This window comes from Artemia sp. Qi Xiang Cuo, chromosome 11 (assembly GCF_049724085.1).
Source record: "Artemia sp. Qi Xiang Cuo chromosome 11, ASM4972408v1, whole genome shotgun sequence".
In the NCBI taxonomy this organism is placed as follows: domain Eukaryota; kingdom Metazoa; phylum Arthropoda; class Branchiopoda; order Anostraca; family Artemiidae; genus Artemia; species Artemia sp. Qi Xiang Cuo.
In genome coordinates this window covers 48,199,788-48,322,014 of record NC_142804.1, presented here as the reverse complement: position 1 = coordinate 48,322,014, position 122,227 = coordinate 48,199,788, and the positions used below count along the sequence as shown (strand labels likewise).

General features: G+C 35.7%; 2 protein-coding genes across 3 annotated transcripts; one reads left to right on the top strand and one right to left on the bottom strand.

Moving 5' to 3' along the window:
- Window positions 1-1,856: 1,856 nt before the first annotated feature.
- Window positions 1,857-51,682, bottom strand: rau (RA domain-containing protein rau). 2 transcript variants are annotated; one of them, XM_089097248.1, is made up of 8 exons: window positions 51,608-51,682; window positions 48,187-48,398; window positions 26,701-26,893; window positions 19,850-19,934; window positions 16,911-16,974; window positions 10,055-10,168; window positions 5,310-5,456; window positions 1,857-2,064 (listed from the first exon to the last, which is right to left on the bottom strand). In XM_089097248.1, the coding sequence occupies exons 2-8, from the start codon at window positions 48,394-48,396 to the stop codon at window positions 1,894-1,896; spliced, it is 984 nt and encodes a 327-aa protein (XP_088953374.1). In that variant the 5' UTR covers window positions 48,397-48,398; window positions 51,608-51,682; the 3' UTR covers window positions 1,857-1,893. The 2 variants fall into 2 exon arrangements, with proteins under 2 accessions (XP_088953374.1, XP_088953373.1); XM_089097247.1 differs by having other exon boundaries at window positions 1,857-2,071; window positions 5,311-5,456.
- A 14,789-nt stretch (window positions 51,683-66,471) lies between these two features.
- On the top strand, window positions 66,472-68,127 carry LOC148947072 (uncharacterized). The gene has a single exon (XM_089096504.1). The coding sequence runs from the start codon at window positions 66,472-66,474 to the stop codon at window positions 68,125-68,127; it is 1,656 nt and encodes a 551-aa protein (XP_088952630.1).
- The last annotated feature ends 54,100 nt before the right edge of the window (window positions 68,128-122,227 follow it).

Below are 122,227 nucleotides of genomic sequence, written 5' to 3'. Positions count from 1 at the left end.
AAAAGGTGTAGAGCTTCTATAGAAGTATTACCTAGATGCGAGGGGCTACTCACACTCTTTGAAAAGGTGTAGAGCTTCTATAGAAATGTTTTCCTATAGCTTCAAGCAAACTGCATAGATCTATTCTACTATTCGGTGCAATTTTTAATTGTTTCTCTGTTATAAAAGTTACGGTAATAAACACATAAATAAAACTGATTCAAATAACGTAAATACACATTAACTTTTAAAATTACAAATCGCAATCCAATTTTTGGCCACAATTTAGCCATCCGGCGGAAATGGAACAGCAGATATAAAGCCAAACTGGAACATATCTCTTGTTTTTCTACTAATTTTAACAACCTTTTCTATTTCAAGATACTCGAAGAACATAGCTATTAAAGTTAATCAGCTTTTATGTTTATTTTTCAAACATAGACTATTAATATTCTAATCATGAAATTAGAAGATCTCTAAGGTGATTTTCTAGCAAATTAGGGGCTGCCTAAAACAATGCTTGTCAAAGTTGTATACATTTTTTCTACTCTGACAGTGCCTCCAGGGCTGCATTAGGCTCTAAAACCGTCCCTACTCTTTTGCATCTGTGACCCCAGTGTATGCCCTATGGTGGCGCATTGGATTGGATCCCGGCTGGGCAATACGGGGCACGGTGTTTGATCCCAGCTGCCGCAAGGTTTGGCGACAGGTGAGCCACCTGCCATGTAAAAGAAGATGTTTTGAAATAGATTTAAGGGGCTTGAGCACAGGCGCAAAGCCACCTCCTCCTCCTCCTTCGTATGTACCTACCTCGGGACATAAACATGTACAGAGCTCTATTTCCCCAAAATCCCATACATTTTGATTATTCCCGACCACAACCTTCCCCAGTCTTCATACAATTAACCGTCCATTGCAGTTTTGATAATTCAATACAGCCTTTCACCCCCCTCCACAAAAAGAATCTTGCGTGAGTACTTACAAGGGTTACAAAAAGCAGCCAATAGAAACGCGGGTAGGCATTTGGTTCTCATTTTAAGTCATTTTCGAATCAGTAATTAAGAGTCGATGAAAGGTAATCACGAATAAAATTCTGATTAGAAATCCAATTAAGGCATCTATCATAATTAAGAGAAATTTTTTTGGATACTCTCCTAACCTATCAATCCATATTGTCAAAAATCACTTGATTTGGTATTCAAATTATCTTTTTCTCTCAATAGGCTTAATATAATAGCATTTAATAAAACTTGTATATTTGCCAAGGTATTGATTTAAATGTTTTTGTTTCTTTAAAAGTTTCACCGCAAAAGCAGCAATAAATTAAACAATGCCATAATTTGAATCGAAAATACAATTATATTAATCAGACTGAAAAATAGCAACGATTCATAGATTTGGTGATTCTAAAAAACAAAATTATGTCAGCTGCAAAATGGAAATTTTGCAAACAAATTTTCCTCTCAATTTACGCTGAAATGAAAAATGACAACATTTTTTCCTATTTGAATAAATGAAACTTTGTCTTTATCTTCCCTCTTACGAAGTTTTTCCATTTTGACACATGTTCTGCAATTTTTTTTTATTACAAACATCTTACAACCTTGGTTTAGACTATATGTAATATGCTTCATTTTCTTGGGTGTTCCTACACTTTGTCCCCATTTATATACTATATTATAATGTATATATATATATATACATATATATATATATATATATATATATATATATATATATATATATATATATATATATATATATATATATATATATATATATATATATATATATATATATATATATATATATATATATATATATATATATATATATATATATATATATATATATATATACAATAATAATTACCTGAGTCTTCGTCGGAAGTGCTTCACTGCCTTCTTCCTCTAGTCAAATATAGAAATAATTTTCATAATTGTGATATGGAGATTTTGGGTAGGTACGTGGAAGAGGTATTGGAGTCCCAGATGGGGTTGGAATCGGGCTTTCTGCACTGTAATCACTTCCTGCAGAATCATCACATATGGAAGAACTATGCCTGGAGGAAGGCTCCCAAGGTACCTGTAATTTAAGAGGTTTGTGTATTATTCACTGCATTTTTTTTCGTCAAAGGTGACCAGTGAATGCTCATCAATACCATGGACTGCTCGTCAAACCTTTGAGTTCTTTCTGACGGCACAATTTTTACCGTAAATGAAAATTTAATCAATAGGCAACATGTTTGAATAAAAAAGAGAAAATAAGAATGGAAACTGGGAAACAATTTTAGTACATTAATTCAACTTTTAAACAGACAGAACCGTCAAAGAGTTGGTTATCAGCACTGTCGACCAATAACAAGTTCTCCACAAAGATAGAGGAGATAGAATTAGAGAGAGAGAGAGAAAGAGAGAGAGAGTTTACTAACTTAACTTTCCCAAAGGCAAGTACAAATCTTTCTAAATTTAAAATTTCCCCTCTTTTTGTGTTTAATCTTGGGTCTCCTATCCAAGAGTCCCATGAACTTGCTTTTATACCCAGCTGACTACCGGGCTGAACAGGCTCGTCAACAGCTGAACTGTTCTTTTAGAACAGTAGCCCGCCTGGCTACTGTTCTGAAAAAAAAAAAAAAAAAAAAAAAAAAAGAGACAAGCAAAAACTACAAGCTTCTGGGACAAATAGAGAAAAAGACAGTTAGGAAACAACCATGCTTGAAATTAAACAACCTTGAAACAAGGCTCAAGGAAACAATCCTGACTCGTGCTTGGGTCTATCAGTGAAACATGATAACGCTGTCTTTAATGTTATGCAATACAATTGACAAACTTAAAAAAAAAAAAAAAATTTCATGGCAACAGGAAGGTATAAAAAAGGTTCTTAAAGAAAAAAGTAAACTAATTAAGACACAAAGTGAAATCCCTGATGTTTGGGTAGGTCTGGGTCCAAACTGCTTTCTTTCATGACATCCATGTCCCCTCCCCATTTCCAGTATGTGGTATTTAATATCGGCTACTTTGCCATTAATTTTGGCTAAATTACGGCGTAGGTCAAATTCACTATATGAACGAAAGATAAAAGTCCTGTTTCAAAGGAATTTAGAGGACATCTTCGATTTAGTTAGATATCCAAAATTACCATGAAAAAAGTGACTAAGCCACTATTAAATACGCATCTTCTCACACGGAAGCTAGCAGACTGGAACCAAAATATCACGGAACTACCAGATTTTGGGTATTTTAATACCCATTTAATTACGAAGAATAATTACGTCATGACAAACGTCATGTACCACAAGTTTGTAAATTCCACCTACATCTAATCTATCAGCTTTACAGATACTAGTAACGTGAGTAATGTCCATAGTGACCTCTGGAAGGTTGTTCAAAAATGCTGTCTGGCAGTTTAACAACTTTGTGAACAGATTAATTTCGTTGTTTATACCTTTTAATTGCAAGAGTGATTGCAGTTCTATTACAAGTACAAGGATATAAAAAGGACACTGTGCTCATTACGTGTTTCAGAAAGAATCACTGCGAGGCCATTGGCATCAATTGAGGGAACTGTTGGGGAGCATTTTGTTTTCTCGATTTTTCAAATGAAAATAACCAAACGGGTATTTTTCATTAGAAATGTCAGAAAATGTAGGGATCGAAATCTAGAGAGGGGGGAGGGGGCACAGAGATGAAACTGAGAACTGGATCAGAAACGAAGATGTCTAAAGCTGGGGGGAGTTAACCTGATCTACAGAAGGTTGATTACATCCTACAAAATATGATCAGGATAAAAAAATATGAATATAATTTCCTCCGCAAAAACGAAAAGTCGACAGTCATGGTAATATTTTTTTTTGCAGTATAAAGATCTTTGAAAACAGAAAGGAGCAGAACTTTGCTCCTGAACAGACAATTAAAAATTGTGATGGACTTTTGGATCATACTAGCTTAATAAATATTATAGAAAAAAAAGATTCAGACCCGTACGCAAGGTGAATTTATGGGCCCAGCGCTCATACCCAAAAATGTTACGATTTTCTATTTTATTCTCTAAATTTTCTATAAATCGTATATAGTTTACCAGTTTTTAACGTTTTGAAAAATTACTCCTCCCCCCCCCCCAAATTAAACTGTGCATTTCCGTATGTGCATTCACGACCTTTTTGTTCTCGAAGAATTTCAAACATGAAGGTATGAGAGAAACAGATCCTAGATCTCTCCCTTGACTCAGTATTTCTGAAATTTGGCCCATCCTAGGACTACATCTGGGTCAAACACTTCTTAATTAAGGGTTTAGGCAGAATCTGTAATTAATAGAAGGGTCTCAACAATGCCAAAACAGTGGATTAGGAAATTTGAAAGATAAGATCCAGGCACGTTCTGGTAGCATCTCTCCCCAAAAAGGTAATTATACCTTTTACTATAAATTACTATATACGATAAAGATTAAAGTGTATTTAAAGCAACAAAATCAGCCATGTACACAAAAACACAAACACAGTAATATGTAAGTACACAAATAATATATTTTCTGGTATAATCTTTCTTTTTGTGGCTTTTACTTCATCTTCCCCCATCTTTGAAATCAGTGTACTCACCTGGTAGGGAATTTTCCCCTCCCTCCACAGGGACCCTTACTTCTTATAATAATAAAGAGTTAAAATCTATTTTAAATAATAAAATACAACAGGATTTAGAGCCATGTTCTCTAAATGAGCAATCAAATATACATCAAAGCCAGGGCCGTATCCAGGATTTTTGTCCAGGGGGGGGGGGGTTTACTAATTTTTGACTTTTTTTTCGATAAGTAAATTCGATCGTGTAGGCTACCCTCTTCTGGACCAGGCATTAAACCTTCAAGGGGGACATCGGATTTTGTTTTTGTTTTACATTATTTTTAATTAAATCCAATAAATTTGAGTTCGATAAATACCTCTGTTCCCCTAATAATCAGTGAAAAATTTAGAGGGAGAAGAAAGTACAATTTCTGGAGAGATAAATAGCTACTTTTTTTTCAAACCTGATTGGTTCTTTCGTGAGAAATTTTAAGCCAGTAAAAGGGACAAACTTTTTCTTTTGTCAAAATATTTTTTTCAGGAAACTGTTTCTCTGTGATTTAATTATTTACTCTGGCTTCAATTTTTTCATTAGACAGGTTTTAAGCCCTTTGTTTTGTCACAGATCTATGCGGTCAGTCTAGCCTGAAACCCTTTCTCTGAGATTTTGTGTCTAAGAAAGTTTGAGACAGGCGTCTTTCTAAAAGTTTCGAAGCAACAAAACTCCAACAGACTGTAAATAAAAGGTGTCACATCTGAGAGACAACGAGGAACTTACTGTGACACGAAGTCGGGCAGATGATGGAATGTCATCAATCCGTCGCAAGACGAAAGAGTAAACAGACGACTCTGGCCAGGTCGCCTGGACAGCTAGAACACAGTCGTCCAGATGCAGAGGTCGTTCAAATGAGGTCAAATTACACGCCTGGAAGGTGAAATCAATCAGTATGGGAATGGGAACTGACATAAATAGCCCTAACCCTATTCTAGAATAGGCGCAGTCAGCAACAAATTACGGAGTGGGAATCAGAAAATTATCCCGGTGTAAGATTTTAGCGCGTTTTTCTCGAAAGTTATTTCTAGCGGCTAAGTCAGATACAACGAGGAACACTTTTTTATCCTTTTTTTGCAAGCAGTTGTTTATTTTAGAGCTAGGCACGAAATTTCCATCCCAAAAACGAAAAGATCCCCCCCCCCTCAATTCATTTTTTCCATAAAATGCGATTACATATTTGCTTATATCATAAAGGTGAAAAATACAAAACCTAAAAATTATAAACAAAGTCATTATATCACTAACGAACAATATTGTTATAGGCCAATTTTTCATAAGGGAACCTAAGGCTCATAATGCTCATAATGAGCCTTATTTTCATAAGGCTCACCGACATGAAGGGAAGAGGAGGATCAAAATGATTTTTTTAGAGGGTGGGAGGCCTTCAGATAAATGAATAGTTTGCTCCTATGCCTCTTGCGACTGCAATATTTTCGCTGACACGCTTAATGGTCATGTCTAAAATTTTTACACTTCTGACATAGGTGTCTCATACTCTTTGTTAAGCTGTTCTCAAAGGGAGGGTAAACAGGTCAATGTATATTGCCGCTTTCATTATCTTGATCTACCTTGCCCTTCTGAGTAGCATCAATTAGGGAAGGCATGGTAGAGCATGTGCCCCCTAGTTTCCCCCCACCCTATGTTTAAAAAATACACTTTTTAGTTGTTTTCATTGAAAAAGCCTTTTAGAGGTAGCTTCATTGACATATTGACCAAACCGTTCTCCCCCCCCCCCTCTCTCCCCTAGATTATGAAATGCTCCCTCTATATTTTCATGAATTGACGCCACTGGCCCTGATGATCCTGGCTTGCTGATGCTTGGCTTCTTTTCAACGTTAAGGTCTGCAGGGCAAGGCGGAACTGGAGAGTCAAAGTGGGATTAAGTGTACAGTGCCCAAGTAGTATCTGGCATTTGTCTCGAAAAAGTGAGAACTTCGTATACGACTTTTAGGCATACCAATTATGATATATACCGACTTTTGTTAAATAAATATCTGTTAAGCAAAAAAAAAAAGATTCTTCAGTAAATTTTTCCTTTCGTTAGCTGAAAGGTAACTATTGCCGATGTTGAGAAATGGCGAAATTGAAAAATTAGATCATGAATTTTATTGTAGTTTGTCACAATAAATCCATGCACTTAGAATAGATGGCTGAAGTATCAACTTAGCATGAGTTTTGAATGGAATGGTGCGTTTTTTTCTTAGTTCTACTAAAAATAGTAAAAATAATCATGTAACACTTTAAGGGCCCTATTAAATACTTAAAGTGGAATTTGCGACGGTAGGAGTCATTATATTTGAAAAGAACATTGAACGGTATATCGAGTGGTATATTTATATTTGAGCTAGCGAATTAATTGAACATTCGACAAATTTAGCGATTTTTTATTGGATCAGGGAAACACCTTATTTTCGTTTAGAACTTTCAAAACTGCTAGAAGGGATGTTACCGCACCAGTTCATGACAGCCAGGGAAGGAGACAAGTAATATGGTATTAGTTGAAATTGTCACACTTTTAGCTAAGGTAACGCTTTTAAACTGCTTTCTTGAATTAAAATTAAAAAAAGAAGCAAAAATATACAGATAGCAATACAAAACGAAAAACGTTGAACAAGTCAGCTAGATCTTTTTAGCTACTGAAACTATCTCACCCCCTCCCCTTGGGAAGAAAAAACTCAGCATTAAGCACAAATCTGCATAAAGGTAAAACTTTTCTGAAACCAAAGGTCTTATTCGCCAGACACTAAAGACATTTATTAGACTCCAAAATGGATGAGCTGAAAAAGTCCATTTCAATAAAATTCATAAATAAATTTGTAATAAATCTCATAAAATACAATAAATCTTTTTGATAAAATTGAACAAAAACAACATTTTTACAATAATATAAATTTCCTATTAATTTTCAATAAAAATAAATTTTTACATTAAACTCTGAACCACTTTCAGTCACCTGCCAACAGTGGCATAACTTGACCTGGCTGCAAGCACCCCATGCACACGCAAAAAACTGGCACCTTTATAATAAATACGAGCAATTATTAATATCGTTAGAAATTCAATCAACCCAGTGGCCTAGTTTTCAAGTTTCCCTAATATAGAGCCCATCAGTCAGCAAGGGAGGAGGGAGATTTTCAGTCAGAAACTAGAATACACTCATTTGAGGATTTTTCAAGGGAACAACCCCCCCCCCCCCCCGAGCCTAGCAACAACCCTAGCTGAGTCAACACATTTCATGGGCCTCCAGTAACTGAGAGTACTGCAATCCTCACTTCCCCGTCTATCATTTATTTCTATCCAAGAAATTTCGAAAAAATAAGAGAGAACGCAGTTCCCAAACTGTCGCCCTTGGATTATCTATTCTCTTGAATACTACTATACAACAACGGAAGGCAAGATTACGGAGTAGCAACACCTGGCGGAAATACGGAGGCTGAATTGCTCTGCAAAAACAACCTTTTCTGCTCTGATGAGCAGATTTATAAAGACAAAGTGACAACCAATTTAAACAATAAAGTGAGCGATAAAAAGAAAGGGAGGGGCAATAGAGAGAATACAGACATAAAACAAGAGAGTAATTGTGAAAAATAATTAATTTGATTTACTACCTTGTAAAATTAATCCTGTTAATCGCCATTATAAAGCTATTAGTTTGAGATATAGTTTTGAGATACAAGAGCATTCTATATCATAATAAGAGACAGTGGTGTAGCTAAGGTACACTCGTCCCCAGGCACAATTTCTGTAGGGGCTCCATTTAGGTGATACCATAGATTCCATGAAAGATAGGCAGACTTATATCATTAAGGGAGGAGGGGAAAACTGACATTGACCTCGACCACTGAAAAATTTACCAACGCCTCTGATAACAAGCATGCCTGTAAGTAAGGGCGTTAGGCTATCCAGGATTTTTTTCGGGAGGGTTACTTTTTTCGAGAGGGGGAGGAGTGTTAATTTTTTTTTACAAAACGCATCAAAAATTTGTTTATATGAATTTTTATTAATTTTTACAGGTCGGCCAAAATTTCGGGGGGAGGGGGGGTCAAACCCGTAACCCCCTCCCCTCACACGAGCTTGCCTATATGAAGTCTCCATGTACCTGTCAATCAATTTCTTTTCAACATCAGACACTCGTCTAGTTTTCATTCTAGCTAAGAGTTTTGGTACGTGTGCATTAAATATGGGCCTTTCTAAAAAGTTAAGCTTGGTTAATGCTAATGAAATAAAATAGGATGAATATATACAATAGTTTAGAAACAAATTTGGGCTATATATTTGCACATTAGGGGTGGGGGGGGAGGGGGTAAAGGATTGCATATAATAAATACGTAGCCTAACCTAATCTAGGTACCTTTCGCCCCCCCCCTAAACCCCCAAAAACAACAGTTTAAATATCGTAACGCAATGAAAACCACGCTATGCATTGCATTACTCTATAGCGGTCTCTTGAATTCACCCATCAAAAACGGGTTTTTCGTGACTGGTTTCCTTGTAAAGGCCCATTGCCCAAGTACCAGAGTTTTTCTGCCATGATGAACGTGTGTTTTGCAGCAGCACACGCGTTAAACATCCATTTAGTAAATGAAAATGGGATTTATTATCTACCTTGTTACATTCGGAATTTGCCTATGGTTGGCTATCCTTACAGGGGGAATTCTTGCCTTTGATGGTGTTTAGGTTAGACCCGTCAAAAAAAAGAAGAAAAAAGAGTCGACTTTCCCGTGTTTTAAGTAGAGAGAGTTAAGACATGAAATATAAGATTAGCTAAGACTACTCTCTTGCAAAATTATTTATGTCATTCTGTTAGTTGTAATTAAATTGTGAATCTAGAAAGTTACAAGTTACGATTTCAATAAGTTTTTGAAGGGCGAAGTAGTTTATGCTTGTATAATCTCTCACAAAGGCTGGGATTCGGTTCCTTGCGGTATCATCCAAATTCCAGCCCTCCAGACACGGTCACCTTCTGCAAGCACAGGATGGGAGGGGGGCCTGTTCGGGTCCTAGCTCCCTTTCAAAATCACGACACTTTTATGGATTTTTGTGTAATTTCCTAATATTTTTCGTAAAATTTATTTTTTTGTATTAATCTGCACCAATATTTTTGTGAAAAATGATGTTTTCTCGAAAGGTCTCAATTTCCGAAAACGACTATGTTCTAAAAATACCCAGCAGGCTACAGTGTCGCTTTTAAGTTAAAAAAACATGCTATTTCAGTAGAGCATTGAGTGGCACAATAAACAAGGTCAGCCTCCAAGGTTATTAGCCTTTGCAGAGGCCTGTACGTGATTTTACTTTTTGGGTGTGGGGGGGGGGATAAAAAAAACTAGGCAAGTTAATGACAATAAAGGAAAATTTGTTAAAGGTCCCAAAGTCCTAATATTTTGGACTAGCTAGGCCAAGGGCCATTCCCCAGCATACCTAACCGTCGTAACAAAACGCGGACCTAACAAACGCAAAACAGTGCTTACCTCGTTCAGAACAAAGTTGTCTGCATTTTGTTTTGAATTGTTAATGTTCAGTAGGAGTTGTATAACATCTTCCACGGTTGTCCTCTCAGATACAAGTAGACTTTTGTACTTTGACTGAAAAAAAAATTGGGGACTTGCAACAAAATAGTTAAATTCAAAAAAAAAATCAAAAGGTCTATTATAGGTTACTCCCCTATAAGCATGATCACATAACATTTCTAAAAAAAACATGCGAGGGGTAAGGTAAAATAATTTCTTATTGATAACGCCACTAAGACAGTGTCGGTGAAATGCTAGTCCACATGTAAATTGCCTAATTTGATTTCAACTTGTAGATGAGCCTCCTCCCTTTCTCCCAGACTTCTCTAAGGGATCCCCCTCCCATTTGAGAAAAAATATTGGCCGAAGAGTGGATTTTTCCAATTTACCCCCCCCCCCCTGTCTCCTTACGAAAAGAATCAGTCTCCCTCACCTTTCCAAGCGTAGGACATGAGTACATCTATGGCGATACACTATTTTTTCTTAAACGTCACCATTTTAATAGTATTCATCAGAAACGTTGACTACATTATGAAAAAAAGAGTCTATAGCACTTGTGCATTATTTCCTACACAGCGCTATAGACTGTACAAGGAAATACTACAAGAAACCAGTCAAGCGGGTATTTGAAATGGATAAATCGATCGCAAAGCGTGATTTCTTATTGCGTTTACAATATTTGGACTGTTGTTTTTTGGGGTTTAAGGAGGGAAGGTACCTAGGTTAGGTTGGGTTACGTATTTAATATATGCTATACTTTACCCCCCCCCCCCAACCCCCACCCTTAATGTGCAAATATATAGCCCATTTTTGTTTCAAACTATTATATTTTCATCCTATTTTATTTTATTTCATTAGCACCAAACTTGACTTCTTTCGTGTGTAGGATATAATGCACAAGTACCGAGTCTATTTTAAGTAGATGCAAAAAACGTCACTCAGTTGGAAGAATTTCAAAAAAAGAAGAAGAAGAATCCTAATGGTCTTCTTAATTTTAATAATTAATTTTAATTTTAATTTCTTAATCTTAATTTTTATATGCCGAAACTTCCAGGTAGTCATTTATTGGGTAGCTCTGTCGAGGATTAAGAACATAATAGAATCGGTTTTATTACTCAAACGAGTGACACTGCATTCATTACAATATTAATTGCGTTACACTTAAATAGCCATTGTTACCACAAAAGAAGGATGCTACCAAAATGGCCCACAGATTTCAAGACAACAATGTAGCATCATCAATCTTAGGCAAAACCAATGAAATTCAATAAAAATCAGGGCGAAGTTATTAATTCATAAACGACCTTAGAAATTAATTACTTGGGCTTATAAAATAATCACAATAGGCCTATTTAAAACGGGATTAATTGAACGTTAAGAGCAGGGATTTGGATTCGGAGCTGTGACGCTATCTAGCTTTCACTGCCAGAGTTGTAACTCAATTGAGAGGGGGTTTGTTTTCAAAATAGCTATTGTACGATCAAAATTCCATTTTTTTTGTTTCACGGAGGTCTGAAAACTCCAAAACTCTCTCCTTGCTACGCCACCAAGAAATCATTAGGTTACCGTAGTATTTTAAATCAAAACTCAGAACCTAATAACGTTAAACTCTATTTCAAATTATCTTTTGTACAAAGTTTCAGTGACGTAAAGATTGTTTGCACAAAAGCGTCTTCATATTCGTTATATAGCTCGGCACAATCACTTCCGACTAGGTGTCAATCATACGCTCGCATTGGCTTATCAAGCCTTCTATTTTATCAAAGAAGTATTTCTTGATGATTACATAAGAAAGTAGGCAATGGCTGATAAAGGTGTCTATTCACGTCCAGTCAAGGAGAAAGGGGGATAGTGAACCGGAAATGGAGGGCTCTCTTTCGGTCTGATATAACGAAAAAGTAAAACATTTATGAACGAGTAAGATTGGGTACTACCCCATTCTTCATCCTACTCCCACCTGAAAATAAGACTAAACACCTGTGGCGTCGTTTGGGGGTGGCACGGGGGGCGGGTAGTTCCCCCCCCCGAATTAGTCAGAAAAAACTATTATATAACCCACGCCCCTTGAATCTCTGGATGTGGACCTTTCTTGCCCCCTCAATAAAAATGCTGGACCTTAGCCCCTGCTAAACACTCATTATTGTTAAATGAGAAATACTTAAAGAATCTTCCATCGTCCTCTTTTTTCCAGTTTCATTTTCAGGAAGGTCTTTTGAGTTTATCGTCCCTGTTGCAGGATGCTAGAAATTCAAGAAAATAATATTTTGGATGTTTTTTTTTAATAATAATAAAAAAAAACAGATACAAAAAGGGGACGAGGTTGTCAAAATAAAGGGGGTCACCGTAAAGTCCCTGAGGGAGCCCCGCGACCCCTGTCCTGCAAGGAGGTCTCATGAGTATGCTTATAATAAATATCCAGACGCAAATATCTACACTTTTTTTCATTCTAGCAAATATTCATGGATTGTTCTAGTACTAGAATTCTTGAACTTCTTTGAAGATATTCTGGTATATCAAGACACATTGAGTGAGTGACAATAGAAATAATATGAAGCTTTTAGGCATTTGTACAGGGAAAAGGTCGTTTAGACTATCGTTTTTCAACTTAAATGCCAAAACCCCCCAAAATAAGTACGGAACAGAGTCAGTTTTTTCACAGCCACCTTACAGTAAACAATTGAATCTAGCTATATACTTAATCAGAAGATCCTACCAGTCCCCATAGCGACTTTTGATATAGATGCTTGTTTGTTTTCTAACTTTTATTTTGCATCTAAATATTCTTTGTATTACTGTTACGTGTTATTGCAACCACACTGTTGTCCATGATGTGACTAAAACCGGCTTCTCTGTCTGCATTAGGAGATAATTAGCTTAGTCTCAGTGAGATAAACTACTATGCATGTATATTTTAATTAAACATTTAATATATAGAGTCGGCAAGGTTAGGTATTTAATATAAAAGTTCTGGGCGGCCTGTTTTTTATAATTCTCTGTTGTAGCCTAGTTTCCATAATTGTGTTACTAAAGTATTATATTTTCATTATATTTTGGTATATTTCGTTAGGATTAATCTAACTTCGCTGCTTGGGTGTGATCACAATAACACCATTTTTAACATACCTGCCACGAAAACGCTAAAAACCAGCTCAAAGGTTTTCATTTGAGCAATTCGGCCGCTTTGGCGTTCTCTGGGGTGTCAACCGCTTTGATTGACAAGCTCACCAACAATAGGGACGTAACATTTCACAGTATTTTCAGGCAAAAGACGTATTCTCTATAGCTCTTTATGATGGCTAGTCCCCTGGGAGAATTCATTAATTGACGTTTTGTCTTTGCGAAGTCGGGTGACGTTCACAAAATGCTTTTTAAGGTACCAATTCACCTTAATCATGTAGAATGTTCTTTTGTCATAAGCTTTAAATTTTGTTGACTGCTAAGACACCTTACATTTGGGTTTACGACATACCTGAGGGCAGGGACTCCCGTGCTTCACCCGAAACGATGCTTCAGACCAATCTGGAGGGTGGAAATCCCTGTGTTTCTGCACTTATGATAGAGGCGTTAATCAGCTTTCAAAATGATGACAGTAATAATAAAAACAAAATACAATGCGTAGGTTTATAAATCTAGGATTGTCCTTGCCGAAAAATTACATTGACGTTTAATTGACGATTGCTCTGTGGTTAAGAGAAAAAAATAATAACAAAGAATAGAATTGTTACCAACTATGACAAACAAATCACACAAGTTCAATTTGTATTCATTTATTATTTGAAAATGCAAAACAAGTTCTCAAGGATTCCTTTATCTTATTATCACGTCTGTATTGAACAGATAGAGAACTCTCGAGTTATTAAAGCACTTGTTTGAATGACAGGTTAATTTTTATAGACTTATTTCCTTATGGACTTCAACCATTCTTAATGACACATTTGAGTTCTAATATTCACATGTTCTGTTTGTTACTTTAGTTTGGTTCTCATCATTGTGTTGTACCATTTCCGCGTGTTATTAAACAACCTGTCAGTAGCCTATAATGTCATTACCCGCTTGACCTAAAAAAAATATCCCTCAAGTGTCTTCCTTCCTCATTCCTTTATTTTAAATTAAAACAATCATGCAAAAGTTACTCAAACGTCATTCATGCATTTTTACTTACTCCAGAAACTGGCGCGAATCTTAGGTGCATATACGGAAACTTTCTACCAGGGGCAGCACACGTACCCGTGAGGGAGGGGGTCTGCCTTGATGGACAGGGGGTCAATTTGTGAAAATTTAGAGGGGATTTTTTTTCGGTTTTTCAATGAAAATACCAAAAAAAGATTTTTTACGAAAGGTAAAATCCAAGGGGGATTCACCCCACCCCCTTTTGACGCAGCTGTAGACGGACACCCAATGGTGGACTTGATTTGTAGATAGGTTCGTATGTGGAATATGTTGGGGAAATTGATTTCAACTGTTCACTTTGGTAATTGTTGGCCAATTAATTTTACATATTGTCTGGAAAGAAAAATAAACCAAATATTTATATTTATGTATACAACATTTATCTTTTTCGTTTATCAGAGGTGTTTTGCTCTGTTTTTTTTTCACGATTAATCTATTGTTCTATTTATGATATCAATTATGATTAATATTGTTTCTTTCATGAGCTATAGTTGCATTTAAGGGAAAGATATAGCAATAAATTTTTATTATTATTTTTGTTTTCCGTGGAGAAAGATATGAACTACGAAGCGTCAAATCAGCAAGTGTTGCCATTCTCACGTCTTCCTAATTCCTGCAAATATTATTCAAGAGTCTTTATACATTTTTAGTGATTTTAGTTACTCCAGAAACTCTCCTGAATATGCATATTATATGCAGAACCCGGGATAGGAAGTTTTCTTCCCACCCTTGATAATACAATACAAGTGCTACCAGGGAGGGGGGATTTACCAATATAGATATCCAATTGTGGATTGTATTTGTAAATAGCTAAATGGATGGAATCTTTTTGGAAAATTGATCTCAGTTGGGTTTAATGTTTTCTGATTGTTTGTAAATTAATGATTTTTTTAAATATATATACATATATACATATATATATATATAAATATATTAAATATATTTTTTTAAATATATTAAATATATATATATATATATATATATATATATATATATATATAAATATATATATATATATATATTTACTAATATAACATAGATGATATCAATATAATCTAATATAATTTGCTATATTATTATAATTAAAAAATACTTATCGTTTTTAGCTTGTAACAGCTGCGCTACTCTGTTCTTTTCTTTCTTCTCAATTAAGAGATTAATAATCAGTATTCCAAGACAAGTAATCAGTTAGATAATTAAATATAAATTAAACAAAGTTGATTAGTATATAACGAAATAAACTTTGAATTACATAAATAAATGTACTAATCAGGTCGTTTAATAATCAATCAGCAACTGTAGGACTAGTAATTTATTTGTCTCATTTACAATATTAATTACAATTAATGTTCTTTCTTTCGTGAACTATAGCTGCATCAGGGGGGGGGGGTGTTTAACACATTTTTTAAATTTGGTTTTTAATGGAAAATGATTTCTGAAGTGCTCCGCTCAGTACGCATCTCCTTCCTCATTGTTGTTTTTTTTTTTTTTAATTTAAAATATCACACAAAAGTCATTCAATTATCGTCAAGTATCTTTAGTTATTCTGTTGTAAGTTATTCCATAGACTAGCGTGAACTTTAGCTACAAAAGCAAGAAGTTCGTACCAGGGGGAGGGGGGGGTGTTAGTGAGATCTAAGCGAGGAAACTCAATGAAGACACAGTCAGTTCAAGAGATACTTTACAACTGATCGAAGTTTCTTTTTAAAGGGAAGTATCTTACCCTTCAGTGCACGTGGCTAGTGGAATCGACAACGATGTTTCTTCTATTTAAGCCGAAAATGGGATCAAGGAGTTCAGGAAGTTTAAAGTTTCGATCTTAGGAATATTTTGCTAATAATTTAGACTTTCCAATATTTTCGAAAAACATTTCACAGTTATCTTCTATTTTTTAACTTTGCCAGATTAATATTCATAAAAGAAACTTCACTCAAAAACTAATAACGGTACTCCTGTATTAAACGCACTCTTTTATATACTGCTAGTTTGGTTAATACTAATGAAATAAAATAGGATGAATATATAATAGTTTAGAAACAAATTTGGGCTATATATTTGCACATTAGGGGGGATGGAGGGTAAAGCATAGTATATATTTTTACGTAACCTAACCTAGGTACCCCCCTAACCCCAAAAAACAACAGTTTAAATATAGTATACGCAATGAAAACCACGCTATACATTGTATTACCCTATATCGGTGTCTTAAATTAACCCGTCAAAACCAGTTTTTTCCTGACTGGTTTCCATTGCAGTACGTAAAAGAGTGCGTTTAATACAGGAGTACCCTAATAAATTTGCAGGGCTCACTTCCTAAAAGTACACTAATTTTTAAAGAACAAAAAAGCAACTACAATATTTTTTTTTTTTTGAACTTGAAAAACATATTTTAATTCCAAACATGCTAAAAAGTAAAAAAAATTACACTACGTGAAAGAACTGAAATTTTATAACACTAAAAATTAAATCATGCGGCTGTCATGACCTATCATATGATCCTTCAAGGACGATTTCCTACGGCCTGCCCGCCCCACTCTTTCATTTTTAATCTTAAAAAAAATTAAAAGTCCTAATTTTTTAGTGAAAAATTTTAGCCCTGTATAGCCAACAAATTATGCACAACTGTCAAAAAGAATTTGAAACTTACCCCTTCACTCAACGCGCCGTCATGCACTCTGACCAAACCTCCACGCCTCATTTGCAAGGCAAATCTAAAAAGAGTTAAGTTAACAGAGGTTCTTGGTATAAGCAATATTTATTCATAGATGTACATAGTGCAGCTTTTAATTCGGAGGTAGAAGGGTCATAAAAGTTTCCCTAGAGGTTTTACATATAACTGTGTTTTCATATGCCAAATATTCGGATATTCGCATTTTTAAACTTGTTTATAAGTGTAAAAAATATTTGGGTGTAAGGGGTGGGTGGGATCTTCATTTAAAAGCTAAATCTGTGAAGAGGGTAGATTAACAGATGTTTAGACATAAAAATATATTCATTCGTAGTTGCATATCACGCAACCTTTAGTAAGAACAGAAGGTATTCGAGGGGGGCCTAGAATATAAAACATGGCTGGCCACAACCTATAGCCACTGACCTGACAAGGCCACTGACCTATATTCTTAGTGACTTACTCATACATGCTTGTTAAGAAAGCAAACTTTTGTCGTTTCTCTATCAGCGTTTGTAAAGAAGCCATGTACCCTATTTAAGAATCGTGGATATATAAAAGGATATTCTAAAAAAGAGTAGAAATATTAAAGCGTATTTTTAAGAGAGAAGGCTGCTTTGGAGTCCGGTAAAGCGCGTGTTGCACAGAGTGTAAGACAGTAAAATTTTTTCGACGAAAGTAATTCTTTTTTCTCTTTGATGGCACTTTTTGTTGATGATTTTAACTGAGCTCTAATAGCGCGACAACATTACTAGTGATTTCAGAAAGGGGACAATATTTGCCAAGAAGTCGTTTTGTATCTTTAAGCTAACAAAATAGTTTTGCGTGGATTGGCAATGGAACAACTCATTTAGTAGACAAACGATCACGCTCTCTAGGGATAAAAAAAACGTACCCTTTAAAAATGTTTATGTCTTTAAAGTCACCAGAATTTTCAATTGCAGCCTCGCCCTACAGAAGTCTTCAGCAGCATATATCGTTCGGGCTCTTGAAAGGGCCCCAAATTCTTTCTTGAATGAATTTTACCGAAGTTGTTTTTGCTCTGTATGATACAGTTTTCTATTATTTTACTTTGCACCACGTAGGCAATCATAACACACTACATAGACGTGAACACATGGAATAGAAAATGTGCTTTGATGCTGGGCACTTGATTTAAATCCATATTAACAAAAAAAACAAGTTTTTTTTGTTAATGTTAAAACTTAAAACGAACAGAAATTATTCCGTATATGATAGGGGCTGTCCCCTCCTCAACGCCTCGCTCTTTACGCTAAATTTTTTCATTGTTTAAAAAAATAAAGTTGTGAGACAGAGTCAAACTTTAGCGTAAAGAGCGAGGCGTTGAGGAGGGGACAGCCCCTTTCTTATAACGAATAATTTCTGTTAGTTTTAAGTTTTAATGTCGCTCTTTATTTACAGTTAAAAAAACTTGTTTTTTATTCAGTTTCTGAACGTTTTTGAATTAATGCAGCATTGATTTTGGCTCACCGTACATGAATAATTAAAACGAAATTCGTATATTAATTTTCATTTTTTGACTAATTTGCTTTCGCGAAATTTTGTTCTGACGTAACTTACGAATTATCTTACGTAACGAATTTCTATATTCATATGTTTTTATTACGTATATTAGGGAGTTCGCTCCCTAGTCAATACCTCGCTCTTTACGCTAAAGTTCGAATTTTGTTCGAATCACAAACCCCTGAATCACAAAGGCCGGTTAATTAGACTAGATAGATCTTTTGAAAGTAGCCTAACTAAAAAACTTTAGCGTAAATAGCGAGGTATTGACTAGGGGGCGAACCCTCTCATATACGTAATAATTTCTGTTCGTTTTAAGATTTAATGTTGCTCCTTGCTTTCAGTTGAAAAAAACTTGTTTTTTTATTTAATTTCTGATCGTTTGTTAAAAAATGCTGGGAAATATGTGTTCCTTCCCCCAAGGAAATATCCTCCATGGAAAGATCCTCCCCCGTAGCCCCTATTCCGACCCCAACCCCCCACTAGAAAAAAATTCCTCCTGAAAACACCTGTATACTTCCCAATATCCAATACTAGGCTATATGTAAACAATGGGCAAAGTTTATAACTTGCAGCCCTTCCCCCCCGGAACTGTGGGGGATTAAGTCATCCTCAAAGACATATTAATTCGATTTTTGACTACGCCGAACAAAATGGCTATCTCAAAATTTTGATTGGGTGACTTCGAGAAAAAAATGGGCGTGGGAGGGGGTCAAGTTGCCCTCCAGTTTTTTTTTGTCACTTAAAAAGGGCACTAGAACTTTTAATTTTCGCTCGAATGATCCCTCTCACGATATTATAGGACTACTGGATCGAAACGATCACCCCTAAAAAAAAAAAAAAAAAAAAAAAAAAAAAAAAAACCCGCATCTGTGATCTTTCTTATGGCAAAAAATACGAAGTATCCCATGTCTACAGATAGGAGTTTGAAACCCCTTCAGTGGGGTTCTCTGATGCGCTTCATCTGATGATATAGTTTTAATAAAAGTTCTATGACTTTTAGGGGGTTGTTTCCCCCTTTTTTCGAAAATAAGGCAAAATTTCTCATGTGTGTAACTTTTGATGGGCAAGACGAAATTTGATGAAACTTATATATTTGAAATCAACATAAAAATCTGATTTTTCTGATGTATATATTGATATCAAAATTGCGGTTACTATTAAGCCGGGTCGCTCCTTACTTACAGTTCGTTACCACGAACTGTTTGATATGTCTTTCATACTAGGAAGGGAAAATTAATGAAACAAAGACAGGACACTGAATCAGCTAATCGGAAAAAAAGCTGCGCCTCAAGTAACCAACCACAAAATGGCTTTGCGTATAAACCGCAACAACTTGGTCTGCCAGTAATTATACAGTAAAAATCTTATAAAGAATTATAAAAAACCACTACCTCGAGTTTCCTCTAGGATGACAGGATTGCAAAACAGCTGGCCTAGACTCGTCATCTAACACCAACAATGTTCTTACGGGTACCCCTGGAATAAAATAAGAAAATTTAAGCTTTATCACTCATATGCACCTTTTCCCTATTATAATAGCCTATTATAACCGCTCATAATAGCCCAAAATTTAAAAACACGTTTTGCAAAAATCTGAACATACTGAAACTCTCATTTGCTTAAGGGCAAATACAGCGGCCAATGGTTCCTCAGGAGTGTTTTTGTTTTCAAATTATCCTATATTTTTAATACAGCCTCTTTTCTGTTGTAATGAGTTTGCCATTTTCACTTCTAGATTTCACCGTACGCAAGCCTGTTTAGCAGCACCGTAACCAGAATATTCACCATCGACAAAACACATCTGGTATTGTCAAGCTTTTTTTTTCAGAATATTGCTTACAGACAGAAAACACTATTAATGCATTATTTTAACTCTCAAAATCGGATTACATGAGCTGTTTTGTCTACAAAAACCAATATAATTTAAACTGGGACACTGCCATTAAAAGACAGGGTCCAATTATTTTCCATGTAAATAGAAAAGAATTTTGAATGCTTTAAAACATCAAGCCATTCACGTTTCTATAGATGTTTCTAATATAATTCCACTTCTAAACGGTATACATAAAGAAAGCACTTCAGCTCTTAAAAACCGAGTTCCTGAGAGCTTTTTAGGAAAGAAGCCTTTCAATATTTCAATGCAAAATAAAATTTAGGATTTGTTATCTATTCCTTAAGAGACCATGACATCAGCAACTTCAAAAGAAAATGACAAATAATAGCTTGTCTAAATGGAGCTGCATAATTTTACTATTTGAAAAATAATACCGTCATACTAATACAAATAATGGTAAATTCACATAACGAGAAATGACAAGGTTCAATCGAATTTTAGTTTTGGTGCCAGAGCTATCTAAGAACTAGAAGTAATGGTGTCAGAAGTCACTATCGGTTCCCCAAAACCCACTTAGCACTTTTTAAATGGCCAAAAAAAAAACAACAGCATTCCAGGAATGTAAGCATGATCTTGTGAAGTTGCGGTGTGGGGAGGATGACAAAACATAAAAAATAACTGAACTACAAGCCAACAATGAGAAATGGTGGATCCAACGGTGAAAATGACGGGGGTAATTATTTTTGGGAAGGAAGAGGGGTGGCGGTCCTCTAAATTCAGTGTAAAATTTGACCTTTGTTCTTTCGTTGTTGCAAGTATTCCCTTCAAGAGCAGTGGACTCTTGTATTGACTCGTAACCAAGGCCGTAGCCAGTGTTTTTTCTCGAGGGATTTTTGTCGAAGAAGGGGGGGGGGTTACAAAAAAAATTTAAACATATATCAAAAATGTGCTTATATACATTTTGTTACCTTTTTACGAGGTGGACAAAAGTATCGGGAGGGGGTGGGGTTCATTCCCCCTCCTAGATAGAGCCTTGTTGGTAACCGACATATTTTGAGTGGGTTTGGATAGTTTTGGTATCTTTTAGAGAATGAGCCAGTTGGTAGAAAGGGGGTTTATTTATAGTTTTTACAGGCAGGTTATCCCAAAGAATTGCCCGATTTCCACCACCTGATGTACATTTTGAAGTTCCACCCGTCTCGTCAGGCATGTCACACCTTCACCACGCCACACCTCTTTGCAACATGCACGCCACACTTCTGACAAGCGTGGTACTCACCTCCAGGTGTTCTCAAGTTTTGAAGTGAGGTACTCCTTCGGTTATTCAACTGGTAGCTGCTTCTTTTAGGGCAACATAACCAATCAGCAACTTTGCTTAAAGCGTCAAAATTTTGAAGTGCCCGCGAAACAAATTATCTGGACAAGGCACGCGTTCCCTTTTCCTTAGGAATCTCACAATAAAGGACAAAGAAAGGGTTCTATGCCTATTTCGAGGTACTTGAGTATCAAAAGGAGACCGACAAAAATATTTATGATCAATCAAATCCTCTGGCAGGATACAAATTAGGGACCCTTCAAAAAGGCCATTCAGGTATGTTGACTTTAATTCTGCCAAGTATTTCGACAGGTTTCCGCCACAAAACAAAACAAAAACTTAAAAACGAAAACAAATAAAATAAAGGTACAATAGAAACAAAAACATTCGGAGTGCGAATCTAAGCTATTAAAACCATTTGTAATACTTATTGAGGTCGTGCATGTTTTTGAATGATTTTGTATAATAGTTACTTTGACACGATTCAAAGTTAATTATCTACTTCAACAAGGCAAGCAAAATTTTGAAAGAATATAAAATAGAAAAACATTCTATGTCAAATGTCTATTAAATTTACATAATTCAGTTATGTGACTCTTATTAAAACGTTCAGCCAAATTCCGCTTTGAAATTGTGTTAGTTGGGGTTTCCTCTGCCAAACTTAATGCTTATTCAAAGTGAGATCTTACAGGTTTAGCTAATGCCGAGATTTACCTGACATAAAAATTCTAGTTTAGAAAACACTGCTAGAAGTAACCTAGGCCTTGAATGAATCAGCGAAATTCTTCATCTGTTTATTATACAGACGGCTATATACAAGGGGGGAGGAGTGTTTCAGGGTTTGGACGCCCCCCCCCCCTAAATTTTCGCCTGACTCATAAAAACGAAAAAAAATACATATAAACAAATTTGTTGTGTTTTTATTATATTCCCCCCTCCCGAACGAAATTACTGGATATGCATATGGGCATACTTTCGGTACATTTGCGTCTAATGGTACACAGGGCTATATATTGTCGAAGAAATGCAGTGATGGAGACCCGTAAAACGGGTAATTGCTATCTAAATATATCGAAAAGCGTGGTTTCTCATTGAATTTCCAATATTTAAACAGTTGTTTTTTGGGTTTAGGGGGGAGGTACCTAGGTTACTTACTTGTACTTGTAGCAGGACTCAAGCATCTCCGCTCTCCTTGGCGTCCAGTAGCTTCGTCATTGTAGGAAGCCAATAGTCTCGGTCGTTTACGAGTGGCTCAATCAAATCGAGCCAGGACTTTTCCCATCTTCGTCTATAGGCCTACTTCTTGAAGCCACCCATTGGGTCTAGGTCAGCCTTGATACAGGCGAGCCACGTTTTCTTTTGTCCTCCATGTCGCTTTTTCCATCCCAAAAGATGTGTACATGTGAGGGCTTTGTTTAAGGTGTGGTGTAGGTGCCGAAGTTTACAGCTGAGCCGTCAGCATCTTTTTGGTTTAATCACACTGATCAAGTCATAACGCTGATAGCATATTTTGTAGAGTTTGATATTACAGACACGATTATAGGGTTAGATAGCAATGGTTTTCCCTAAACATGAATGGTCAAATACGTCGAGGGCTTGAATGTCGGATGCTTTTATAGTCCATGTCTCACATCCGTATAGTAAAACAGACCGAACAAGGGCCTGGTAAATTCTTATTCTTGTCTTCAGACGAACATTTTTCTGGTTCCATAGAGTGATTTAGGTGGGTGAAGACTCCAGTTGCTGAATCAATTCTTGACTGTATTTCTGATGTGCATCCTCCTATTTGGTCTACCAGAGGGCCTAGGTACTTAAATTCATGTATGTCGTCTATGGGTGACTGTTCTAGAAACATTGGGGGGTCTTGAGATGATATACCGGACGCCATGACTTTTGTCTTCAGGGGGCTTATTTTCAGGCCGACCAGAGAGGATTCTTCAGCCACCTTCGATAGCATAGATTGGGCTTCTGGAAGAGATTCAGCTAACAAGCAATGTTACCTAGGTTAGGGTACGTGTTTAATATATGGTCTGCTTAACCCCCCCCCCCCCTAATGGGCAAATATATAGCCTAAATTTGTTTCTAAACTATTATATATTCATCCTATTTTTATTTATCTGCATTAACCAAACTTGACTTCTTTTGTGTGTACCATTAGGCGCATTGTCATATGGCTTCATTGTCATTATGTGCAATGTGATCCTCTTGTCCACTTATTCTGTGTGAGCAGGTGATTCTTCAACTAAGTTGCCATTTCTGATATCAGGTTTCGTTTCTTATTATTGTGGGTTGTTAACTGTCAAGTTTCGTACAAATTTGCAATTAATACTCATGTAATTACTATTTCATTCATTTTGTCCATATCTTCGTTATTTATTAGCGTCGTATTAATTTTTCTTTTTTTATATGAACTAGATTTCTATTTGTTTGTAGAATTTCTATTTGTTTACTCTCTCATTACGGACCCTTGACTCTTTGTTGTCCCCTCCCCCTTCAACCAAAATATTGCCCCTGTATGCCGACCCAGCCTATAGAATTTTCTAGCCTTCTAGGGTGTCTATAGACAACAAACATGCTCATTGACTTTATAATAAGCCGATAATTTCCTACACATTTTCTTAATTAGAAACACAATTGCAGAAGGTACTTCATAAACAAGGGGGGAAGCATGTTAAAGAACTCCTTAATAGACAATAAATGGAACCCAATTAACACTTAATTGCTTATATTCTCACTGCTACCGTATATTCACAATCACAGCTTTTACAAGCCTATTTTGCCGTTGGAGACTTGTTCAATCGCTCTTGCAATCTGTTGTTCAAGTGAAGGAGAACCGAAGGGGTGCTTTAAAATCCAGCCAGATCAGGCCTTCATAGGTCTGATTTCTGGGGTGTGGGAATCATAAACATTTTCATGGGGGAGGGTCTAATACTTCGTGCGTGGGTTATTAAGCCCAAATCGTTTTTGGTGTGACCTTCATAGCAACTGTTATGGAGAGAGAGGGGGGCGGTCTTATACTAATCTGCCATAGGCCTATAACTAAAAAAAGGTACTTGTGCATAATACGGGCCCACCGCTATACTGTATACTGTATCAAGGAAACGAGAGACGAAACCCGCCAAACGGGTATTTCAATAGAGGAATGGAATGCAAAGCGTGGTTTTCATTGCGTTTACGATATTTAAACTGTTGTTTTTTGGGGTTTAGGGGGGGGGGTTTGTTAACCAGGGGGTGTTAACAAAAAAACTTCAAAAAACATCAAAATATGTTAATATACATTTTTTTTATGTTCTTACGAGTCGAACAAAATTTCGGGGGGATTTCAAATTCGGTAGCCCCCCCTGGATATGGCCTTGGTCGTCATTAATCTCATTTAGGGAAGATTTTTAAGCCCCAGGAGAATAGGAGAAATCGGTAAGCTTAAAAACGACATGATTTATTGCTTAAAAAATAATAAAATTAACTTATGACATACTTAGGCTAAAAGATTTGGTTCTAATTTACACATATTTCCTAGGTTAGGTTACGTATTTAATATATGCTATGCTTTACCCCACCCCCTTAATGTGCAAATATATAGCCCAAATTTGTTTCTAAACTATTATATTATTCATCCTATTTTATTATATTTCATTAGCATTAACCAAACTTGACTTCTTTTGTGGGCCCGTATAATGCACAGGTACCAAAAAAAATGTTAAAAATAAAGGTTAGATCGCAGGTGGTCGAGGGTGAGAGGAATTAGAAGGTTATTTCACAGGGAGTTCTGAATTGTTCCACAGAGGTAGTTTATAGAACACTGCCTCCAAACAAGTATTTTTGTTTTTAATACTGCCATTTTGACAATTACTACTGTCTTTAATCCGTTTTTTTCAAAGTTATTTACTTCATAAATTTAATACACATGACAACTAATTGCTCAAAATTTGGAGGCCCGACAATTTCATGCAAATACACCAGCAAACACATATCTTAAAACAGCTCTGACGTCAAATATACAGGTCGTCATTAAGGGCGTAGCCAAGATTTTTTCGGGAGGGGGTGTTAACAAAAAAACTTCAAAAAACATCAAAATATGTTAATATACATTTTTGTTATGTTCTTACGAGTCGAACAAAATTTCGGGGGGATTTCAAATTCGGTAGCCCCCCCCCCTGGATATGGCCTTGGTCGTCATTAATCTCATTTAGGGAAGATTTTTAAGCCCCAGGAGAATAGGAGAAATCGGTAAGCTTAAAAACGACATGATTTATTGCTTAAAAAATAATAAAATTAACTTATGACATACTTAGGCTAAAAGATTTGGTTCTAATTTACACATATTTTCTTTTTTAGTATGGGAAAAAATTCCAAGATTACAGAAGCATCAAACAATTTGTGTCATATTTGGTTGAACTTCCTCAACAACGATTAGCTTCCTGAGCACCTGATTAACACAGGAATTAACGATCCATGACATTTTCACTTTCCATCAGCCAATTAAGTACAGATTCCCACGACAAAAAGGGCATTAAAATCCATCTTAGTCGCAAAAATAAAACAAAGGCATACATCCCTATACAACACGGGTTACACAGAGGAACAGTCCCCAGTTCCAGTTTCTTCGTAGCATCACCAGCATCAATTTAATGTAACTTGGGACCCTTTAAATTAAGGGAACTAAATGGGAGCTCTTCTCCCGATCCTGTGGATCTTCTGAAGTATAGTCGATAGTCGATATGGACGAGGGGGTTGTCAAAATTATTTTTTTTTAAACTAGGAGGTGGGAGGAAGTTTTTTCTTCAATAAAACAAACAAAAAGGTATTTTTCAATGAAAATAATAAAAAGGCAGCTTTCAAAAAATTCTGCTTAGCAGAATTTTTGTCACCTCTCTCCAATCACTTCGATAGATAGAAAGCTTGGGTTTTCGGGCAATGCACATTGCTATCATGATCTTTTCAAGATTCTTGGTTTAATTTTTCATTTCGTTTATATTTTTTGGATTTCTATAGATTTTTCCCCCCCAATTATAAAACTGTTTCGCGAAAAATTCCACGTTTCTCACTTTAAATAGTTCCACAGTTCACTCATATAAAGACAGATAATCTCTTACCTGTTTTCTTAACTCCAACCTCCATTGTGAGGTAGAAAAGTTTTGGATCCCTATGCCTCATTCTAACTTTGTTCAAGAGAAGTTGTACAACCTCACGACAGGTGGTTTGCTGAGTGATGGACACTGTTTTGTATTCAATGTCTGGTCGTAGACATCTTGCGTGAACTCTTACAATCGTTGTCTGGAGTCCAGGCTACAGAGATAAATAAATTTAACGAAACATAACTCATGTTATCTAGAAAACGCACATCTTCTTGAGACAAACCAATGGATTTACGATATGTTTTCATAGAGTTTGACTGAATTCAGCAATACATTCACAGCAATTTGACACATAGTTATTTGTGTTGTAAATATTTCATTTAGCCTAATATAAAAATATGCTTGTTCAATTCTGCCATCCTTTCATCAATTTCTCACTTTTAATATACATAACAATATAATACTCATCTGGGCTACCCAAAGTTTATTTCAATACTAATTTCACTTATCAACCTATCAACTAACAAATTAGTCATCCAATTCATCATAATCCAGTCATCATAAGCCACCAAATGCAAATCCCTCATCCTCGTCCAATTCTCCCCCCCCCCTCCCAAAAAAACTATGTTCACAGTTGTCTATATATTTCTATTTTTGTATAAATTAAATACTCAAATTTATCATAAACTATGTATATTGACCTCTGGGATAATATTTGCTCTATTTCAGTATTTAGTTATGCTTTTCCTACGGGTGCGTACAAAAGGGGAAGAGGGGCATCAGACTTAGACCCCATCACAATTTAGGAGTGTTCTATATGCATTATTTTCTAGTTTCATCTTCTTGCCCCAACCCCCTTACCCCGCATTACGGGCCTGCTCTCCTCCCACTCGCCTTTTCCTTTGTTTTGCTATCTTGAAACTTGTCCTGTTGAATAATTTTCTTATTGTAGAAATCAGGCGTTAAAATTCAGGAATAGCGTAGTCCCGCTTTAAACTAAGAATCGACCTGGCAACTTCTTTTCGTCTGAAAGTCAACTGATATCTTCTTAGTTTCACCACATTATCTAACCACAACAATTTGATCTAAATCTCAAGGTTTATGAGAAGCGGTTTTCTTTGGCTCATATTAATTCTTTGTTGAAGCCCCTATTGTGCACCTTTTGAACCTCTTGGGCTCAATATGAACCGATTGGTATCAAGAAAATATGTCAATGCGAAGGTGAGATGAAAACAGGGAAAGTGTCAGTAAAAAACAAAACGTTAACAGGTAATGCCCAAGCTGGGGCATAGTCAGAATTCCATTAAATAAATGATTCCATCCAGAAAATGCTCTTTTCAAAAAGGATATAGTCACCAAGAACACATTTTTATTTCTGGATCCCCCCCTCTTTCCCAAACAATCCCTTTGGCTAGGCTGCTAGATCCAAAAGATTTCATCCAGGCGTGGTTAAGAAGATAGTTGTGATGAGATTATGCGAAAGCGCTTCCATAACAATCAAAATAAGAAGATGAAGAAGTCAAATGCAACTGATTGGTCAAGCTGGTCAACAGATCATGCGTATTTTCGTGATCGGCTAACTATCATGACTGCACGAACTCAATTTCAATTTACTTCATTTAAAGTGCTCAGATCTCGTAGCTTGTATGTACAATATCGATTCCACACTACGGAATCTACACTCCAGGTTCTGGAATAAACATAAATATTCCACACTCTACGAGTAAACCCAATTTCGTACATTTCACAGGTATATTTTCTTTTCCCCATCCTGTTGCTTTGTTAATTATTGATACATGGAATGAACATCTAATGTCCAATATATACAATTTTTGAAGCCTTCTTTTTTACCCTCAAACCTTTGTCGTCGTCTTCAAGGAGTTGCCCACATCGTGTAAACCAGGTGGCACACACGGCACGTGACCAAAAACATCTCAGATGCAGTATCAGGTGCGCCATATGTAGCGCAAAGAGGCGCTCAAATATGTATGCTAGGTGATGAGGGGGGGGGGGCAACCCCTCAATCGCCATCATACATGGGACAAAAGGAAAGTAACTCTTCAATTAAACCTCAAACTGTGTCACAAAGAACAAGGCTTGGTAGGTAGGATATTTAGGCAGCTAAAGCATAAAAAAAAAGAAAAAAAAAATCAAGCAAAGTAATTTAGCGATCTATAGTGTCAAAACCTTAAGTTAATATGGCAGGTCTCCAGGGACGTGCGCAGGGGTGCCTCCAGGCCCCCCCCCCAGAAATCTCACGATTTTTTCATTTTTCCATAATTTTCTGTTTTTTCTCACAGAATAATAGGTTTGAAGGATTTGGCCCCCCCCCCCGAAACAAATTCCTGCGTACGTGCCTGCAGGTCTCATCCTTAAAGTAAAAAAAAAAACTAACTTAGAGACACTTTAAAATCTCAGGTAAGTGCTGGCATAAGCAATTACAACCCCATAATCTAAAGCAATTTTGAGTCAAATGTTGCCAAGTGTAAACCAACCTTTAGGGCTAACCGCTACTAGCTAATTATCCCTGGTTGAATTTAAGTCATTTAGTCGGTAGTAAGTTCCAAAAATTAGTTGAAATTTACAGGAGTTAATACTCTACGATTCGAAGTGGGCTTAATTATTTCCTTTTTAAACAAAACAAATTTAGTAATAAGAATGAAATAGGAGTAAATACCCGGGATAAAATACAATTTAGATTTGTTCTTTTTCAACAGGTTCCATAAATTCAATATGAAACATTACAAATCGTAATATTGTGACTATAGGGCTGTACTACACTCCTCCCCCCACGATCTCGGGATCCTACGATTTCTCATGTATTTTTTTTATCTAAAGTTGGACTTAGCTCAACCTTCCTCCGTATTGACCATTTTCATGGTCGAACAAATAATCCCATTCCCCCTATCTCTCCGATAAAAGCCTCAAAAGCGAGTGTTAAGCTAAATTCAGACAGACGATTCTGAATTTGCCCCCCCCCCCATCGACCAATTAAAAATCCTTAGTTACAATCAATGAATGCAGATCTACTTGTGTAACTAGTTCGGGCCATACTTTAAATATCCATTTCGTTAAGAAAATTTACCAAGCTATTTCGAATTACAAAATACTGTAGGTCAGAAAAACAACAGTTATTTTAGTTCACAGCATTTTCTGTTGTTATATTAATGTAAACCATCTAAAACTCAAAACAAGGGTAGAACGGTATTGCTTTGACTACTTAAAATGTGTCAAATTTGATGAATCGTCTGCAACTATACAGATTATGCATTCTGCCAATTTTCAACTTTCGAAAAACCGCAACAGCAATGATTTTAGTTACACACGGACGCATGTGAACTGAAACGGGAGACAGTAAACCCTTTCTTCCGATTCCTTTTCCGGAAAAATATTTCCCCTTGTTAATGGGAAAATTACTGTTTGTAATTAATACTCATGTGAATGTTCTTCTAATGTGGTATTTTTATGTTCCACTACGAATTAATACTTGTAATAGCTTTTGTAGCGATAACCAATTGCAGCTTTTTACGATCAGGAAGTGGACATCCACGCAGCCAGGAATTTACCTAGCAGAGGGCCAGGAAAATACATATACTTTTTTATGGGAAACAACGATAAGAGTGAGAAAAGAAAAAAATATTTATTGAGTTGTTTGTTTCATTATTAATTTGTTTCTATTATTTTTAAAGTTATTTTTGCTTAGGGTAGGGGACAAGGACGCAGCCAGGAATTTACCTAGCAGAGGACCAGGAAAATATATATATATTTTTATGGGAAACAACGATAAGAGTGAGAAAAAAAAATTATTGAGTTGCTTGTTTTATTATTAATTTGTTTCTATTATTTTTAGGTTATTTTTGCTTAGGGTAGGGGACATTAACGCAGCCAGGAATTTACCTAGTAGATGACCAGGAAAAGATAATTTTTTAGGGGAAATAAGGATAAGAGAGGGAAAAAAATTTACTGATTTGTTTGTTTTTGCTATTAATTTGTTTTTTAATTTTTGTAGGGTTATTTTTGATTCGGGGTCATGATATTACGTAGCTTTATTGGGTGTGTTTTATTTATCGGTACCTGGTTTCATCTACCAACTGCTTCTACCATATGTTAGTTGCTGTTATTATTTTCTTATTAGTAGCACACACTCGTAAGCAACGCTCTTGATGCGCTACCGATTGATATTGTTTGTCTTCTGTTCAATAAATTATTACTGCTAAAGAGTTAATGAGTAGAGGGCTGCGCAGAACCTCTTTAATATCATATTTTGAAGAAATTATTTGGTTCTTATCATATCTAAAAAAGCGGCTAAGAACGAGAAAAAAATCTGCTCATGGGAATGTGTGTCTATAATGAATCTCTCGATGATGTGGTACATTTGTGTGCTTCATAAAGTAGCCAATTATTTACGCTAGTTGAATCCGCAAGGATCTAAACCCAATTTCATTTTCAAAAACTCACATTATAAATCTAAACTGAACCTTGAATAAACATGTCCACTCTCCAAAATTTTGATTTTTTTTTTTCAAATAAAAAAGAAAGAATAAAACACCACTGATGAGGTTCTGCCAAAAAAGGTGGTGGGCCTCAAGAAACAACTGCTTGCCTTTACGTATTGTTCATTATGAGATGAGCTGACTCAACGCGAGATAAGCCGATTTTGGGATATGATGTAACAGGGCTGTATCCGGGATTTTGGTTCGGAGGGGGAGGTAAAAAAAAAACTCTAAAAACATATCAATAAGGTGTTTTTTGCATTTTTGTTACGTTTCTACGAGTCGAATACAAATTTCTGGGGGTGGGGGGTACAACCCCATAGCCTCCCCCATAATATGGCCCTACGAAGTAAACTATCTCTTTGAATTCGTTTTTCTTATTTATGGAAGTCCAGCTTTACAAACACATCCAACATCTGAGATTGATACCTTATCAGGCGAATTTTCCTAGAACGAGGAGTTACAAAATCCAAAAAAGTCATTCAAAATGAGGTCGGGTTTTAATCTATAAAAATTCCAAATAGCAGGCGTGCCCATAAAAATTGCCGGTGGACATTGACTTTTATCTTTGCTGGCCAAAATTTGCTACAAAATCATAGTTTATATTTTAGATCACTAGTTATACTAAACTAAATCTGAGTTACCAGTAGCTTATTTCACGACCGAAGCAAAACAAATTGCAATTATTTGGTTAGTTAATGATAGTAATGTATTTTCGTTCAGGAAATCCAAATGGGTCATTTGGAATACGATACAAACTTTAAACAAAATAGGCTACACGTTTTGCGGTAAAATTGTGCTTAAATTACATTCCTAGAATCCAAAATTACTCTAAAATCCATCATAATAAATTGATGGGATAATTTTGTACTTTATAAGTATATTTTTGTCCAAACTTGGGAAAAATAGCCTATCTAACAAGGTTATACAGGAGTTTAGTACCTTCTGTCCCAAAGGACTCAACTCGAGATCCTCAGTAGGTCACTGTCAATGTAACAGATTTTGAAGTTTTACACTAGATCTGCGAAATTTACTGCTAAAGAAACTAGTCAAACAGGTTTTTTCAACGGAGATTTACTATGCTGAGGATTGCAAACAGGTATTTATTACTACGTTTACAATATTTAAACTTTTGTTTTTGGGGTTTAGGGGGGGAAGGTACCTAAGTTAGGTTACGTAGTCCATATGCAATATAAATAAACCAGCGCTATACACGAAAGAAGTCAAGTTTGGTTAATGCTAATGAAATAAAATAAAATATGATAAATATATAATAGTTTACCAACAAATGTGGGCTATATATGTGCAAATTAGGGGGGGGGGAGGGGTAAGTACCTTTACGTATTTAATATATGATATGCTTTAACCCCAACCCCCTAATTTGCAAATATATAGCCCAATTGGTAGTGGTGCATTAGATGGTCACTTCTAAAAAGTCAAGTTTGGTTAATGCTAATGAAATAAAATAGGATGAATATATAATAGTGTAAAGTATTTAACATCAATTCGAGAAGCATTTCCGGGTATCTCCTTTCTTAGTTAGTTGGGCATTTATGCGTCAACGATAGCGGTCCAGGGGGGAGCTCTTGGGACTAAAAGCTAGTCGTGGGAAAGGGGTCGTTCCCAGGGCTGGAACTTCCGTTCCAGGAAAGTTACATTCTTCGCTCAGTTCTAAAGGCAGTCCATCTCTCGCCTTCGTCTTAGCTAGTTGATCTTGTGCTACCTTATTTTCTCTGTGTGTATTCTCACGTTATTCAATAAAGACCTTATACCAACGTTTATCGTCTATCTTTGGAATTTACGTAAACCATTACATCTGCCAACATAGAAGGGCATAAACAAAGAACTAAAGAGAGGTTTAGAGAGTGGTGGCAAGCGGTTAAAATTAGTGGAGCATATATCACTAGGGGAAAACCTCCAAGTGACATTTGAGTGACCGTTATAAGTACTTACGACATCTTATGCTAAATACTGGCAACATATTGAAGAGTATTTTTCCCGCTACCAGACTGTGATATTGAGCTGCAAATACTACAAAAGACTGATTAATAAGACATCGAAACGTTACGAGCTATTGAACTTTCTTCTTTTCAAAGCGCCTTCTTGAGAAACACTTTCTTTTAAATGAACATTTTGAAATAGGCTGTTACAGAATGCCTAATATGGATTCCCTCGCGATAGCTTCTACCTACTAATTAAAATTTCTACAACTGAGAGTCTCCGGTTGATTTCTACCTTCACTTAGCGATTCTACGGTTGGTGGTTTATTTTACCTGATTTTATACAGTCGACGTGTGATCTACATTTGACAGTTTCCAACCAAAATTTAACATTTTGAATTCGATAATCGAAAATTAATTCTCAATTGTGACTACATTTGACGCTAGTGATTTAATTGAAACCAACTACAATTGGATCTGGAAAGGAATATCTTTCGTAAGTGATTTACCACGATTAAACAACCCAGTAAATTTTATTATACCCTTGCTGTTAGAAGTGAAGTTATTGCCCAAAATTTAGCGTCCGTAATTAAAGAACGGTGTTTAAAACAAATATTTAAATTTTTAGAATAACTGCTTTTCAAATTTTAATCTCAATATGTCAGTTTTTATTCCTATTCTCGATCCGGCGGAAACTGGATATAACAAAAAGGTTGCTTTTGATTTTGTAAAACAGTGGAGGGGAAATGGCATATTTCCACCTCTTTTATTTGACCCAAATGATCCTGATTTCGATCAAGATGAACTTTATGATTACCTTCAAAAGATCAAGACATGGGTCCCAACAAACCCTCCAACTCCCCTGAGCACCACCCCAATTAATCCTCCAATAGAACAGCCTCAACAGTCCCAAGTAATAGGATCGCTAATTGACCCTTTTTTTTTTTTTAGTAATAACGCCATTCACAAAGTCAGAAAAGGGGAAAAATAATTAAGTTTTTTACAAAATTTGTTACAAAGTTACAAAAATTGAGTTTGTTGCAAAGTTAAAAAAAATTTCAGTTGTTGTTAAATTGGTCCGATTCAAAAGCTGTGCGTCATTTTTGGCCCATGGTTTGTTTCGCTCCTTTTTTGGGAATCTGGATCCCACGATTATAAATTTGTCAAGTTTAAAAGGTGGATTACTTGTAGTATATACCCCAGGCAAAATAGTAGGCAAAATGGTTGCAGAGTTTGTAGGAGTGGCTCAATTTAAGATTCTATAGAAGGATGCAAAGATTAGGAAGGTCATTTAGGGTGTCCTTAGAAGCCAGGGATGATGGTGTAGTTCTTGGAAGATTTGCTCTAAATTTATTCAAGGAGTGGATCAGACCGTCCTACAAACGGTATTTGTTAGAGAATAGTGCAGAATTTTTTTTTGTTTAGGTGATGCGTATAAGGTTGCAATACAATATGAACAGATAGAACAGATAGTGGGGAAAGGAGACACGTCTTCGTTTTCCGATGAATTTCTTTCTGCGCTGACGAGGGTGAAATTTGGACTCAATGATAATGAGAAGGCACTGCGAGATGGTACTGATTCCTTGCAGGGTGGTTTGGCTACCCAGCAAAAGGGAGCTGGTTTTGAAGTCCCGTGGGATGGTACTGATGCCTCAAGGGATGGTTTTTTTGTTGCACTGCGAGATGGTACTGATTCCTCGCAGGGCGGTTTGGCTACCCAGGAAAAGGGAGCTGGTTTTGAGGTCCCGTGGGATGGTACTGATGCCTCACGGGATGGGTTTTTTGTTGCACTGCGAGATGGTACTGATTCCTCGCAGGGCGGTTTGGCTACCCAGGAAGAGGGAGCTGGTTTTTAGGTCCCGGGGGATGGTACTGAGGCCTCACGGGATGGGTTTGGTGTTGGACTGCGAGATGGTAATGATTCCTCGCAGGGCGGTTTGGCGACCCAGGAAAAGGGAGCTCGTTTTGAGGTCCCGTGGGATGGTACTGTTGCATCCTGGGATGTTTTTTTTTTTGGTGCACTGCAAGATGTTACTGATGCCTCGCAGGAAGGTTTGGATACCCAGGTAAAGGGAGCTGGTTGTAATATCATGCAATATGAGGTTGATGCCACACAGAAGGTTTTTAATGCGTAGCGCTAATAGTTATGTAGAGATATCAACAGTAGTACTGCCATTTGTCGAACCACAAGTTAGTAGAGAAAAACCAAATAGGTCTAAACCGAGGCGTTCCGCAGCAATAAAACCCCGAGGATTTTATTGGGAATAATATCTTAACGTCATTGCAGCATGGTATGATTTTTAAAGTTTCTGCAACTTCATTTATTTGTCGCTGGTATTTTCAGGATTAATTAGCCTTTCCCGGTCATTCCTTTTGCCCTAATTCAAAGTTTATACATAATCCCAACTTTCCTTGTCCTCATCAAATTCAGGGGTATGGGGAGCAAGTCTATTTTAAAGTATACAAAGAAAAATGAAGTGTTAAAATATCCAGTTTCCGACTACTGTTGTTAGTGTGGTTCGTTTATACTATGTAAGGTTTTACTTATGCAAGTATTGTGTAGTGTTTGTATTATGTAATTGTTTACTAGTTCATGCTGTAGAATGTTAGTAGGTGAGAAGTGAATAATTTGGGAAGGCAATGTTTTGAGTTCAATTAAAGTTTGAGGGTTTAATGAGAAGGGGATAAGCCAAATTTGGGAAATTTAACTTAAAACAGGGGGGAGAATCTGTAAAGTATTTAACATCAATTCGAGAAGCATTTCCGGGTATCTCCTTTCTTAGTTAGTTGGGCATTTATGCGTCAATGATAGCGGTCCAGGGGGGGAGCTCTTGGGACTAAAAGCTAGTCGTGGGACAGGGGTCGTTCCCAGGGCTGGAACTTCCGTTCAAGGAAAGTTACATTCTTCGCTCATTTCTAAAGGCAGTCCATCGTTCGCCTTCGTCGTAGCTAGTTGATCTTGTGCTACCTTATTTTCTCTGTGTGTATTCTCACGTTATTCAATAAAGACCTTATACCAACGTTTATCGTCTATCTTTGGAATTTACGTAAACCATCACATCTGCCAATACAATAAGGGTATATGGAAAGGACCTAAATAGAGGTTTACAATAGTTTAGAAACAAATTTGGGCTATATATTTGCACATTAGGGGGATTGGGGGGCAAAGCATAGAATATATTAAACACTTAACCTAACCTAGGTACGTACCCCCCCCCCTATACCCCAAAATACAACAGTTTAGATATCGTAAACGCAATGAAAACTACTCTGCATTCCATTCTTAATAACGGCCTCTTTGAAAATAACCGGTCTCTGGCGGGTTTCGTCTGTCATTGCATGACTGGTTTCCTTGCATAGTATATAAAAGTGACTATCTAATGCACTAGTACCGCCCAATTTTGTTTCTAAACTATTATATTTTTATCCCATTTTGTTTTATTTCATTAGCATTAACCAAACTTCACTTCGCGCGTGTTATACAGATAATAGAACAGTACCAAAATGAATCTTGATCCGTGCCCCTCTCAGTTATTTACCAGATATTTTCCAATAAACCTAGGAACTTCTAACTACATTTGCTCAAGACTTGCTCCTATGCACAATGTTTGTTTTTATTTTGGACGGGCGAATAATTTAAACAGAAATGTGTAACTTCAGCTATGTGACTAAGAAAAAACCCACCCTATTTTCAACTGTGAGCAGGTGGGAAATAAAAAGAAATTTACATATAAAACAAGAAACTCAGGAAGTCCAAAGTCATTAGAGATAAGTTCTGCTTTGCTATTCTCAATCGCAAAGCAATCAAAAGAAGGAAATCAAAGTGAATTGTAGAAACCATCTTTTTTGGAGAGGCGCCATAACAATGAAATAAGATTCAAAATTGAAATACCGGGGCTTTTTCGTGCTATTCGATTATGTCGTACTGCTTTCGTTCCACATTTTTCAAGCTTGTTAAAAAGATATTACATTTCAACTTCACATGCCCAAAGTGACAGACAGGTTTGAAATAGTAGATTTATAGTTGAAGCAGCTTTTGAATATACTTGTACGGCACAAATATTGCGGATTTTTTTAAATCAAAAATGTGAAGCAGTAAAACTGAGCATATATTCCAAGAAGTCAGAATAAGATGTTAGCAGCTTTTGTATTTGTCAGCTTTATAGTTGGTAAGCGTCCGTGACACATAGCCAATCACATGAGATTATAGTCAAATATTTTTTTTACAAGTAAGCAATCTGTTTCTCTGTGCTTGCACATTAGGATTACAAAGATAGATCTACGATCTACGATCTAGACCCTACGATCGATCTGAAAGATGTGTTCTCCAGAAGACCAATAAGAGAAGTAGGTGTAACAACAGAGTTATTAGCAATTTTCCCCTCTAAAAAATACTGCAGTACCCTTTCTAAAACTTTGGGTGTGTTCAGCCATGACAAAGATAGATCTACGATCTAGACCCTACGATCGATCTGAAAGATGTGTTCTCCAGAAGACCAATAAGAGAAGTAGGTGTAACAACAGAGTTATTAGCAATTTTCCCCTCTAAAAAATACTGCAGTACCCTTTCTAAAACTTTGGGTGTGTTCAGCCATGACTTCAACCACGGGTCTACCAGATTTTTTCTGAGATTTAAAGTTACTGCTTGTCAGTTTTAGCGAGTTAAAACTAAAAATAAGAATAACAATTGTATGCATAGGCTTGCGTAACTTGTTAAGCATTGCTTAAATAGCTAAAATTAGACTGTTTTTATCTTACAAATCCCAGATCTCTTCAAAAACTTTAAGAAAGGCTTTCCCAACCGTACATAGTTTGGTCGCACCTATTTGAACCTGAAAATACACTATTTTATTTAGGTACAGGACTATCCAGATGAAAAAAATGTTATCATAGCCGCAGGATAATACAGCAGAATTCGGGGGGTTTTTTACACACAAAAAAAAAGCGCAAAAATTTGTTTTACGTAATGAAAAAAGATTCCAGGGGTTCAAAACTGGTAACCCATCACCCCCTGGATACGACATTCACCACGGTTGTTGAACACAAGGTTACTGGGTGTACGATAGATGGAAAAAAGAGAAACAGAATGTAGGGTTGGAGGCGTTGAGGGGACAAGCGATGCAAGGCGCAAGACATCTCACTTCTATTTGAATGGGCTTTACTAATGCCTACTATAACCATTTTTCTTCGAACGACAAACCTTGGATACAATTTGATACAATTTTTGTTTCTCGTGTAATAGCAATTTTGAATTTGTATTCGAAAGCACGCGGTTGTGTATAACCTACCCTTTGGCAAATATAAAGATTAAAATTTTTATAGACAAAGCTAGGATCAAAGTTCAGTAAATCATGCCTTAAAGACATGCGAACGCTTAAAATTGATTCTGTAATTGTCGCCTTCGTCTGAGCTAACTGTCTCATTCCTTATTTCTTCTACAGGATGCTGATTGTTAAACCAAAATTAAGAAACTTGACGGACTAAAATTGCATTTTCCTGTCCAATGCTCTCTTCTAGTCTGTCTATTTGAACATTATGGAATAAACTACAACTTTCTCGTTATTTGAAATTTCGCGCTCTTGCCTTCTTTTTTAACCTTTTTGTTAACAATTGTTATTATTCAGGAGACACGATGAATTAAACGTCTCTAATTTGGGTGGCACCATGCCTAGATGTCATGAGCTGTAAAATCAGGATTTCACGGTTTACTTTTATACTTCCAACCACAAATTAGACCTTTTTGTAAGCCAGGGAGGGGGATAAAAAATCAAATGGATAAAAAAATCAGGTGAACTATTTAAAATACGGAATTATTGGAAAAATCTCAAAAGAAGGTGTGATTCCAGGAGAGGAAGTCCGACCCAAACGCTCCGTCTACGTAATGGATCGTTCCAACGTCAATCCCCGGATCGTTCTCCTATCTACACCTATAGCTAATAATAAACATTTCTTACCATACCAAAAAACAATGGAGGACAGGAATGTCCCCCTAATACTTGTTCCAAAAAATAGGGGTGTAAAGTATTTGGAACATAAATTCGAGAAGGCTTTTTCTGGTGTCTCGTTTCTTAGAGATTTGGCCATATATATGTCAACGAGAACAGTCCAGGGGGGCTTTTGGGACTAAGGCTAGTCGTGGGAAAGAGTCCGGTCCCAGGCATGGTTGAACAACCAATAGCTGGAACTTCCGTTCCAGGAAAGTTATATTCTTGGCTCATTCCTAAAGGCAGTCCATCGTTCGCCTTCGTCGTAGCTAGTTGTTCTTGTGCTACCTTATTTTCTCTATGTATTCTCACGTTATTTAATAAAGACCATGTACCAACGTTTATCGTCTATCTTTGGAATTTACGTAAACCATTACATCTGCCAATATAAAAGGCATACAAAGAAAGAACTAGATAGAGGTTTACAGAGTGGTGGCAAGCGGTTAAAACTAGTGGAGCATATATCACTAGGGGAAAACCTCCAAGTGACATTTGAGTGACCGTTATAAGTACTTACGACATCTTACGCTACATACTGGCAACATATTGAAGAGCTATTTCGCCCGCTACCAAAATTGCTTGTGATATTGAACGGCAAATACTACAAAAGACTGATAAAAAGGCATCGAAATGTTACGAGGTATTGAACTTTTTTCTATTCAAAGCGCCTTCTTGAGAAACATTTTCTTTTAAATGAACATTTTGAAATAGGCTGTTACACAATGCCCAATATGGATTTCCTCGCGATAGCTTCTACATACTAATTCAAATTTCTACAACTGAAAGTCTCCGGTTGATTTCTACTTTCACTTAGCCATTTTACGTTTGGTGTTTTTTTTTACCTGATTTTATACAGTCGACGTGTGATCTACATTTGACAGTTTCCAAACAAAATTTAACATTGTGAATTCGATAATCGAAAATTAATTCTCAATTGTGACTCCATTTGACGCTAGTGATTTAATTGAGACCAACTGAAATTGGATGTAAGACAGACGACCTTTCGTAAGTGATTTAACGCGGTTAGCCAACCCAGTAAAATTTATTAGACCCTTGTTGTTAGAAGTGAAGTTAATTGCCCAAAATCTAGCGTCCGTAATTAAAGAATTGTGTTTAAAACCAACATTTAAATTTTTTAGAGTAATTGCTTTTTCAAATTTTGATCTCAAAATGTCAGTTTTTATTCCTATACTTGATACTGTGGAAATTGGATATAGGAAAAAGGTTGCTTTTGATTTTGTAAGACAGTGAAGGATAAATGGCATAGTTCCACCTCTTTTATTTGACTCAAATGATCCTGATTTCGATTAAGATGAACTTTATGATTACCTTCAAAAGATCAAGACATGGGTCCCAACAAACCCTCCAACTCCCCTGAGCACCACCCCAATTAATCCTTCAATAGAACAGCCTCAACAGTTCCAAGTAATAGGATCGCTAATTGACCTTTTTTTTAGTAATAACGCCACTCACAAAGTCAGAAAGTGGAAAAATAATTAAGTTTGTTACAAAATTTGTTACAAAGTTACAAAAATTGAGTTTGTTGCAAAGTTAAAAAAATTTCAGTTGTTGTTAAATTGGTCTGATTCAAAAGCTTTGCGTCATTTTTGGCCCATGGTTTGTTTCGTTCCTTTTTTGGGAATCTGGATCCCACGATTATAAATTTGTCAAGTTTAAAAGGTGGATTACTTGTAGTATATACCCCAGGCAAAATAGTAGGCAAAATGGTTGCAGAGTTTGTAGGCGTGGCTCAATTTAAGGATGGAAGGGTATATCTCTTCTATAGAAGGATGCAAAAATTAGGAAGGTCATTTAGGGTGTCTTTAGAAGCCAGGGATGATGGTGTAGTTCTTGGAAGATTTGCTCTAAATTTATTCAAGGAGTGGATCAGACCGTCCTACAAACGGTATTTGTTAGAGAATAGAGCAGAATTTCTTTTTTTGTTTAGGTGATGCGTATAAGGTTGCAATACAATATGAACAGATAGAACAGATAGTGGGGAAAGAAGACACGTCTTCTTTTTCCGATGGATTTCTTTCTGCGCTGACGAGGGTGAAATTTGGACTCAATGATAATGAGAAGGCACTGCGAGATGGTACTGATTCCTCGCAGGGCGGTTTGGCTTCCCATGGAAAGGGAGCTGGTTTTGAGGTCCCGCGAGATGGTACTGATGCCTCACGGGATGGGTTTTTTTTTGTTGCACTGCGAGATGGTACTGATTCCTCGCCGGGTGGTTTGGCTACCCAAGAAAAGAGAGCTGGTTTTGACGTCCCGTGGGATGGTACTGATGCCTCACGGGATGGTTTTTTTTTGTTGCACTGTGAGATGGTACTGATTCCTCGCTGGGCGGGTTGGCTACCCAGGGAAAGGGAGCGGGGTTTGAGGTCCCGTGGGATGGTACTGATGCCTCACGGGATGATTTTTGTTGTTGCACTGCGAGATGGTACTGATGCCTCGCAGGGCGGCTTGGATACCCAGGAAAAGGGGGCTGGTTTTGAGGTCCAGTGGGATGAGGTTGATGCCTCACGGAATGGTTTTAATGCGTAGCGCTAATAGTTATGTAGAGATATCAACAGTAGTACTGCCATTTGTCGAACCACAAGTCAGTAGAGAAAAACCAAATAGGTCTAAACCAAGGCTTTCCGCAGCAATAAAACCCCGAGGATTTTATTGGGAATAATATCTTAACGTCATTGCTGCATGGTATGATTTTTAGAGTTTCTGCAATTTCATTTATCTGTCGCTGGTATTTTCAGGATTAATTAGCCTTTCCCGGTCATTCCTTTTGCCCTAATTCAAAGTTTATACATAATCCCAACTTTCCTTGTCCTCATCAAATTCAGGGGTATGGGGAACAAGTCTATTTTAAAGCATACAAAGAAAAATGAAGTGTTAAAATATCCAGTTTCCGACTACTGTTATTGGTGTGGTTCGTTTATACTATATAAATTTTTACTTATGCAAGTATTGTGTAGTGTTTATATTATGTAATTCTTTACTAGTTTATGCTGAAGAATGTTAGTAGGTGAGAAGTGAATAATTTGGGAAGGGTATTGAATGTTTTGAATTCAATTAAAGTTTGAGGGTTTAATGAGAAGGGGATAAGCCAAATTTGGGAAATTTAACTTAAAACAGGGGGGAGAATCTGTAAAGTATTTGGAACATAAATTCGAGAAGGCTTTTTCTGGTGTCTCGTTTCTTAGAGATTTGGCCATATATATGTCAACGAGAACAGTCCAGGGGGGGCTCTTGGGACTAAAGCTAGTCGTGGGAAAGGGTCCGTTCCCAGGCATGGTTGAACAACCAATAGCTGGAACTTCCGTTCCAGGAAAGTTATATTCTTGGCTCATTTCTAAAGGCAGTCCATCTTTCGCCTTCGTCGTAGCTAGTTGTTCTTGTGCTACCTTATTTTCTCTGTGTATTCTCACGTTATTTAATAAAGACCATGTACCAACGTTTATCGTCTATCTTTGGAATTTACGTAAACCGTTACATCTGCCAATATAAAAGGCATACAAATAAAGAACTAAATAGAGGTTTACAGGGGCATGGGAAGCTGCCCGAAAAAAAATGGTAAAAACGACATGAATTTGGCTAGCTGGACCTAAAAATGCAATTCGTTAAACACCAAACAGCCTTTTCAAAAACAGGGCTATTATCAAGCCCTCTCTGAATTCGCACGCGATCAAAGCCGAATTTCACTTTCATCACAGTTTGTCTGCAGAATACAGAATAATTTGTTCTTTGAAAAGCATCTCACACTGAAACCAAAAGCTGAAAGCAGAGATATTGCTTTATTCGCATGAAAATTTACATTGGATTGTGCCAAACATAAATAACTTACATTTTCTACTTCCAAACAGTTTTTCTGAGAGTCAGCCATGATCACACTAATTGCTATGAAATACGACGATACGAACTGAGGATGTTTTATAGAAAAAATTTCATTTTCATCATCATTTCCTTTAGAGGGTGGAATCAGGATTTCTGCTCCATCTACTCTATCATGATGGCCTTGTCATAAGCATTTCTCTGTTCTATCGTCAACTTAATTTCAACATCCTGCATTTTGTTACAAATCGGTGAACTCAGTGCAAAACCAATCAACCTTACCTTCATATTTTTTCGTTCCCCAGAACACTAAAAAAAGTTTATCAAATTACAAGGTCCTAATTGCACACATTGCAAACCCACGGGGAACGGGTAAATTTCCCGGGATAGTATGGTACCAAAATATATTTGTTACCAAACAGCCTAATTGATATACTTTGACATATTACTAAAAATATTCGTTATGTGGTTCTCAGACATTTCAGTATACTTCTCAAATTTATAAGAAAGACACAACAGATTTCTGCTTTTAAAATACTCGCTTATTTGAATTTGTAATCGTGAATGTGAAAAAAAAACTTTTTTGCTAAGTAAATATTTGCATAAGAATAAATAAAACGCAGAAGATTCTGTACTTGCATCAACGACTAGGCTCTTTGCGCTATTTCAGGATATGGGAGGGGGCTTCAACTTTGTTAAAAGTCCCAAAAAAGGTAAATTATTCTGTTCATATATTATATTCTGTCTACTGTGATTTGAAAGGAGGGAAAATCAAAATAAAACACAACAAACATGAAAATTGAAAAAAATATTGAGTTTCAAATAGATGCTTTTTTCTACTAGTCCTTTAATGGCAAGGAAGCACGCTATCTCGTTCTAGTTAACTATGCTATATATTTTTTTACTTTGCTTTTAAAAAAACCAGTGTAGGTCGAATACATATAGAAAGACATAAAATTGTTTGGCTTTTTCATTGAAACTGCTAACAGTTTAAAATACTATTTTTGCTGTTTCGAAGTTAACATGCTATAATGATGAATATGGTTTTCAATTTGGCACTACCGAATGAGAAAATATGTCTGTCCAAAAGCTTAAAGAATCCGATATTTTGAAAATCATCTTGCGGGTCTCACCGTCAGCTGACTGTTTCAAAGACAAAGGCCCATTAGAAAATATTTCCAGCACCACAGGAAACTCTTAAAGCAATTTTGGTAAAAGTTTATAGGAGATTTTAAATTTGTAAACAGTTCAAAAATTAAACGAAAGGCTAGTTTAAAATATATAAAACGAATAATCTCTTAGTAATTTTTGAGCAAAGCGCTGTCTACTTAATGTACATACAGCACAAATAATATACATTCTGTGACGGCAAGGTTTTCAATCAAGGCGGGTAGCACAACAGGGAACTCTCAAAAGTGTAAGATTACTCAATTTATACTTTATTTGATCGAATTTTTAATATTTTCCAGGCATGTATGCTAGAATATGTTTAGAGACTGCCCCTTCCTGAACCTTAAAAAGAAAATTCTGCTCTGTTCAATCGAAAAATAAATTAATAATTTCTGATGATGTAAGTTTCATTAAAACTGGGTACTTCTATCTCCGGCACAAAACGGTGGAAGCTAAATGGTTTTCTAAGATTTCTAGGAAAGTGGGTGTAAGCTTTTAATTTTCCAAGGCCGTATCCAGGGAGGGTTACCCGGTTTGACCCCCCCCCCCCCGAAATCTTTGACCGAGTCGAAAATAAGTCGAAAATTAGTAAAACCTAGGTAAAAATCAGTAAAATTAGTCGAAAACTGAGTCAAAAATTAGTACCCCCCCGGAAAAATTCCTGGATCCGCCTTTGTAATTTTCTGTCGTTTTTTCGCACGTCTCATCCAAAGTCTACAAGTTATGGCAAGGCCGCCCAATCAATCCTAGATAGTTTACCACACAAACAAAAAAAGCTTATAATGGACGAGATAGGGTTATCCTTTAATGTATCAAATCCCCTTAACAACTGAATTATCTTGATCTGCCAAAAGTATAGATGATGTGACAGTGAACAGCATCTTACTGTGATAAGACCTAAAACACTTTCTGTGAGTCTTTAAGATACAATTTTAATGTCGCGTTATATTGTAACTCCTAAATCATAAAATAAAACCCTAGGTTAACCGAAATATTATTTGAACCCTAGAAATGCTCATTGCTATTCCTACACAAATTGAAAAAAAAATCGGCTCGGATTCAAACATTTCAAAGATTGATGGTACTCCTTTCCGGGCGTAGGGGGTCTTGAATAATTTTAAATATGCAAATACATACTACAAAGACCTATCAAAAGATGTAAAAGTCATAGCCTAGAAGTTTAAATCTTCGAAGCAACATTTACGATTTATTACATCGATTATCAAACAAATAGCTGGAATTAGTTGCAACATTTATATTCAAATCGATTGTCCATTGTCACGCAGAGAATCGTGATGTAAGTTATTTTGCAATTTTATAAAAACAGCAACCGATATTGCACACACAAAGACATGCTTTTCCTCCCCTACACCACGAACAAATACACGCGAAGCCCCCCCCCTTCCAAAAATATAAACAAACACAAACATTTTTACTATTTTTGAAATAGGTCAAATATACGACAGTTTTCTTAAATCACTCACCCCCCCACCAACAAAAAACTAACGTCAATGTATTCGAATCTTTTTGGGCAAGGAGGGCATACATTTTTTGGTACTTAGGCACTATATGGACCTTTACAAGGAAACCAGTCACGAAAAACCCGTTTTTGACGGGTTGACCGCTATAGAGTAATAAATGATAGCGTGGTTTTCATTGCATATACGATATATAAACTGTTGTTTTTGGGGTTAGGGGGGGGGGGAGGGGAAGGTACCTAGGTTAGGTTACGCATTTAATATATGCTATGCCTTACCCCCCCCCCCCTAATGTGCAAATATATAGCCCAAATTTGTTTATAAACTATTATATATTCATCCTATTTTATTTCATTAGCATTAGCCAAACTTGACTTTTTAGAAAGGCCCATATAATGCCCAAGTACCCATTTTTTAATGGAACTGTAAATAAGAAAAATAAGCTTGTAGGGCCAGTTACACAGACAAATATGTATTAACGAGGTACCCAAATTGTTGTACATTTTAATGTAATCTTCTATAAAAAAAATTTTAAAAGCCTCCCGCGCCGTCGAACATAGCCGGAATTTTACGAAAGTCAAAGAAAAGAGTTAATATGTCACAATACTTTTTATACAATGCGAAATTCTATGGGCCTATAGGAGAAACGTTATAACGTTTCTCGTGTCTCCTTCATAACTTCCACGTCTCGGAAACTCTTTTTAGCCCTTGTGCGCAGATATGAAGTTGTCATGCTATTAATATTTGTTTGCTCTATTTAAAAGCATGCCTATACACATAGGCGATAGGGGGAGGGAGGGAGTTCCATCCCTAATAAAGATGGATGTACGATAGATCGAACCTAAAGCTGTACTTTATTCGTGTTTCCCAACACTACACACTAGGAAGGCATACGAGTACGTCTTATATTTCACGACGATTTATATGATTTTTTTTCACACAATTGATGAAAGATTCCTGGGTTTTCGCCTGTCCGATAGCCCCCCTCCTCGAAACATGGGTTCAAATACACCTATCTGCTTAAAGGATCTTCACTATATTAAGAGAGAATAGTTAAAAATCCGATACATTTCATCAATCAATGCAAGGACCACCATATGATATTAATTCTAAAACATGCAATACTTATTATAGCAAAATAACAAATTCTCATACTCAAATTATACCAGCTGTTTTAAATGAAACCACAAGAGATCATCGTCCTTCCAAGAAAAACTCGAATACCACCAACTTCGTGATGCTTACATTAACGTTTTTAAGATGATACATCTGATTAATTACCCTCCGTACGTGAATAACGGTTAACGTTTGTCAGCAGAACGCGTAACATATTACCGTGTCTTTATCTTCTTGTCAAAAAAGATGGAACAACACTTTTTTTTATTTTAAAAGCAGCTTCGATGAGTAAAATTCTGGTTCAGAACAATCCCACAATAGAAACTACAAACAACATTTATGACTTTTGCTTGTTAGAGTAAAAGTAAATCAAGGTTCTTACTAAGACGAAAGTCCGTATTTTTGAGTGAAAATGCGTGCCCCCCCCCAAAAAAAAAAAACAGGCAAACTAGCCTATTATGGAGAAGCTTAGTTCTTGATGATTTATAAGATTTTAATATATTTTTTCTTAACCTCTATAATAAAATCATACGGACGGAAGTAATACGAGTGGTGGTCTCTCAACCTTTTTAAACAACTGAGTAATAAGGAAAAAACTAAATCAGTCTTTCCAGACAGAAGATTTCATCAAGATTCTATTTAAGGGGATTCGATACCTTAAACATCATTTTCAGAGTCTCAGCGTCGGATGACCTTCTCAAAGGTAAAGGGCTCATTGGCCAATTTTCCAAGCACCATAGGGAGCACCCAAAGCAATTTCGATGAAAGTTAACAGGAGATCTTAAATGTGTACAGTTCGAAAACTTAACGAGACACTAGTTTGAAATAAAGAAAACGTATAATATCTTACCAAATGTTAGGCAAGGTGCTGTCTCTTCAATCTACATACAGCATGAATAATATACATACTGGTCTCGACAAGGCTTTCAGTCAAGGCGGTTGGCTGAACAGGGGAGTCCCCAAGCTGTCAAATTATTCGAATGATACTTCTTTTGAGCTGATTTGTAATGATTTCCAAGCAGGTATGCTAGAATATTTTTAGGGACTGTTCTTTCCTGAGCTTTAAAATGAAAATTCTGCTCCGTTGAATCGAAAAAACGAAATTCACACATTCTAATGATACAAGTTTTATAAAGACTAAGCATCTTTATTTCCTGCACAATAAGAGATGAGCTAAATGGATTTTCTAAGATTTTTGAGGGAAGTGGGTGCTTGGGAAAAAAACCTGTTTTTTGTTTAATTCTAGGTTCATTTTCTTGGCGATAAATGAGCAAACTAATTTCCAATTAATGCTGAAACGCATGTATTATACCCATTTATTGACTATATGCTCGTTTTATTCGCCCTTTCTCTTTTTAAGGTTAAGACAAAAGATCTACAATTTCTGTTTATAATCGACAATAGCTAGCACATCAATATCCTACCTCTTATCCTTCCTACCAATCAATATATGCGAAACAGGCCTCTTTGTCTTTCAAAAAGGAAAACTTACCTGAGGTGAAGAGGTTTGGAGAGGTTGGTCAAGACTGACAAAGCTCGATGCTCTTGAAGAAATTCTATCTTGTGTCAAGATGGAACTAAAAGATGTGATACTTAGGGTGTCTGACCCCGCTCCGGACTTGCTTCGTAGACTCCCTGCGACAGAACTTCCGCTGCTTAATGAGTTCCGCTGAGAGGGGCTTAGATGAGCGTGTTTTAACATCCCTATTCGAAAAAAGTGGTTATAGAAAGAAAAGAAAAGAAACTAGCAGAACTTGTATCTTACTTCATATCTGAGCATAGGGAGAACCCCCTATAACATGGGTGCCCATAAGGGGGGGGCGCCCCCTTGGCTGACTGATGCTGCCTTATTTTTATATTTTTGTTCTGAGATTTCTATTATATAGGATTAAAAGTTCCAATTAGACGAGGTTTGCCACCCCCCTAGAATTCAGCTTATGGGTGCCCATGCCCTCTAAGACTGGTAGAAACAGCATGAATATCCTAAGACACACTCAAAATACATCTAGAAGCTTTTCCATGGAGGACAATTTCCCTCACCACTACCACCCCCCCCCCCGAAAGTTTAGAAAATGTTTGAGCACAAGTCTTAGTTGATTCTTCGGAAGGTGCCCACATTAACTGAGGAACTTCCATCAGGGCCACTTCCCAGGTAAACAAAAAATGTAAATAACAATGAAAATTATAAAGAGCTTCGTAAATTGCGAGAAAAGGTCAAATAAAGACGTAAAGAAACTAAAGAGATCTGCGGTCTTTTTTTAAGTTTCAATCATCATGAGAAACTAGAAAATAATTATTTTATGAGAAAATTCACAAGACAAATTGCGACTATTGACAAAAAATCCCCGAGTTAATGTCTATTGTGATAAATATGTGTAACTATTCAGGCAGGGAGCAAAACTTCAAAAAATGTCAAAAAAGCAAGATATAAGAAATTATAAACATCGTAACAACATGCACGATTTGTGAACTCCAGGGAGAAGGCCCAAGCCAACAGTCTACCTCCCCATGTTTACGTGCCAGTCATGAGTAAGATGCGATTTCAGGATGTATATGGGTATGGCCCCTTCCCTGTGAGGCACGAGACTTGAACTAAACGTGCATTTTTTTTCATCTCTTCCTTGACGAACTGAATTCTCAAACATTTTTTTTTTTGGGGGGGGGGAACTATCGAAGCTCTTCAAAATAACAGAGAGCCTAGACGGTCCCATAGGAGATGATCAGGGGAAACACCGCCTCCACCTTCCTCAGGAGGACCAAAATATACAAAAACAACGGATATTCTAATAAAGACACCGAAAGATATCTTTTTCTTTCGTTCCAAGCAATTGGATCGGAACTTTTCCTCCTTAGTTCACCTCAATGCAGAGAGAATATCACTGTACAGTGTATCATTACAGAGAGAAAACTTCTGTACAGTTTATTAGACTATCAGAGTTGCTTCCAATTTAACTGGGTCCCAGCCCCACACCCACTAATCCCTGGATATGACTCTAAGGCTATATACAGAAGTTTGCTGGTTTTCTTTTGGTACTTTGGTTCTTTTGGTGCTTCAGTATTCTATGGAACACAACACACCATGGGCGCCCATAAGGGGGGGGCAACCGCCCCCTGGCTGAATGATGGTGCCTTATTTTATATTTTTGTTCTGAGATTTCCATTATATAGCATTGAAAGTGCCAATTAGACGAGGTTTGCCCCCCCCCCTGGAATTCAGCTTATGGGCGCCCATGCAACACACTCAAGTTTGGTGAATGCTAATGAAATGAAACCAAACATGATGAAAATACAATACTTTAGTAATAAATTATGAAAACTACAACAAAGAATTATGGTAGGGAAGCCGCACAGAACGCATTATATTAAATACCTAACCTAACCAAAATACCCAGTAAATATCTAATTAAAATATTAGCTACAATGTAGTTTTCTACCGATCTGAAGATAATTGTCTGGTATAAAGACCGTGAAAACCGGTTATTGTCTCATCTTCGCGATCCAAATTCTGGAGTGTGCACCATATAATACGGAAGTACCGTTCTTTTTCTTCTTTTTTTTTTATAAAATAGCATTATGAAGAAAAAACAGTGATGAGAAATAAGTAAACAAAATAATGTAAATCAACAAAACAAAGAAACTGGAGTAGTCTACATATCCTATGGCTATATTTGATATTATAGGGGGACTGGGATGAAGCAGTTAAACTGGAAACAACTCTGACAATCGAATTAATGGCAATTTTCTCCCGCATTGTAGTAGGCCTAAGAATAGTGTTACTCGAGTGTTTCGTTCTAGGAATGAGGGGAAAGGCAAGATAGCGAAGAATGTTAGGCTACTAAAATTTCGTAATTAGCAAGTTTTGTTTTCTCATGCAAGGCCTGGGCATTAATTAGCCTAAGTCAGCAACAGCGAAGCTTTAAATGCTTCCACTTTTGAAATGAATTCAGAAACTGTCGAGGTAAATTTTTCGTTGTTCATATTATATCCTTATGAATAAAGTAAACATAGCCTACTACTCGATGCTTTTTTTATGCTCTTTCCGAATATAATAATCATTTTTGTCGGAAATTAATTCGGTCAATATCTACCAAATCATATTATTGAGTTAGGACTAAAGTGAATACACCATTCGATGCCTTTTTTATGCTGATTACGAATATAATAAGCATTTCTATCGGAAATGAATTTCAGCCCCCCCCTATATAGGCCAATTCAGGGTTAGGGTAGTTATAGCCAATATCGGGGGGGGGGGGCTTAAACTCATTTCCGAAATAAATGCTTATTATATTTATAATCAGAATAAGAAAAGGTATCAAATATTGTATTCAAATAAGTCATAAATCAATGACATTATTTGGTATATATTGACCATGAATTTTAGCCCCCATCCCTATAGGCCTATATACCAATTCAGGGCATGGGCGCCCATAAGCTGAATTCCAGGGGGGGGGGGGCAAACTTCGTCTAATTGCTACTTTTAATGGTATATAAAATAAATCTCAGAACAAAAATATAAAAATAAGGCAGCATCAATCAGCCAGGGGGGGGGGGGCAAGAGCCCCCCCATATGGGCGCCCATGATTCTGGGTATATATTTGCACATTAGGGGGATGGGGGAAAGTTTAAACTTACCTCTCATTTACATCAGAAATAAAATTTACCCCCATCCCCCTAATGTGCAAATATATACCCTGAATTGGTATATCTAGGGTAGGGGGGTAAAATTCATTTCCGACAAAAACGATTATTATATTTGGAAAGAGGATAAAAAAAAGGCATCGAGTGTTATGTTTACTTTATTCGTAAGTCAATAATATGAATAACGAAAAATTTACCCAACAAATTTGCCCCCCCCCCGTTCTTAAATTTTCATGAATCGACGTCACTGTTTACTTTCTAAATGTCATAATCACCTTTTGTTTAAATATTTCAGTAAATATCTACAATATCCAAAGATATTCAAAATCCAAATTTAACAGACATCCTTACTCAACCATGTCTTAAAATAAACTAAACAAATTTTACCGACAAATGAAACGAAACGTAAAGAGTTCGCTAATCACTACTCTGGGTGCGTAAGGAGTTCCTCGCTCTCCTTAATTGCTGTAATGTTGTTTAAAGGGATACCAATATCTCATTAACAAAAGAAAGGATTCTTAGATACAAAATTTGGAGGGAACAAGGCGACTAATATTTTCTAAAGGGGGCAGAGTTCTGTAAAGAGATTTTCCTAAAAAATAGTCATATCTTTTGTCCGAATTTTACACAGGGGCGAAATTCACTATGGGAGCAGGGGGACAACTCCCAGAACTCGGTTTGCCCCCCCCTCCGACCTCAGTTTGCCCCCTCCCCCTTCCTGGCTGAAATTTAGTTTCTTCCAAAATCTTGTCAAAATTAAGATAAGCCTGCATAATTCAAGCACCAACAGAAACAAGTCAGTTTTTTAGTACTTATTTACCTATATTTTATTGAAATGTACCTTTATAGTACTTTTAATGTACTAAATAGTACCTTTAATGTACCAAAATTGCTTATTTTTTAGTTTTTACTGTCATTTTCACTTGATTTCGGAAAGTTGGCTCCAACTTTGCCCCCCCCCCCCTCCAGGAATTTGACAAAGTTACGGCACTGAATTTACAGCATATCATTCTATTTCGATTCTAGCCACGGAAGACTGTACTCAGTAAGATGAATATTTTTTGATTTGAAAAAAGAAACAGAAATTTACTTAGTTCAGACACGGACTTCTACACTTAATAATAGATTAATGGATTAAATTCTTGGGGAAAGTGCAATTTAAAGGGGTCAAAATTGAAAACGAAAGGCTTGGAAATTGTGTGAAAATACATCAAAATACATAGAGAATCATTGAAAGCATCGAGATTTAACAGGAATAGGCATACTTAGGACATGGCAATGGTTTACGTAGAGGAAACTCCGGTTCCAGTCTCTGCACCAAAAAAAATTCTTTTGCGTGCTTGAGGCCCGCGTAGATAGAGTCTAGTGCACTCCTGAATTGGTTTCGAATTAGGTGAGGCAATAAATAGATACTTGGTGCTCAACTTTTCCGGATGCAATTCCTCTACCAGTGCAATCCTAAAATGTTCTTAGAAATTTATTCTGAAGATCCATGGGTTTCATTTGGAGGGACGGGAGGGGTTTCAAATTTTCAAAACTACAAAGAATGGTCCTAAATCATATGACTTATTCATCTTTTTTGGCTGAATTCAATCCAGCAAAGAGCTAATTTTAAGGGGTTCGGGGATGGACGGTTGCAAATGCTCATGCCGTTATTATTACAGAAGGCGTCTTTTAGAAATCAAATGCTAAAGTGAAAGGCACTTTGAAATCTAAATGGTCACCACTGGCGGATCCAGGGTGGGTCTGGGGCCCCACCAAGATTTTTTCTGGCGTCCTCATTACCTGTTTTTCTTCTGATTTTCCCTCTTGATTTAAAAAAAATTCGTCAATTTGATCAATTATTCGCACCCTTGTCAAATTCAACCCCCCCCCCCCCCAAGATGTTGCCTATTGGTACTCTTTTCACATTTTACCCCCGAGATTTGATTTAGATCCGCCCCTGATTGTCACACCTTCAACCAGCAAAGAAAATGTAAATAATAATTAGAACTGTCATTTGTAGTGTCTTTTCCTCCAAACACTGTTTTCTTTTAAAATAAGCCTATGGTCGTTACAATTAACCCACGGGGATGGAATTCTGTGCACCAGAAAGCAGAGTTCTTCAGCTGGATCAAAATTATCTCCGATGGGGCTCAGCTACGATAACAATAGCCAATAACTCTTAGAAACATAGTTCAAAGAAGGAGCTAGCCTCGGAATTACTTTCTAGCTCTATCTCAGCTTCAGAGGATAAAAATACCAGTAAAAGGCAATATATATGCATAGATCCTTCTTTTCCCTTGATATCAATTTAATATAAAAGAAACAACTTTGCTAAAACGCTATTATACCTTTTACCTTTTTAAAATCAAGGAACACAGTGCGCTTGCAAGTGGCCTTGAATCCCCCAACCATCTGATTTGATTGGATTCGAGGGAAATAATTAAATTTTTGTTAAATTGAGTCTGGTGTAGAGTCACTAATAACCAAGGGAGAATTCAGAGTAAAATTTCTTCAAAGGGGGACAGTCATTTATAGATTTAAATGCTACCTATGTACGCGCCGTACATGAATTGACTCAAACATTGAAGTGAATTGGATGGAGTTTCCAGTCATATACTTTTTGGCAGCATGGATTTCCTGGCAGTTGTTCTTATAAACTGAGAGGTTTTATGCAAGGGTTTTTGATGCTTTTTAAATAATTTTCTAACTCAGAATATGGGTATTATGGTGTTTTTGCCATATATGTACCAAATTTGGGTATTGCATGACAAAATGGTTGAGGACGGCCCTTTATTGTGGCTCGGTCCATTTTGTTAATTGAAAATGACACTAAAGCTCATACTTGTGTTTAAGTGATTCTATATCCAATAGTTTGGTATGATCAGCTTTGGAAAAGAAAACAAACACACAAATAAACAGATATCCGTAACCTCCCTCCCAAATGAAAAGTTCAATTTTTGTATCGTTTTAGAAAGATGATTAGAAAGACGTTTTAGAAAGAAGAGAGATGGCATTCACTTTTGGTATATTAGACAGTTTTATCTAATCGCAAGATAATGTCTGTCCGTTTCCAAAAATTTCACAGATCTTTTCTTTATGATGGAAGCTTTCAGTAGGGAGAGGGTCACTACTCTGAATCTTACATAATTTATTCAAGGATTATTGATCCGCGAATGGGGACATATTTCTGAGAAATTGATTGCATAATCGACTAGGACAAGAGGGGAAGTAGATTTCTGGGAAATTGATTACATAATCTGACGGTGAATTATTCATTCACGAAAAGGGGAATTAAGAAACATTATGGCTTCTTTGATCTTTAGGTCTGAGAGATATCACGTCTTTAGTGACAGAGATAAATTGATATTCTATTTATTTGGTTTAGGGGATTATTTCGGCGAAACCGTTTGAGACATTTTAGGGGATTAATTGGGCGAAACCGTTTGAGAAATTTCCGAAGATGATTTAGGCGAAACAGTTTGGGAAATTTTAGAAAATGATTTTAGAAGATGATATAGTAGATGAGTTGGGATGAAACTCTGTTGTCGTTATAATACACTAGTTCCATTTGAACTGTGTTGTAAGGTCCCCTAGCCCAAACCCAAAGGGTCCCCGGGCCCCTAAGGCCCCCGGGCCCCCAAAGGCTCCCCGGGCCCCCTGACCCCCAAATGCCCCCCAGGTTTCCAAAGGATCCCCCGGGCCCCCAAAGCCCCCCATGGGCCCCCAAAGGGCCCCCGGGCCTCCAAAAGGCTCCCAGACCCCCGAAGGACCTCCGAGCCCCAAAAAGCCCCTAAAGGGCCCCGGGCCCCAAAGAGCCCCACTACACTCCCCCTGTCTCCTTTGTTGTGGTTTACCTTGTTACTAGTTCATTCTCTTGATGTTTCAAATTTCATTTTAGATCTTTTTCGTTCAAATGCAAGAGTTGGATTATTTCAGTAGTGTTTTCACGTGGCTTACCATGTCACTGTTACATTCTCTTGATGTTTCAAAGTTCATTTCGGATTTTTTCGTTGAAATGTAAAAGTTGGAATATTTCAGTAGTGTTTTCTCATGGTTTACCTTGTCACAGTTATATTATCTTGATGTTTCAAAGTTCATTTTGGATTTATTTCGTTGAAATGTAACAGTTGGAATATTTCAGTAGTGTTTTGTCGTGGTTTACCATGCCACTGTTACATTCTCTTGATGTTTCAAAGTTCATTTTGGATTTATTTCGTTGAAATGTAGAAGTTGGAAAATTTCAGTAGTGTTTCTTGTGGTTTACCTTGTCACTGCTACATTTTCTTGATGTCTGAAAGTTCATTTTGGATTTCTTTCGTCGAAATGTATGAGTTAGAACATTTCAGTAGTGTTTTGTCGCGGTTAACCTTGTCACTCTTAAATTCTCTTGATGTTTCAAAGTTCATTTTGGATTATTTTCGTCGACATGTAAGAGTTGGATTATTTCAGTTGTGTTTTGTCGTGGTTTACCATGTCACTGTTGCATTTTCTTGATTTTTCAGAGTTCATTTTAGATTTCTTTCGTTGAAATATAAGAGTTGGAATATTTCAGTAGTGTTTTGTCGTGATTTACCATGTCACTGTTACATTTTCTTGATGTCTGAAAGTTCATTTTGGATCTTTTTTGTTGAAATGCAAGAGTTGGAATATTTCAGTAGTGTTTTGTCGTGGTTTACCTTGTCACTGTTACATTCTCTTGATGTTTCAAAGTTCATTTTTGATTTGTTTTTGTTTCATTGAAATGAAAGAGTTAGATTATTTCAGTAGTGTTTTGTCGTGGTTTACCTTGTCACTGTTACATTCTCTTGATGTTTCAAAGTTCATTTAAGATTTTTTTCGTTGAAATGTAAGAGTTGGAATATTTCAATAGTTTTTTGTCGTGGTTTACCTTGTCACTATTACATTCTCCTGATTTTTCAAAGTTCATTTTGGATTTCTTTCATTGAAATGTAAGAGTTGGAACATTTCAGTAGTATTTGTTGTGGTTTACCTAGTCACTGTTACATTTTCTTGCTGTTTCGGAGTTCATTTTAGATTTTTTTGTTGAAATGTAAGAGTTGGAATATTTCAGAAGTGTTTTGTACTGGTTTACTTTGTCACTATTACATTCTCTTGATGTTTCAAAGTTCATTTGTGATTTTTTTTTTGTTGAAATGAAAGAGTTGGAATATTTCAGTAGTGTTTATTGTGGTTTACCTTGTAACTGTTACATTCTCTTGATGCTTCAAAGTTCATTTTTGATATTTTTCGTTGAAATGTATGAGTTAGATGATTTCAGTAGTGTTTTGTCGTGGCTTACTTCGTCACTTTTACATTCTCTTGATGTTTCAAAAATTAATTTTAGATTTTTTTTTTGTTGAAATGTAAGAGTTAGATTATTTCAGTAGTGTTTTTCGTGGTTTAACTTGTCACTGTTACATTCTCTTGATGTTTCAAAGTTCATTTTTGATTTCTTTCGTTGAAATGTAAGAGTTGGAATATTTCAGTAGTGTTTATTGTGGCTTACCTAGTCACTGTTACATTCTCATGATGTTTCAAAGTTCACTTTAGATTTTTCATTCCTTGAAATGTAAGAGTTGGAATATTTCAGTAGTGTTTTTTGTGGTTTACTTTGTCACTCTTACATTCTCTTGATTTTTCGAAGTTCATTTTGGATCCTATTCGTTGAAATGCAAGAGTTGGAATATTTCAGTAGTGTTTTGTTGTGGTTTACATTGTCACTGTTACATTCTGAAGATGTTTCAAAGTTCATTTTGGATTTTTTTTTTCATTTAAGTGTAAGAGTTGGAATATTTCAATAGTGTTTTGTTGTGATTTACCTTGTTAGTGTTGCATTCTGAAGATATTTCAAAGTTCATTTTGGATTTTTTTTTCATTGAAATGTAGGAGTTAGAATATTTCAGTAGTGTTTTGTTGGGGTTTACCTTGTCAATGTTACATTCTCTTGATGTTTCAAAGTTCATTTTGAATTTTTTTTTCGTTTAAATGCAAGAGTTGGATTATTTCAGTAGTGTTTTCTCATGGTTTACCTTGTCACTGCTACATTCTCTTGATGTTTCAAAGTTCATTTTGGATCGTATTCGTTGAAATGAAAGAGTTGGAATATTTCAGTAGTGTTTTGTTGTGGTTTACATTGTCACTGTTACATTCTGAAGATGTTTCAAAGTTCATTTTGGATTTTTTTTTCATTTAAGTGTAAGAGTTGGAATATTTCAATAGTGTTTTGTTGTGATTTACCTTGTCAGTGTTGCATTCTGAAGATATTTCAAAGTTCATTTTGGATTTTTTTTTTCATTGAAATGTAGGAGTTGGAATATTTCAGTAGTGTTTTGTTGGGGTTTACCATATCAATGTTACATTCTCTTGATGTTTCAAATTTCATTTTGAATATTTTTTTTTCGTTGAAATGAAAGAGTTGGATTATTTCAGTAGTTTTTTCTCATGGTTTACCTTGTCACTGCTACATTCTTTTGATGTTTCAAAGTTCATTTTGGAATTCTTTCGTTGAAATGTACGAGTTGAAATATTTAAGTAGTGTTTATTGTGGTTTACCTAGTCACTGTTACATTATCATGATGTTTCAAAGTTCATTTTAGATTTTTCATTCCTTGAAATGTAAGTGTTGGAATATTTCAGTAGCGTTTTTTGTGGTTTACCTAGTTACTCTTAAATTCTCTTGATTTTTCAAAGTTCATTTTGGATCCTATTCGTTGAAATGTAAGAGTTGGAATATTTCAGTAGTTTTTTGTTGTGGTTTACATTATCACTGTTACATTCTGAAGATGTTTCAAAGTTCATTTTGGATTTTTTTTTTCATTGAAGTGTAAGACTTGGAATATTTCAGTAGTGATTTGTTGTGGTTTACCTTGTCACTGTTACATTCTGAAGATGTCTCAAAGTTCATTTTGTATTTTTAGATTCACTTAGCGTGGCGCCACGCTAAGTTAACCTAAATGAGCCTAACGTGAATGCAGTTACTTGAAAAAAAAGGGTGGTATTGTAGGTTGCCTGCAGGTGCCCGGGTGACGGAAAAATCAGTTGTGCTGCCATCTATACCATAATTGAATCAAGAGAATGTAACAGTGACAAGGTAAACCATGACAAATCACTACTGAAATTTTCCAACTCTTGCATTTCAACGTAATAAATCCAAAATTAACTTTGAAAAATCAAGAGAATGTAAAATTGACAAGGTAAACCACGACATCCACTGCTGAAATATTCCAACTCTTACCTTTCAATAAAAAAATCCGAAATAAACTTTGAAACATCAAGAGAATTTAACAGAGACAAGGTAAACCACGACAAAACACTATTGAAATATTCCAACTCCTACATTTCAACAAAAAAAATTCGAAATGAACTTTGAAACATCAAGAGAATGTAACAGTGACAAGGTAAACGGTGACAAAACACTACTGAAATATTCCAACTCTTACATTTCAACGAAAAAAATCCAAAATGAAATTTGAAACATCAAGAGAACGTAACAGTGACAAGGTAAATCATGACAAAACACTACTGAAATATTCCAACTCTTACATTTCAAGAAAAAATGTAAAATGAACTTTGAAACATCAAGAGAATGTAACAGTCACTAAGTAAACCACAACCAAACACTACTGAAATATTCCAACTCTTACATTTCAACGAAAGAAATCCAAAATGAACTTTGAAAAATCATGAGAATGTGATAGTGACAAGGTATACCACTACAAATCACTATTGAAATATTCCAATTCTTACATTTCAATAAAAATCTAAAATGAACTTTGAAACATCAAAATAGTGTAACAGTGACAAAGTAAACCACGACAAAACACTACTGAAATATTCCAACTCTTGCATTTCAACAAAAAAATCCAAAATGAACTTTGAAACATCAAGAGAATGTAACAGTAACAAGGTAAACCACGACAAAATACTACTGAAATAATCTAACTCTTGCATTTCAAAAAAAAAATTTAGAAATGAACTTTGAAACATCAATAGAATTTAACAGTAACAAGGTAAACCAGTGAAAAAAACTACTGAAATAATCCTGCTCTTACATTTCAACGAAAAAAAAAATCAAAAATGAACTTTGAAACATCAAGAGAATGTAACAGTGAAATGGTAAACCATGACAAAACAATACTGAAATATTCCAACTCTTACATTTCAACGAAAAAGTTCAAAATGAACTTTGAAACATCAAGAAAATGTAACAGTGACATGGTAAACCATGACAAAACACTATTGAAATAATCCAACTCTTGCATTTCAACGAAGAAAAATCCAAAATGAACTTTGAAATGTCAAGAGAATGTAACAGTGTCAAGGTAAACCACGACGAAACACTATTGAAATATTCCAAATCTTGCATTTCAAGGAAAAAATCTAAAATGAACTTTGAAACATCAAGAGAATGTAACAGTGACATGGTAAACCACGACGAAACACTACTGAAATAATCCAACTCATGCATTTAAATGAAAAAAGATCCAAAATGAACTTTACAACATTAGGAGAATGTTACAGTGACAAGGTAACTCACGACAAAACACTACTGAAATATTCCAACTCTTACATTTCAACGAAAAAAAAATCAAAATGAACTTTGAAACATCAAGAGAATGTAACATTGACAAGATAAACCACAACAAAACACTACTGAAATAGTCCAACTCTTACATTTCAACGAAAAAAAAATCAAAATGAACTTTGAAACATCAAGAGAATGTAAGAGTGACAAGATAAACCACTACAAATCACTACTGAAATATTCCAACTCTTACATTTCAATGAAAAAAAAAATCCAAAATGAACTTTGAAACATCTTCAGAATGTAGCAGTGACAAGGTAATCCACAACAAAACACCAATAAAATATTCCAACTCTTACACTTCAATGAAAAAAAAACCAAAATGAACTTTGAAACATCTTCAGAATGTAACAGTGACAATGTAAACCACAACAAAACACTACTGAAATATTCAAACTCATACATTTCAACGAATAGGATCCAAAATGAACTTTGAAAAATCAAGAGAATGTAACAGTGACAAAGTAAACCACAACAAACACTACTGAAATATTCCAATTCTTACATTTCAAGGAATGAAAAATCTAAAATGAGCTTTGAAACATCAAGAGAATGTAACAGTAACATGGTAAAACATGAAAAAACACTGCTGAAATATTCCAACTCTTGCATTTCAATGAAGAAAATTCAAAATGAACTTTGAAACATCATGAGAATTTACAGTGATGGTAAACCACGAAAAAACACTACTAAAATAATCCAACTCTTACATTTCAACGAAAAAGATCCAAAATGAGCTTTGAAACATCAAAAGAATGTAACAGTAACATGGTAAATCATGAAAAAACACTGCTGAAATATTCCAACTCTTGCATTTAAATGATGAAAATTCAAAATGAACTTTGAAACATCATGAGAATTTAACAGTGATGGTAAACCACGAAAAAACACTACTAAAATAATCCAACTCTTGCATTTCAACAAAACAAAAATTCAAAAATGAACTTTGAAAACATCATGAGAATGTAACAGTGACTAGGTAAACCACAATAAACACTACTGAAATATTCCAACTCTTACATTTCAACAAAAGAAATCCAAAATGAACTTTGAAACATCAAAAAAATGTAGCAGTGACAAGGTAAACCATGACAAAGCACTACTGAAATAATCCAACTCTTGTATTTCAACGAAAAAGATCCAAAATGAACTTTTAAACATCAATAGAATGTAAAAGTGATATGGTAAACCATGACAAAACACTACTGAAATATTCCAACTCTTGTATTTAAAGGAAAAAGATTCAAAATGAACTTTGAAATATCATGAGAATGTAACAGTGACAATGTAAACCACGAGAAAACACTACTGAAATCATCCAACTCTTGCATTTCAACGAAAAATATCTAAAATGAACTTTGAAACGTCAAGAGAATGTACCAGTGACAAGGTAAACCACAACAAAACACTACTGAAATATTCCAATTCCTATATTTCAACAAAAAAATCCAAACTGAACTATGAAAGATCAATCGAATTTAACAGTGACATGGTAAACCACGACGAAACACTACTGAAATAATCCAACTCATGCATTTAAATGAAAAAAGATCCAAAATGAACTTTGCAACATTAAGAGAATGTTACAGTGACAAGGTAACTCACGGCAAAACACTACTGAAATATTCCAACTCTTACATTTCAACGAAAAAAATAAAAATCAAAATGAACTTTGAAACATCAAGAAAATGTAACATTGACAAGATAAACCACAACAAATCACTGCTGAAATATTCCAACTCTTACATTTCAATGAAAAAAAAAATCCAAAATGAACTTTGAAACATCTTCAGAATGTAGCAGTGACAAGGTAATCCACAACAAAACACCAATAAAATATTCCAACTCTTACACTTCAATGAAAAAAAAATCCAAAATGAACTTTGAAACATCTTCAGAATGTAACAGTGACAATGTAAACCACAACGAAACACTACTAAAATATTCCAACTCTTACATTTCAACGAATAGGATCCAAAATGAACTTTGAAAAATCAAGAGAATGTAACAGTGACAAAGTAAACCACAACAAACACTACTGAAATATTCCAATTCTTACATTTCAAGGAATGAAAAATCTAAAATGAACTTTGAAACATCATGAGAATGTAACAGTGACTAGGTAAACCACAATAAACACTACTGAAATAATCCAACTCTTACATTTCAACGAAAAAGATCCAAAATGAGCTTTGAAACATCAAGAGAATGTAACAGTGACATGGTAAACCATGACAAAACACTGCTGAAATATTCCAACTCTTGCATTTCAATGATAAAGATTCAAAATGAACTTTGAAACACCATGAGAATTTAACAGTGACTTGGTAAACCACGAAAAAACACTACGAAATAATCCAACTCTTGCATTCCAACGAAACAAAAAATCAAAAATGAAATTTGAAACATCATGAGAATGTAACAGTGACTAGGTAAACCACAGTAAACACTACTGAATTATTCCAACTCTTACATTTCAACGAAAGAAATTCAAAATCAACTTTGAAACATCAAAAGAATGTAGCAGTGACAAGGTAAACCATGAGAAAACACTACTGAAATAATCCAACTCTTGCATTTCAACGAAAAAGATCCAAAATGAACTTTTAAACATCAAGAGAATGTAAAAGTGATACGGTAAATCATGACAGAACACTACTGAAATATTCAAACTCTTGTATTTCAATGGAAAGGATTCACAATGAACTTTGAAATATCAGGAGAATGTAACAGTGACATTGGTAAACCACGTGAAAACACAACTGAAATCATCCAACTCTTGCATTTCAACGAAAAATATCTAAAATGAACTTTGAAACATCAAGAGAATGTCAACATCAAGAGCCTGATGCAAGGAAGAAAAAATTAACTGTTGTATATAAAATCATTTGCTTCAAGTTTTCAATGTTTCTGTGAGGCAGGTGACTAGAATGAAATTTCATAAGTTTTGAAGGATAAATTTTGAAAATCGATTTTGTGCTCTAGAAGAAATGAACATTCAACCTGGGCCCCAAGGGGGTCATGGTGCAGGTGGAAGTGGTACAGGTCAAGGACAATCATTTTTGCAAATGACCCCACAGTTTTATGGAGCTAATAATAATGCAAGTCAGAACCAAATGATAGTTCCATGGTCCCATGACGGCCAGTAAGCTGGCAACCAGGTTCATATAACCCAAATGCATTTTATGGTCAACAACAAATTGTCCAGCAGGTGCAAAGAGCACCAGTTCAGTTAGTGGGAAGTGGTTTTTATCCACCAAATTATAATGTGCCAGGGACACAGACCATTCCTTTAGCTAATAGGTACTCTGTCTTAAGTGAGGAAGGAAGTTACCCACCATTACCATCTGAGAGTGATGAAGATATGAGACCTGTCAAACCTTGTGTATTATAAAGGTTGATTCAAGAAGACTTGCAAATGCCAAAACTGGGACTGAACCCCAGCCTAGGACGTACAAGGAGAGACATTTCTCCAAATAGTGAAATTGCCCCACAACTAGCTAAGAGGCAAAATGCACACCAAAACCAATCAATACCATCTCAGAAAGTGTCCATTAAAAATCAATCCATTGATATACCACAGACCGAATTATTATCTTCAATGATTGGTGTTACAGTAAGTGATGAATATAAACAACTGCCTGATGACTACAAAATAGTGAAATCTCTGAAAGAAGTACTGAAATCTAGAAAATTTGAATTTGAAGTAAACAGAGTAAGAGACAAAATGACAGTATACCTCATGGATGAAGAATCATCAAAAATTGTCCAACAAATGAACATTGTTGCTGGAGTGAATGTTACTGGAAGTGTTAAGCAGAGATTAAGCCGAGGGATCATAAAAGGAGTCCAACTAAGCATGACAGATGAAGAGATTTTAGAGTGTATGGAGTCACCAATTAAAGTAAAAGAAGTTCACCGGCAAAAATGGTGCAACAAAGAAACAAAAAAGCTAGCTGACAGTTAGGCAATAATTGTGGTATTTGAAGGTAATTGTCCTCCCCCAAGTGTGTGGTTTTGTGGAAGAAAAAGAGAAGTCCAGGTGTAAAACAGGAGATTATTACAGTGTCATAAGTGTCAAAAATATGGCCATAAACAGGATGTTTGTAGAGCTCAAGCTCATACATGCCTAAGATGCTCAGGAAATCATTCATCTGATATGTGCCATCTCAAAAACACTGATAGAACCTCAAGGCCCAAATCATGTGTATGTGCCAATTGCAAAGGCAATCATTCTTCTACATCATTTGCTTGCCCTGTTAGAATCCAGAATAGAGAAATCCTACAAGCGGCAGAGAAATATCACATGGGTTTTAAGAGAGCCCAAGTAAACTATAGCAGCTATGCAGATGTGGCAAACAAAAAACTTACTGTGAGTACCTCTTATTTCAATCAACTTCATAATGAAATTACAATAAATATGAAGCAAGAAATTGAACAGAAGGCAGCAAAATCCCTAATAATTGGATTACTTCTAAGACCAGAAATGCTTAAATTGAGTGAACTATCATTAATAGAACGTATAAGCAAATTATGTACCCTTGTGCATGAATTGCAGCTTGGGCAGCTAAACAAAGATGAAATTAGAAGTGTTTGTTTAATTAATGAGACAGCAGCACAACAATATAGACCTTAAAATATTATCATGGAACTCACAATCAGTGAGGAATGAGAAGAAAGATCTTGTTGATGAATTTTACCATAAAAATTGTATTGATGTCATACGTCTCCAAGAAACCTGGCCAAAACCCTATATAAATATGAGTTTCCAGGGATACAATATTTTGAGGAAAGGCAGAATTGAAACAGGAAGAGGCGGGTTGTTGATAGGTATTAGAAAAAAATACCACTACACCGAAGTGCATATTGAATTAGGTGACAATTATGAAGAGTATGTTGAAATAGTTGGATTCAAGCTCCATTTGGGAAATGGTAAAATCCTCAATGTTATAAATGTTTACAACTCGAATGGGAAAACTAAAGACATTGGTGGTATTATAAATGAACTACTTGATAAAATACCAAATGCAGAACAGGTGGTTTTAATAGGGGTTTTTTAATGCCCATAATAAAGTCTGGTGTAATTGTGATTTTATTAATGCTTCAGGTTAGAGCCTTGAAGATATGTTACTGGAAAATAATATATGCTCAATTACACCAAAAGAGCTTCCAACCCAAAAAAATCCTATCAAAGTAATTTCCGCCACTACAGACTTGACTTTCACTAGCCCAGATCTAGTGGCATCAGCAACTGTGTCAACCTTAGTAAATACATCTTTATTTAGTGACCATGCCCCAATTTTATTAAATGTTTGTGATGGTTGGTTTGAGATTTCTGATAAATTTGAGACAAACAAGATTTCTAAGTTTCAAATCAAGAAGGCAGATTGGCGAAAGTTTAAAGAACTTCTTGAACAAAAAAACGTTTTGACTGAAACAGAAAGGGAGCAAAATGTTAATGGCAAAGTGAAGGTTTTCCAGGACAGCATAATTGAAGCAGCAACAAAAGCTGTTCCACTGAAGGCTAAATATAAGGGACAAAGGAATTCATGTTTATGGTGGAACAAAGATTGGGATGCAGCTAAAAAGAAATATATAAGAAGAAAAAATGAGTATGAACAAGCAACAACAATATAAAACCATATTGAGGTGAAAAGAGCTTATGCAGTATTTAAGAGAACGATTTCACAAGCCAAGAAAAAGAGCTGGGAAGAATTTATTAATAATTTGGATTTCCAGAAACCAGTTAGTAAGGTCTATGCTTTCATCAAACAAATGCAAAGCAATCGCCCACCCGGAAACTCCAACCCCCCTGGAATGTCCAAGAATCAGTTACTAGTGACAGAACAAGAGAAGGAAAATGCAAGTGATAATTATCTAAAAAATACCATAGGAAATACTGATAAAAATGCTACAGAAGTGGCCAGAATGACAGCTAAAGTTAAAAGAATGGCAAATCAGGATTTGCAGAGCCCTTATAATCAGCCATTTACTAATGTTGAAATTGACAGTGTAATATGAAATCTCCCTATTAACTCACCAGGGGAAGATATGATTTATTTACAGTTTGTTCAAGCTTTGCCAAAGCAGTTGATTATGGTGTTGTTTGCCATCATCAATTTGGCTTGGACTGATGGATATTTGCTAATTGCATGGAAAAGGGGCCAAGCAATTATGATACCAAAACCAGGAAAGGACAATTCAAAACAGGAAGACCAGCAGTTCATAACTTTGCTCCCAGTTTTAGGGAAAGTATATGAACGACTTGTTAAGAAAAGACTTAACTATGAAGTAGAAAAAAGGGGCAGTCTTAAAGATATACAATATGGTTTCAGGAAAAACAAAAGTACCATAGAAAATTTGCTTTGCTTTAAACAGGATGCTTTATATGCTCTCCAGAATGGACTTGTAATGATTGCAGTTTTCCTTGATGTCAAGGACGCATTTGATAACAGTGTACACAAACATATATTGTCAGGAATAATTAAGGCTGGAATTAGAGGTTGAATGTTGCTGCTAAGTAAAAATTATCTTGAAGACTGATTAGTGACAGTGAGAGTAGGAAATACAATGTCAACAGCCCTAGTAAGAGGAAGACGTGGAGTTCCTCAAGGGTCAGCCTTAGGACCTGATTTTTACAATATGGGAGAGTATAATATCCCTATTGGAGAAGGGGATTCAAACGCGGGAATTTTTGCTGATGATAACACTTTGTGGGTTATGGCAAGGACATTGGAAGAGGGAATCAAAGCTATTTCAGAAGTATTAGTGCAAGTTGAAAACTGGGCGACTGATATTGATCTCAAATTTTCAACACATAAAACAAAAGCCATGTTAATAACTCGGAAGAAAATGAAAGTTACCCCAATAATTAGATTTTATGGCCAGCAGATTGAGTTTGTGAGTGAAGCAAAGTTCTTGGGTGTGAATATAGAGCCAAATTTGAATTGGAAACCATATATTGAAATGACCAAGGCTGCTTGCATTAAAAGGCTGAATCTTATGAAGATGCTTACAACTGTTACATGGGGGCAAAAACCAAGTTTTATGATGGAGTTTTATATAAAATATATTAGGTCTAAAATAGAACATGCTTCCGTGATTTATTCCTCAGGCAGTGACACAACCCTAGCAAAGTTTAATTCTGTACAGAATGCAGCTATACGCATTGCCTTTGCAGCTAGAAAGACTACCCCTATTGTGTTTTTAATGTCAGATTCAGGACTTGAAAGCCTGGAAATCAGGAGAAAGGTAAATGTCCTGAAATATATAAAAAAATTGTGGACAACAGATAATACAAACCCAGTTAGATCAAGAATAGTTAAACCAGGAAAAATTGTTACATCAAATAAGTTTAAAAAGAGAAACCAGGAAAATATCTTTGAAATGTCTTGTCATATCAGTGAACAGTTTGGAGTGACACTAAAAATGACAGATATGTTAAAAGTTCCAGAAATTGCTTTACCTGCTCCTTGGGAGACAATTAAGCTACATTGCAATCTTGAGTTTGAAACGAATGGATACCATGATTCCAGGATAAACTTTAAATTAATGATGGCAGAGAAATACAGGGGATTCCTTGATATTTATACAGACGGATCTAAGAAAAGTAAACCAATTTCTGCAGTAGGGGCTGCCTTCGTCATTCCATTGATACAAGTATCAAAGTCATTTAAACTGCATTCAGAGGCAACAATCTTCCAGGCTGAAGTAATAGCCATAAAGGAAGCATTTGTATTTGCTAAAGAAAACGTTAGCAACCAAAGAAACATTGTATTATTGTCAGATTCAAAAAATGTAATGGAGGCACTCGTGAATTTTGATCATGATGGGGAATATTCAAAAGTAGTCGTATTGTGCTACACGGAAATAGTATCAGATATGTCAACAGCAAACATATATCTTCAGTGGATCCCAGCCCATGTTCAGATTTTGGGGAATGAGAGTGCCGACACAGCTGCTAAAATGGCATGCAAAACAATAAATGTATTTACTAGTGGTTCAACTCCTAGATCTGCAATACAATTAGATCAATTGATACAATCAGTAAGAACAGATGATTTTGAGGATAGCAGAAATCAATCCGGAAATTGGGTTGTTACCCGAAAAGTAGCAAGAAATTTTGAGAGACATGTGTACCAAGGATTAAGTAGGAAAGAGGGAAGATTAGCATTTCGTCTTAGATCAGGCCATGCAGATACAAAATTATACAGGGCGAAGTTTTAAGGAGAGTCAAGTAACTGTGAGTTTTGTGACAAAGAAGAAAGTATGGTACATCTTCTTATAGATTGTGATAAGTACACTCTCCAAAGACAGCATATCAAGGCGTTTTTTCATGAAAGAAGAAAACAGTTGAGTGTAAATTTGATTTTGGGGGGATTAGCAAATGATAGTGACAATATACAGATTCTAAAGCTGGTTGTACAGTTTATAACTGCCATTGGGAGAGATAGGACAATGTGATGGGAAGAATAATTATGATTAATTAATGTGACAGAGCAGATTATTGATGATTGACTAACTAAAGTGGGATCCAGATTTATTGAAAGAAGACCCAAGTGACCGAGCAGTCAAGAGGGGTCTTTAATTCGTTCATCATCATCATCATCGACAAGAGAATGTACCAGTGACAAGGTAAACTAAGACAAAATATTACTGAAATATCCCAATTCCTATATTTCAACAAAAAAAAATCCAAAATGAGCTTTGAGACATCAAGCGAATGTAGAAGTGACATGGTAAACCACATTGAAAAATTACTGAAACAATTCAACACTTGCATTTCAAGGAAAAAATCTAAAATGAACTTTGAAAAATCAAGAGAATGTAACAGTGACATGGTAAACCACGACAAAACACTACTAAAATATTCCAACTCTTGCATTTCAATGAAAGAAATCCAAAATGAACTTTGAAAAATCAAGTGAATGTAACTGTGACATAATAAACCACGACAAAACACTACTGAAATATTCCACCTCTTACATTTCAACGAAAAAATCCAAAATGAACTTTGAAACATTAAGAGAATGTAAGAGTGACAAGGTAAACCACTATAAAAGACTACTGTAATAATCTAACTCTTACATTTCAACAAAATAAAAAATCTAAAATTAACTTTTGAAACATCAAGAGAATGTAACAGTGACAAGGTAAACCACGACAAAACACTACTGAAATAATCTAACTCTTGCATTTCAACGAAAGAAATCCAAAATGAACTTTGAAAAATCAAGAGAATGTAACTGTGACATGATAAACCACGACAAAACATAACTGAAATAATACAACTCTTGCATTTCAACGAAAAAAATATAAAATAAACCTTTAGACATCAAGAGAATGTAAGAGTGAAAAGCTAAGCCACTATCAAACACTACTGAAATAATTTAAATCATACATTTCAACCAACAAATCTAAAATGAACTTTGAAACATCAAGAGAATGTAACAGTAACAAGGTAAACCACAATAAACACTACTGAAATATTCCAAATCTTGCATTTCAACGAAAAAAAAATCCAAAATGAACTTTGAAACATCAAGAGAATGTAACAGTGACAAGGTAAACCACTACAAAACACTACTGAAATATTCCGACTCTTACATTTCAACAAAAACATCTAAAATGAACTTTGAAACAGCAAGAGAATGTAACAGTGACTAGGTAAACCACCACAAACACTACTGAAATATTCCAACTCTTACATTTCAATGAAAGAAATCCAAAATGAACTTTGAAAAATCAAGAGAATGTAATATTGACAAGGTAAACCACGACAAAACACTATTGAAATATTACAACTCTTACATTTCAACGAAAAAAAAAAATCTAAAATGGACTTTGAAACATCAAGAGAATGCAACATTGAAAAGGTAAACCGCGACAAAACACTACTTAAATAATCTAACTCTTGCATTTCAACGAAAAAAAATAATCAAAAATGAACTTTGAAACATCAAGAGAATGTAACAGTGACAAGGTAAACCACGACAAAACACTGCTGAAACAATCTAACTCTTGCACTTCAACGAAAGAAATCCAAAATGAACTATGAAAAATCAAGAGAATGTAACTGTGACATGATAAACCATGACAAAACACTACTGAAATAATCCACCTCTTACATTTCAAGGAAAAAAATCCAAAATGAACTTTGAAACATTAAGTGAATGTAAGAGTGACAAGGTAAACCACTGTAAAACACTACTGAAATAATTTAACTCTTACATTTCAACAAAAAAATCTAAAAAGAACTTTTCAAACATCAAGAGAATGTAACTGTGATAAGGTAAACCACAATAAACACTACTCAAACATTCCGAATATTGCATTTCAACAAAAAAAAACAAAATGGACTTCGAAACAGGAAGAGAATATAACAGTGACTAGATAAACCACTACAAAACACTACTGAAACATTCCAACTCTTGCATTTAAACAAAAAAATCTAAAATGAACTTTGAAACAGCAAGAGAATGTAACAGTGACAAGGTAAACCACAACAAACACTACTGAAATATTCCAACTCTTACATTTCAATGAAAGAAATCCAAAATGAACTTTGAAAAATCAAGAGAATGTAATATTGACAAGGTAAACCACGACAAAACACTATTGAAATATTACAACTCTTACATTTCAACGAAAAAAAAATCATAAATGAACTTTTAGACATTAAGAGAATGTAACAGTGACATGGTAAACAACTACGAAACACTACTGAAATAATCTAACTCATGGATTTCAAGAAAAAAAAAATCAAAATTAACTATCAGTAATCATGAGAATGTAATAGTGACAAGGTAAACCACTACAAAACACCACTACAAAACCACTACAAGACAAAATACTACTGAAATATTCCAACTCTTGCATTTCAACAAAAAAGATCCAAAATGAACTTTGAGACATCAAAAGAATGTAACAGTGAGATGGTAAATCACGACAAAACACTACTGAAATATTCCAAATCTTGCATTTCAACGAAAGAAATCTAAAATGAACTCTGAAAAATCAAAAAAATATAACAGTGACATGGTAAACCAGGACAAAACACTACTGAAATAATCCAACTCTTACATTTCAATGAAAAAATCCAAAATGAAACCTTGAAACATCAAGAGAATGTAAGAGTGACAAGGTAAACCACAACAAAACACTACTGAAATATTCTAAATCTTACATTTCAAAAAAAAAATCTAAAATGAACTTCGAAACATAAAGGGAATGTAACAGTAGCAATGTAAACCACAATAAACACTAATTAAATATTCCAACTCTTGCATTTCAACGAAAAAAAAATCCAAAATGAATTCGGAAAAATAAAGAAAATGTTACAGCGATATGGTAAACCATGACAAACACTGCTGAAATATTCCAACTTTTATATTTCAACGAAAGAAATCCAAAATGAACTTTGAAACATAAAGAGAATGTAACAGTGACATGGTAAACCACGACAAAACACTACTGAAATAATCCAACTCTTGTATTTCAACGAAGAAATTCAAAATGAACTTTGAAACATCAAGAGAATGTAACAGTGACAAGGTAAACCATGAGAAGACACTACTGAAATAATTCAACTCTTGCATTTCAACGTAAAAAACCAAAAATGAACTTTGAAAAATCAAGAGAATGTAACAGTGACTAGATAAACCATAACAAACACTACTGAAATAATCTAACTCTTACATTTCAAGGAAAAAAAAATCTAAAATAAACTTTGAAACATCAAGAGAATGTAACAGTCACTAAATAAACCACAACAAACACTACTGAAATATTCTAACTCTTACATTTAAACGAATGAAAAATCTAAAATGAACTTTGAAACATCTGGAGAATGTATCAGTGACAAGGTAAACCATGAACAAACACTACTGAAATAATCCAACTCTTGCATTTCAACGAAAAGGATCCAAATTAACTTTGAAACATCAAGAGAATGTAACAGTGACAAGGTAAACCACAACAAAACGCTACTGAAATATTCCAACTCTTGCATTTTAACGGAAAAAATCTAAAAGGAACTGTGAAACATCAAGAGAATGTAGCAATGACATGGTAAACCACGACGAAACACTAGTGAAATAATCTAACTCTTGCATTTCAGCGAAAAAAAATCAAAAATGAACTTTGAAAAATCAAGAGAATGTAACACTGAATAGGTAAGCCACAACAAACACTACTGAAATATTCCAACTCTTACATTTCAACGAAAGAAATCCAAAATGAACTTTGAAACATGAAGAGAATGTATCAGTGACAAGGTAAACCATGAGAAAACACTACTGAAATATTCCAACTCTTTCATTTCAACGAAAAGGATCCAAAATGAACATTGAAACATCAAGAAAATATAATAGTGACAAGGTAAACCACGAGAAAACGCTACTGAAATATTCCAACTCTTGCATTTCAACGAAAAAGAATCTAAAATGAACTTTGAAACATCAAGAGAATGTACTAGTGACAAGGTAAACCACACCAAAGGAGACAGGGAGGAGGGTAGTGGGGCTCTTTGGGCCGCGGGGCCCTTTGGAGGCTCTTTGGGGGCTCGGGGGGCCTTTCGGGGTCCGAGGGGCTTTTGGGGGTAGGGGGCCCTTTGGAGGCCCGGGGACCTTTGGGGCCCGGGGGCTTTGGGGGTCTGGGGGAGGCTCTTTTGGGGTTGGGGTAGGGGACCTCACAACACTGTTCAAATGGAACTTGTGTATTATAAGGACCACAGAGTTTCACCCCAAATCATCTTCTAAATCATCTTCTAAAATCTTCTACTAAAATGTCTCAAACTGTTTCGCCTAAATCGTCTTCTAAAATGTCTCAAACGGTTTCGCCCAAATAATCCCCTAAAATTTCTCAAACGGTTTCGCCCAAATAATCCCCTAAACGTAATTTCTGCGTGTTCCTTTGTTTTGGCATCCCTGTGCTTTCACATTTGAAAATTCCCATGAAACCATTTCCCGCGTTAATCTCTTCATCTCATAGGTGTTCCTAGCTACACTATTAAGGTTTCGATAGAATATTAATTTATCTCCCAGACCTAAAGATCAGAGAAGCTAAATTTAAAAATAGAATATATATTTATCTCTGTCACTAAAGACCTGATATCTCTCAGACCTAAAGATCAAAGAAGCCATAATGTTTCTTAATTCCCCTTTTCGTGAATCAATAATTCACCGTCAGATTATGTAATCAATTTGCCAGAAATCTACTTCCCCTCTTGTCCTAGTCGATTATGCAATCAATTTCTGTGAAATCTGTCCCCTTTCGCCGATCAATAATCCTTGAATAAATTATGTAAGCGTTGGAGTAGTGACCCTCTCCCTACTGCTTTTGATATGTAACTTTAAAATTTGTAGATTGTGCGTATGAATATGTGAGTTAATTAAATATTCTACTACAGCTTATCTATTACAATAAATTGGACCCCACTAATGGCTCAGGCCAGCAAGAAGCTGAAGTCTCACTAGATGGTCTTACTGCACCTTGTGCATCCCAGATTCGAACGATCTGACTCAGAGGTGGTGCTCTGATAAGTCCAATACTATAAATGCCGTGAACCCACCAATAAGGATAAGGAACAGCAGTGCACTGCTGTTGTGCACTGTTAGACACACCAAACAACGAGAACACACCAAAACACGGCACACTCTTTGTTGCTGGAGACAGGAACAACTGATCTGGAAGAGCAGACCTTGACACAACAACGGCTAGTGATTGCCGCACTATTGGCAACAATGATACATCAATGCGAAAAGAATATTGCTATTAGCCAATATAACAACCTATGCCCTACTAACTCTTGTTCTCAATACAACAGACTTTATATTGTTGCGTAGCGTTCTAATGACGGCATGACAATTTCACACATCAATCTTATCATAAGGACTAGACGTTTGAGGGGTTGCTTCACGGATGCCGTTATGTCGCAGAAAAGTCAACACAGGGTTCTTTAAATGGATCTGATCACTATATTTGGTTAGAAGCAATAGAAGACAGGAAAGTGCTTCAATGTGTTCAGAATCAACTACCCAGGATTACGGACCAGAGCTCTGAAGCCCCGAATCAACTGAGTGATGTTCAAGAAGATTGGACAACGATAATATTGTGACCCTGGACCTATCTGAGGAAGTGCTTGGTCCCGCAAAGCGGAAGTAACAAGTCTAGATTCATGACTGTGCAACAGAAAAAGAACAAATGAAGCAGCGCCTCATTGAAAGTTTAAAACAACCCTTAAGAGTAGCCTGGAAAGCAGTTTATTTGTTTCTCAAACATGAAAAATATGGTGTACACCAAAAAAAATTGGAGATGTACTTGGAGATACAGAAGAAGAACGTATGAAACGCAAGAGAGAGCACCTCGGCTGCAATAATTCAAAAATATCACTATTATATTTTTGTCATATGGTGAAATTAATAGTCGTTTCCTTGTATCTTTTTTTATCTTTTAAGATACTAAAGAGTTTCTGTTTTTCCCAAGATGCGTCATATACTCTTTTTCTATCTTACAGAAATAATTATAAAATGCAGCTTTTAATACAGAAACTATTTTGTAGCATCTTGGATACCTAAGACAAATATTGTTTGACATATACCTGCGTGCAAATAACTTTCAAAATATCCAAAAATCGTATTTTTTGTTTTTATGCTTGCCCGTCAAATGTATGTCCTGCAACATTAATCCTTTTGAATTACAACACCTGACTTTCCTGAATCACTAAACACAAAAAAACGGCTGTGATGTGTACATCGTCTCAGTCACTGCTAGAGAGCCTCATGATTTGTAATACGGATATCGATTCGCTAGGTATTGCAAATGTACTGAAATCACTTAATTGCATGAATTTTTATACAGATTCTGGAAGAGACTGGTGTCCCTGCTGGAATTTACAATACCGAAATTCATCGCGGCGAATCAGAAAAAAAACTATTCGTCGTCCTCAAAAGACAACACACTATACTCTTGACCACACCTTGCGTCGTCCTAGAGATACAAATCATAGACACGTTTTTGCTTGTGACTCGCCATTCTCCTTGAGTGAAAATTCACGAGCAAGGTTGAAGACTGTTGGGAAATCTTTCCTCCTCCACTAAAGGAACTACTTTGGAGATATGATCAGAGATGTGACAAAGAATGGGTGAATACCTCTAAAGAAGCTGCAGCAAAAGATCAAATTGATCATTGAAAGAGGCTAAAAGGTGTTTGATACTGGGAAGGACAGTTCTTCCTCTGGTCCACGTTAAAAGTAAGAGATTAAGGATCTGGCATAAACAAAAGGATTATACTTGAGTAGGGAGCCCTTATTGAATACAGGACGAAATTTAATGTCCTTGGTAAAAGTCTTATTTCTAAGCCAATCACAGAGCTAGAAATACTGGACGAAATGACATCACAGCCACACACTCATTGAATACTGCCGGGTGTTACATCAGAACAGATTTCTGGGAATTGATTAGCTTGAATTTGCGCAACTTGAATACTACCGGGACGAAGTGACATCACTTGACCTCCAATGAATTTATCTGGGGCAATAGGATGTTATATAAATCAAGCTATGTAATATCTGTTTTTGTTATTATTTCACACATTATAACTTTGGTGTTTGATGCTTTTGTATCTCAGTGAATATATTGAATTTGATAATCAGTTGAATCAATGTAATACAGAAACTTCAAAGTTGTATGGTGTTCTCGATTGTGAATTTATTGGTTTAAAGAAGTCACCTTGCGGTGTAATTTTTGAACATGCATTTTTATTGTCGACTACAGATCATAGTGAAGTCTCTTGCTATCACTGGCACATCAGCTATAATATGCATGCTTACAATAGAGACAATTGGAATATGACCTTACGAATTATAAACAAACTAGGCTTATATGATAGAGTGATCTCCCATTCTATGAAGGAGGGAAGGATCTATCCACACACAGGTACAGAAGGAAGTCGGAGAAATATGTAGTATTTTTGGTGTGACAGCATTATAAGTGAAAGGAAATGCAACAACAGATATATTTTTATTTGTGAAATGCAAATTGAATATTCAATTATTAAATATGGAATATTTTAATTGTGAGATAATTCCGTATAAAATACACAATCCTGAGGACGAAGTTTGATTTTTTAGCAGATGGGTCCGATAGATATTCCTACTCGGAATACATGTATAAGATATCCCAGGAAGAAGAAGAACAGCAAAACCCGTGATATAGATTGAGATCACACCAAGTGGGTGACAAATGATGAATTATTATAATGCATGATGAGGTTGTTAAAAGTTGTGTACACCCCTTAAATTGAAATATATGACATCTGGAGAAAAAACATGAAGTATTTTATGAGTAGATTTAAGGTGTTCATTTTTATGATGATATTCATCATATAATTAGCTCAATAAATTTTTTTTTTGTATTACTTACTATCTAAATTTGACAACTTATCACCCTTAATTCCAGATTTTATGGGTTTTTACTTATGTACAATCAGTTTGACGGGATAAAATGTTAGTAAAGAGCAATCTATGTCCTTCAAATCGACTATAACACACGAGACCACTGTTCAAAATCATTTTTAATAATAGACGAACTTTAGACACATAAATTATGAAGATAAGGTGTATTTCACTGAAAAATAGCCTTCTTAATAGTTTAACGTCGATAAACATTGGGTTTTCTTCTTCAGTATTGTTTAAGAATGATTAAAGATGGAGACTGAGAAATTGATTGATACAGAAATAGAAATCAGTTTTCTATATTTTTCTTATGTTCGAACAGTTCAGTGGAATAAAATGTTTTACCTTTTTTTCATATTTTTTTATTATTTTTGCGAATCGAGTTCAGAAGGACATTTGAGATGAAGTTTTATTTCTAAGGCGGATTTGAAAAAATTAAATATAGTTATTAATTGAAATGAGAGCCAATAATGTAAATTTGGGGTAATGAGAGATTACGCTCTTTTTTAGGGGGTGTGAACGACATCAAAATGTCGGACAAATTTTGTAACTGAATTTAGCGCTTCGTCGATGATTTTATTTGTACTATACCTTAAACATTTTCAAATATTTTCTTGATAAAACGTAGCTGTATTGGCCTCAGGTGTTCTTATGCTGCAACGAGTTGCTAGTAGTAGTAGTAGTAGTATTTTCATTTTTCTGCATGCCCTTTATAGTATAATCTATAGTTTTCTAATATTTTCTCGATAAAACGCACTTTTGTTAACTTCAGATGGCTTAATAGTGTAGTAAGTTGTTAGTACTTGTAGTATTATCTTGTTTTTGCAAGCCTTTCTTACTGTAGCTTAAAAATTTTCACATATTTTCATGATAAAGCATATCTGTATTGACCTCAGGTGGCCTTATGTTACAGTGAGCTGTTAGTAGTAGTTCTATTTTAATTTTTTTGCATGCCATTTGTACTATACCTTAAAAATATTTCAGATGTTTTCCTGATAAAACGATTGCGATGTTAGTAGTAGTTCTATTTTCATGTTTATTGCAAGCTATTTGTATTATAGCTTAAGCATTTTTAGATATTTTCATGATAAAACGTATATGTATTGACCTCAGGTGGCTTAGTAGTGCAGTAAGTTGTTAGTGCTACTAGTATTATCGTGTTTTTGCAAGCCTTTCATTCTATAACTTAAATATTTTCAGATATTTTGTTGATAAGACGTATATGTATCGACCTCAGGTGGCTTTATGTTATAGGGAATTGTTAGTGTAGTTCTATTTTCATGTTTTTTTTGCAAGCCATTTGTACTATACCTTAAACATTTTCAGTTATTTTCTTGATAAAACGAGTGAGTTGCTAGCAGCAGTTCTATTTTCTTGTTTATTGCAATCCCTGTGTATTGTACCTTAAACATTTTCAGATATTTTCCTGATAAAATGTATTTGTAGTGATCTCAGGTGGTTTTACGTTATAGTGAGTTGTTATTAGTAGTTCAATTTTCATGGTTTTTGCAAGCCATTTGTACTGTACCTTAAACATTTTCAGATATTTTCTTAGATAAAACGTAGCTGTATTGGCCTCAGGTGTCCTTATGTTAAACCGAGTTGCTAGTATTAATAGTAGTATTTTCATGTTTTTGCATGCCATTCATACTATAGTCTATAAATTTTCTAATATTTTCTTCATATAACGTACTTATGTTGACCTCAGGTGGCTTAGTAGTGCAGTAAGTTGTTAGTACTAGTAGTATTATCTATAATCTATAAATTTTCCAATAATTTCTTGATAAACCGTAATTGTGCTGACTACAGATAACGTGCCAGTGCAGTAAACTGTTTGTACTAGTAGCATTTTCATGTTTTGTACTCCATTCATACAATAGTGTAAGCATTTTGAAATATTTTCTTGATAAAATGTATCTGTATCGACCTCAGGTGGCTTTATGTTACAGTGAATTGTTATTAGTAGTTCTATTTTCATGTTTTTTGCATGCTATTTGAACTAAACCTTAAACATTTTCAGATGTTGTCTTGATAAAACGTATCTGTATTGACCTCAGGTGGATTTATGTTACAGTGAGTTGTTAGTAGTAGTTCTATTTTCATGTTTTTTCTTCAAGCCATTTGTACTATACCTTAAACATTTTCAGATATTTTCTTGATAGAACGAGTGAGTTGTTAGTAGTAGTTCTATTTTCATGTTTATTGCAAGCCATTTGTATTATAGCTTAAACATTTTCAGATATTTTCATGATAAAACGTATCTGTATTGACCTCAGGTGGTTTTATGTTACAGTGAGTTGTTAGTAGTAGTTCAATTTTCATGAATTTTGCAAGCCGTTTGCACCATACCTTAAACATTTTCAGATATTTTCTTGATAAAAAGCCGCTTTATGGGTCACAGTTTCCCCTATGATACAGCGAGTTGTTCGCAGTAGTACTGGTATTTTCATGTTTATGCAGGCCATTCATAATTAAATCTAAAAATGTTCTAAAATTTTCTGAATAAAACGCACTTTTGTTGACCTCAGATGGCTTAGTAGCGCAGTAAGTTGTTACTGCTAGAAATATTATCAGGTTTTTGCATTGTTCTCTTATTATACCTTCAACATTTTCAGATATTTTCTTAATAAAACATATCTGTAATGACCTCAGGTAGTTTTATGTTACAACGAGTTGTTATTAGAAGTTCTATTTTCATGTTTTTTGCAAGCCATTCTTACTATAGCTTCAACATTTTCAGATATTTTCTTGATAATACTACTTTTCCATGGATACCTAAAAGCCAATTCAACAACCCATTAGTATACTCAATTCAAACATCACATTAACCCATTCAAACAACAGATTTTATTTTCACTGTCCTCGATGTTTTAACAGTAAACAATAAGTCGGTGTGGGAAGATCTTACTTCAACTCAACCCAAGAATCTTACTATGAAGTGGTACTTGAAAGTTTATATTTAACTAAAATAATTAACATAGCGAAAAAAAAGAGACAAAAATCAAAGTGTTGTCCCCGCAACTAAGTTATCCCATTTGTCTGGGAGGATCCCAGCCAAACTAAACCACTAAATCTTACTATGAAGTAATACTTGAAAGTTTATATTAAACTAAAATCATCGACGAAGCACTAAATTCAGTTACTAAATTTGTCCGACATTTTGTTGTCCTCCACACCCCCAAAAAAAGAGCGTAATCTCTCATTACCCAAAATTTACAGGAGGGGAAAAATAATCTCTAAGACCAAACTCATCAAATCACTAAATACAGTTACTAAATTTGTCCAACATTTGGTTGTCCCCCCCCCCTCCAAAAAAAAAGAGTGTTATCTCTCATAACCCCAAATTTACATAATTGGCTGTCGTTTCATATAATAGCTTTATTTAATTTTTTCAAATCCGACTTAGAAATAAAACTTCATCTTAAATGCCCTTCTGAACTCAATCCGCAAAAATAATAAAAAATATGAAAAAAAAGGTACTAACATTTTATTCCACTGAACTGTTCGAACATAAGAGAAATATAGAAAACCCATATCTCTTTCTGTATCGATCAGTTTCTCAGTCTCCATCTTTAATCATTCTTAAACAATACTGAAGAAAAAAAACGCTGTTTATCGACGTTAAATTATTAAGAAGGCTATTTTTCAAGGAAATACACCTTATCTTCATAATTTATGTGTCTAAAGTTCGTCTATTATTAAAAATGATTTTGAAAAGTGGTCTCGTGTGTAATAGTCGATTTGAAGGACATAGATTGCTGTTTACTAACATTTTATCCCGTCAAACTGATTGTACGTAAGTAAAAACCCATAAAATCAGGAAATAAGGGTGATAAGTTGTCAAATTTAGGTAGTAAGTAATGCAAAAAAACATTTTCATTGAGATAATTACATGATGAATATCATCATAAAAATGTAAACTTTAAATTTACTCATAAAATACTTCATGTTTTTTTCTCCAGATGTCATATATTTCCATTTAAGGGGTATTCACAACTTTTAACAACCTCGTCATACATTATAATAATTCATCATCCGTCACCCACTTTTTGTGATCCCAATCTATATCACGAGTTTTGTTTGTTCTTCTTTTTCCTGGGATATGTTATACATGTATTCCGAGTAGGAATATCTAACGGAACCCATCTGCTAAGAAATCGAACTTCGTCCTCAGGATTGTGTATTTTATTCAGAAATATCTCACAATTAAGATCTTCCAAATTGAATAATAGAATATCCGATTTGTATTTGACAATTAAAAGTTTATCAGTGGGTACATTGCCATTCACGTATAGTGCTGTCACACCAAAAAAACTACATATTTCTTCAACTTGCTTTTATACTGTGGATAGATCCTTCCCTCCTTCATAGGATGGGGGATTCATCTATCATATTAGACAAGTTCGTTTATGATTCGTAATGTAATATTCCAATTGTCTCTATTGTAAGCATGCATATTATAGTTGATGTACCAGTGATAGTAAGAGACTTCACTATGATCCGTAGCCAACAATAAAAATGCACATTCAAAAATTACACCGCAAGCTGACTTCTTTAAACCAATGAATTCACAATCTTGAACACCAGACATCTTTGAAGTTTCTGTATTATATTGATTCAACTGATAATCAAATTCAATTTATTGACTGAGATACAAAAGCATCAAACACCAAAGTTATAATGTGGGAAATAATAACAAAAACAGATATTACATAGCTTGATTTCAATAACATCCTATTGCCCCAGATAAATTCATTGGAGGTCAAGTGATGTCACTTCGTCCCGGTAGTATTCAAGTTGCGTAAATTCAAGCTAATCAATTCCCAGAAATCTGCTCTGATGTAACACACGGCAGTACTCAATGAGCGTGTGGCTGTGAAGTCATCTCGTCCAGTATTTCTAGCTCTGTGATTGGCTTAGAAATAAGACTTTTACCAAGGACATTAAATCTCATCCTGTAATCAGTAAGGGCTCCCTACTTACTTGTTTGACACATATAGTTTTCAAGCTTCCATTTTCAATAACTATGAACGAGGGTTTTTCTTTACTTATCGTCCATTAACTGCTTGACTTGTGAGATACAAATATTTTCTTTTCAAAAAAACGATGGTGTATTCAAAAACACGATGGCGCATAAGATGTCCAATCGAGGTTTAAGTTGCTGGGTCTTTTTACTGGGACAAGTAGCAAGCTTGTCGCTCAGTCTTGTCGCAGTGGGAACCGAATTTTGGGTCTCACACTGCCAAGCAGAGGATCAATCAATTGCGTTACCACACGGATAGTTATAGCAAGAGCTGTCCTCTTGGGCGCTCATAAGCTGAATTTCAGGGGGGAGGCTTACCTGGTCTAATCGGAACTTCCAAAGACGTATAATAGAAATCTCAAAACAAAAATATAAAATATAAGGCATCATCATTCAGCCAGGGGGGCTGGAGCCCCCTCTCCACCCCCCCATATGGGCACCCATGGCTGTCCTATATGGTAAGAGCAGTCATATACTATAGTAGTGATAATCAAAGCAGAAGTAAACTTAATAGCTGTAATCATGTTGAAGGATTAGAAATAGTAATTTCAGCAGCAGAAGCAGTCGTGGTAGTAGCACTAGTGACTGGGACAGCCGTAGTAGAAGGACCTCTGGTAAGAATAATCATAGAAGAAATAGTAGTAGCTGCCAGTAGTAGATGCTGCCATCTGGCAGCATCTTCCAGATTTTCAGCTATTTTATTCATGTACTCCCCGTCAAACCTTCCTAATTCACATTTTAATACTATCCCTATTTTTGCCGACATGGGTGTTAAAATCTCCAAATAAAAACGCTTTAATTCTACCTGGGACGCTGTCTATTTGTCCCTATAGCTGTAAGTAAAACTCCTTTTAGTCACTGCTATCTCTATCTGTCGGTTCAACAGGGGTATATAATAATGTGACTGATACCCTGCACTTTTTAGTCATAAAACGAGCCAGTAGCATCTTATTATTAATACCTTCCCAACTTAAACAAATCTTAGTAGTTTTCTGATTAATCAAGAGCTCTACTCTCTACCTATGTACCACATCCATCCAGCCAGAGTAAATTCAATAAAAAAAACAAGTCTTTTCAAGCGGAAGTAAGGAGCAGCGCCAAAACTCAAAACGAACAGAAATTATTCTGTATATGAAGGGGTAGTCCCCTCCTCAATACCTTGCTGATCACGCTAAAGTTTTTAGCACTTTTAAAAAAACTTTCTTATTCTAGTTAAACGGCCCTTGTGTTTCATGAGTCGTTATTAAGAAATTGTGACAAACAGTCAAACTGTAGCGTAAAGAGCAAGATACTGAGGAGGGAAGGAAACCCGTTCATATACGGAATAATTTCTATCATTTTGAGTGTTAATGCTGCTCCTTACTTTCAGTTGAAAAAACTTTTTTTTGTTTAATTTCTGACCGGTTTTCAAATAGCACCTGTAAATTAGCTTCCCCCTTTATGAAAGATTCTCTCCCCTCACGGGAAACTCCTTTGTGAAAAGTTCCTCCCACGTGAAATGCATCTCACCCCCTGAATTTCCCTCTTGACAATGCCATCTTCGCTGAAAAATATTAAACGTATAAACAATGGGTACATTTTGTAACTTGCAGCCTTTTCCCCAGGGACTTTAGGGCCATATTACCCCCAAAGGAAAATTTATTGAATCTTTCAACTATACTGAACAAAATGACTGTCTCAAAATTTTGATCGGACGACTTTGGAGGAAAGGCGTGGGAGGAGGGCTAGATTCCTCCAGTTTTTTTATCACTTAAAAAGGGCAGTAGAACTTTTGATTTCTCATCAAATGAGCCCTCTCCCGATATTCTAGTATCATTTGTTCGGTACGATCATCCATGGAAAAAACATAAAAAATAAAATAAAAGATAAACACGGATCCGTGATCTTTCTTCTGGCAAAAAAAAAAAAATACAAAATTCCTCATTTTTGTTTATAGGAGCTTGAAACCTCTTCAGTAGGGGGTCTCTAGTATGCTGAATCTGGTGGTATGATTTCCATTAAGATGATTTGATGTTTTGGGGGCCTTTCTCCTCTTTTTCAAAATTGAACAAATTTTCTCAGGCTCGTAACTTTTGATGAATAACATTAAAACCTAATGAATTTTATATATTCTGAATCAGCGTCAAAATTCGACTCTTTTGATGTATCTAATGTTATCAAGACTCTGGTTCTTAGAGTTTTGGTTACTATTGAGTCGCATCGCTCCTTACTTACAGTTCGTTACTAGGAATTGTTTTATAGATTCTATATCACCTAGTTTCGTGATTCCTGCCAATGGGATATGTGTTTCTAAAACTCCCAAAAAGTCCAATACGAAGCATCTAAATTCGTCAGTCAAGATGTCGATATGATAGTTGTATTTTAACATAGAAACATTCCAAGTTGCCATTTCCATAATCTTTAAATCACTGAAATTATTATTGTCTCAGGAAAATGGCCTTAGAACCAGTGCATGATGGGGACTAACATATCTTCTCAAGTCTACATGAAGCACTTAAGCTGGCTTAGAGCCAGATAGCAAGAAGTCACTGGGAACTCCAGTAGAATTGAGGCTTTGTGCAATCCTGGGTCCATCTTGGTCACAAGATGGTTTTTCAGACTTGGTGATGTTCTTTTATCAACAAGAGTCGAAATCCTGCACAGACAGTCTCCAGCCTATTACCTCCAACTCATTATATATATTTTTATTTTATTTATTATGTTTTTTATACTCTGCCGCCTATTGTATTTTTTTACATTTTTGGCGTGTAATAAATGCATATCATATCATATTCATGCCTACAAATATTATCCTAATACGAGAGGCAATCCATAATAGATAACTTAGCTAGGAACTGTTCTTATACGTTTTAGCGAGTCAGACAATATTTCGGGGTGGGGGGGAGGAGAGTTCAAATTCCTCCCCCCACTGGATACGGCCGTGACTATCACTAAATTTCTAGTTCTGGATATAGTTTATTTGGTTAACAAAACAGAACATAAGAAATACGTAAAAAACCTAAAAAATAAAATTTGGAGGATTAAAACAACTCAATGCAGAATTAACATAATATAAAGACTTGAACACAAAAATTCACGCAGTTTAAAGAAAGATTTGAACTAGGGTCAAACTACGCAAGGTTCCTGATTTACCCTGGTATAAATCCATAAATATGCTAAAACATATTTTCTTATAAGAAATATATTGAAGTTTACACTTTCAGAATTCATGGTGGACGACAGAGCCATTTATATATTTTTGATAGTATGTGCAAACAAGCAAGTTATATTTAATAGGTGGGGTTTACCAACTGAAGGTATACGGGATCTACGAAGACCAAATCCTTGTATAAACGAAGATCTTGGCAGCATATCTATCACATAGTGAATTTCCACGTGCCAAAAATAAAAGTTGTATCTGTTTATTTTTCCATGTCTGTAAAGCGCTATTACAACAACAAAAGCTTTTAGCATCCCAACAGTCCTCAATGCCAGAGACCTAAAAATCAAAACATTTAATAGATCATAAATACACATAGGAGACTTCTGCTAAAAGGAAGTAAACATCAGCTTTCGAAGACATGGGCCATCTGGCACACGACTCTGATAATAAAAAGGGGGAGCCTGATCACTTGGAAAATACAAGTGATAATTGACAGGTAGGGTGCTTAGCTATAGGCATCTTTGACTGTATTAATCTGATATCCGGTAATCTTCTAGTCAGTACAAGTACAAGAACATGTTTACACTTGCCAAGTGTTTAGTTTTTCGCATGTATGTCATTGAAGAAGAAGAAGAAAAAAATATGAGGTTGAAATGATGGTTGGATTTCAGTACGTCAAGTAGTACTTATCTTGTCACATCTTAACGTCCCCGAATGTAAACTGGAATACATTACAACAAATACTTATCCAGGTAGCCTACGTTCTAATTGGAGCCAGCCATAGGGCGCGCACACATTATTTCTTATTATTTTTTTGGAGGGAGCTGAGGGGGGCACTAATATTTTTTTAAACAGTTTGAATACGAAGAGCCATGAAATATGACGAAATTTGGCATTTGGAAGGGGCCAGGGCCCCATGTGCGTGCTTGCACGGTATAGTCACGCCTATGAAAATTTATGAATGGAACTGTTCCTTAATCTGAAAAGCGAACTTGTACTACTGAAGTGAAAAAAATCAAATGAGAAAACAATTGATTTATAATCGTTTCACCAACACTAGGCTAATTTGTCCCCAGCTATGACCTCCTAATGTTAGGCATTTGCATTTCTTGCTAAATTTATCTTACAGATGGGAAAACTTCAGCTCCAATATTCAATCTTTTCTAACTAAAGAAAGGACACCTTGAATCTTTACTCTGACTGGTTAATCATACAATTTTTTGATAGTAAGTTGAACATTGTTCAACTTGACAAAAAACAACTGGTATGCATAGTTGATGCTGCAGTCATGCGTAATTTTTATCTTATTTACACGTATGACTTATAACGCAGCCCAGGCATGAAATACTGTGAATACTTACTACTACTACTACTAACAACTCATTACAGCCCCAAGCAACCTGAGGCCAACACAGTTACGCATGGTGTTCCTCCATCCCAATCTATTCAAAACCTCCCTCTGCACCCTCCCAAGAACTTCTCATTTTCCTAAAATCTTTCCTTACGCCGTTGTCCCATCCTATTCGGGGATAACCTGCTTTTCGGTTAGCCCTAGATGCTTGGTAACAAAGGGCGATCTTTGGCAATCTGTCATCTTTCATCTGTAAGTCGTGTCATAGCCATCTCAACCTTTCTTCCATTACAGCCTTAAACAGCAGGACTGAACTACATTTTTCATATAATTTGCAGTTTGAGTCACTCTGTCGGGTATCCGAAACAATCCGTAGGCAACTTCTCTGGAAAACATCTAGAAAATTCTCCTCCGTCTTTCTGATTGCTCAGGCTTTAGAACCACACTTGACATCTAAAATCACTGGTGGCCGGCGTTTACCCCTCTGGCGATTACCCCCCAGAAAATACTTCCCCAATCACACACACACGGAAAACACCCCCCCCCCCGGAAAATATCCCCCGCAGAAAATACCTCTCCGGAAAATATCCCTCCCGTGGAAAATAAGGTTTTCCAAATTAGAGAATTTATTTTATTATTTTTCCGCAGAGGGAAGGAATTTTGGTACTTGTGTATTATACGCCACTCACTCAAGTTTACGCTGTGTAGAACTCGAGAACAAACCGGTTTCTTCGTTAATTTCTTTCAGCTTAGCACGAGACAAGACAAAGACAAGTGACATAATAGATGGGAAATATATAATTTGGGCTATATACTTGCACATAAGGGGGAGGGTGAAGTATTTGGACAATTTGAAGTCAGAAAACAATTCCTACTTCATAAAATGCAGAATAATTATACCTCTTTTACACCCCCCCCCCTAACGTGCAAATATATAGCCCAAATTTGTTTCTAAAGCAACGAAGAATCCAGTTTGTTCTCGAGTTTTACACATCGTAATCTTGAGTGAGTGGCGTATAACACACAATTATCGGAATTTTTCATGGAGAGAGAGCTGAATTTTCCGATATTGTCTAAATACGATCAGGAATTAAATTAAAAAGAAGTTTTCTCAGGTGAAAGTAAGGAGCAATATCAAAACTTAAAACGAACAGAAATTATAACATATATGAAAGGAGTTGTCCCTTCCACAAGACCTTGCTCTTTACGCTAAAGTTTTGGCATTTTGTCCAAATTCTTTAAAAACGATTCCTGAAACACAATGCCCGTTTAGTTAGAAAAATAAGCTTGAGGAGGAGGCAACCCCTTTCATATATGTAATAATTTCAGTTCATTTTAAGGTTTGATGTTGCTCTTCACTTTCAGTTGTAGAACTTGTTTTTTTTAATTTAATTATTAAAATATAGTATTTGTTAATGGAAAACATAAGTTTTCTAAAGAAAACTAAAGAGCCTCATTAAACCAAAAATGAGCAGAAATAAAGTCAAATAATCTTCAAAGTAAAAACCATGGAGTCTAATAGCTAAAACTTAAAACGGTATAATATATTTTTTATATGAAAAGACGGTTCTAGGCGTTTACCCCCCCCCCCTCCCCGCGAAAAATACTCCCTGGAACATACCCCCCGGTGGAAAATTCCCCCTCACGGAAAGTAAGCCCCGGAAAATGCCCCCCGGGAAATCCCTCCCCCGGAAAATATCCCCCTCCCGCCGAGGAAAACACACCCGCGAAAAATACCCCTCCCCCCCAATGGAAAATAAGGCTTTCCAAATTTAAGAATTATTTTAGAGTTTTTTTGTTTTTTTTTCGTAGGGAGAAGTAATTTTGGTACTTATGTATTATACGCCACTCACTCAATTTTACGCTGTTTAAAACTCAAGAACAACCCGGAAAAAGAATTTTTTTTTTTTTTTTGTGTGTCTTTAAGAACTGCTATGAAACTTGTTTAGAATCAATTCAGAATTTAATTCAATCCTTAGGTCTTAGATTAACTCAATATAGGTCATTATTTATCTATCCAAAGGAGACCGAAACCGGAATCCGATTTAGGGTATAGAGTAAATACTCTCAAGAGCATTCTTATGCCCTAGCAATAGTGCGACAAGTTTGATAAAGCCTACCGCATTTTGGAATTAATAAGCAAAGATATATATATATATATATATATATATATATATATATATATATATATATATATATATATATATATATATATATATATATATATATATATATATATATATATATATATATATATATATATATATATATATATATATATATAATACAAAGTATATATATATATATATATATATATATATATATATATATATATATATATATGCTTCGTGCCCTACCAGGAGTAAGTTTGGTCTTGGTTTTTGGTCATATTTTGTCAAGCTAAAAGCGTAAGTCTAATTTTTTTTTTATTATTATTATTCTTTTCCTTAATTTTTTAAATAAAATCGTAGTTAAGGGGTAAAATTCTAATTTTGCTTAAGTCTATAATGATCATCCTTTATCTATTCCATTGGTTGTATCCTATAAGGTCTTATCCTATTAGGAATTTTGCTTGCTTTTCTTTCATAATAATGAAACTTAACTTTTAGCTTAAACCTGAACGGGAATTTAGTCAAGTGACCAGAATTTGTGAATTAAAAATATTGATCTTTTAATAAATTAAATTAAAAAAAAACAAGTTTTTAAAACTGAAAGTAAGGAGTGACATTAAAACTTAAAACGACCAGAAATTATTCTGTATATGAAAGGGGCTGTCCCCTCCTCAACGCCTCACTCTTCACGCTAAAATTTTTTATTGTTTAAAAAAATAAATTTGTGAGACAGAGCCAAACATTAGCGTAAAGAGCGATGCATTGAGGCAGGGGCAGCTCCTTTCACATACGGACTACTTTCTGTGTGTTTTAAGTTTTAATGTTGCTCCTTACTTTTAGTTTAAAAAACTGTTTTTTTTTATTTAATTTATGATCGTTTTTTAGTTAATGCAGCTTTTATTTTGGCTCACCGTCATTAAATAAGTAAACAAAATTTGCATAAAATTTTTTACTTTTCTTTTGCTAAATAGATGTCTTTACAAATTAACTTGCGTAACGAACTTCTATATTCGTAATTTTTTCTCCTGGCAAAAAATATAAAGTGGCAGATTTTTGCAGATATGAGCTTGAAACGTTTGTAAAAGAGTCTTCTGATACGCTGAATCTGACGGTGTGATTTTCATTAAAATTCTTTCACTTGTAGGGGATGTTTCCCCCCTCTTTAAAAAATCGAGTAAATTTTCTCAGGCTCATAGCCTTTGATGAGTAATACTAAACTTAATAAAATTTATATATTTAGAATCAGCATTATAAACACATTCTTTTGATACATTTATTAACATCAAAATTCCGTTTTTAAAAGTTTGGATTACTATTGAGCCGTATCGCTTGTTTTTTTATTGTTTTTTTTTTATTACGTATATGTTATTACGTATATTATGGGGGTATCGCCTTATTCAAATACAAGCACTTAAATGTTAAATTTATAATAAAAAATTATTAAAAAAACCAAGAATCACAAAGGCCGTTTAATTGGAATAGATAGCTATTTTTAAAGCACTAAAAAAAAAAAAATGTCGCGTAAAGAGGGAGGTATTGACAGGGGGGACAACCCCCGCATATACGTAATAATTTATGTTCATTTTAAGTTCTAATGTTGCTTCTTACTTTCAGTTGAAAAAACTTGTTTTTTTAATTTAATTTCTGATCGTTTTTTAAATAATACTTGGAAATCCGGCGCCCCCTTCATAGAAATGTCTCTTACCCCAAAGAATCATCCTCCACGGAGAGATTCTCCTGAGTAAACCTCTCCTCCCGCCTCCCCCCCCACCAGAAAAAAATTCTTCCTGAAAATGTCTGTATACTTCCCAATAACCAATACAATATGTAAGCAATCGGCAAAGTGCATAACTTGCAGCCCTTCCCCTAGGAACTGTGGGGGATTAAGTCATCGTAAAAGACATATTTATTAGATTTTCACTATGCTGAACAAAATGGCTATCTCAAAATTTTAATTTGGTGACTTTGAGAAAAATATAAGCTTGGGAGGGGGCCTAGTTGCCCTCCATTTTTTTGGTCACTTAAAAAGGGCCCTAGAACTTTTAATTTCTGCTCCAATGAGCCCTCCTACGATATTCTAGGACCACTGGGTCAATACGATTACCCCTGGGGAAAAGAAAAAAAAACAAATAAACACGCACCCGTGATCTTTTTTCTGGCAAAAAATGCAAAATTCCATATTTTTGTAGATAAGAGCTTGAAACCTCTACAGTAGGGTTCTCTGATACGCTGAATATGATGGTGTGAATTTCATTAAGGTTCTATAACTTTTAGGGGGTATTTCCCCCTTTTTTCGAAAATCAGCCAAATTTTCTCAGGCGCGTAACTTTTGATGGGTAAGATTAAGCTTTATGAAACTTATATATTTGAAATCAAAATTAAAATCTGATTCTTTTGATGTATCTATTGGTACCAAATTCCTTTTTTTAGAGTTTCGGTTACCATTGAGCCGAGTCGCTCCTTACTTACAGTTCGTTACCACGAACTGTTTGATCAGCAAATAATTAATCAACAAATAATTCTAAATAAATTACAAATAAATGGCTGAAATTGAATAGTAAAATTAATAGTAATTAGTAAAAATATTATTAAAATAGTAACTATTCTTTTTTTTAAAAGTAAAACTCTTGGTTTTTCATCAAACAGTTCGGGGTAACGAACTGTAAGTAAGGAGCGACCCGGTTCAATAGTAACCGAAACTCTAAAAAACGAAATTTTGATACCAATAGATACATGAAAAGAATTAGATTTTAATGCTGATTTCAAATATATAAGTTTCATCAAGTCCTACGCATCAAAAGTTACGCGCCTGAGAAAATTTGCCTGATTTTCGAAAAAAGGGGGCACCTCCTAAAAGCAATAGAACCTTAGTGAAAATCACACTATCAGGTTGAACGTATTAAAAAACCCTACTGTAGAGGTTTCAAGCTCCTATCTGCAAAAATGTGGTATTTTGCATTTTTTGCCAGAAGAAAGATCACAGATGCGTGTTTATTTGCTGTTGTTTTTTTCCAGGGGTGATCCTATCAATCCAGTGGTCCTAGAATATCGTGGGAGGGCTAATTTTAACTGAAATTAAAAGTTTTAGTGCCCTTTTTATCAGTAACTTTCCCTACATCAGTAACTTTCCATATACAATTAAAATTATCTTAAAAACATAAGCGTAGAATTAAATATATTTTTAATAACCGCAAAGTAATTGAACAGCACACAGATTATTGGATTGATTTATCAGGTAGTATTTTGGAATAATATTCAATAGTGCTATAAGCTATAATATCAATAGTGATAAATGAACAATCTTCAAATGTAAGAAATATGCTTTAGTATTACTTGAAATGAAGATCAAATAAAACATAATATGAATTCTGAAAATATGGTTATTTGTCTTTATACAACTGTGAATTTCAAACTATGATACAAATTCTAAAGCTAGTCTATAGTCCTGATGCTATCAAGATGGCTTTACTTTGAACTTGTCTACAAAGTAATCATGACATGTCCTTTTTAAAACCAAAACGACAGCTAGGCATTGAAATGAGCCATCGTGCAGAAGTGATACCAAATTAAACGAGAAAAAAAATAAAGCAATACTCCTAAAATAAATTGTAATTTATCTTAAAAGAGATTGATCCTATAGGGGATTGATGATAGTTTTTTCTGTAGAAAGCTTCCTTAGTTGTTATGCTTTTACTCTACCAAAACTCCTATATTGTTTTGTGTTTTCAGTAAAGCGCTAGTTTTCTATAATCCTAGAAACAAAGGGAAACGTAATTAGTTGGTTTATTTGTACTAGTTTGATTGATATATAATAGATAGGCTGTGAAGCAATAAATTTTGTCCGTTTTAAGTTTCAACTTCACTCTTTACTTCCCTTGAAAAAACTTTGTTTTTTTTATTAATCTTTGCTCGTTTTTTAATGTAGAAACAGCCCTGCCATGACCTTTTTTTATTTATACGGAATAATTTCTATTCGTTTTAAGTTTTAATGTCATTCCCTAGTTTCAGTTGAAAACTTATGAAGCTGTTTGATGCGCATTTAGAAGCTTATATTTATGCCTTGTCAATTTTTATAAATTTGACTTCATAGCACTTTCCCATAAAGTGCACTTTCCGTTTTTCTATCCATTTTTTTCCAATGAAAAAAGTGCGTTTTTCAATGAAATAACCAAAAAAAAAGGTGTTTTTCAAAACCTAGGGAGGAGCAAAAAATAAGGGGGCAAGGACATTCCTTCCCCTTAATTACCGCCATTAGAACTATCCCGCTGGTTTCGTCGCAGAATCAAATCTTTAGGTTCGGGTCTACAGGGTTGGTAATAGAAGCTTAATGTTTATTTGATTTTTAAGTGAAAAGTTTTTAGTTTTCGTTAATTTGTCGTTACAGCGATATTTAAATATTGAGATGAATAGCGGTTCTTTGGATCGTACACGAGGGGTTGGGAAGGGGAAGTATATGTGAGGGGTTCTTTTAAACCTCCAGGTAAGGGCTTCGGACTATAATTGTTGCAATGGTACCGTCTTATGCTTTCAAACTCTTCTAATTAAGAAGGGCTATATGACCGTTTAGAAGTGCCGTTTTTAGTGCTATATGGCACCTATAGATGGTAAAATTGACAAAAATCACGTAGATATGAGTAATAGCTCTAAAATGAGTCTTCCCAGTATATGCTTGGGAAAATGAGTGCATCACATTTGCAAAAACGGTGGATTATCTAAAAAGTAATGATAAGAATGGACAAACCATGATTGAAAAAAAAAAATCGAAGGAAGAATCAAATATGAAAATCTAACTTGAAGTCCAGTGCTATAATGACAGAACCACTCTTCTAATAATGTAATTTAATATATTGGTCTTTGTATTAATTAAATTCCGTAGCCTATTAAGGGGGCCTGGAGAAGGAACCTGCTGGAAGTATTCATGGAAACCTTGAGCTAAGGGTTTTGGATCCTAATTATTACGATTATACCGTTTTATACTTTCAAGATTTTCCACTTAAGAAGTGGCACCAAAAATGTTGTTATCAGTGCTATATCTCACTTATGAATTGTAGAATTCATAAAAGCCCGTAGATATGGGCAAACGTTTTCAGATGAGCCATTAAACATCACTCAAAGAAGTTCTGGCAGCCATTAGCCCCAGCTTTTTCACTTGAGGCATCATATAAAAAATCTCGTTGTTAGTATCTATTGAGACTTGCAAACGGCTGAACTCATAGGATAAACGTAAATATGAGCAATATTTTATATATGAGCTATCAAAAATCTATCTACGATGTTCTGGTTGCCCGCTAGCCGTGCCCTTTTTGTGCCCTTTTTTGGTGCCATATGGCACTTGTGAATCGTGGAATTTATATAAACCACGTATATATAAAAAATGACTTTTGAATAAGCTCTTAAACATCTTTCTTTAGTGTTATAATAAGCCGCTAGGCTTGGAAAAAAAAGAAGAAAAAAATACTGTTTTAAAGTTTTTAGCTTTTAATAACTAGTGGGCTTTAGTTTGCTCTTAACTAGCTTGTAGATAATGCTTCGACTATGACAAAGAGTTCGTTGCAAATTCTCCGGAGAAACTAGTTAACATTAACATCTGTGAAATCTAACAGATGGTAGAATTTGTAAAAACCTAGTGAATATAAGCAATAGCTTACAATTGAGCCATTAAACATCTATCTACGATGGTGCGGTAGCCTGCTAATATTTCAGTAGCTTACTAGTGAGCCGACGATCTATAAAACTTACTAGGGGGGTTGAGAGTGGGAGGGTTCAGGAATGGTTCTTGTAAACCCCCAGTTAAGGATTCTGGAACACAACTATCACAATAGTACCTGTTTTGTACTTCGGAGCTTTTCTACTTATGAAGTGGCACCAAAAGTATTGTTTTCAGTGCTATACGAGCTTACGAATGGTAGAATTGATAAAAAAAAAGCACGTATCTATGAGAAATAGCTTTCAAATGAGTCATGAAAAATCAGTCTTATAAATTCTGCTAGCCCAATAGCCACAGCTTTTCTATTTGAGACATGACACAAAAAGTGCCGTTTTTAGTGGCATTTGGGAAATTTTAGATGGTACAATTTAGGCCTATAGGAAGAACGTAGATATGAGCAATATCTTTTATATGAGCTATAAAAAATCTGTTTACGAAGGTCTGGTAGCCTGGTAGCACCACCACTTGAGAAATGGCAGAAAGTGTCATTTTAGTGACATGCGGCACTTGCAGATGGTGGAGTTTATAAAAATCACGTAGATATAAGAAATAGCTTTTGAATGGGCTATTAAGCATCTCTCTATGATGTTCTGGTACCCCGCTAGGCATGGAGAAAAAAAAACAGAAAAAAGGGAGACAGATCAGTGCTACCGATGCAAAAAAGCGATTTTCCTTGTTGTTCAAGGAGAAGGACAGTAATTTCCCTGCATAAGGTTTTCGACAATTCTGATTCCAATGTTGCACTTTTCACTTTGATCTGACGCCATTTTGGAGGGGTTTCAGGTTTTTTTTCTAAATCACCATAAATTTCTTTTTGCAATGAACTTTTACTTTTAAGATAAACCGAAATAATAGTTAATAATAATGATAATAAATTATTGATAGCCCACTGCACAAACAATGTGAAAAATAGTGGAGTAAAGAGAAAAAGGAAAGAAAAATAAACACACATTAACCCAACATAGATTTTGTCAATGTTGTTCAACGTATCCGACAAATGATGTCAATAAAAAAAAAGTTGAATAATTTCGAAGTCCGAAAAAAATTTAGTCCAAAAAAAGTGCTGCTACAAACAGTGTTTTTCTAGTAGTAAAAGTGACGACTAACATTTCTATATCATTTTCATTTTGAATTTGGAAAATATTAAATGTGATTTTCTTGTGTTTTAAGTATGTTTCATGTCATTCTAAGAGATGTAAAAAAAGGAAAAAAATACCATGTACAAAAAAATGGCGGGAGAAGGCCAAAAAGTTGGGGAGAGGGGACCCTTGGAGGCTGGGGGTATAGTGAGGCTTCTGAGGTTGAGGTCCCTGGCGGTTAGGGTCAATGGTGCTTACGGTCCTTGATGGTTCATACTCATAATCACCTCCTACTTGATTTCCAAGGATTTCTAAGGATTAATCTGAATTTCTTTATAATTTATTTTTCTTGCCATCTATATCTCTATTAGTATTAACTTTTTAGTATACTATAATGTTAGAGCACATTTTATATTGACAACACTGTTCAAATGCTACTTGTGTATAATACAGAACACATCGGAGAAGTAAAGCTAGGTCAACTCACAAGGACATATTGTCATTGTTAACCATTTCCATATATTGATCCTATTCCAAATTTATAATAAATTGGCTGAGTTAACAACCCCTCCGGGCTTACCTTAACTGGTAATCAGTTTAACCCTTTAAAGCTAGGTCAACTCACAAGATCATTTTATCATCGTCAACCATTTCCATAGATTGATGCTATTCCAAATTTATAATAAATCACCTATTAGTTAACAACCCCTTCGGGCTTACCTTAACTGGTAATTAGTTTAACCCTTTTTAGCATTTTCATACTATCCAATTACTAATTAAGATCATTCTCACCCCTATTATTCAATCACCAATTAAGATCATTCATACAGTCCAATTTGCAAACGCTATATATTTTTTCGCAAATTGAGTTAGTTATGCAAATGCTATACCTTTTTTTGCAAATTGAGTCAGTATACACAAATTTTATAACTTTCAACTTAAAGTAATTATGACATTAGCATTCCAATTCTTTAAATACCAGCAACGCATTCCTAAGCAAATCAACAATTTTTTGATATCTAAACACCATATGCCATCAATTCTGGACAAGATGCAAGGTACCTTCAGGCTAGATGACGCAATCACTCGTAGAATTGATAGTTGACTGTCCTTGGTAAGGTTTGTAGGTGTGAAACTACACATATATCGATGCTTCAGGCTTGTAGGGTTGAAATCAATAGGTGCATCACTACTTCTGTCGACCCCGGAGTTTTAATATATGATGTTTGAACCATTTTTAACGAAATGGTCATCTCAAATTTTTATCTGATGTGTTTATCCATCCGATAAACCTAAAGGCGTGGAGGTCAGGAGGGGCTAGTTGCCCTCTGATCTTTTTTACTCTGAGAAAAAGAACTAGAACTTTTAATTTCCATTCAAATGAGCCCTCTCTGAAGTTTATACGAGCATACCTTTCATAAGAACCATATACAGCCCCAGGATATAAATTACAATGCCTGCCTCCCGGGCCCTGGGGGGTTGTGTCGACACCGGAGTTTTTGTTATCTGACCTTTAAACTATTTAAAAAAAAATGGTTATCTCAAAATTGATATCGGATGGGTTTATGGAAAAAGGGCAGGGGAGAAGGGGCCCTCTTATCTCTTTTGACTCTAAAAAATTGAACTAGAAGTTTCAATTTCCATTCAAATCAGCCCTTTCAGAAGTTTATACGAGCATTCCTTCCATAAGAACCATATATGGCCCCAGGGCATAACTTGCAACGCCTGCCCCGGGTCTTGGGTGGTTGTGTCGACACCAGAGTTTTATTTTATCTGACCTTGGAACTATTTTAAACAAAACTGCTATCTCAAAATTTTTATCGGATGCATTTGGGGGAAAAAGGCGTGGTGGGGATAGTTACCCTCTGATCTCTTTTGATTGTTAAAAAGTGAACGAGAACGTTCAATTTCCAATCATATGAGCCATCTCCGAAGTTTATACGAACATCCCTTCCATAAGAACTATATATACCCCAAGAGTATTACTTACAACGCCTACCTCCGGGCCCTGGGGGGTTTTGTAGACCCCGGAGTTTCATTATATGATCCCTGAACTATTTTTTTAAAAATGGCTTTCTCAACGTTCTTATCGGATTGGTTTGAGGAAAAAAGAGTATGGAGGGGGGAGGGGGGGCTAGTTGCCCTCCGATATCTTTTGACTCTTAAAAATTAAACGAGAACTTTTAGTTTCCAATGAAATGAGCCCTCTCCGACGTCTTTACGAGCATACCCTCCTCAAGAACCATATTTGCCCCCAGGCGTTCTTTACAACACATACCTCGTGACTTCGGGGATTGCGTTCACACAGGAGTTTTTCTTATCTGACCTTTGAACTTTTTTTTAACGAAAAAGGAGTTTTTGATGTATGATCATTGAACTATTTTTAACAAAATGGCTACCTCAAATATTTTATCACATGTATTTTGGGAAAAGGGCTTGGGGGGATGGGTTAGTTGCCCTTCGATTACTTTTGACTCTTAAAACGGGCACTAGAATTCTCGATTTCCAATCGAATGAGCCCCCTTTGAAATTTATTCGACGACCCCTTATATATGAAGTGCCTCTGGGAAAAAAATAAATGGAGTGTGGGGTGAGGCCAGCTGCCCTCCGATCACTTTTGACTCTTAAAAAGTAAATTACATCTTTCAATTTCCAGTCACATGAGCCTTTTATGAAGTTAATACGACCATCCCTTCCATAACAACCATATATACCCCCATGGCATAACTTACAACGCCTACCCCCGGGGCCTGGGGGGCTCTGTCGACATCGTAGTTTTTGTTATCTGAACTTTGAACTATTTTTAACAAAATGTCTATATCGAAAATTTTATCTGATGTATTTAGGGCGTGGAGGGGGGGGAGGCTAGTTGTCCTCCGATCTCTTTTGACTTTTAAAAAGTGAACAACAAATTTCAATTTCCAATCAAATGAGTTTATTCATTACTATAACGCCTGTCTCCGGGCCCTGGGGGGTTGCGTCGACACAGGAGTTTTTCCTTATCTGACCTTTGAACTATTTTTAATGAAATGGCCAATTTAAAAATTTTATCGGATGACATTGGGGAAAAAATGTGTGTGAGGGGGGCTAGTTGCACTCGGATATCTTTTGACTCTTAAAAAGTGAACTAGAACTTTCAATTTCCAATCAAATGAACCCTCTTTGAAGTTTATACGAGCATCACTTTCATAAGAACCATATACGCCCCCAGGACAACACTTACAACGCCGGGTCCTGGGGATTGTGTTGACACCAGAGTTTTTTTTATCTAATTTTTGAACAATTTACAATAACTGGCTATCTCGAAATTTGGAGCGGATGGGTTTGGGCAAAAAAGGGCATTTGGGGGGGGGGCTGTTAGCCCTTAACTCTCTTGACTCTTAAAAAGTGAACTAGAACTTTCAATTTCCAATCAAATGAGCCTTCTAGAAGTTTATATGAGAATCCCTTTCATACGAACCATACATGCCTTTAGGGCATAACTTAGAACGCCTTCCGGGGGATGGGTAAACGCTTAGAACCTTTTTCCGGGGAGTATTTTCCGCACAGGGGGGGGGGGTATTTTCCGGGGTTTATTTTCCTAGGGGTGTTTTCCGCGGGGGTATTTTCCCACGGGGGTATTTTCCGAGGGGGGTGTTTTCCACGGGCGTATTTTCGTGGGGGGTATTTGCACTTTACTGAAAAAACAGAAATGTTTTTACATTTATAACTTTAGTAAATCAAATAATATTAACATTTTGATTACTAAATATAAGTATATGTATATTAAACTGACAATGCACATTCATTTGTATTTTTTTCAGTAAAGTGCAAATTATGTTCCGGCCTTGGGAAGCCATAGGGGTTTTGAGCCCAACTTATGTTAATTTCTGCTCGTTTTGAGTTTGACTCGGTTATTTATTGTAATTTCTGTTCGTTTTGGGTTTCATTTATTTATCTATGCTGATTTGTAGAAATTTCACGCTTGGTAGATTATTTGATTTTATTTGAAAAACTTATTTTGTGGAAAAAGTTTTTTTCAATTAATTTCTGTTCGTTTTATATTGACATAGTCTTTTCAGGGAAAAAGAAAATAATACTTTAAGTTTTTTCATTTTTTTAAGAATTTATAGTTTGGCCCGCTATTTGTATGCTGGAGAAAAATTTTCAGCAATTTTTAACAACATACACCATTTTAAAATTCTGGACACAAATAGTAGTGTTTAGTTTAGTTTCATACCTCCTCTAGTTGACCTGAAATGGAAAACCTGATACCATTCGCAAAAAAATCTGTTTAATTTTTTTGATAGCTTGGATACGCTTACGCTATTTTGATTTGGTTGAATTTTAAGAGCAGGAGTAGCCCCGAAAGTTTGAACATAATACCCTCGATCTTGGGTTGTTCTTGGGATACTGCTGAGATGCCTTATTAGGAATTAGCATTAACACAGTGCAGTTTGATTTAATCTTGTGGCAACATTTAGTTTTTAAACATAAAGGCAAATGGGAGGGTTGGCGTCCAATCACTTTCGACTATTAAAAAGGGCATCAGTTCCTACGACAATTCCAACGATACAAAGTACCCTGGTCTAAACAAAACAACAACAACAAAATAATAAATTATACCCACATCGATCTTTACTATAAAAATGTCAAGCCTTACAATCACTTTCGACTATTAAAAAGGGCACTAGCCCTCTCAATTTCCAATTGAATGAGCCCCTTTTGAAGTTTTAACGACAACTCTATTAAACCGACAAATCTTAAAACCTTATATGCCCCAAAGGCATAACTTACAACCTTTGCTCTGGGGGCTCTAGGGGGTTTGTCATCCTTGAAAACATAATTTCCAGAATTTTCAACTACGATGAACAAAATGGCTATCTCTAAACTTTGATTGAATGTGTTTGGGGAAATGGTGGAGGTGAGTGGGGGTTTAGTTGCCCTTCAATCACTTTCGACTATTAAAAGGGCACAGGCCCTTTCAATTTCCGAATGAATGAGCCCTTTTTGAAGTTTCTACAACATCGCCTTCTATAAGAACCTTATGTACCCCCAGGGCATAACTTACGACCCTGGCCCTGAGGGCTGTGGTGGTGGAGGTGTTTTCATCCTTAAAGACTTAATTTCCAAAACTTTCAACTACGTTGAATAAAATGGCTATCTAAAAATTTGATTAGATGTGATTGGGGAAAAGTTGGGCGTCAGAGAGGGGTTAGTTGCCCTCAAGTCCCTTTCGAGACTATTAAAAAGGGCAATATCCCTTTGAATTTCCAATCGAATGAACCCTTTTTCAAGTTTCAACCACAAAGATTTCAATGCAAATATGCCCCCAGGGAATAACTTATAACCCTTGCGCTGAAAACTATGGGGGGGGGAGTGTTCTAATCAAAGGTATAATTTCATGAACTTAAAGCTGCGTGGAACAAAATGGCTATCTCAAAATTTTGATTGGATATTTTTGGAGAAATGGTGGGCGTGGAAGGGGTGTTAGTTGCCTTCCAATCACTTTCGACCATTAAAAAGGGCACTAGTCATTTTAATTTCAAATAGAATGAGCCATTTTTGAAGTTTCTACGACAACGCGTTCTATACAAACCTTATATGCCCCAAGGGCATAACTTACAACCCTTGCCCTGAGGGCTGTGGGGGGGGGGGGTTGTCAGCCTCAAAGGCCTAATTTCCAAAACTTTTAACAACGCTGAACAAAATGGCTATCTTAAAATTTTGATTAGATGTGTTTGTGGAAAAGGTGGGCGTGATAGAGGGGTTAGTTGCCCTCCAATCACTTTCGACTGTGAAAAAGGGCACTAGTCCTTTCAATTTGCAATCGAATGAGCCCTTTTTGTAGTTTCTACGACAACGCTTTCTATAAAAATCCTTATATGCCCCCAGGGCAAAACTTACAACCCTCGCCCTGAGGGCTGTGGGGGAGTGTCCTCCTCAAAAACATAATTTCCATCTGGAAATCAACTACGCTGAACGAAATGGCCATCTAAAAATTGTGATTGGATGTGTTTGGGGAAAAGGTGGGCATGAGAGGGGGGTTAGTTGCCCTCAAATCGCTTTCGACTATTAAAAAGGGTACTAGACAGTAGTAAGCTATCTAGTACTTTCACGATTACAAGCCCAGGGGCATAGATATGTGTGCAGTTTCACGGGTACATCGGCACACAACGGTATTCATCTATTACTATGAATGGTACATACCTTAGCAGACAGGTTTCTGAGGCAACACCTATTTTTTGGGCCAATCAGAGATGTTTCTACTAACGGTGCTCCATATATCCATATACGAATATCACGAACACAAGAATATGGGTGTAGTTTCACGGGTACAAGACTTATTAAACATGTTTTTCGATGTTCAATAGCCAAACCTAAAGTTCGTCAAATTGCGTATTCAAAGGTGGTCACTTTGTAAAAATACTAGTTTTGGCCCGGAGGCCTTATAATCATGTTTATTCACTATAAATTAAGATGCAATTAGTTATTCTAGATCAGTTGAAAGAACAACTTGAAAAAATAACCTTTTATTGTTAAATCTATTCATTTTCAAAGGAGAATTCTAAAAGAATCTTGGTAAGTGGATATAAATATATATTATTTCTTTTTATTCGAGACTTTTTTTCCTATAGTTACATATTAACTATCTTTCATATGGGTTTCAGGGGACTATTGCAATTAACAAATGCAAATTCATATGTTTATCTGACAGCTGACGAGGTATAGGGTATTTATCAGAACGCTTATCAGCACTTTAAAGAAATATCTCATTTTTAAGACTGAAATGGAGCAATGTCTCTCCTTTAAATATATACAATATCGGTAATATATTGGGATGAGGGTGGTGTATCCCATTGAAATTCGGAATAAACATCAAACGCCCATAATGCTCAAAGTTGTGTTTTTTTTTCTTTATGTATCGTATTTAAAGTATGTTTTATGTCACCCGTGCAGGTATAGGCTATTTGGCTTAAAATGCTTCTTAAGTACTTTACAGAAATACCTCATTTTTATAACTAAAATGGAACAATGCGACTCCTTTAAATATAAACAATATCGTTAATGTATTGGGGGAGTGAGCTTCGGTTTTGGGGAGGTGGAGGTGCTACCCTCCCTCCCCCCATTGAAATTCTGAATAAATAGCAAACGTCACTAATAGTCAAAATTGTGTTTTTTTTTCTTATGAGTTTAAGCGTATATATATATATAAGTTACCTAGCGAAAAATCTAAAATTAATTTTTATTCCAGGAGATTGATACTCAAAGCCCCGACCAAAAGCTACCGAAGCTAGATGCCGGGTCTGATAGCACTGACAGGAACCTAATCAGATCTTTGAACTTGAGGAGGGAGAGTGTAATCTGCTTTGCACCCCCTTCAGATATACAGATCACTTCTAATGAGCTATCTACAATTTCTAACGTAAGTGCATTTATCAGATAGATTTGTGTAATTGCGGTTTGGGGAGGGGAGACCCGGTGAGCATGCAAAAACAGAAACCTATTTCCATTCCACATAAATGAAAATTCAAAATAACCCCATATTTTTTATTCATGTTTATAACGCACTTACAATTTCGCTTTTGCAAATTCCTTTTCTAAATAATTTGCTTATTGTTTAATTTTCACGCCTTGATTAATCAGAGATGGCATCCACGTGGCAAAGTTAAAAATAACACATAGCAAAACCCTATCTATTGCATTTTCAGTTTAATTTGGCAGGAAGTAATTAACTTACACCTCGGGCTCAGCATGCCTCTTCTTTCTTGGCCAAATCAAATACAGGAGTCATATGCTTTGCATACGAATAACTGTTTTTGATTATGGTTTCTTGTAGACACGAAGCATAATTTTTCAAAGGAATTTAAAGAAAATAGATATTTATCATTCGCGCGTTTTTTTAAAAACTATAATCATAGCTATAGTTTTAGAAATACGAGACAAGAAGGGGTAGATATTCTGAAACTATTGTTATAATAATTTCAAGCACTTTTAGTGAAATCTGTCCATATTTCATGCTAATCTCAATTAAGCAAACTCAACGAGACGAACGCCGTTTGCTCCATTAATAATTTTTAATCGGCTAGTTGTATGCGCGCGTGTGTATTTACTCATGGGGTAATTGATGATGAAAAAATAGGGGGGTTTTGAGGAAAAGAGAGTGGGGATGGGGCAAGAAAAAAAGAAAACCTTAATTAGATAGTGTTTCAACTACAATATATTACTTGTGGTACTTATTTAGTAGCCGGTAAACAAGTAACTAGAAGTGCATTGAAATGGTTTGCGAAAAAGAGGTTATCGCTTCTTAGTGAGTTATTGCTAACTCCGTGACAGATATTTTTATCATACTTTCTTTTATTTCATTGGCACTTGCCAAACTCCACGTCATGTATGTTTATCAACTACTAAATAAGTACCAGGCTTTTTTCAGCTTATTTATTTTCTGTGAAATTAATATCGTAAAAGAGCGAAATATGAAATTTGTTAAGCTGTGTGCAGGTACTTTATACGATTGAACTGGAAAAGTATTTAACCAATATAATGCTAGGAGGAAAAGTAAGTTTTGACGGGGTGAAAAACTGGCATAGTTCTTTTGCGCGCGTGTGTATTTAATCATGGGGTAATTGATGAAGAAAACAAAGAGGGTGGTGCTGAAGAAAACAGAGGGGGGATTGGAAAAAAAAACCTTAATTAGATAGTGTTTCAACTACAATATATGACTTTTGGTACTTATTTAGTAGCCGGTAAACATGTGAATAGAAGCAAATCGAAATGCTTTACGAAAAAGAGGTTATCGCTTCTTAGTGAGGTATTGCTAACTCCGTGACAGATAATTTTATCGTACTTTCTTTTTTTTTCATTGGAGCCAAACTCCACGTCGTGTTTGTTTATCAACTATTAAATAAGTACAAGGCTTTTTTCTGCTTAATTATTTTCTGTGAAATTAATATCGTAAAAGAGTTGAAATATGAAATTGGTTTAGTTGTCTACAATTACTTTATATGATTAAAATGGACAAGCTTTTAGCCAATATAATGCTAGGAGGAAAAGTAAGTTTTAACAGGGGGAAAAATTGGCATACTTTTTTGACTTTATAAAATAGTGGATATTGCAAATGGAAAAGGAACTTTGTTTTTATAGATTAACATCGGTGAATTATTGGCAACATCGGCTTCAACTCAAGAAGCACTTATTTGCAATGAACCTTCGCTAATCCTTAAATCACCTCCAATGGACTTTAGAGATAGTGATTTAGTTGTTGATAACATGAAATGGCAAAGGGGGTTCTTAAATGATTGTTTCGGGGAATTAACTAGCCTAGACGATTTAAATATTGATATAGATATAATCGAGGCCCCGGAATGGACAAACATGTTTATAAACGAATATTTGGGGGATAGGCCCACAAGTGCATCTAAACTGGGTTCTAATGCCAACAGTCATAAAGAAATTCCAACACAGGACAATGCAGGCTGGCTAGATCAGCTCTCCCCAAATACCCTGGATGGTATACTCAGTGAATTGGGTGATTTCGCCCCACGCATCACTAATGCAATTGAACAGACTGGGGGTGGTGATGGTGCTATTGACGATATTATGCCACCACCACCATTGAGTTTGACGATAGTAGTGAAAATGAGTCACCAGCATTTATACTACCAGATTTTTTCTTATCTATCTCTGCCTTGCACCATACAAATGTTTATACGGTCGTTTTCGGTGACCCCTTTAATTCTTTGATGTCAGGGGGTATAATAACAAACCCCCTGGCTATTACTCACTCCTATTTTTACAAGATTCGAGCCCTTCTTGAACAAAAGATGGGGGTTTGAGGAGGGAGGGACAGTTTGAAGGCATCAATAGCACTAAAAATATTTGTTTAATGAAAATGCGAGCGAATTTTATTCAAAATTCTTGCATACAGAGATGTTAGCAATTTTCCCACATTTTACAAATTACAAGGAGGTTTTTGGGATTGGGTTAACAGCATTGTGACTAAACTAGATAATTATAATGAGGGGGGTAGTGGGTCAGTTCTTATATTTATTGAGAGTTTAAGCGTTAACATTTGCAGATTTAAAAAAGATTTTATTTTAAGAGGTGGGGGTGGGGAGAGGGCATTTGAATTAAAATATCATTCTGATTTAGAGGGTTGTAGGGGGATAAAACGAATCTGTTTCGATGCGAGGCTACAGTGTTTCAAATATGTATTTTTAATTGCCACCTTTAGACCTCTGCGTGATAATGCCTCTAAGAAAGAGTTGGACAAATTAGCAGCTAATGGGGATGTGTCGAGGTTTCCTAAAGTAGATTTTAATTGTTTAAATGATCAATTTCCCGTAAAATTAAAAGGGATAGATATTTTTGAGTGGGCTAATGCACATTTAAAGATTGGTGTTACGGTGTTGCAGTATGAACCAGAATTCGAGGAGGGTCATCGCTCCGATAAAAGTGGGGTATTATATAAAAAACGGGGTGGTGTATGCTATTATTGTCCAACTTGCCTCTAGTAATTTTGGACTGATTTAAAGTTAAAGCATCATATGAAACACTGTAAAAGTCACGGATACCAGGCTGTTGAAACGGTTAGCGGAGAAAGGGCAATCTTACGTTTTAAGACCTTTCAGAACACGCTTCTATAGAGCAATAAGATCGCTGTAGACTGCGAAGTGAAACTCACAGACGTGTAAGATTCGTTAAATCAAAATCGTGTTAAAATAAATGAAGCCATAGGGGTCTCTTACGCTTATGCGCACCGAGACTCCAGTAAAACAATTTAAGTGCTTGATGTAGTTAAGTCGTTGGGGGTGAAGACTACATGCGCTCGGCATTAACCAGTCTAATTAAAACAGCGAATGGTGCAATGTCTCACGTACGTTACACAAACGGCCCTATGCTCCTATCACCCGATGGAATATTGTTCATTGAAACTCGTAAAATAAGTTTGGTTCGCGGGGAAGAGTTCGATGATGGTGTTGGGAATGGGGGAAAGAGGAATGTGATTGACCACGATCATTTCTGGCAGGAAATTACATCTGGAGGGAGTAACTTTAGAGGGGTCGCACATCAATCGTGCAATCTAAACGTTAGACGACAATATTTCGTACCTGTTTTTATATACAATTCCAATTATGGTTGAAAGTTTATTTTACCAGCGTTGGCCCGCATTGCCAAGGGGGGAGTTGTAGGTAACGCCGGGATAGATGGTTCTTTTTCATATAATATCATACCCAAATCATCGGAGAAGCTTTATGCTGCTAGAATTCATGTGGAAAACAGTAAACAAGGGTAACACGTGCCTGAATAAAATCCGTTTTTTAGACTCTTTCTGTTTCTTCCCCAAGTCCTTAAGTTAGTTGATTCACGTACAGAAAAGCGATAATTTTGATAGCTTCCCTCTCCTTAAACAGCGCTTCCCCGATGAGGAAATGTATGATTTATTAACATGTATATATGCATATGATTACTACAAATCTGCCTCGAGGCTAGATGAGGTATCATTACTGCCTATCGAAGCATTTTACAATTCTCTTACGAAGAGTCAGTGCACCACTGGTGACTATGAATTTTCCAAGAGGGTTTGGGCACAGAGTGGGTGTGAAAAGGGGTGGGATTACTGTAAACTGTACTTTGACAGTGATGTACTGACTCTTCTGGACATTGCATGCAAAAACATGGATAAAATCAATGGGGAATTTGGGTTGGATTTAGGGTATTATTTTCCCACTCCTCATCTGGTGATGGACTTGATTCTTAAAACCAGCAAAGAAGAAATAGGTCTGATCGCCGATGTGGATCAGCATCTGTTTGTAGAGGGGTGGGTATGTTTTTCACGGGGATCGTATCATGAAAACTGATCCGACCGGACAGCACACCGATGAAAAGTCCGATGCAGTTTTTTGGATATAAATTCCCTTTACCCATCAGCAATGTCTCACTACTGTTTGCCGTGTGGGAGTTGCGAATGGCTTAACAATCCATGTGCTTCGAATTTCCCCAACATTGCTACTTTTGAGGAGAATGGGGCACAGGGATGGGTTTTTGAAATTGACGGTGAAGTACTCATGGAAATCCATGACTCGGTAAAATAATTTCTTTTCCCGTGCATAAATATGCCGGTGGGTAGGGACTCTCTGAATCCCTACAATTTATCTTTAGTAGAGGATGGGATTATGCACTGGGTGCCTTCAAAGCAAAAACTTATTGCTGACCTCAACCCGAAACAGTATATCGTTGTACATCACGAGCTATTGAAATGGATGGTATCCAATGGTTTCAAAGTCACAAAGATTTATAGAGCCCCCCCCCCCCAATTTGATCAAAAGCCCTACATGGAAACGTTTATTGACACCTATGTCAGTAAACGTTCACAAGCGAAAACGAAGGTTGAAAAAGAAGTCTAAAAACTCATTTTAAAGTCAGCCTTCGGTAAAATGTGTGAAAGCGTACAAAACAGAACTCGTTTTTACATTGCAATCCCAAAGATTGCGCTTGAATCATTGCGGATCCAAACTTCACATCGTTCATAATCATAGACTCTGATATGGTGCTCCTACATCGTAAGAAAAGAAACATTATTTTAAACAAAGATATTGCATGCGGGAGTGCAATAGTGGAAATATCTAAAAAACTCGTGTTGTCATTTTATTATAATTTATGCAAGGTATAACGGTCGATTAAGGGACAAGTTCAAGTGTATTATGGGGACACTGATTCACTCCTCTTAAAGTTAAAACTGAAAGTTTTTTGAATGATTTTGAAAATTGAGAGTACATTAGCTCACAAATGGACTACACTAACAGGAATGAATCCCTCTATCCAGAGCTAGTGAAACGCCAGGCCCCAAATCAATTGTTAATGTTAAAATATGAAACGGGAAGTGATCTAATATCCAGTAGTGTGTTTCCTGGGCCGTATACTGTGTGGAAAGGCACAACAAGGATATCTAACAAGTTTGCAAGGAGGTGCCTACACACTTTGTAAAAAATAATTTCAACATGAGTGTCTATAGAAACTGTGTGGAACATAGTTTAGTCCCAAGAGCGAAAGTCATGGCGATTCACTTTTTAAAATTTAAAAACTACACAGTTAGAGTTGAGAAAAACACCATATCAGCCATATAAGACAAAGTCTATGTACTTGAGGATGGTGAGAAGGTACTACCAAACGGTCACTATTTAATTTCAGACCGAATTGAATGTCTAGAGTATAGACAACAACTCGGTCGACAAAAATTAACTTAAATTCTTTAATAGTACAAGGTGGGTGCTGGATATTTAATTTTGTATAATCAAAATAAATAAATTTTCAATATATGTGTGTGTGCAAGGCAGAGCAGTTACTTCCTTATAATTTCAATATACATATGTAGAAATATTTAATGTTATTGACCGGCCCCCGGCCCGCCGCACTTCCCTGGCTACCGCAGCAGCCACCCCCGGGGATGCGGGGGGGGAATGAGGGGGGACCCCATTTCAAATTAAAAATGTTGTTATAAATAAAAAAATTAATAATTTTAAGTGTATTGTTTAATAAATGTTGTAATTTTTTATTATAAATAAGTAAAAAAAAGTGTACTTATTAAATATAAAGTGTGTGTGATGTTATTTTAAGTGTATTTTCCTAGGTCCTATTTCTAATAAATATTTTGTTTTTCTTATAAATAAATAAATAAAAAAAATTTTTATGTGTATTTTTTTTGTTTAAAGTGCCTTTTTTCTAATTGTATTATTTGTAAAGTGCTGCTACTTTTATGTTGATAATAATAACAGAGAATATGATTCTTTATTTACTTTTTCTTCTTATTATTCTTGAACGGAGTAGTAGTAGTAGTAGTAGTAGTAGTAGTAGTAGTAGCAGTAGTAGTAGCAGGGAAATTATTTAGTCATTAAACATCTATAGTTTACAGTTAGTTGTAGACGAGCTGTTGAAGGGAACAGCAATATGTATCAATTTGAAACACCATTCAGATCGTTTCTGTTTGGTCCATCAATGTCAGGCAAAACGACACTCTTAACTAAAATAATCAAAAATTGTAAGAATATGTTTATGGAAAAGCCGAAAAAAATCTACTATTCCAGCTGTGTTTGGCAGGAGTCATATGATAAAATAAAAGCAATTGCTATGTCTGGGTTGGCGCAGATACAATTCATACAGGGACTTGATGTTTTCGACACTACTGAACAAACTCTTGGCTGATTATTGACCATTTAGCCTAATTTAGGAAATGCTACAATTGTTTACCGTTCGCTCTCATCAAGAACAGATTTTTGTTATTCTAGTTCTACACAATCTCTTTCATCAGAGCAAATGTATGCGAACACTTGCCTTGAACAGTACCTACTGTATTATCTACAGAGTTGTTCGTGATTCTAGCTCGCTAATAACTCTCAATACACAAATATATCCCAGCGCCCCCAAATTTCTACTTTCAGCGTACAATCAGGCAACTAATAAACCCTACGGCTACATCCTATTGGATCTTAATCAAATTACACCTGAGAATTTACGCGTAGTCACAGATATTTTTGAAAATAAAATTAAAGTATATCTTCCCGTGAACAGTAAAAAAGGTTATTAGTTGGCATCATGACACTGAAGAAACTAAATGAAAATAGACATTTATTTTCCGTTCTAAGCACTTCAAAACCCCAACTTATGAAAGCCATACTCAAAGAAGGTATTGACAAGGATTTCATTAATCCAATATATGAACTGTGTTTAAGTCTAACCGAGGTCAATTTTCAACTGCCAGAACTAGTTAAGTAACAGGCAAAGCAACATCGTTCCATTGTACGTGCCTTGGCTTGTAAAAAAAAAGGAAAAAATTTTAAAAGGAAATGTCTTCTTGAAGCGGGCGGTAGCCTTCTTACACTTTTACTGCCAATAATTGCAGGACTTTTAAACAGTCTTCTATAGATGGCTAAACCCTATGAATTGACTCCAATAGCACTCGCAATCTCACCCGTGGAACACTTTGAGGACAATCTGAGTAAATTCATTGACAACCAGAATGTTGAGGATGATAAAAATCTACTTTTACTTCAAGATTCACTTCGTCGAGTGGACAAACATAAGCCCTATCGTAAGAGAGCCAGTGTCATTGATCACACAAAGTACCATCTCCACAGAATTCTTCTGCTACCACTGGGACACAATTAAAAAAGGAGGAATTGGATTCAATAGTGTCGAGCATTGGAAATCTAATGCTGCTCTCATATCGTGAACGAAATAAACGACCCAAAACATATCTCATGGAAAGTGGTCAAGGTCATATTCAAGTTGATAGCAATGGGAAAGGGATTATAATTCAGGGCAAGAGCTATAATCTACTTGATTTAATCTATGATATGTTTACAAATCGTAAAGGACTTTTATCATTTGACAGTCATTTATACAACTTTCTAAATACATTAAACTTCCCCAAAAACCTTATTAGCAATAGGCAAAATACTAAAAAAATTAATTGAACATACTCCTTCCTCATCAACAACAACAACATTAAAACATGAAGAAGAAGATTTTAAATCAATCATGGAAAATACCAGCTCACCTAGTGTAAACATTTCTTTAAGAATGAGGAGGATAAGCACACCGCTGATAGCTAGAAAAAAGCGACGACGTACTGATATCAAATCAACACCACCACCACTATCACCCCCAGTGTACAAAAGGGTAGAGGACATTACAATACCTGTTTACGTTCAATATGTCTGAATTTCTGTAACATCCTTATAAAAAAGTTGGCGCAGTGGGGAGTATGAGTTTACCCGTCACCCCGCTAAAAGCCAATTGTGATCCCACCAAAAGTCTACGAGACTATCTAAAAAATAAAACAAACTACATCCTACATATAAATCATAGGCTTCGTGCTAATCATTGTCGAAAAACTAAAGCCTTTTTCCCCCTAGATATTATGCAAAAAGATATCTTAACTCTAGATGAGATTCAAAGGCGTCACAATACACCGTACAAGTACATTCTACTTGCAATCAGTGTTTTTAGTTGCTATCCATATGCCATTCTATTGCGGTCAAAGAGAGCTGTTGAAGTTTCTCAGGCTATAGAAAGTATTCTTGAACAGGATTCGTATAAGAAAATTCAAACGGATCGCGGTAGTGAATTTGTTAATCCACATGTTAAAAAAGTACTAATGGAATATAATACAATGCTATACCAAATCCCGGTCCTATAAAGACTGCATTGGTTGAACGATTGATTAGAACTATTCGACTTTTAATTTCAAGATATTGTCCATTTAAAAATACGCCTGCTTTTATTCAAGAATTAGATAAAAGCATGTTACTTTATAATCAACTAGCCCATCGATCATTGTCCAACTTAACCCCAACGGAAGTTCATCATTATGATCATGAAACATTTGATACTCTTCTTGAACAATATTCCAATGAAACGATTGTGAAGAAAAAATTCAATATTGGTGATATTGTTCGAAGTAATAGAACAACTAATATTTTTGAAAAGGGCAATAACTTGTGGTCCACGGAACTTTTTAAAGTGGCAAAAATTCTAGACACCAAACCCATTACTTATTGTCTACAAGACGCCAAAGAGGAAGAGATTCTCAGTGGTTTTTATGACTATGAACTACAAAAAGTTAAAAATAATAGTGAAACCTATCAAATTGAAAAGATATTAAAGACTCGTACTCGCAGGGGCAAGAAACAGTTACTTGTTCGTTGGCTAGGATACAACTCTGATTTTGATTCTTGAATCGGTGGTGGAGACATTAACAATGCCCAATGATTTGTATATAACATTTATTTCCAACGTCTCCGATCTTCTCTACAATGACTTCATTAAAACAAGTGATTTTTGGACGAAACTCTACCCCGCCATCAAACTTGATGGGACGTTTGTTGGGCTCTTGTCGACTGCATTCTCAAAAATACATACGATATCCTGAGAAAAGATCGCATATATGATATAAAAATTAGACCCTATGATTGGCCGCCACCCGCAGGGGATCAACATCAAATTCAAAAGATCAATTGGTTGGATTATCCATATGTTGAATTACCATATGAGGAACTCACCTATATGAATTATTTATGTCGTTCTATCAATAAAAGAGTTTCTGCACGTAAAAAAGGAGCCTTTCGTTTAAACTTTTCAAAGGAAGACGTTAGGATTTGTTTTAGCTTGCTCATTGTCGATAAAAATGCTATTCTTAACAAAAATCTACAGTATATTTTGCGGTTTAAACTAAATAAACTCCATGGTAAAAGTGCCAGAAACACTCTTATTATTTTTGCTAAGTATTCACCAGGGTTTTTCATCGATGATATCATATTTTTCCGAGTTCAATTTGCCTACACATACAGATTGATAATAGTATTAACTCGCTTTAACAGGCCCAACAACGAATAACCAATGAATATCAAGTTAGGCTTTGATATGAATAGCGCCCTCGTAATATCCCTGTAGACACGCAATATTTAGACATATGTCTGTTAACGCTAAGAACTGAATTAGGTGACCCTCTAGCAATGTCAAAAGGTTTGGATGTGATTACATGTCATTTTCGACCCATCATCTTCACTACCTAAGATCAACAATAGAAGAATTCCATTTGTCTGTCCTGATATCAACTGCTACGTTGGTGCACTGAGTCCTCGTCAAATAGGTTTTGGATTGGACTAATACAAGGGGCGTACTACAATGTCTGGCTATGGTCTTGGTAGCTGGTTTGCTAGGCTATTTCGTTCTGCACTACCCCTTGCCAGAAAATATGTATGTTGAATTACCATATGGAGAACTTACTTGTATGAGTGATTTATGTCGTTCTACCAATAAAAGAGTTTCTGCTCGTAAAAAAGGGGCCTTTCATTTCAACTATTCAAAGGAAGAGGGGAGGATATACATTAGCTCACCCATTGCCAATGAAAAGGTTATTTTCAATAATAATCTAAAAGATGTTCTTGGGTTTAAACTAAATATCATCAATGGTAAAAGTGCCGGAAGCACTATTGTTATTTTTGCTGAGTATCCACCAGCCTTCTCCTTGGACACTTGTATATTTCTATATGTCTCATTTGTTGAAACATCCATAGTTGGCAATAGCAATGTCCCTCTCCTACAAGTTCTTGAACGAAAAACCAATCAAGACCATATTTATCATTACAATATAAAGCACCTTCACTATATCCCCGTAAACACTTCATATTTGGAACTCTGTCAGTTAACACTAAGAACTGAATTAGGTGATCTTCTAGCAATATCAAAAGGTTTGGCTGTGATTACATGTCATTTTCGACCCATCATCATCACTACCTAAGAGCAACAATAGAAGAATTCCATTTGTCTGTCCTGATATCAACTGCTATGTTGGTGCACTGAGTCCTCGTCAAATAGGTCATGGATTGGACTATTGCAAGATGCATGCTACAATGTCTGACTATGGTCTGGTAGCTGGTTTGCTAGGCTATTTCGCACTACCCCTTGCCAGAAAATATGTATGTTGAATTACCATATGAAGAACTCACTTGTATGAATGATTTTTGCCGTTCAATCAATAAAAGAGTTTCCGCTCATAAAATAGGAGCCTTTCATTTCAGCTATTCAAAGAAAGGGAGGAGGATATACATTAGTTCACCCATTGTCAATGGAGAGGTTATTCTCAATGATAATCTAAAAGATTTCTTTGGCTTTAAACTAAATATAATCAATGGTAAAAGTGCCGGAAGCACTAATGTTATTTTTGCTGAGTATCCACCAGCCTTCTCCTTGGACACTTGTATATCTCTCTATGCCTCATTTGTTGAAACATACGGAGTTGGCAATAGAAATGTCCCTCCCCAGTTCTCACACGAAAAACCAATCAAGATCATATTCATCATTACAATATAAAGCACTTTCACTATATCTCCGTAAACACTTCATATTTAGAAGTCTGTCAGTTAACACTAAGAACTGAATTAGGTGATCTTCTAGCAATATCAAAAGGTTTGGCTGTGATTACATGTCATTTTTGACCAATCATCGTCACTCCCTAAGATGAATAATAGAAGAATTCCATTTGTCTGTCCTGATATCAACTACTATGTTGCTACACTGAGTCCTCATCAAATAGGTCATGGATTGGACTATTACAAGGGGCGTACTACAATGGCTGGCTAAGGTACTGGTAGCTGGTTTGCTAGGCTATTACGTTCTGCACTACCTCTTGCCAGAAAATATGTATGTTGAATTACCATATGAAGAACCCACTTGTATGAATGATTTGTGTCGTTCTATCAATAAAGGAGTTTTTGCTCGTAAAAAAGGAGCCTTTCATTTCAACTATTCAAAGGAAGAGGGGATGATATACATTAGCTCACCCATTGCCAATGAAAAGGTTATTCTCAATGATAATCTTAGATAGATTTTTCGGTTTAAACTAAATATGATTAATGGTAAAATTACCGGAGCACTAATGTTATTTTTGCTGAGTATCCACCATCCTTCTCCTCGGACACTTGTATATTTCTCTATGTCTCATTTGTTGGAACATCCAGAGTTGGCAATAGCGTTGTCCCTCTCCTACGAGTTCTTGAACAAAAAACCAATCAAGAGCATATTCATCATTACAATGTAAAGCGCCTTCACTATATCCCCGTAAAAACTTCATATTTAGAACTCTGTCAGTTAACATAAGAACTGAATTAGGTGATCATCTAGCAATATCAAAAGGTTTGGCTGTGATTACATGTCATTTTCGACCCATCATCATCACTACCTAAGATGAACAATAGAAGAATTCCATTTGTCTGTCCTGATATCGACTGCTATGTTGGTGCACTGAGTCCTCGTCAAATAGGTCATGGGTTGGACTATTACAAGGGACGTACTACAATGTCTGGCTATGGTCATGGTAGCTGGTTTGCTAGGCTATTTTACACTACCCCTTCTCAGAATATATGTCTGTTGAATTACCATATGAAGAACCCACTTGTATGAATGGTTTATGTCGTTCTATCAGTAAAAGAGTTTCCGCTCGTAGAAAAGGAGCCTTTCATTTCAACTATTCAAAGGAAGAGGGGATAATATACTTTAGTTCACTCACTGCCAATGAAAAGGTTATTCTCAATAATAATCTAAAAGACGTTCTTGGCTTTAAACTAAATATAATCAATGGTAAAAGTGCCGGAAGCACTAATGTTATTTTTTGCTGAGTATCCACCAGCCTTCTCCTTGGACACTTGTATATCTCTCTATGCCTCATTTGTTGAAACATACGGAGTTCGCAATAACAATGTCCCTCTCCTACGAGTTCTTGAACGAAAAATCAGCCAAGACCATATTCATCATTACAATATAAAGCACCTTCACTATATCTCCGTAAACACTTCATATTTGGAACTCTGTCAGTTAACACTAAGAACTGAATTAGGTGATCCTCTAGCAATGTCAAAAGGTTTGGATGTGATTACATGTCATTTTCGACCCATCATCACTGCCTAAGATGCACAATAGAAGAATTCCATTTGTCAGTCCTGATATCAACTGCTATGTTGGTACTCTGAGTCCTCGTCAAATAGGTCATGGATTGGACTATTACAAGGGGCGTACTACAATGGCGGGCTATGGTCATGGTAGCTGGTTTGCTAGGATATTTCGTTCTGCACTACCTCTTGCCAGAAAATATCTTGTGCCTGGTGCATCAAATTTTGCTGCCTCAACACTACAGGACTGGGGGTAAGGTAAAAATTCCAACGAGAGTGTTAAAGAAAATATTAGATCTTCAGCAAGAGCCGTTGGCGAGCAATTAAAATCTCAGCAAAATGGGAAGGGGTTAAAAAGGGTGCGTGACCATCATTCACTCATCAGTTTCTACCTAGGTGTGAAGCGAAGGACATCAACAACAACTTTGAGTAATAAAAGGAAGAAGACTAATAATAATAATAAGAAGAAAAGATTGTTAGATGAAGGAAGGATTTTTTCTCTTAAGATAACCTATCTCTCCCACAAAAAAGAATCGTATTCATAGATCAGTTGCTGATTGTAAATATTCCATGGTAAAAATATTTATATCAGTTTCAGACGCGGCTAGTTTCAGCGACTAAATCCTCTACAACCCCTCTCATACAACTAGATGATCCAGATATTATTCTATGCAGGCTATCTAATTGATTCGTCATCAATATTTATTGATTTAAATGTTGTGGTAAAGAAAAAGTCAGATAATACAGCTCCCAATGCTGCCGATGGTCTGTCATATGAAAACTATATCTTAAATAACTTATTCAAACAGATTAATGTATTCATTAATGGAACATAGTTGAGTACTAGCAATAATTTATCCAACTATGCAAGCTACATACAATTTACGATGATGACACCAAAGGCATATAAGGAGATGAGAGGTCGGGCACTGGGCTATGAATATCGAACAGTTTTTGATACTGATGATGAGTTAACAGCTGCAGTGACCCAGGAGTATCATTTAGTAGGAAAATTAAATCATGATATATTCAATATATCCCAATGGTTACCCCCCAATGTCAAGATTGACATAAAGTTGCAACTAGCCCCATCGCATATCATTTTGAGAAAAACACTTGCTACATCACCTGATGCAAATGTCATTATCACTTCGGCAATTCGTTATGTTCGAAAACAACAGGTTATGAGCTCTGTTGCATTGGCATTGGAAAAGCTAAGAGCCAATGCTAACAAAATTAAACTTCTTGTCCCCCATACGATCACCAATCAACTTCTTATTGCCACTGGCTCTCGAAGTTTCACCCATTCATCATTTATCAATGGAGGACTCCGATCAAAACTCGCTTTGGCCTTTGTGAAGAGTGCCAGTGTCGTTGGATCCTAGACTCCATCCTCCCATGCTTTTAATTTGTTTGGTCTATCTAGCCTTGTGTGCAAAGTGAATGGAATCCCATTGTACACTTTATCATTTGCTAAAAAAAAATCCTACAGAACTCTATAAGAATTGACTACGCAATCACTGGATCATGATTTATAACTATGTGAAAATTGAATAAGTAATTCAATGTTTTCAAAAAATCATGATGTAATTGTTTTGGACTTGTCTGGCACCCAGGATATGAGCAAAGTACGAACGGGGAATGGACGTTTAGAATGCACATTTGCCAACGCCTTGACTGAAAGTATCACGCTTATATCATTGAGTCAACTTGAAACCTATTAGGAAATCACACCCGACGACAGTGTTCTACTAGACCTAGCACCTTGAACACAAACCAAATATTCAGCGTATTTAATTTGGATCTACACATGTCCCAGTACAAGTCCTAGTGCATACCATCGGACTTCATTGAAAAAATTCCAAGTGTTAACAATACCCTAATCATTGTTAATAGCAGTCCATAGAGTTTGAAGACAGGTCATTGGCTATACATCTGTCGAACAGCGAAGAATATCGAATTTTTTGATCCTCTTGGCCTATCATATAAATTCTAAACTCCACACATCAGAAACTTTATTGAGAGCAGTGGGAAAACTATTATTCAAAATCAAAGGTGAGTACAGGATTTAACGACTAAGACATGTGGCTTTCATGCACTGCTCTTTTTCATGTTCAGATGTCGTGGCAATACCTACAATCATTTTCTCAGCATTTACGTTGACTTTCCTTGATTGAACGACTTTCTAGTGGAAAATATACTTTCAAGTGTGAAAAATATTGATTATAGTGCCCTACGAATAAAATTTTCTAAAAATACACGTAAGATTGCTTGTGTATCAAGACAATGGTTGTACATAATCAAAACGACTTTCTACTCTTTAAATTTCTTCTTTTATCATGTATAGGTATTTGTCGAGAACAAGTAAAGTACGTAGATCATCTTAATTCACTGTATACTGATCCTGATTTGCTCCAATGTCAGGGTTACATTTTCTACAGTATAATGTAACTTCACTTTGTACAGTCAATGATACTATTCTCATTCATTTTGTAAAATTGGCATGTTTCAATTTGCTTATTTGAAGCAATGTCACATACAGTATCCTCAAGTGGTGAATCACATTCCGTAACAGCCAAATAAAAATCAGTAGGCTTATAATCATAGTAGCCATTGTTGTTACAACGACGACGTAGAAACCAAATTCTTTTGTTGTTCCAACAGTTGAATCGTAGACCTGTCTCCTCCTCCCAAAACAATCTAAAGCCACGACGATACCAATCTCTTAGCAATAAACTAAAATCACGTTTAGGATTCTTTCCAATCATACCAGAATATTTATTCTCCTACTGATTACATTTATCATAGTGGCAATTTAAAGATAGGTGTTCTCTAGGATGAGAGTCACACACCCCTTCAAGACAGGAATTACAACCTTTAATTTTTACGGCATATCCTCTATGCAATTTACACGGGTTGCATAATCTGCACTTTTCATGAGACTCATAAATCACTGTACAATTATCACATGATGACCAGCTGCCCAGTGTATACATGCATTGTGGGCATGTATGGAACATTTTTTCATGTGTTGACACTCTCACCGCCAAAATGAAACTGAGCTACGATCAAAAAATTGAGTGGGATAGAGAGAGGAGTAAAATGCTCTTTGAACAAAATCCTTCTCGTGAAAAAAGTCTTAAATTTCTAAGCTAGTGCATGTTTAAAATCAAATCCACAATATCATTTTGTCTTGTCGTGATTAATGTGTCAATAAATTGTGTAAATGCCTTTGGACCACGACGTAAAAGCTTCATGCAATAGTCTAATGACGGAGACTCAGTTTTCATTATATCGATAAACATTCCCTGAGAAAATATCCCCCTTTGAACTGATAACTCCAGAATATTATCATTTTTAAACAAACATTTTTCCGCAAGCACAAGAGTTTCTCTGGTTTTCTTTTTTCCATATCTACTCATTTCTTAGAGTCATAGAACTTGCAAGGTCAGCTTTAGACTAATCAGGATTCCTTTTTCTACTTTAAAAATATGCGCTAACCTACTATAGAGAAAAATATCTTCGATTTAGAAACAATTTTATTGAATATAAATGCAAGAATAATAATCACTGATTCAATTTATTCTCTTCAATTTGTCTATCTGGCATATTTAAAGCAACTGGATGTCTATTCATATACCCAGTACTCATCATTGTAAAAAAGCATAATTTCTTTTCAAACTTAAATTTTCCTTATGATTTTAAATTTCTTGGGTACATACCATGCCATTTAAGGCTAATTTTACATCATCGTGTTATTTCCACAGCCAATTTTGGTACTCCTGTTCTTGTATCATTGCTGCTACCTGCTCAACCATCAAGCCCCAATAGTGTAAATGTGCCACTCATTTTCTTTGCTAATATCGTCTGAAATAATAATAAACTGTTCTTTCTCTGAATTCGATTCTCTTACCAATATGAACTACAATGAAAATCACTCCTTATATTTGAATCCAATTACTAATCAAGTTACCGTATATGAACTACCCTCTGTATCAACTCTCTCTGATTGGCCCAAAAAATAGGTGTTGCCTCAGAAACCAGTCCGGTCAGGCATGTACCGTTCATAGTAATAGATGAATGACCCTGATGAGCCGATGTACCCGTGAAACTGCACACATATCCATGCCCCTGGGCTTGTAATCGTGAAAGTACTAGTTAGCTTACTACTCTAGGCCTTTGAATGTCCAATCGAATGAGCCCTTTTTCAAGTTTCTATGACAAAGATTTCAATAAAAACTTATATGCCCCCAGGGCATAAATTATAACCCTTGCTCCGAAGACTGTGGAGGGAGTGCCCTGCTCAAAGGTATAATTTCCTGAACTTTAAACTACGCGGAACAAAAAAACTATCTCAAAATTTTGATTGGATGAGTTTTGGGAAATGGTGGGCGTAAAAGGGGTGTTAGTTGTCTTCCAGTCACTTTCGACTATTAAAAAGGGCACTAGCCATTTCAATTGCCAATCGAATGAGCCCATTTTGAAGTTTCTACGACAACGCGTTCTATAAAAAAAAAACCTTATATACCCCGATTATATAAGTTACAACCCTTGCCTTGAGGGTTGTGCGGGGGGGGGGGTGTGATTCTCAAAGACCTAATTTCCAGATCTCTCAACTACGTTGAAAAAAATAGCTATCTTAAAATTTTTATTGCCTGTGTTTGGGGAAAAGGTGGGTTTGAGAGGGGGGTTAGTTGCCCTCCAATCACTTTCGACTATTAAAAAGGGCACTAGCCCTTTGAATTTCCAATCGAATGAGCCTTTTTTGAAGTTTCTACGACAATGTTTTCTATAAAAACCTTATATAGCTCCAGGGCATAACTTACCACCCTTGCCCTGAGGGCTGTGGGGAGTGTCCTCCTCAAAAACATAATTTCTATCTGGAAATCAACTACTTTGAACAAAATGGCTATCTCAGAATTTTGATTGGATGTGTTTCGGGAAACGGTGGGCGTGGAAGGGGTGTTAGTTGCCTTCCGTTCACTTTCGACTATTAAAAAGGGCACAGGCCACTCCGATTTCCAATTGAATGAGCCCTTTTTGAAGTTTTTATGAAAACTTCTTCAACACAAATTACCCTGCTCTAAAGAAAATTAATAAGACATTGTGCCGACTTCATTCTTATGTGCCCTCAGGTTAGCGCATAAAACCCTTTCGCCTAGGGTTTTGGGGGACTGTTCTTCGGTAAAACCTTTGTCCTGTCTGGAAGTCATTTACTCGGAAAGATGTGGCTATTTAACAGTTTTGATTGAATGTGTTTGGGGAAATGATGGGCTTGGGAGGGGGGCTAGTTGCCCTCCAATCACTTTCGACTATTAAAAAGGGCACTAGCCACTCCAATTTCCAATCGAATGAGCCCTTTTCGAAGTTTCTACGACAACTCCTTCGATACGAAGTGTCTTGGTCAAAGACCAAGAGCCAAAACAATAAATAAATAAATAATACATTGTGCCAACATCGTTCTTTACTTAGGCTACTATGATAAGAAGCTTTTTTAAAAGTACTAAAAACCGTGAACGTGAAGAGCGAGCGATTGATGATGGGGTGAACCTCCTCCCTAATATACGGAATCATTTCTGCATGTTTTAAGTTTAACTTTGCTCCTTACTTTCAGTTGAAAAAACTTGTTTTTTTAGTTTAAATATTATAACAGGTCCTGTTACGGCATATTTTAAACGATAAGATAGAACATCATTCTCTTGGGGAATGCTGTTACTCAAAGTTTTCCTAATAGCGTCTTTCAGTATGGCAAAATAATTATTACTTCTACCCTGCTTTGCAAGAGAATACGTAATAGTTTTATATTGAAAAATTATGAGAGATAATAGAACTTACAATTAGACAAACCTAAAAAGCACAACAACTTATAACTAACTATATTTTAAGATATTTGAAATATAATATTCTGACAATATTTTGTAAAATTATCTCTCCAAACAAAGCATTAACAAGACTTTCGATTTAAGTAGTGTATTTCGTTAAATTTTGACGTTTCTTTTTTATCTTTCTATTATGCTTGAAAAATGTGGGTCCTAAAATACCGCAAGAGAATAAGACAGAAACACAAGATCTGGCAATTCATGTGAAAACTTTCTCATGTGTGTTTTACAGATGTGCAAGGACACAAAAAAGTGCAAGGTGCCCTTAGTCAGCTAAGTCAATTTTAGTAGGTCATTTATTCTAAAACTTAATTTGCTCAGCCATGCGGGGCGCTGAAGAGACTATATCATTGGATAACGACAAAAACCTAATGGTACTACGCCGCAAATTACAAAAAGAATGATACAAAAATTTAAGCAAAAAGAAAACAAGCGGAGATAAATGCAAAATTTTTTCAAGGATGTACAATTTCTTAGTTTTAATGATGATGAATAATAGGCAAATTTTGGTAAATTTGTGTTCAGCCAATCCAACATTATGATTGCTTATTGACATTAAAAGAAGTGGGAAAGTAAAAAAAAAACGTTAAAAAATTTAACTTTTATTTTAAAAAAATGAGGAAGAAACGCTGAGACAGAGTGAGAGAACAAGAGGAAAGAGTGTGAGAGAGAGAGAGGGGGGGGGGAGAGGGAAACTGAGGAAGAGGTAACGTAAAAAATAATTCTTGAATTGCCTAGAGTATGATATCCCATGAGAGAGCCAAAATAGCCAACATGAAATTAGCTCAAGTTTTGGACGCTGGATCTCAAATGCTTCTCTTTCCCGGACGAATAGATTTAAAAGGCGTGAAAAGCAGGGACACACATAAGGTGTCTCCAAGTCGGACTATATGCTGCTGAAACCTCTAAACTTTTCATTTCAATTTTTTCAGTTCTCATATAATGTAGTTTGTTTTATGGCTTCAAAGTCCAAACATAAATTGTTGCGTTTTCTTGCCTGGCAAAAATTCATGAGAACAAAATTTTTAGATTGCAGCTAAAATAAACAATCAATTAAAAAAAAAAGAAAATTATAACTCATTTCATTTTAGGCATCGTACCCGGTTTAACACGGATAATACGATACTTACAAAAAAAAAAAACAGAACCAGGACT

Coding starts and splice junctions, on each gene's coding strand:
- LOC148947072 (XM_089096504.1), top strand. CDS start 66,472: ATGTCAACAGCCCTAGTAAGAGGAAGACGTGGAGTTCCTCAAGGGTCA.
- rau (XM_089097247.1), bottom strand. CDS start 48,396: ATGTTAAAACACGCTCATCTAAGCCCCTCTCAGCGGAACTCATTAAGC. Junction 26,894..48,186: donor TCCAAACCTCTTCACCTCAG/GTAAGTTTTCCT, acceptor TTATCTCTGTAG/CCTGGACTCCAGACAACGAT. Junction 19,935..26,700: donor GGTTGGAGTTAAGAAAACAG/GTAAGAGATTAT, acceptor ATTTTATTCCAG/GGGTACCCGTAAGAACATTG.